Below are 144,179 nucleotides of genomic sequence, written 5' to 3'. Positions count from 1 at the left end.
GCCCCCTATTCAAAATCCACTTTAGCCTCAACCCCCACAAAGCTACGGTGAGCGCTGGGGGAGACACACGACTATGGATGGAAGAGGAAAATGTCAACGAGAGCTCTCACAATCTAAAAATACACATCTCTGGACAAGAACATTTGGTTCCCGCATGGTAATATTTGCACAGTCTGATTGCAGGAATGGTTTGTCTCAAGGTTGCCTTATTGGAAAAGATAAGAAGAGGAAAGCATCTTACAAAAAAAATTGGGCACGCAACATGTTTGCTTTAACCATCTATTGCAGATTCTCCGTCAGCCAACGTCAGCCAACCTCCCCACTCCAAGCCAACACAGGTTGGTCGGTTGCCCATTTATTCTAACTAGCACTCAACTCAAGCAGCCAAGTTCAATATAGTTTGTGTTGGTTAATCACTCTGGCTAATTAAGCCTTCAGGTTTTAATTAAAACCATAAAGGTATAAGAAGAGCCACGCTGGATCTGAAATCGCCCATTGCGTTGACTGTAAAGTGAATTGTTTGACTTGGTTAGTGCAAAGTTTATTTGAACCTAGTCATTGTTGATCAGTGGCTTATGGCTTAGCAGGTTGCATGAACTTGGTCACCCTAGCTTGTTTAAAAGACTTGTTTAAAACAAACCAGGTGTTACTATGATGGGTGAAGCCAAACCACTCTCATTTAAAATGGTTAACAATTTTAATGGTAAAGATCTCTTGCTGCTCTGCTTCTGTTCCCTAGCAACTGATGTTGGTACCGTTTCTGGCATCAGAGAAAAGAAAGACAGTGGGCTCTAAAGAAACACTGCTTTCCTATTTTGTTTCTCCATAAATTCCCAGGGACGGAAAGGATCGGAGTCAAAAGGAGGTTGGTCAAGGAATGCCATGAATGGTTCCTATTCCTAATACAGTTTTCAACTGCACGACTTTGTGGGAGGAATGGGGAATCTTACTCTTTTCCTGCAAATGTTAGGTAACTCTGTCCAAGGACAAAACATTTCTCAACTTTCTACTGAAACGGGAAAACAAACAGAATGGCAGCAACGAGAGCCAAGTTGCCATGAAAAAAAAGCAGGTTTAAAATGGCCCCCTAAGGAAATTTTAAAGAAATTCTAAAACACCCCAAAAGTGAGATGGCAAAACAGAAACCTCTTCCACCAAGGAAGGAGACACTTGGCAGTTGGAAGACTATTTTTAAAACACGGTATTCAATTCCAATAGAAGAGAATATCTGTAGCTCAGGGTTGAACGGGGGAATCCTTGGGGCTTTCTGAGCTTGGGTGTTTGCTTGCAGACATTTCATTACCCGACTCAGTAACATAATTGAGTGTGGGGTTTTCTCCCTGTTTATATACAGTAGCTTGCCCTGCCAGTGTTGGTGGGGTGTGGTTTTCTTCTTGGTAGTTCCTTGGCTGAGTGACCAGAACACATCCTCTCCAGCAGCCAACACCCAGATAAGCAGGGATTAACACCAGACAAACAATCAAGCAGAAAACAAGACCCTAATCAAGGAGCCACCAAGGAGAAAACCACACTTCCACCAACACTGGCAGGGCAAGCTGCTGTATACAAACAGGATGCAAACCCCAAACTGGTGATCTTCCCTAGTTGGGTAATGAAACGTCTGCAAGCAAATGCAGGCAGGGCGAAGCTTACATGGGGATTTGAAGATTAGATTATAAATGTAATGGGATATGTTTTGACAAAGAATTATTCCTACTTAATGCATTAAAAACTAGCACTTATGACACTCTTATTATTCTTAAGACCAGAGGTAGATGGGAAGCTATCTATTTTTCATGTCTTTTTGCTTTTGCTTTTGCTTTATCTCACTTTTCCTTTTCCTTTTCTTTATAATTTGTATTTTCAATTTTCTTTTTCATTTCTAACGTTTAACTTTGTAATCTTAAAATCTTAATAAAATACTATTTAAAAAAAAAAAAAACACCTGCAAGCGAACAGCCAAGCTCAGAGAGCACCAAGGACTCCACAGTATTAAATTCAAAAATGCAGCGTCACAATGCAGATTACAGTTTTTCACTGTAAGGCCCGAGAAGAGATATAGTCCCCAAGGCATCGCTTGTGAAGCTGCCCTTAATCACAAGCAGAAAAAAAGAAGAAAGAAAAAAAAGGTTGGTGGATGGGCAGGGAGGGGAGGGAAACAAGATTAAGCCTTGTTCCCCAAATCGTTTTCCTTTGCGAGCAAGCTGACCGATTCTTTATGTCCATCTGGAAAGGATTTATTATTTTCATTTTATTTTATTTTTAGTGTGCATTGTCCATTCTGCAATGCTGTAAGCATATCCATTTCTAATATAGTCCAGGAAAAGCTCCAGGCATCATCATAATGTAAAAAGAATTGTTCCCTTGGCAACTACTTAGCAGGAGGACAAGGACCCTCAGAAGCGAGGGCGATCTTGGCAAAGAAAAATGTTTCCTTTGAAACCATATGCCTCACGTTGCAGGAAAGTGTCCTGCTATAGTAAAGCTTTTCATCAAGTGAAAAGAATAAAGCCACCCATTTATAGCAAAATTTCAACGAAAACGGCCTCTGCCTTTCTTTTTTTGCTGAGTAATGCATTTCATAATTTTTTGAACAAGTTCCAGGGCTGGAGAGGAATGCCAATTGTCAAGCTGCTGAAGCAAGGGAAAACACACATTTTTCATTTACATATGCCCCATATAACCTCTGAATTCTTCTTTTTTTTTATTTTGAACCCCCTTCCCAGGCACCTGGGTTCACATAGCTGAAATCCCACTGTTAACAAGCCAACAAGCAAAGAAACCAAAAATCAAAACCAAATGCAAACCTCCCATAATTAGTCATTATTATTGATCACGTTATTCAACGCAAGAGAAAGCAAGCTATAAGAACCGTCAAGAGGATGATGAGGAAGAGAAGAGAAAGTAAGACATGCTCCTGATTCCACTATTCATTTCTCAAATGTTGGGTGCTCTAGGCCTTTTGGGTTAGAAATATTGATCAGAACTTGCATTGCCATTTACTGTCTTCTAATGTAGTGTTTCTCAACTTCAGCAGATTTAAGAGGTGTGGACTTCAGCTCCCAGAATTCTCCAGCCAGCATGCTGATTGGAGAATTCTGGGAGTTGAAGTCCATACCTCTTAAAGTAGCTGAGGTTGAGAAACAATGGCCTACATACTAGGAAGGTAATTCAGTCCCACAAAAGAGGGAGAAATATTTGAAATAGTTTGCAAAGGATCAGTATTATATAGTATACTGACATAACGATCTTTACATCTGCCTTAGCAAGTGACAGCATCTGGATGGTCTTTTCAGGGTTTTGAAGATGATCAGGCCCAATTAGTGTTTGGATGGGAGAAGCCCAGGGTTGTAGGCCGGGCTCTCTGCAGGGTGCGGTGAAAAAAGTCAAGATGGCGGCCATGACGGTGCAACCCACATAAAAAGTGGGCATTGCATCATTGGGGTCACCACCTTGACTTTTTCCACCACACCCTTTCTTTCTTTCATCTTTGGAATGCCCTGCAGTCAACGGCTCAAGTTTTTCTGCTTCTGGTGAATCAGTAGCCAATCATCCAGAAAGTATGGTGAAATCCCCATAATTCTTGGGATTTCCAGACAACCACAGTGGGCCTCCAGTTGTGTTTGTCAGCCTGTGGTCCAAAGGCATACTTTGAAAGTCTAGCTCCCAAACATGTTCCCAACTCGATTCTGTTTTATGAGAAGAACAGCCTGAGGACCCAGCTTAGCAGAAGGTTTCCATCCATCAATGATGGGAAATGGGGTTGCTGCCATCTGTTGGGCATCAGAGGAATGACAAAACCTCAAGGACTCGTCATCGTGCCTAGGAAGAAGCTGGTGATGGCAAAGCTATTCTTTTAATGAAATCCGGCATATGCACGTAAGTTTAATTTCCTTTATTTTAAGGAAATGACGTTGTTGTTGGATATATAACTTTTCCTAACATGTGTTTTTAGAACACACCTTTCCTTATCAAATGTGTTTGAGTGTGAATAGCTATCCTTAATGCACACGTTTTTGTACACATCTTCCTAAACATATGTTTTCTGGTGTGCCAGTTTGGAGCTGATCAATGTTTCCAGGTGAACACTGAAAAAGTGTGTGAAGTCTATCCCTGTTTGTGCTGCAACACATATTGTTTAGATGAATCATACCATTGATTATGTGCCATCAAGTAGTTTTCGACTCCTAGAGATCACATAGACAGATTTTCTCCATGACAATCTACCCTAATCTGTTCTTTCAAGTCTCCCAAGGGTGCAGTCACCACCACTGTAACTGAGTCCATCCACCTTGCTGCTGGTCATCTTCTCCTTCTCTTTCCTTCTACCTTTCCCAATATTAATGACTAATGAAGAGCTGGGTCTTCACACAATGTGTCTGAAGGAGGATAATTTGTGCCTCAAGTGATAATTCTGATTTTTTGATGATCCGTTTGCTTGGGGGTTTTGTGGCTGGGTATTCTCCAGCATCAAAGTTCAAAAGCGTCAATAATCTTCCTATCCTGCTTCTTCAAGGTCCAACTTTTGCTTCCATAGAGCATCACAGGGAATGCCATGGTTTGCACGATTCTGATCTTTGTAGGTATAGACACATCACGGCATCTGAATATCTTTTCCAAGGTCTTCAGGGCTGCTCTACCAAGTGCTAGCCTGTGGGGTATTTCTTAGCAGTTTGCCATCCTGCTGCAAAAAATGTTCATCCAATTTCTTGTAAATCCAATCTGAGCACACTATAAAGTGTTTAGGCGGTAAAATGAACATCTTCTGAAAAAGGGGCGCTTCTTTTCAAGAAATGTGATTACATAGTCAACTTCACCACCCAGTCGTAGAAAAAAAAAGCCAAACAAAGCCTTAATCTGTTTAATTACATTATTTGTACTTTTGGCTAGGAAAACTATTATAATGGCTTTGTCTACCTGTGGTCTATTTTTATTTATATATATTTTTTTGGTCAATAGAACTATTTGGAAGAGGCTCTCCAATTGAATCACATGTCCATTTTCCTCTAAATACATTTTTTTTTTAAAAAAAAAAGGTCACCAGTGTATTTGCAGGCAAGCAACATGTAATAGCAAGAGTAAAAATTTTGTCCAGCCATGTTCAAAATGATCTGCTCTTGATGATCCCTTTTGTCTACATGTTAAGTGTATGTCCAGAAAACAATTATTTGAAAGACTTTGATCTATTATCAAAAGTGTATGTCCAGAAAACATTTATTCGAAAGGTGTTTGTCCATTATCAAAACATACTGGAGATTTCCAGGAAAGGCCTAGTCACAAAATACTTCACCAAACTTTTATGATTGTGCAATCCTTCCTGGAGCTTTCAGCAAATGGGATGTTCCTATATTTGATTCTGATTCTGCCTGGAGGCTCTTCAAGTTTCTGTCCTTTTGTAACATTGGAAGGATTAAGAGATTTCTACGTGTTTGTTACAGGAATGACGCACACTTTTTTTTGTTTTAATGGCTTGTTCAGCTGGATTTGCCAACTAATAGAAAGGGACCCCAGACTTGCTGTGTTTCTCAGCATCATTCTGTACTTTCCATAGGAAAGGTTGCGCCAAAGATGAGAATAGGCAAGTTGAAGAAGAAAGAAAGAAAGAAAGAAAGAAAGAAAGAAAGAAAGAAAGAAAGAAAGAAAGAAAGAAAGAAAGAAAGTCTCAATATTGAATCAATCAAACTTACTTCAGCACATGGCTGGCCTGTGCCCTACTCCTTGGGATCATTGAAACGTGTGGAAGTGCCAGCTAGCCATGAGCAACGAATAGAGGGAAAAATCAAACAACATCAAAAGGGAAAACATGCTTGGCCTGATCAATTTATGGAGATGTGGGACTGATTTCCCTAAGCAGAACTTTGAGTGCTATTTTCTTTTTTAAGAAATCAAAACGCCTTCCCCCCCACCCTGCAGCAACAGCTAGGCATACTTTCTCCAATGGAACCATTTCTCCCTACTGTAAAAAAACAAAGAACAGCATTCTTTTGAGTCTGGGGAGCAAATGGGCATAAAGATTAGCCATAAAGACGCTGCAGGGGAGTAGATGAGTTTTGCTTTTCACAACTCCACAAGCCCACATTCATTTTCAGCTCTTAACTTCTGAGCTGAAGACGAGAATTTTGGAAGCTTGATTGGACGATATGCAAATAGGCCTGAGAAGGGGTTGCACTCTTTGCTGCTAGATACACATCTATTTCTAACATCAAAATAAATTAAGTTCACTACAAAGCAGCCAAGATGACGAAATGCCCACCATGCAGCCACAAAACAAGCTCCACCTTTTAATACTTGCATCACAACATTGCCTGCAACTACCTTCGGGGTGGAGTTTGTATCACGATGGATGTTTCTTTATTTACCCCTCTACCCCTCAGCTGTAAATGCAGGCCAAGAAGCTTTTGAACTAGGTGTATCCTTATGAGGTGGCCGTTTTATTCCGTACAGCTCTTCCCATATTCTTTTAAAGTCTCCAGATGTTCTTAGATGGAGTTCCACTGACATGGGAATGGCCTTTCTGCCAGATCACAACAAATGTTTCAGTTCCTTTAGGGATGACTTGGCTTGGATTATCAGACTACACTGCACTGATTTGCTCACAGCTGCGTGCGTGTTTTTCAAATGCATTTATTAAATGGATCTCCCAATGGTCTCCCTTCTTATCAAGCCCAAACCTTCATTGCTTCATTAAAGTATCGGATGTTCTCAGGCCATTTGCTGGGCCTCCTTGCAGTTTATGGTTGGTTTGCAAACTGTAAAAAGCCAGGGAATGTGGTTACTCTTCCAAATTTAACAAAATGTAGGACATTGCTCCTAGAACAGCTGCATCTGTTGTTTGACTTTGAGAAAAATGCTTCTGGATCCAACTTTCTTTGCTATGAATAAAGCCATTGAAAACACAGAAGTTTTCTTGGGGGAAAGGAAGGCTCAGGAAAAAGAAAATAATAATTCAAAGTGTGTTCATGGACATCCACCTGCACATGTACACACTCTTCAAGGATAGAACTGCACTTTCAATTTTAATGTTTAAGAAGCCAAACACTTTCTGATTTCTTTCTTACGCATTTATTTGCTGCTTGGGCTTATACACTGTTTCAGTTACAACAGACTAACCAACTCTCCAAAATACTGACTCTGAATCTCACTAAGGTATACATTTGCTTTTACTAATTTAAATAACAGGCAAGGATAACCAAGTGATAAAGGTGTCTTCTTCTTTATTTTCTTTCACTCCCTGCTAACTTCCTTTAATGTTAAAAAGGTTGGTTGCATGCTCCCAATCTCCAAGAGGTACTTGCATTTTCAGCTGCAATTCCTAATCAGCAGAACTGGATAAATTCCTTGCCAAGTTTTATTTCAAGGACCGGTAAACTCAGAACCGAGCCTTGTGGTGCCAAGGATTAAATTGCAAAATGGAATATATATATATATATATATATATATATATATATATGTGCATAATTAGCTTGTTTTGTTCATGTTAGGATCCCATAATATAGTGGAAATATGGGAGAAAAATATTTTGGTTGTCATTCATGTACAATGGCCACAGTCCTATAGAAACCAGTCATATCAATATAGCCACATTCCCTTTATGATTTACTTTGATTGGCATCATAAAAGGCTAGAATCAGGCGGAGGTGATTGTGGAGAATTCCCAGACAACCCCCAGAGACAGAGAGCAAAGATGTGGTGCTCAGCTGGCAGTTGGTCAAGACTACAACAGCAGTGCACCATTTTAAAAGAAATCATTTCTTCAAACATGGAGGCAGGCAGTAAAAGGAATCAGATGTTGCTTTGGTGAGCACCAGCCAATGAAGTCTATGGGTTAGAAGCAGACCTCTTCCTTTCCATCTCAGCACCCTAGCTTTATGGTCCATTCTTCGTTCCTATGGGTTTTTCCAGACAACAGGATCAGGGTGTGATCCAAATAATTATTTATTTATTAATTTTGGGGTGGAGGGAAGAAACCCTGCCCTGGGTGACCTAGGAAGTTGCACTCTATCAAAAGCATGTTTCGAGTATAACCGATAACAAGCCAAATGAATACAATATTATTAAGAGTAGCAACCCATGTTGCTTTGTGCAGCTACTTCAACTTTGTAGGTTTAATTTGGAAGAAGATTGGGCAGTGGGAAATTGGGAAGATTCCAAACTGAAGAAAGTGTCTTCTGGGCCTTCCATCAAATTCTGCAATGGACCAATTGCTCATTACGCCCTCCCCTGGAAGAAGCTTTCATTATCACTTTAATTTTTTTTTCTTCGCAAATATCTTTACCTTTAAAAGTTTTTTAAAAGTAAAAAACCTTTACTTGTTTTTCTTTCCTTCCCTCTCTCTAAATTCACTGAAGGAAGGGAGAATCCAACCAGGACTTCACTGAGAGAGAAGAGAAGCCTTCGACAATACAGAGAAGGGAATATTTACCTCCCCCCGCCCCACCACTTGGTCCAATCCAAAATCTCCTCCATGGGAGAAAAACACATGGGATTATGGGAAAGTGCTCTGCTCACCTGGGCATAAAATATCACTTGGATGCTAAAGTTGCTATTTTTCACATGACGTGAAACTTAATGCTAGGAAATGTTTTCTCATGGGGAGAAAAGAAAAAAAAAAACAGTTCAATAGGGGACTTTTCTTTGGTGTATCAAAACCAGTTTTTATAATATTTTCACTGTTAGAATTCTGTCTTCCTCTGTGGGGGTCAACATGGTGGGGGGGGAAATAATAATTATATAATCGAATTAAAATGCCCGTGTGCCTTTTCCCATAGGATCTGTAAGTAGAATTGCTGATGCCATGGATAGGAATATATAAATCATCTGATCCTGGCAGTGAAGCTGAATTCTAGCCATGCCTGCTGGATGGTGCTGTCGGCCAACTTATTATGTTAATCCTGAGCTGGAAGAAACAAACTGTGACAATGGGATGAAGGGAGTTTGGCAAGTTGGCTGGATCAGGAGCAAAAGTGCTTTAGAGGCTTTGGGTGAATTCAACAGGTAGACTGGAGCTGTACGTTTCCAAGTCAATAAGGTCCAAGTCAAGGACTTTGCTGCCACCAAAATCCACATGTGCATATGAACATCACCCAATTATCAGGGGATAACAGGCTACCAAGAAAGCTGGAGAAATTGGTTTAATCCACATTTTTGAGGGAAATGATCTAACTAATTTTTACTGGATTAAACTGAGATTGGAACATAGTTACCCAACAGATTTTACGACTCTCTATATTTTGCAGTGCAGTTCTCAGCTCAAAAACTATGTACAAAGACACACGTATTCTGAGATGTGTACAGAAACCAGCATAGATTTACTGGCATAGCTTCTCAGTGTCCAATGACCCCATTTAGGAGATTGGTTTATACTAAGGTTCCCAAGGAAACACAGGAATGTGCCTTTGGGGAAATCACTTCCATGTGATTATGGGTCAATAAAATTTGGTTCTAAGATGTACCTGGAAACACTCCCATTTGCTATCAGTTTGTCCAGTCTGAATGCAATCATTCTCTACTTTCAGTCATCCCAAAGCAACATTGAGTTCAAGAAATCTACAATCTTCCCCTAAGTCCTCTGAGTCATAAAGGAGAGACTCACCCAGAACATGGGATCTGTTCTTGAAACATTACTGTGGAAGAGAATCCCAAAAAGGATTATAATGGGCTTTAAAGACCAAGAGTGTTTTAAATTACAGCATCTGCTGAGTTTATGAGGTAAGAAATTATGACACCAGGGAACCAGCTAAAGTACATTTTCCAGGCACATTCAAGTCAAATTTTTCCTATGAATTCTTAAAGTGTCTGATTCAAGAGCCATGTGGTTCTGTTTTGGCAACTCCATATCAACTACATAAGAATCTGTGGACAGTCTTGATGGATTGAAGATAAACAATAAAAGAGGCCTAGTGAACTAATTGCTCCATAGCAAAACCACAATTCTCAACCCCAAGATTTTGTACTGGACAATGGCTATCTTTGGTGGAGATCTTTCCCATCTTTAACTGGAGTCGCTGGGAATTCATCCTTCACTCTTGACGAAAGGAAGAAAATGTTCTACTGCTGATTACAGACCCTTTCCCTTCATGTCCATGGAGAAGTAAGGAAGGAGGTGATTTTCCTTTTCTTTACCTACCACTGCTTTCCTCTTCTCCACCTTGGCTTGTTTTCCACATTTGTCCATGGGATATGCTTGGCAGCTCAGAAGAGTTTTCACAGCAAACACTGAAAACAACAGAACAGAGAAATCTGAAGACTAGCTTTCTGAGTAGGGCCATTGTGCAAACATCCTGAAGGAAACACAAAAGCTGGCTCTTCCAGGCTTCCACTGTGGGTCGTGGATGACTGAAGACATCTCCATGAACAAGCGGAAATGACAACCTCTGTGAAGAATGAAAGACCGGTGAGTAGACCAGTCCTTCGAAGCTCTCTGGAGAAGGAGAGAATGGGAGATTTCCCATGAGCGCTCTGAATGGCAGCTCCTCACAAGGAGACCATAAAACAGCAGTCTTCTGCAGGTTTGAGCACCAGGAGCTGAGACAGACAATATCTTTCCTCTCATCAGTGGGAAGACTTTCATAAGGAGACTAAGCCAGCTGAAGTCACTTTCTAATCACATTCAGAAAGGTTCCATTTAACCACTTTATGGATGTTATAGATCTTCAAAACGGTGAGCTTAATTTGATACCTGGTGAGCTTTACCTTCTTTCAATTTAAGAAATTTTAAACAGAGACTTAAGAATTTAAAATAGTATTCAATTGGCAAAAAGCAATATATATATATATATATATATATATATATATATATATATATATGAAAGTTTTAAACAAATTGGGAGATGAGAGAGATTTGGAATCTTGGTTATTTTTGCTGTGCAATTTGAAAAACAAGTATATAATTAAATAATATGCTCACGGGGAATGACTGAAATGGAACTAAACCCATATTAGGAACTGTGGCTTGATGAAGGTTGCGAATGGACACTAGAGGGAACTAAGGGGCCAGGCAGAAAAGAGTTAAAATGGCTAAGCCGGATATAATTTTTTCTTGTCTTAAAGAGTTTTTTGATAACTGGACTGAGATATTAATAACTAATATCTCAGAAAGCATACAGATTTCAATGGATAAATTTTTAGAAAATGATGAGAAAAACTTTTAAAAACTTCTACCTGACATGGACATTATAGAGTTTGAAGGCATAGAAGACAACAGAATTGAGATGACCAACATGGGAATACAAAAGACAAATCAAGAAAAGGATCTGGACTTGAACAGCTGTGACAAGAAATTCTGGATGATGACTCTTTATGGGATTTACAAAGTAGGCCGGTGAAAGCTTTGAAGACTCCTCTTGAATGCCAAAGATTGATGAAAGATCAAATCCTGCAGTGCCATTGGAATGAGTTAAAGGTTAAGATTGTGAAGAGCAAAAAGAAGGAATATAAAATTGGACTATTTGATCAGGGATAAACTATTTGTTTGATATTGCTGGTAACTCCTAATAGACTTTTTGCTGAACCAGGATTGAAAAAATGATGATTTCTGGATTGCATATAGATAAAAGTTAGGCTTTGGGGACAAGAAGTTTTTTATTATTATTATTATTTGTAATTTTAAAAGAGGATGAAAAGTTATTAGCTTATGTTTGGTGTGATGAAAGTTGGAAGCCATTTCTTTATTATTCTCTTTGTTATCTTTTCCTTTTCTCTTCTACTTTTTTCTTTTCCTTTGGTTTTTCTTTTTCTGCACTTTTCTTTTTTCTTCTAGTTTAGTTTGTGTTAGTTTTTACTATGTTTATTAAAAACCTCAATAAAAATTATTTTGAAAAAAACCTGGCTCTTCCGCTTTCCTTTTTTCCCTAGAGAGTATGGTGCTGAACGGACAGCTCATCTTTCCATACACTTTTGATATCTTCATGTGTCAAACAGGACACAAGGCAAAGCTGAACTCAATGCTTCTCAATAAATATTTTCAACGGCACGCAAATAAACAATTGGGTTTACCAGAAGGTTGCAGAACCTGGTTTTCCTTTGTTTCTGTCCATGCCCAGTGCCAATTTTAAAACAGAAAAATTCTTCCTCATCCTTGCGACAGTGATGATGCCATATAATCCAGTGTTTCTCAACCTCAGCAAATGTGTGGACTTCAACTCCCAGAATTCCCCAGCCAGCAACTTTAAGCCACACATCTTAAAGTTGCTGCGGTTGGATAATACTGATAGAGTCAAACTGACTTGGCTCTATAATGATGTCACTGATGTCATGGAATTTTGTTTTTGGGCATGATAACTACAGTGAGATTATGGTATACACAAAGATGAAGGATTCGGCACGACTCACAGTGGTTGGTGAAGGTGATGGAACTTGCTGAGATGGCTAAATTGACTTCTTTGATCAGAGAAAAGACAATTATCTATGTTTATTGCTGATGGGAAACCCCTTATGGACTTTTTGCATGAAACAGAAAAAAATGAACTTATGATTTATGGTTTTGATAATTAGGATAGATTATAGAAAGAAGAGAGTTATGTCGTACCCATAGGTCAAGAGGTAAATTTATAACCGTACTTATAACTGCTGTAAAGAAGATCGGAAGCTACTTCTTTGTATCTTTTGTCTTTCTTTTCTATTTTTCTTTTACTTTCTTTGACCTTTCTTGCACTTTTAGCTTTCCCTTTGATTTCTTTCTTTTTCTTTTCTTACTTGATATTACTTTGCATTCGTTTTTATCTTCCTTTTTAGAAATCTTTAACAAAAATTGTGTGTCTCTGTGTGTGTGTGTATAATGATGCCACCGAGGTTAAAAGGAGGCTAATTCAGAGTGAGTGCAGTGTTTTTACATGACACCCTCAATGATATAACTGCACTCCTAAATCAGAGTGACTACCTATAACTCACAAGGAAAGAGAAGGGTGATTTGAAGATGAGAAATAGTGCAGAAGCTACAGCTAATCAAGGTCTGAAGAGGCTTCAATAAATCTGACATTTAAATGTTAAATATGGAGTGCCCAGCAATCTGAGCATGTGTTCACTTTCTGTAAGAAAATTCTGAAATTTTCACTTTAATGAAATTCTGAAATTTTCATGCTATTAAAATTTCACTGAACCCCTTACTGTGGGTTCAGGTGGCCGTCATGAGCCAGTTGGTCAACTTCCCAATCACTACTAATACCTACACCAATGAACTCCGTGAGGGTCTGAAAACAGAGATCTCTGTCCAACATCCCTTTGATTGATACTTCACTCTTCCACCACTATAGCAAAAAAACTGCGCCCCCCCCCCCCCCCATTATGGTGGTCTTTCCACCCTCTTCACCTCCTTCCAACTCATTTTCAAATAGATACTGCAGTGAGTTGTCACTTCATGCATATATTTTAATTCTGTGTCCTGACTGGAATGTCTATTTCCTGAGCATTTTCTTCCCTTGAAAAAGATCGTTTCTTTTTTCTACCTCTTTCTCTTGATTGCTTTAGAATTGCCTCACCATATCCATCGAGGAAGGTCGTTGAGCTGTGATTGTTCTATATCTCTCTCAGTCATTCTGCAGTGTCTCTGGCTTTTTGGCTTCCGGACTTGAAAATGGTAATCCCTTATGGTGTCTTCACCTTATGGGGTCCTTCCTTGGCACTGAAATGGGGGTGGGAGACCAAAGAGCCTACATATTGCTGGAAAGATTATTGCATAGTGAAGGACTGGCCCACACAAACTCACTTTTAGTGCTCACAGCTAAAGTGAGTGCAAAATCCTTGGACAACATCCAAGGGAATTTCACAGAATTTGTCTTTGGAAAAAAAATATTACAGGACTATCTTTTTCTATTTAATTGGATGAGAAATATTTCAAAGGAAGCAGAATAGATTTGCTGTCCCTGGATGTTCCTCTACTGTTACTGTTACAAGGACATATGGTTTTTGCTATGGTTGGAAGGAAAAAAAAAAAGAATCAAATCACCGATATTGATTTCCCAGGAAGGATTTTTGAAGCTGACTCCTGCTGTGTTCCATGCTTTCAAAAGAATCATCTCATCTTCTGCCAGACCACCATGAGTAAAATACTATTGGTTAAGAGGAACTTCCCCCACTCCAATCCTACACAGTGCCAGTCACAGTGAATCAAACATTGTCAGGATTTGGTGGAAAAGTACCGTGCTTTTAACCTCCATAATGTCATTCAGAATATGAAGCCTTGCACTATTGCTATGCACGGCGTTCATTTCTAAAACTGGCCCTGCTCCCCTGGAAAGAAAAAGATTTCTGTGGTTGAGTTCACCCATGCATAAGCAAATACTTCTTTTAAAAAGCAAATGGAACAAAATTTAGCTCTTGCCATCCCCATGAGAGCTATGTTACGCCATGCAACTGTGAAGTGATAGTTTGGCTAAATAGTAGTTGGTGCTATGGAAGGAGGAGGAGGAGAAGGAGTGGTGAAGAGAAAGACAAGGAGAAGGAGGAGGTAGGGAGAACCTGCAGAATCAGGCTTTCCAACTCCTTTACTAGCAGTAGCCATTGGCACATCCAGATTTTCTTCTATGTAATGAAGCAGCATCTTGGGGTTGTACATGTTCCTGTTTGTTGATGAAGATTCTCAGTCATCCAGGTGGAATTGTCTGGAGGTTGAGTCATGGCAACTGGACTTCTCTTCTTTTGGTCTGATATGTTTTGCTGCTTGTCCAAGCAGCTTCTTCAGTCTAGAAAGTTGGTTGGGGGGACCCCATAAATGTCTTCCAGGGTGGCTGCGTTTCTCACTAACATGATGAAGGGACAATAGGAGATGTGATTAGTAGAGTTTTTGGGATGTGGATGTCTTGCTCCTAATCCCTCACTCATCCCCAAGTGGGTTGTTAAGCGCTGCCTCCCTGGTGACCTTGTGAAGTGGTCTTAATCTTCCTGGGGACTGATGAAAGAGCAGCATGAAAAATGGGAGACAATTTGTGTCTGAGGCCTCCACCTCTGTTGAGGGAAGGATTTTCCACTTTGGCATAAATGGATTCCTTCACTCCTTTCTCAAACCACTTATCTTCTCTGTCCAAAATGTGAATATTATTGTTCTCACTTGGGGATGAGTGAGGCTTCTGGCCAAATCTGGCTCATTTTTAGCTCTGTCTTTCTCTTGTTAGCTTCTCCTCCCACATCAAATATGGTCCCATTCTATTCTATTTTCAGACAGTTAGCCTGTTCCAGGACAGAGGGCTGAGCCCCTTCATAATCCCCCCCCCAATTTACATTCAGTTGGAAAGAATTAAAAATTTTACAATGGACCCAAATACCTGGAATATTTGTTGAGCTTTCTTTTCCACTGAATGCCTTCAAATAGAAGTTGCAAAGGCCTCAAGATGGGGAAATTCTTGTATTTGACTCCATTCCACTTCTATGATTCCATGATCACTGGAGTAATTATTTCTACCCAGTCTACTTCTCAAATTTGCAAGGTTTTGCAGAACCTGTGATTGTCTGCAGATCAAAGCCAATCTGGGTCATAATCCATTGCTGAAAGGAATGCATTCCAGAGCTCTGGCAGACTGTAATTAACATGTTCTTGGAGGACCACCAAATCTGAGCATCTGCCTGACCTTTCTAAGCAGCCGTGATCCATGGAGATGTCCCAAGGGAAGTGCAATTGGGTTATATCCATGTCACTAGGCAATAGTCACGGTCAATTTTATTCTTGCCGCACACTCTGGTGAAATCTTTGACTGACACCATCAAGCCGAAGGAAAGCCATTGCTTAATTTTTGTGTAGAAACAGGCATACCGGACGTCCTGTAATTTAAACAGTGACAGAACAACTTTTCTTTGGTTTTCATGGAAGAGTACTAAAGAAAACTCTGGCTGAATTATATTGATTCAAAGGCTGTAATTTGGTATTTTATTGTTGTTCAGCTCTCTGGTTCTGATCCAAGTGCATGTTCATGCGCAACAACCAGAGCTGTGCTTGGCTAGCCCTGTGAAATATGCAAATGTTGGTGTAAAGGTGGCTGGAACCATATTTCATGCTCACGATCAGCTAATTGTTTAATACATTAACAAAGAGTACTGTAAGATCTTGCTATTCATGAATGGCTTTCAAGTTCTCAAGATACAGTACATTTCAACTATTGGTGCACTCTTTAAGAAATGCTGTTAGTAGCTGTCAGTTCTGAAAAATGAAATATATGGCAGGTTATAGGTAGCAGCTGTCAACACACCCAAAACATTTTTTTCATAAATGTTGATCTAGTGTGTTTCACAATTATAAAGCATATGGAAATCTTTCTATTTCAATCAGCCAACTGTCTTGTGTCTGCACAGATGTAAGCAGAAAGAAATATCCCCAAAAAGACTTAAATGTAGATCTCAACCAGCAAAGGAGTATGTTGGTGGATCCAAGAGGGAACCCTTTGTAAATGTGTAGTAGCAATTCCAAGCGCTTTGGAACAAGCAGAACTATAATTAGCAGCTACATGAAAAAGTGTTCAAGACAGCTGTTCATTACTTTTTGACATCAGGAAATATGATGTCCCTTGTAATAGAGGAGGGATTTATATGCTAATATTGTTTTCAATATGCTGGGCAAATCCCAAGAAAATTATGGATTTCTGAAGCGCAAAAGCAACATTCAAAATCAATAAGAAAATGCACCCTTGACTCACTGTTTTAAGAAATGTCCAACTTTGAAAAACAGAAGAGCACAGTTTTAGAAAAGGGTTGGATTTGATCATCGTATGGTCATATAAAGAAGTCCCTGGAATTTTCATCTGAGCACCGTGCATCCAAAAAGTCTGAATGAAAAATTCAGTTTTGCCTTTCGTTTGTGTTAATGAGACAATACCTGCCATATGTAAGAACAGGTCAGATCATCAAGACTTTGAAATAAGATGAAAAGTAGTAGTAACACTGTAATGTAAGTAACCATTTCCCAACACAGTCATCCCAGGCTCAGAAACCAGCCGTCCGTCACTAAATTTCACATGGGGTAACGTGAATTCTTGGAGCGCCTATATCCGCCACTGGTTGAAAGGAATGTTACAGCTGATGTTAAAAAGAATCAGGAAGCTCTACAATTGTGTCACTGTTCCTCGGATTTTTATTCCATTAAAAAGACACATGGTTGTTATGGTTTGGTCCTTTGGCCTTTCATTTTTGGTTTCGATATAAGAGGGGGAAAAAAAAGAATATATAACAGTTAGAAAGACATCCCACTCCCTATATGGAATGTTCTTATTCTCAACTGTCCTTCGGTCAAGCACACAATCAATAGAAATATTCCATTCCTCCCCCACCCCTTGTCACAGAACCCCAGTGGTGAGCTAAGATGTTTTACTGTGGATTTGGGGAAAGGATTAGGGAAAGCAACTGAGAAATAGACATTGATATATGGACGTTCTTGAGTCATAAATCCTTGGAAAACTTCCCAGCGAGGAGCAGAGATTCTCAGCTGTGCAGGAAGAAGCAAGAGATGCAGGAAAGGTTTCAAACACGGAGAGCTTCCTCTCCTGCCCCCCACCCCCACCCCACAAAACAGAAAAGCATGGCTGACTTAATTCAGTATATATTTATAGATGTCAGGTAGGAAATCCAACCAACAAAAACTCAGGGCAGAACTCTACGACAAGCAGGAACGCTATCTCAAAAGCTTGACGTCCCTCTGGTTACATAACCAGCAGACTTCTTCTTGCAATAAAATAAATAAGGTGAGAACAGTTAGGACTTTTTTTTTCCTTTTTTTCTTTTCAGAAGCAATTTCTCTCCACCCTCCCACAGGCTCAGAATCTCATTTTTCACTCCTTGTCAGCTCCTTATGCAATCTCCCCAATGAATGCAACCATCTCTTCTTGCCAGATATTGCTGGAAAAAGTCTCTGGCTTCAAAAAGGAAGAGGAGTTCATTTTGGAGAAGGATGAGCTTCTTGGAAAACAGAGCCGCAAAGCCATTTGACATTGTGCATGACAGCTGGAACAAACCAAAGTATTGTTGGATCTGGTGCACCCAAACACAGCCCCGTGGCTTTGTTCCGCTGTGTGGTGCAACATTACATCATAGTTGTGTAACTGTTCCTTATGCAGAAATGCACACTTTCTTAACAGAATACGGAGGTTAAGAAACCACCCAGGCTCTGTTGGCTTACTAAGCATCTGTTGACTGAGAGATAAACATTGTTCAACAACTGCCTCTAGGTACCTGGAAGAATTATTCATTTGGTTCCAGGCATTTTAATCTGATAACATAATACTTTGCAAAGATGCTTTCTGCGGACCTTTTCATAAGTGGGATTAAATGCCAATTATTGCCTGCTTTGTTAACGCGATATCTTTGTTCCCCCTCTTAGGTTCATTCTCTGGTTTTAAGTTCTGCGCCTGTTTAGTTTCCCTTATATGTGTATGTGGCCCTGAGTCAGTGTTGTGCTGAACAGAATTCATAAATCTAAACAACAGATAAACAAACAAGCAAGCCAATAAACAGCAGGAACTCACAATGATCATTTCTGCATAAAGGAAATCACCAGGACAATTTATTGGAGCAATCTTACCCCAAAGGTGCCATGTCATTCTTAGGGAGCAGGGTGTGGGTTGAACTGTTTCTCAGGCAGTGCCCTGTCTGGTTTTCCATGTGGCTCTGCCCACCCAAATTGGTTGTTGGGCTTATTTCCACCAAGGAGAATAATACTGGTTTCTGGTTCCAGCCAAGGTATTAGCCTATAGTAAAACTTACTGGTTCTGGCTCCTGATCCCCAACTAACATCTCTTAACTTGCGATTCCTGGTCCCTGGCTTCCATCTCAAAGGTGCCTATGAGCTGTCACAAGGTGTCCATTTCAGTCAATTTCTACAGGCTTTGGTTTTCACCCAATTGACTAGTTCTCCATTATTTTACATAAGAAATCAGACATTAGGAAGAATAGCTCCAGCCCAACTTGTTCTCTATGCTAGTGGTCTCTACATAGGCACTATTCATGTCTCACAGATCAGAGAAAAAGAGAGAACGGACGACTTATTCAAGCAAGGGACTACCCCATCTGTAGCGCAGACAAAAGTAGATCTAGCATTTCTATGAGAAGAGGGCTCTAAAAAGAAACCGTGCCTGGAAACTGTAGTTCAGCAGCATCTATAGAACCAGAAATCCATATTATATCTAATAGAGGCAAAGAAGCCAGACTGGCTAAAGCATTGCCAAAGGAACATTTGCAAACGTTCGCTGGAAGCATGCTTGGGGTCTGTGCTTGACTTCAATGGAATTTCTTAACCTCCTCCTCCGTCTTCATCCCTATCCTGTGTCCTATGCCAAACCTAGTCACAATTGTTTCAGATTCGTTGTAATGTAAGAGCTGGAAGTGGCTGCAATTCAAGGTTCACTTTCATACTTGAAGGAAATGATGTACTCTGCCTTTTGTCATTCCTCACTTCACAATGAAGTGAAGAAGGAAGATGAAGACAGGAATTGTCCTCATCCAAAGACCTCCTTGCTTCAGGTACAGTTTATTGACACCTTTCTGTTAACTCAGTTGGACTGATTGTGTCAGTAGAGCACAGATTCTCATGGACCAGAAAGCATTTACTTTTGACAGTCAGTATGGTTTTGGGGTGTTCTTGTACAGCAGATAATAAAAATGATACCATAATTCATTGGAAACCACATTTACATGACACATTATTCTCTCTCTGGGTTTCCATGATCTGGCAAAAGAACTTGCCAGACACATTCCTCTACACATTTTGTTCTCTCTGGCACAACTCCTCATTTTAACAGATGGACAGAATGTACTGGTTTGCAGTCCAATTCAATATTTTGGGTACTATCCTGTTCCCTAATTGTTACTGAGATGTACTACTGCAGTCCTTTCTCTGCTTCACATTTTGTTTCATGTATATATGGGCACAGGACTTATACCAAGAATACCACTGGCCTGGATTATCAGATGTTGGCTAGAAGGAATTTTCCTATCCTTTTCGGAAAATGTCTGTGAGAAATAACCAGTGGCATATGCAGTAAACAGTGACAGGTGATCTGCCATTGGGGTTGGGTCTTTACCTGTTTAGAGATCTGATAAAATGAAGTTCAGAAGAGATGACATTCAACCATGTCTGGAAGAGTTTCAGCCCCCTAAAGAAAAAAAAACTATGGCTTTATAGTTTTCCTTAACCCAGCTTTGTCTCTAGAGGAGCAAATGACCTCCACATTACACTGATGCAGCTTTTTACAGACTGGTGACCAGTCCAAGCCCTTGAGAAAACTTATCTATTCAGTATACTACAGTGTGATTTTATATGAGTATCTTTCAAGACTGTTGGAAGATTCAGTTTTTGAAGATCATGCAGTTTACATGGATTATGTCTTACTGCCATTAGTTGCCTTCTGGCTTCAGCACAGAAATGAGCTAGTTGCAAACATCTTATCACAAAATATAAACTCTTGCTTTGCATCCATTGAATATTCCCAAACCTTCATCTTGTAAACATTGCAAAATACAATATTTCATATTGCTTTGAGGATCATCAACTACTAAACCAAGTCCCCTTCCTTCCTTCCTTCCTTCCTTCCTTCCTTCCTTCCTTCCTTCCTTCCTTCCTTCCTTCCTTCCTTCCTTCCTTCCTTCCTTCCTTCCTTCCTTCCCCTCTTCTTTAAAATAAAAAGCAGAGATGTTTTAGGTAATGGCATGGGGCATATGAATTCTTCCTTTAATTTAACATTTATTTCATTTTCTTTAGCATACAAAAATAAACAAAGTAAAGTTTAATTGCTTTCATAACAAATCTAACAACTTTGTCAATAAACTTTGTAAAACAATTATTTCAACTTAATGTAAAAAATTAACATATTTTCCAGTTTAAAAACATGACAATAATTAATAGTGATGATGCTGTAGCATTTCAAATATCCTATTTCTGAAGGATGCACTCATGCCAGAAATTCTGCTTACCTACTATTACAGTTACATAACTTCTCAACTTTGCCAAAGCATAATAATAATAATAGAACTTAGATGCCCATTTGACAACAGTTGACCTTTCAGACTAATATTTTGCTTTAAAAAGCTACTAGCATTAATCATATATTTCTTTGACCTCTCCAGGCAAATTTGTATACAAAGGTACATGCTGATTTATTTGAATACACACAAATTTTGGAGAGAGTTGCATAATCTAAGAATACATACAATACGTCTCTCCAGGGTAACGTGGGTTAATTTTTAAGAGTTCGACTTTAATCAAGCTAAGGTGAACTTGCCCTACAGTATTTCCAGCAAGGTATGCATGGTTCTGTCCTGTACAATTGTTTGGGACTTTAACTCTTATCTACTGTTGCTCCCTTGGCTGTCTCATCCTCAGAGGAAGAAGAAGGTCCAAGGGTGACTGCAGAAGTCATTGAATCTATACAGCCAGGTCCCAGCACAGGTCTCAGGGAGGAACGATCCCTCACAAGCCAGGAGTCTGCTTCTTCAGACTTCAGGCTAGACTTTCTGGCCCACAGGAACACCAATGGCATCAAGATGAATATCAAAAAGCTGAAAGGCACAGAAGTACCAGGTTTCAGGGAAGACTTTATGGAACTAGAAATCTATTAGGGAGCTGCTGTTGGTCTCAGGTAGCCCTGCATGCTGATCAAGGTCATGCATTGCTGCTGAACTAAAGTGGAGACTTAAGAGGTCTAGTCCAAAAAGCCTCCTGATGAAAGCAACACTTGTTCCAGTTTTGCTTTGGACACATGTGCCTGGGTTCATTCACTCCTTCCTGTTCTTTATCCAATCCTCTAGATTTACTGGGACATGGCTCTTTTGAAGTCCAGACAGGACTTTGACTATCCCTAAAGTAAGGGTTTCATCTGCTTTTGATCTTGATCACTCCCAGCCAGGATAGCTAATAATCTATTATTATTATTGGATTAGAAGGAGAGTGTTTGTGAGTCCACTACATTTATTGGATTTTTCTTGATGGGTGTGGAAAGGGAGATCTGTGTGTAGAAAGAAAGATCCACAGATAAAAAGAAAGGAAGCTTCAAAGTTGATCATCAATGCTTAGTACCTAGAAATTGGGTGTAGATTCTTCATGGATCAATGCAATCCTGGCTCTGGTACATTCATTAAGTTGAGTAGTAATATGCCTTTTGATTCTATTTTTGTCACTTGGCTGTTCCATTAATAAATATTTTCAGATTGACATTGCACAATTGGGTTGTATTAGAGAACTTCGCCCATGTATTGAGTTTCTGTGGCATGTAAGCTTTGCTTTGTCAACACATTGTGTCTCAAACATCAAATTAAAAACAAACACTTCTCTAATGTTCAGCCTTCTGACTGAATAAAAATGAAACAACGTGTGCGCGTGTGTGTTTCTCCATTGCCATCCTTCTGCTTTTATGGGCTTTTAGGATACGCATCTCTGTTTATGAGTCGTTTAAATTGTTCATATCTGAATCTAAGCAAATGTAAGCAGACATTTTCCCCTGTTATTGAAAAAGCTTTCTAAGCAGTCATTCCCTTAATGCTTTCATCCCAAATATTATTCGGTTTTCTAAACACAAGTCTCATGGTCACTTAGATCTCCAAGGTTCCATGTTGATCTCAATTAAGCTTTGACATTGCGTCCAGCAAGCTATGGGATTGAATAACAAGACAATCAGTGGTTAATCTAAAATCATACATTGTCCTGTCTGAACAAAGATAATTGTGCTCTGAAATTCCCTTAAACTGATCATTCTTTATACAACTCTGAAGGAGCATATCCTTTGAGTCTCCAACAGAAAGACTTAAAAAATCCCCAGCTAGAAATAGATACGCCATCCTTTAGGTATCAAAGTGTCTCTTCCTGTAATTCATTTAATCCCACTTTAATTGCAGATATTTTCTAATGGCTTGGAGCTATGTTAGTGAAAGCAAGATGTTCCCAATTTCACACGGACGATGCTATAACAAACCACATAGAAAGAAAACACTTTGAAATATTTGCAGAACACATCCCTAAGTTTATATTTCCTTAGGCAGTTGCAAAGTAGCAACGATTTCTCACAGTGCAAGCATTTCTTCTTACTGCCAAATTGCACAATCTCCATTTCACCGAGGCTGCATTGGCTCATGACAGTTTTGTAGATAGCAAACTATGTACGTCGACTTTTCCTGGTGAGGATAATTTGTCTGAAGAAGTATTGATATCTTCTGATTTATCCCTCTGTGCATATGAGCTTATCACAAGGGTAATGAAGTAAAATAAAAACATTCCTAGGAACTTTCAGCCATGTGTGGTTGGAGGAAATGAGGAGAGGACCATAATGTTGGATTATTTGTCAACAACAGGCGTTATTTTTTCTCTCTGCATTTCTCATTCTTTTGGGATCCTGGTAAAGCAACAAAAATTCTTCCAGAGAGCTTTTGAATCACAATGACACTGTTTGTGATTATGTTCTGGTATTAGGTATGGCTTAATTTTCATTTACTGTGGATGTGTTAATTGAATTGAACTGCATTTTTTGTTTACTGTGAACATTTTATTGTATTCAAATTGTTGTTAACTGCCAGGAGTCAGTTTGGAAATATGTCAGTATATAAGATTGATAAATAAACTATCCAACTATGCTTGTAGGCCCAAGTATATTACCATCTGGGATGACATCACCTCAACTTGGCATTTGCTCTTACCTGTTTTCTAAAGCCTTTGCCATCCCTTCAAGTTAGAACATGTTACAAGAAGCAATGATCAACGCTGCTTAGTTGAGACAAGAAGGTTTATCACAGTATTACTCAGAACCAGCCATCGATGTTCTTGTCCTTGAAAGGGGAAACCCCCTGCTGAAGAATGAATTTCCTCAAGGAACTATTTCCTGCAAAAGTACAACTATCTAAAAAAAGTACAAGTATAACTATGTATCATCCTGAAAGTACTACTCCACTCCTTATCTTTCTGATGTCATTAAGCTGGTCAAATAGTGAGCTTCATAATTAAATCCTGAAGGACTGAAGACTTCATCAGTCTAAATGTAACAGACTTTAAGAAGAACTGGACAATCCAAGCTATAAGTCAAATAACTTACAGTACGCTGGCAGTACGTCCAGTTCCTACAGTCTCCCCATCTGGTCCATGAACTGTATTAAGCAATGTGGTTTAGTGTAATGAAAGTTTGTGTTCTTTACTCTTGACAAATGAAGTTGTCTTACTGCAACAGGCAAAGTTTAAGAATGTAGGAAATGACTTGTCTTCTCTGCTACCACTTGGGTTAAACAACCTACAAAGGTAATTTCAAATGGCCAGTCTAAAGCCCATTATGGAATATGACCCAGTTATGAAGAAGTTCATGATAAATCAGCAGGTACTATTATGGTATATTTCTTCCTAAGGAATTTCTTCCGTTTGCTTCTTAGAAGCAAGATCTTTGCATTCCAACTTAGGAAAACGACTACACTAAGCTCAATTCTTGGTGGATTTTAAATTCATACATGTTTGAAAAAGCATGTTACAAACATTTTGTCAGCCAGATCCATAAGGAAGATCATGCTGTGAAATACTACATATATTCTGAATAATTATATAAGTCTATGATGTTACATAAGCACTGTTCTTAGGATGCGTACAATGGATTTTTCATCAACATCCACATTGATCCAAGGTCACCTTTTATGCTTAAACAAGCGGATGAACATTTTATTACAGTCCAAAACTGTAAAAGATTGTCAAAATTAAAACAACCAAATAGAATAGGAGAATCAATCTCACTAATTAAGTCAATTACTTACTTCTGTTGTTGGTTCTGATGATAGTGAAGACTTATGGCTTGGGCACAGAAGTTAGTAATTGTGTGGGTGATTTCAGGGCACTTATTTTTTAGGAAAATGTTTATGCTCAAAAAATGTTTTGCTTTCCACCATTAAACCTAAGCTGTCCCACCCAGAATTTTGTAGGCTATGACAGTCATAGAGATGGCTGATGAACCAAAACATGATTTGACTCTCAGCTTGTCGTCCTTTGCCTAAGTCGTCCCCTCTATAAACCCAAGCGCTTCACATGACTGAACCAGAGGTAAGTAGCAGGCAAATTATAAGAAACCTTTTGCAATCCTTAAAGAAACATGTAAAAATTATTTTACTATCAGGCAGGGAAATTAGAAGATTGTTCTCAATGATTCTCAAACCTGGAAGAACCATGCAGAACAATGTTTACAATGGCCTGAGTTGACCCTTGCAATTCTGAAGAAAAGACTTTAGGTAATTCTTAAAAGATTAGACAATGCTTGCAATTGCTTCAACTGACTCTTGCAAAAAAAAAAAAAAAAAAAGTAGGGAGGCATTCTCAGTAATTAATTGACTTTTGCAAGGAGAGCGAATAACGTTGTTGTCCAAGTTATTTTGAACTGCGAGAACAAGAACGGAATGAAAGCAGATCTCAGCTGGCAATATGTCCTAATTTCTATTTTGGAGGAAAAATTGAAAACACATATTTAAGAAGGACGGCCAATTAGCACTGGAAGGAGATTCCATATAAACAAACAGGAATGCAAACCATCTTGCTCATCTGAAGTGACTCAGGAGCTGCACTTCTGGCCAACAGGTGACTTGGGAAATCATCCTCCAGCAAAGTCTAGATTTTTTTAAAAAAAGTTTTTAAAAATCCTGCCAAAACTTAATTGCATCAATTGAAACATGTGGCTAGACCTTTTCAAAATTACATATGACCGAAAACATGCAACTCCCCCCCACCCCGCCCCCGACATTGCCAAATGATTCAAAGCAAGTCACATACAGTGTGATATGGCTATGAACTCATTTTGTCAAATGGTCAGAAATGGACGCTAGAAGCAGTTTGGGAGTTGGTGATAAGTTATGGCCAGTGAGCCACCAATATCACAGCAATATCACACTGTATGTGACTTGCTTTGGTGGAGGTATCACTTGATACTTTCTTCAATCCAAAAGACCTTGCAAGTATTTGATGCTTTGCTAAAATCTTCCTCACCCACTGATCTGGTTATAACGGGGGAGTTAATATGTCGACCATGAAAACTAAGACTCTGTCAACTGGTGCTCAACAAGTTATATGGTCACCATAAGGAATACATAGCATTCCATTATGATGAGCAAGCAGTGTGGCAGATAAAAGAAGAATTTCACTTGGTTACTCAGCTGTAGAGGAATGGAAATCCCATTTTTGCACCCTCGGAGCAACAGAGTAGATTAGTAGAAAACAAGGTTATCTTCCAAGCATTCTTTCTTTCATTTCTGTGATGCAGGAGGATGGAGAATACTTTGCTGCTGAAACCGTTAGGAATTGGAAATCCTCACTGATTTTAGGTAGATCAAGATTTACCTTCTGCAGCCATTCCCATTGTAGAGTTTTAGGCTAGAGCAGTGAGGCCATTGTAGTAGGACTTTGGGGGAAAATCCAAGGCTTCTACTCCAAAGGTTGATCAAGAAGTCATTTTAAGTAGAGCAGGCTATATATCTACCACATTTTGAAATGAGGAAATGGAAAAAAACAGGGATACTGGGTTACCAAAGAAAATGCTGGTCTTTCTATATGAAATTCTGAATTCCATACTAAAAATGGCAGCCACGGTGCAGATCATGCCACCTTCTTCATAGTTCACAACTTCTCGACAAAAGGGAGAGGAGTACAATTCACCAATCCCTTTCTCACAAAAAAAATAAAAAGTAATTACCCAAAGACATATGGAGTTTTATCAGCAAACATCTGTCACACAGCTGTTTCTCTTCCTTGCTTTAACCAGTCATGTGTAGATCATTTCTGAACATTATGTAATTGGCCCAAGTAAAAAAAACAACATGTCTTAAAACGTCAAGGCTTGCAATTGCTGCCATTTTCACTGCTGTCTTTGTTATTCCAAAGACACTTCTCAACTTCATTTGGTCGTTTGTATCTCCATGAACTCCAGAGGGAGGAAGAGACAACAAGGGATGGGGGAGTAGAGGCAGTCTGATTCTCTCTTTGGGTCTTGAGAATGGTTGATGTTATGGCTTGCTTTTCTAACAGAAACAGAAAAACATCTACCCATCCACATGCTTTGGCATGATAGGTCATGCCAGTTCAGAAAAGGGTTCAGGGCTTCTGTACTCCCCATTTGGGAGAGAGAGAGTCCATATACACTCTTTCTATACAGCAAAAGGTAATATATCATTGTAGACCTAAGCCTGGATTTAGATGGTTCACAGAAGAGTAGGCGACATGGCCAAACTGTTATTAGATAAGTGAGTGGTCCATTTCTTCCATGAGTATTTGTGTTCCTTAACCTCAAACCCTCCTGAGTGTTTGGAGTACATCTTCTATCAATCCTGGTTTGGCCTGGGAAAGTGTGGGTCACAGTCTACTTGAGGAGATTGGGTTGAAGGAGACTAGTTTATGCCAACTGTAAGCCGCTCTGGAGTCCATCTCCACTATCCTACTGGGGTTTATTTTTATTTTAAATGGGCCTATTGCTATCTCAAGGTTTCATCTAAACGACCATAAGAAGAGCTGTATGGAAGAAGCCAAAGCCCTAAGCAATCCAGTATTAAACTTTCACAGTGGCCAACGAGATGTTTCTAAGACGCTCATGAGCTGCAAATATGTATAATGAATGCTGCTTATATGTCTCATTTTCAGACCATATCCAGCCTTTCCATACTTTTTCAAAATATAGATTTTTACCAAAGATAGTGTCAAAATTTGAATATTATCACTGACTTACTCTAAGGTATGTAGCTAATCAGCAGTGACTTTATTCATCTTAATTTCCATATGTATGGTCATAAAAGTGTGGATGTATGTTTCTGAAGCAAACATATGGTTGCTTGTTTCATAGGAATTCTGCCACTTCCTGCCTTTGGTTCTTTAGAAACCTTTTTTGTTCTGATCAAACTAATAAACACTGAATAATTTAAAATATTTTTCTGGTTCTCCAACTATCAAGAATCCTTGCCCTGCAAGAGTTGAAAAAATGCTTTCTACTCTGAAGTGTTTTGGAGAAGCAGGAATAGGAGGAGGAAGTAGAAGTGGAAGAAAGGCCTTCAAAAAAATCCTAAGAGCCAAGGGACTTTTGGGGGAAGAAATGGCGAACTGAAAACAACTGTACAGAATGAAGAGCCAATGAGTCGTCTGGCTCTTCGTAATTTCTCTCCAGACAAGGAGAGGACTTGAGATTGCCCACAAGTGCTCCATACAGTTGCTCCTTGCACGGAGACTGCAAGACAGCAGTCTTTGCCAGGTTTAGAGCTCTGAAAGATGAGGGAATGGCCATCTTTTTGCTCAGATCACAAGGTTTTTCTTAAAGGTATCTATAGAAAGGGTACTGAAGAAGAAAGCAATGTTGTTAGCAGCCAAAGTTGTATCTGAGATGGAATTGTGAACAATACCCTGATCTACGAAGATATCATGGGTTTGTTCAGATGACATTCCAACAAGAAACACTGAAATAGAAAATAGTAATAATGCAAGGGTGATCCTAGATTAGAACACTCTTGTCCACAGCTTTGAACCACATTTATTATTATGGATGTTTAAGATTGGTATTCTGCTTGACCAAAGAGCAACCATTTTGATTCCTAAGCTTCTAGTGTTTCAGATGCTATTGCTATACACAATCCAAATTCTTTCACACCATAAATTGTATGATGACAGTTCAAGGGCCAAAGGTAGTTTCCTGTGATGGAATGGTGTTATGAAGGCCACGCTCAGGGAGATAAGCATTTCCTTAGCCCTCAACAGGAGCGTGGGAAGTTTAAGAAGATGAGGCTGGCACCTCCCTAAGGAATTCACGGTGTTGTGGCTGGCTGGCTTGGGAACTTAGGTGTAGTCTGGAGAGATTTCTGTCTTGAGGTGGAAGCTAATAAACGTAACAGAACTGTATTTGCACTGTCTCGTGGAGTTCTTTGGGCTGAACCTGACATTTCCCCACCTGCCGCCACCACCACGACCACCACTGGACTGATCCCAGAAGACATTAGCTGCTGATCTCTCTTCGAAGTTACAGAAATCATCTGAGTCTTCTTCATATTAAAGGGCAGATTTACCCTTATTTAAAAGCATTCAAGTACATTCCATCTAGAGCAACTGGAACCAGATGAGGAACAGGTCCTTGTAACAAAGAAACCTTTTGTTCAGACATAGGTGATGATTTCAACATGTGATATCCACTCTGGAGGGAAAAAAAATCAAGTACAATCCTAGACATATTTGTTTCTTAATTTGCAAAAGGAGTGCCGAGGAATAGATACAAATTTACAAAACATAGTGGACATTTGCCACACCTGCAGATCAAGATGATCAGCCTTGCCAAAAACATCAGTAATGGCTGAAGTCCTGATATTTTTCCATTAAAGGAATATCTAGTCCCACTTTCCCCAAGGAAGAAAGGGAAAACAACAACTCAATGTGGGCATATGTTTGCATTTATGTGTATGTGCGTGCATATGGAGGGGAGATCAGCAGAGCCCTCAAGGAGTGAGAAAGAACAGATGCCCTGTTCATCTGCCTGTGATGAAACATTGACTTTCATTGCTGTCTCTCCTTTTGACCACACAATCAAGTTTACAGTTATATAAGCAACCTTAAACTAATCCTGTTGTGGATTCTTTTTAAAAATATTTTTTTAAATAAACATATTTCCTGTTACTGTTAACTAGTGATGGCGGCAAAGTTCAGACCTGGAAGAGCTCTCGAAATTAATATAATGAGTTAGGGCCAAGTTGGGTTTGGCTCTTGATGGGCTGAGCCTACCAAAATCTCTCCCCAACCAGCTGTCGTTCCCCCCCCCCCCCCTTTCTCTTCCCTATCTCAACCTGCCTTGCAACTATGGGTCAGAAGCCCTTCCTGTTAAAAATTTAGTATTGACTCTACAGTATGCCAGGTGCATGGATACATGAATCTAATTGGTGGTTTTGGACTTCTTCCACCAGCTCACACATGTGTACATTAAAAAAAAAAACTTCATTGCTGAACAACAGCAAAAGAGTTATCCTCTGGCTTCTTTTAGGGCATCATCCATAGGTATTTTTCATGCAAGGAAGCAAGAAGGAAACAAAGATCTGCCCAATTAGTTGCCCCAATTCAGAGCCCATGAAGAGCTACAGAGGGTATCTCCAGAATGGAACAATTCTCTCTATAGGAAGGAGAACTCCATTGAAAGAAACCTGTATTTCAGAAAATGAAAAATGTGGACTTGCTTTTCCAAAAAAACAAATAATTCTAAGAAAAAAAATTAATAAATAAATCTTCAAGTTTTAACAAAATGCCTATATTGAGCATTGAATGGGGGAAAATGAATCTCTCTCTCTCAAGTACAACTGAAATGCAGTCTTACTGGAACTTGTTTTGGTAACTATTTTTAACAGAAACATACAGTTCAGAACTCAAGCATTAGGATATAATAGTTGTTTTTACGTATATGGAGGATCATATGGTCAGCGTGAAGCTTTAAAACATAATTGGTCAGAAGGTAGAAGAGAGAGCAGTTTGAGATTGGCCAAAAAAGTACAAATTAGTAGTTGTTCATGGGCTACTAATCTTTCAGTAGTAGCCCATGAAGTAGTAGTCTGGTATATTTAAGTGTAGTCCATGAAGGGAACATCCTACTGCGGTTAGTACTTGATACGATCAAAAGAGTTTTCAACTTTCCCATGTCCAACCAACCTCAAAGTACCACAAATCACTTGATTGATTCAAATAAATATATACATTGGATCTGAGACCAACATAACAAATACAATTTTTTAGGGCTGTCCTTTTTCTTCATTTTGCAAGTTATTCATGTACTGGGAATCCATGACAACTTTTGTTAAGGGAGAGTTTTCTACAACATTCCTTCACTGCCTCTGCTATTGTACTCCTCTGGAGGACTGTCAGAAACTAAAAACTTGCAGTAAATATTCCTAAAGGAGAGCCAGTTTGGTGTGGTGGTTAAGATATCAGACTGGAACCCTGGAGGCTGTGAGTTCTGGTCCCACTTTAAGCACAAACCCAGTTGGGTGGCCTTGAGCCAGTCCCTCTCTCTTAGCCCTAGGAAGGAGGCAATGGCAAACCACTTCTGTCCAGGCAGTTGCCAGGAGTCAACACTGATTTGAAGGCACACATACCCAAAAAGTGTTCCTAACCTCAGAGATTCTCAGTAGGCTTTGGTGAGATGTAAGATCTTTGGAGGCTTTCCAGAGCACACAAAGCTAATTCCAGGCATATATGTTGGTGCCATTGGAAAGACCAAGTGTTTGCATTAACTTCATTCACGTTCTCCTTCTGCCTTTACTGTTACCCATGAGCCATAGTCGCCATCAATTTTGACAGCAGGTGGAGGTCCATTTTGCTGGCCAATCTCTTGCAACTCCCTGCATGGAGTTGCAGAAGGCCAATAGTGAAATTTCTCATATTACTACAGTGTCCCTTCCACTGTCCTTAAGTTATGTTGACTCCCTTTCGTGCTCTTCTCCATCCTGGTTTGACCAGTTAATTGTATGGCAACCATCACCCCAGGGGACTACATTTCTTCATTGATGAACAAGCTGAGTCACCAGAAATTGGCATGGCCCTTGACAAATTATAAACAGTAAGAAAATGATTATAGCTCTTATATACTGATGTGTTCTGGAAGCTATGCAGTGCTGACAACAGTGTATTAATGAAAATGTTGTTGACTGTAAGATGGATAATTATGCCTTTTGGAGATGTTGTGTAAGTTCTGTTTTCATTTCCATGATTTGTTTGGTTCACATTTTTGCATAGATTGTTGTTGTTGTTGTTCAGTCGTTAAGTCGTGTCCGACTCTTCATGACCCCATGAACCATATTGCACCAGGCCTTCCTGTCCTTCACTGCCTCCCTGAGTTTGCTCAGTTTCATGCTCATTGCTTCAGTGATTCTCTCTAACCACCTCATCCTCTGCCGTCCTCTTCTCCTTTTGCCTTCAATCTTTCCCAGCATCAGGGTCTTTTCCAAAGATAGTTGCTATATAAAGGAAATTTAATTAGCGTAAGAAGAACCCTACTTGATTACAAGCTTTGTCCATCTTATCCAGCATCTACTTTCTAACTGTGGCTTCTCCAGCAAGTGGTATTTACTGAAATAAACCCCCAGAACCTGATAATAACATATGGCCACCATTCTTAACAGAAAAACACGGATAGAACTTTCCTCTTACTTCTACAGTACATCTTGCCAGATTTGTCCAAGGCATTGACAAATCATCATGACAGTCCTACATTTCATAGTACCTAATCCCATACATAAATAAAGTACTGCCCAAAGAACCATTTTATCCTCTACTGACCATTATATCAGATAACCCCAGATCTACTGCAGACATATGCCAACTTCCCTTCAAGTTCACTAGGATCCTTGGGAAATGGACATGCTGCAAAGCAAAACACCAACTTCTAGCATCAGCTTTCTTTCCTGTAATGCTCTTGGCCCCATATAGACTTACAAAATGAAAATGTTGAGTAAGCTAAGGTGCAATGAACATCTAGGGAGCTAGAAGGAGAGGTTGGGAGCAATCACACTAGTTTGCCTTCTGGTAGATGGTTGTTTTATAACTGGCCATTCCCACCACCACAGCCACTTGAGGAACTGTTGAATTGCCTTCGCAAGAAGTTCTCAAAATTCCCACTGTGTGATGGAATGGAATGATGAAGGCCAGGCTCAGGGAGATAAACATTTTCTTAGCTCGCTGGAACCGCGTGGGAGGAACAAGAGGATGAGACTGGCACCTCCCTGAGGAATTCACACTGTTGTGGCTGGAGGACTTTCGGAGCTGGGGTTTTAGTCTTGGAAGATTGATGTCAGGCCTAGCCCAAGGAACTCCAAGAGACAATGCCAATTCAGTCCAGCTATGTTTATTAGCTACAACCTCTAGCAAACATCTTCCCAGACTAAAACCCCAGTTCCCAAAGTCCTCCAGCCACAACAGTGTGAATTCCTCAGGGAGGTGCCAGTCTCATCCTCTTGTTCCTCCCACGCGGTTCCGGCGAGCTAAGAAAATGTTTATCTCTCTGAGCCTGGCCTTCATAATTCCATTCCATCACACAATGTATGCACCAAGCCAAAACTAAAAATTTCGAAAAGCTACAGACCTCCAAACTGTCTGCCCGCTCTCTGCAGGGTGCTATGGATGCTAATTTTAACAACCTGGATCTCAGAACGAAGTCAAGGGAAGGGAAGATGTAAATTTCACCAGCTGCTCTGCCATCCCATAATTCTCTGAGGAGGGACCACACAATGATCCTCCGTGGATTGCATATTACAGAACAGTTTCTCTCACGTTGCTCTCTGCAAATTAGCAGCTAAGTGATGTGTCTTTTAAAATCCAGGCAGATGCAAACACTAATGATTCAAAAAGCCTTGTGTGGGTCTAGTCTATCTTTCTCCCCTGAACAGATTTTCTTGTGGGATGGGGGTGGTGAAAATGGAAGATGCAGCAAAATAACAAGGGAGGGTTCAAACCCCTCTGGAGGTTCATGAAAGAGGAAAAGAGTGCTTTTTTTTTAAAAAAAGAAAGCCTTCTATACAGTCTACACCCTAAGCTAACTTTTGTTCTGGTCAAATTAGGAAACTTTAACGTGATGCAGAACTCTGCTGGAGAGGAATTGAAAATACTTCAATTCCCAGCTACATGGACAGAGAAGGGTTGGCTTTGAAACTTTTTTTTTTTTTTTTTAAGATAAGAGATTTTCCACCTGCTCAGGGATGACAAACTTAATTGGTCTAAATACCTTTGCTATTGCATCTCCAAGGCTAGATTGTCACTATCTGTTTGAACAATTGTCTTCTAACTCTGCATTCCTACAGACCACTGGTAGACTATTCTGTAGCCAGTATTTTTTTTTTTTTTAAAGGAACAAAATACCTGTACGACTTCCAAAAGCTGCTTGTGTTTATTAACTGTCAAACTACCCTTCTTGGAATGTGAATCAGAGTAAGCCTCGGCTTTCAAACTCAAGAGCGAATGCAGAAGTTATGCGAGGTCAGCTATTGCCAACTGCGATGTCTTCCCAAATCCTGGATATTTTCCTTGGGATCTCCGCATGGATCAAAAGTAAATATATATCAGACGATGCCGTCTCAGAGAGATATGCAGCTGCAAGGCCAATAAGACCCAAAACTCCACGCCGTTCTAAAGGTTTTATTTCCACAAAAGTCATAACACAAAATGGTAAGACATTGTTTTCTTTCACCGGATAGATAATTGGTTGAAGAAAATATGTTTATCAAAAACAATAATTCGGACCATTAAAAAGCTCATGCAAGCCCTTTACAGAAATTATTTTTTTTTTACAGAGGATACAGTAAAAAATACATCGTTTTTCATAGAAAAAAAAGCAAATATACAAAACCTGCAGGCTTTTGCTGCCTACAAATATGATCTATGCAGATCTATATATGCTTTAAGACAGATTTTAACGCAGCGGGGAAATTCTTCTCCTCTGTCTAGTTGCTTTATATCTAGTGGCACCCATAAATATATTTTTGATAAAAATGAAAATGCCCATATTTTATTCACACCCTGTTGTTTCATTTCCCATAGATATTGACGAAAGCAAGCAAAGGGACAACACAATTGCTTTGTTAGGCCTGTGTAAATTGTCTCTCTCTGATTTATTGAACCATTTCATGAAACACACACATGCACACACGTTTTGGAAATACGCCCCCCCAAAAATGGTCTGAATGGATTCAGATCATCTGATTCAATCTGATGAAGTCTTCTTCTAAGTCCTTGAATGTGGACACAGGATCAAAACTCACCTCTATTGGCTTGTATGAGTTCGCACTAGAGACCAACCTGGACTGACGACCGATTTGAGCAATCTGACCTCTTTGTGACCATTTCAGAATTGTCCTCCAGAAGTAGAGGAGTCTAGTTCAGAAATGGAACCCAACCATGTCCTCAAGCATCTTGGATAACCAACATACCACAAGTTGAGCTACTTTTTAGTAACCGGAGATTACGTTGTTTTTGTAATCTCTCCTGGGTATCTGAGGAATCCAATAGTTAGGGTGAAGCCATTGCATAAGGGTGTGTTATCCCTCCCCATATATCTGTATGTATTTTGCCTCTTTAAGCATTTAGAAGCCTATCCTCTCTGATGTCTCAAAGAACTGGTTTTGCTTACTTCAAAAATGTGATTCAATTTCCTGACATTCTGCCAGTGAAATCTGGGAGCACAATTCTCAGGTCCATAAAAAGAAGGTCTTGATGTAGAACAATATAAACACACTAACTGTCCTCTCCCACCCCTGATAAATAATATTAAATAGCGAATGGACAATCCCCCACCCCACCCACCTTAGTACAATGCCTTAGAATCCTACTGTGACTATGGCTGATTTCCCCCCCCCCACCAAAGATCAAAAAACAGTGGGAAAATAATCCAGTTCCTTCTGGATGAATCCATGAGCAGATGCAGAACCAAAAAGATCTTTCCATTCTTATTTAGCACCACCTTAGCACCATGGCTGGCAAGTTACCTTTTTGGTTTAGCAGCCCAAAACCTAGCCCACTTACAGCAACCCTTTAATCATGTGCATTATTTGGGAGGTGTTGTGTGTGTTTTAAAAGAGCCACTGACCACTAAAATCAAGAACTTTAAATAAATAGAAGTTGCACATTGAAGTTACAATATTCGTCCTTTTGTAAAATGGGACCAGCATTCAGTTTTTGAAGACACTATGGCCAACATTGCACCAGGTTGGCAGAAATCATTTCTTTGGTTCCCAATTAAGATTGAGTTCAAGGTTTTAGGGGAATGATAAGTCTTTAAAAATCTAAGCCTTCAAATTATTGGATTAAAATAGGACAACTTTACAACCATTTCATTAAGGAGAACAGTTGAGACTTGTACATGATCTATTCATACTGCATATAAGAAAATAGAACTGTTCTAACAGGACATCATACTATATATGTTGTGATCAATCTAATATATCATGCCTCCAATCTATACAAATAAAAAAGTAAAGCAAAATCCTTTTGATTCCAGCAAAATAAAGATCAACTTTTGGAAATCATTGCTTAGCTATGCTATAACAGCTCTGCTGAATAAAATAAATTGCATTTATTCGTAAATAAAACATTGCTAACATACAATGAATCAGAATGTGCCAGGACAGGGGTCCAATTATTTAATTTTGTGTTAATAAACCCCATTTTCCTAACTTCTTGCAATTGTTTGGCCAGCAAACCTATTTATCTCATTTAAGCTTTCTTTTGAGAGAAATAGCTCCATTTCCATTCTTTTGCAAGGTAGATTCAGTTCCAAAAATTAAATGTCTCCTTCCCAATATCCATAGAAAAATCTGTATCTATTCTTTTAGTGTGGCACACAACCTGAACCTAAATCATCCTGTCATTCTACCCAGTCAGGATATCACAAGGTAACTTGGATTTCAGGTACATTCTTGACTGTGACCTAATCTTTCAAGAACGTAGTCTTTGGGGTGACATAAAGGCTTTCTCATCCAAAGCCTACTGATCAGATAGACATTCACCCTCTGGAAGTATTATTCCATGAACTCCAACGGCCTATATTTTGAGGCAAAGCAGTACACAGGATGAGTGGGGCAAGCAAGTTTTTCAACCACCTTCTCTGATGAATTGGAACTGTCTTCCTTTTTCTGAATGTTCTAAACATTTGGAAGTAAAACAACAAACTTCAAAGAAAACCGTGAGCAGATGCCGATGAGATGCAGAAAGTTAAGATTCCTGCTGCCATCTTTTTTTTCCCCAAAAGAATGTCGATTTAGAGGGCTTCATCATGGTACATGCTGGGGCAAACACCCCTCACCAAAGGAGAGGTACAATGCTGTATTCTCTTCCCACAGAAGAGTCTCCTTCTTGAACATTTATTGCCTCACAGCAAAGATTCGGAAAGCTTTTCCTTCCCTTGGAGTCTTTAAGCTGGAAAAGAAAGATGAAAAATAAGCTCAACTGAAATCTTCATGTCTTATGTTTATATCAGTGTTTCTCAACCATGCTGGCTGGGGAATTCTGGGAGCTGAAGTCCACATATCTTAAAGTTGCCACGGTTGAGAAACACTGGTTTAGATAGTTATTTCTTCTACCAGGCTAGAAATGTTTGCCTTACCTTTCAGATCGGATCCCATTCTTCAAGGATCCGTGGTAGATCTTCTTCTTATCGACAGGCATCACATCTATGTAACCTCCAGAACTGTCCCCAATTACCCCTGCATGCACAGCAGCTTTGCAGATGCTGGAACTCTGAAAAATTGGAGAACAAACTGTGACAACAGGTCTCATGTCACATCCTCATAAATCTCCAGTTATGACTTTGCTATCCCTTAACATGTTGCAGAAGAGCAGATTAAGAGACTCAGACCAAATCCAGAATTAAGCTATAAATCAGTCTGCATCAACAGTGGTCCAGCTTTCCATGAAACCAAAAACCAGATTGCTCCTGTGCACATTTCTAAACTGTCTGTGGGTGACAAGTCACCATTAAAACAAACAAAGAAACTAACTTGAAAAACCTCCAAGACCAGAGAGATTTGATTCTCTTTTTTTTGGGGGGGGGGGGGAGGGCATCATATTAACTGTTATCAAAATGTCAAGCCTGGTGATAAGAGAACATGACACTCACTGATCGATTGCTGTCCCCAAACTGTTCAGGAAATGATGTAATAGGACAGGACAGCATGACCGTTGAGAAATGCAGCTTTGGAATTTTAGATTTATGGAGACACAGAGGAAAAAGCCCCAAAATGACCCATTAACTTGGGTGCAATGCCTTGAAACTCCCACTGCAGGACCGTTATGAGATCTCATGGAATTTGTGAAAAGAACATATGTATAGATCAGAGATGCATGTCTGCGTGCTCACATAGACACTATGCTTCGGGTTCTCTCTCACCCCACCCCCAAGCCATAAAAGGTCGATTCTCTTGGCCCCGTTTCTCATATCTGTTACTGTCTTGTGTTGGCAGCTTTTAGGATTTCAAATGCCAGTTTGATTTGGGGTTTTCTATATATGGTCAAGGAGAACAGATGGAGTGTTTTACAACAGCTATGCTTTGAATGTCTGCTAGCCCTCCATTCCACAACATCAGAAACTGGCTCCGGAACAACTTCCTGTCCTTAAGGAACTCAGGCAGACTTTCCATAACACCTCATCCTCCAGAAGTTCTTCTTCTCTAAATTCTATTCTAAACTGTTTATTCCTGGGATAGCCAGCTTGCTCAGATTCATCACCCGTGTGGCCAACACACCCCATTCCCTTTCTTTTTGCTCGCATTGTGTTCCTGATGTCTGCCCCTGGTTCCCCCCTCTGCAGCAGAAATCTCTTATCTTGGTGATCAATTTGCAAAGCTTTTGGAAAAAGATAATTCCTAGAAGAACAGGATTCCCTCCCTCCATTGGCAGCAGCAATGATACAACTAGAACAATAAGCCACATATCATGCTTTGCTTTGCTTTCTTCATGCAGAGCTAAATTCTAGAGAGAAACACAAAGGGACAGCCAAGAATTGGGAGAAAGCTATGGAGGTTTTCTGGCAAAAGAGGAAAGGCCATAAGCGAAGAAGATCCCGGTTCAATTCCTACTTTGTCCAAAAATACACTAATGTTCTTAGGGAGGAGGGTCTCTGTCCCAAGGTGCCTCTTCTTTTAAAATGTGCACATTCCCTGTCATTTCCCCCATAAAACCAGAGCTGATAAGGATGGAAGAAGCAGAGGGTCGGAAATAGTTGTCCAAGCAGATCTAGAGGGTATTTATTTGGAGAAGGTTGCAAGATGTAGTGTCCCCTACTTAAGTGAAGGAGAGAAGCAGTTGGCCTGCCTTAAATATATTGCTGCTTAAGGTGACCATGAAGGTGCCAACCCTTTCTCTGTACTGAACCGTCAATCCAACACTAGTGATTGCACCAATCTTCAAAAATGAATGATAGCGCATCATCCTGAGGGCTTGTCTGGTCCTCTTAAAAGGTCCATCAGCAGTTAAACAATGCAAGGAGCACATGCAACAGGCACAGAGACCTCACAACTGCAGTTCTCCTCCTGAAGTTGGAATGTATTAAAGTCTGTGAAGGTTGCAACTTTTATGATCTAAACATAATCTGCCTTTCCATCATAAGGACCTCTTTTGCTCCCATTTTTAGGTGACATATGTCACCAACCAAGTTGGCCATCCTTTCCCACCTGACATTCTTGATCAGAAAAAGTGATATTATATTATATTAATGATTCTATATTCTGATTGTCTCGTGCCATCCTTTTGTGCCTGTCTTCTAGTGCACGAAGGGCAGCATTTGGTCCTCCAAATGCTCCTCGCTGTTCACCCACCAGCATCTGCAACTCAGCTGCTCACCAAACCCTTCCTAATGGTCAGCCTGGTCCAAAGGATGCTATGAGGAGATACATTTATGGTCCAGGATCTGAGACCATAAATGCATGGTCTGCGCCATCTCTCAGAGAGGCCATGGTGAAGGTGGCAGAAAGGGCCCCAGCAGAAACCATGACACTAAGTGGTAGTTCTTTAGCAGAGTATTGGAATCCACCTGACAATCCCATTCACAAATGCTCATCCTTCCAAACATCAAAGTGTTTCCATAAGGAATTTACAGCATAATTGTGCTGGAATGGAATTATGAAGGCCAGGCTCAGAGATATAAACATTTTCTTAGCTCGCCAGAGGAGCGTGGGAGATACAAGAGGATGAGACTGGCACCTCCCTGAGGAATTCACACTGTTGTGACTGGATGGTTTGGGAGCTGGAGTTTCAGTCTGGGAAGGTTCTTGCTAGAGGTTGTAGCTAATAAACAAAGCTGAACTGAATTTGCATTGTCTCTTGGAGTTCCTCAGGCTAGGCCTGACATCATCCCTGGGGATCCGTTGCCATGATTCAAACTCCTTTGACTTGAAGGTAGTAGGAGTCTGGGAAGACTGATGTCAGGCCTAGCCCAAAGAACTCCAAGAGACAATGCAAATTCAGTTCAGCTTTGTTTATTAACTACAACCTCTAGCAAGAACCTTCCCAGACTGAAACTCCAGCTCCCAAACCATCCAGTCACAACAGTGTGAATTCCTCAGGGAGGTGCCAGTCTCATCCTCTTGTATCTCCCACGCTCCTCTGGCGAGCTAAGAAAATGTTTATATCTCTGAGCCTGGCCTTCATAATTCCATTCCATCACAATAATAACATAATTGCCATGGATAATTTTGAAAGCAAGCTTCACTCTTAAGGCAATCCTACCCACGGTTCATTGTTTAGGGAGTGAGAATGTATGCAAATTGCATGGCATAAGAATGTTTAAACCAAGGTTATCCTTAGCTGCATCCATACCCTATGCTAAGCCATGATTGGACAAATCATGGTTTATTTAAAAATGATAATTGGTGTTCTTATAGTATGCTAAGCCAACAACTATGCTTTATACATCACAGCAGCTAGATTCACTCCATATTCCAAGTTTAAAACATAGAGCTCATATTACAGTTTAGCATCCTATATGAACCAAGCCAGGATCACAGATCAAAAAAACAAGTTCCCTCTATAGGTCTTACAGTCTGAAGTTAGCAAGTGGTGAGAAATGGTTGACAGAGACAGAGAAGGTTCTAAGTAAGCAAAATGAGGTTTTAAGCAAATACAGGCAAATGCAACAGGAAAAATCAAAGGAATTTTTTATGTCCTGGGTATAAAGAACTTCAGGAAAGTGGGCCAATGTTTATCTGATACATCTGTATTCCATGAGAAACATCAGGCTTAAATGCCAAGGGTCGTCTTTCTATTTTTGATTTTTTGTTTTACTCCTTGTCTGCCGCAAACCCAACGCTGAATTGCTAAGAGCTATTTTGGATGTCCGCTGAAATTACAGTGCAGAGCCGTTTGCTGGCACCTTTCTATGACATTGATGAGAACCAGGGACACTCAGCAGTATGTGATGGCTACTTTGCACATCTGTTCCATTCCAGACATGGATGGATGATGTGATTCATTCTTAGCCTTTCAAGAGGAACTCCTGAACCTCCTGCTGGGAAGAGGTTGGAGGGGAATCACGAAGGGGGAACCGTTCCACCTGCTTTGACCAATGACATTGTCCAACCTGAAGAGGCCCTCTAAAAGATGTGGTTGGGCTCTCCACTTCCTTTCCAATTTCTGTCTCCTTGTTAGCTTTTCTTCCTGTTTGTTCATTATTTGTCATTGTTTGACAATATTCCTCTTTCTCTCGCGATACTATCACTACACCCCTGTGTGTACTTTAAGGGAAAGAAAGCAGAAACTGTTTATAATAGATAATGTCCTCATCCCACTCCATGTAATCTGAGTGTGATGTGTGGTCATACTGAAGAAGCCATACCATCTATCTGGAGCTGCACTCAGTGGCAAAAATTTCAGCCCAGTCCTCAATTCTCTACATCATCAGAATCCTTACTCATCAAAAGAAGGATTTGGTGTCCCAGTTTTCTGAAGACAATTCTCTATTTCCAGCAACCCTTTATTTTCCAGTAAAGAACCCCAAAAGGGAAGTGTCTTGGAGCTGCCCATCAATCACTTACACCTAAACATTTTTCCAATTTAAATAAGCTATAGTGTATCTTGCTTCTCTTCTAATGGTTATTGCTCAATTTGCATGTATACATTTGCAACTCTTTTCTTGTGATCTGTTTTTTGGGAGATGCATAAGTTGACTTCGCTACTAATTTTAAGAGGAAGCTCTAAGAAAATCTCTTTCAGCTCTTAACTCTTTAAAAAAAAAGCCTTCAGCATCTGGAGAAGTTATAGTATTCCCTATTTCTATTTTAATATGGCTTTCTCTTCTTTCTGTCCACAACCATTCCTTTTTGTATATTTTAGAAGGATCTGACCAATGTGTCTTGTGCACCTGGTCCCTCAACCTGGGTTGGAGGCTGATATTTGTCTCTGGAAACTACTTTTATGTAGAATTATGATCATCCAGCTTTGATGATAAGATTTTGCAACTTTCAGTGTAAGTTTCCTTAGTTCACCCAACATTTACTAGAGTCTTGGAGGACAAATCCAACATATTATTTTGCCATTTGTTACAAGCTCCTTGGCTCTCTGGATTCTTGAGAACATTTCCAAATCTAGCATGACTTTTTTTTCCTCAAAGATATCTTTCCCAGGGCCTTAAGGCTGAGCAAGCTAAACCAGCTTGTTGATTTGTGTTTTAAAAAACCCACTGTAAACTAAAGATATTCTTCATGGAAATCCCATAGGCCATATTTAATCATTCCTGATTCCTACAAATGAAAGCCTATATTTAGTCAAAATACTTTTAATTGACCTGTGACTCAAAACATGATCAAATCACATTTTAATTGCAATCGTTGCAATAAAACGAAATAGTCAAAGGAGCCATAGTCTATTGGAAAACCAGCATTTTCCCTAGTGGAACTGACCTATGGGATACAGAAAATTCACTCAGGGCCAAATATGAAAATCAGTCTAGGATCTACCTGATCTTGGAAAATGTATCTACTATATGTCACAGCAAGAGACTCCAAGTTTATCCATTCTGTGGTTCAATTTCTGTCTGCACTACACTAGTATATAGTTACACTCCAGGCAATTGTTGTTGCTTGTAATTAAAATATAGTCATACTTGGGTTAGGAGGTCAAACCAATCAATCTTAAAGGAAATCAACCCTGATTGCTCATTGGAAGGATCGATAATGAAGCTCACGCTCAGATACTTTGGTCACCTAATGCGAAGAGAGATCTCTTTGGAGAAGACCCTGATGCTGGGAAAGATTGAAGGCAAAAGGAGAAGAGGACGGCAGAGGACGAGATGGTTACAGAGCATCACTGAACAATGAGCATGAAACTGAGCAAACGCAGGGAGGCAGTGAAGGACAGGAAGGCCTGGCGCAAGACGGTTCATGGGGTCACGAAGAGTTGGACACAACTTAACGACTAAACAACAACAACAACAACATACTTGGGTAGAAGGATATGTCTGAGTGGGCTCACTAGGGATGACAGGATGTCAGTTTAGGATGTCAGTTAGGAATGGGGAAAACCAAGAGAAACTCTGCAACCCCCACCATCATTTTCTGCCCATCTCTCAGTAGTCCTGTGTGTGGTTGCTGGACATACATGCTCCTGTCATTCATAAAACTCTTGGAAGCAAAAAACATCTAAAACACCATGACAGGGCTATTATTTCCTGATGCATTTTGTAAACCAGGAAGAAGAAAAGTTTACTCACATCTGCATAAATGTTTGTGCCATATACTGGAGCCCAGTAGGTTGGCTCATTTTTGCAGTACGCTGGACAGTAAGACCTGAAAGATGAAACACAGAGATGAAGAGTAAATACATCCAGGATTTTTCCAAATTGGGAGTTTCAGGGTTGGTCCACCACCCCATGTAGCAGTCTTGTTGGGTCAGCCCAAGAGCAGTGGCGACTGGGGAAATGATTTGCTGATTTGAATCGCTGGTTTAGGAGTAAGTACAAAATGGTCAAGCAGGGAATGGAAAAAACACCCTAACTAGGAGCACTTGGAGGCAATGCAAAGTATCTCCAATATCTCCATCAGCTTCATCCACTGTAGGTCCCAAATGGCCAACAGCATCTACTGAAGTCCAACAATGAGAAGTTCTACCCAGTCAGCAACTATGCATTCCCACATGGACCTGACTGAAATGTCCTATCATTAGGCAGCATTTTTATTTCTCAGTTGCCCAGAAGCAATTAGATTTGTTGGTTTTCCAGCAGAAATTATCTTACTCGTAAATATTTTGTAATTCTGTGCAGCTTCAATGCGGCTCATCCAACAGAAATTCTGAGCAAATCATGTCCACAAGTCTACGTAACTATGGTCCACCATTTACCTTGGGCAATGAGTAGCTGGCTTCTTGAACGGACACAACTCCTCTACCGTGGTGTAACAATCCAAAGTCTGCACTGTGGAGTTAAACATACAAGAGATGTATGAAGTTTGGGTTTTCTTTTTCACTGTGGTCAAAGGCCAAGAATATACAAACCCCAAATTAGTAAAATTAGAAAAAAAATGAGAGATACAATAAAAAGTATTAATACCAAGCAAACATCTCAATACAGATTCTATAGGTCAGTGAAGATTTATATACAATGAATGAATGAATGAATGAATGAATGAATGAATGAATGAATGAATGAAGCATGGATGTCTTTATAAAAAATGTAAATAAGAAAAAATGAGCTATTGTTTGCATAAGGCCCATCCCTCATTGATCTATAGTTCCCTCAGGGCCCATCTCAGATGGACAAAGCCAATTTTCCCACAACGTTTTCTTACATCTTCTTTCCAGTAGAGCTGTTGGTAATGCATTAAAGTGTGCTAACATCATAGCTCATGGGGTGGAAGGAGACATGTGAAACAGGTTTCTTGTTCACGCACATGTTGCATCCTGCAGCATTCAAGAACTAACTTGAAGTCTAAACCAGTTTACCTGGTATGCTAGGCAATGGAATCTAGGTACATGTTAAAGTTGGCCCAATTCCCTGTTGTGGAGAATTAGAAAGCCAGTAAATACTGCCATCTAGGACAGTTTAGAAGGCAGGGGAAGAATTAAGGCATTTTCAGGGAAGGCATTAACCAGTTGATCCTATGAGGATACTGGGTATGGATACCATCTTTTCTTCAAACAATTTTGTACTGCACAGACACTTCAAGATATTTCTTCTTCTTTTTCTTTAATCCTGGAGATCTGCCAAAATTGCAGGAAAAGGGTTTTTTGTTTTTTTAAATCTACAACTTTTTGAAGTAGCCTCATTTTTCCTGTAAAACTGCGGGGTTCCTCCTGGCTGAATTTAAGTCAACTCCAGACTTGAAGTGGCTCTTGATGGCACTACTTCTGAAATTCCTTGCTTTTAATTCTAATGCCTTTGTTCAGACAAACAGAAGCCTGGCTCAAAAGCGAAATGAAACTGTGCTGTGTTTTGCCTGGATCATAACCATAACTGGGTGGACAATTGTTCCATTTGGGGGGATAATATCAATTCTTTTTTCTTTTCTTTTTTCTTGAAGATTTCTTGCTTAACTCTTCTTGCCCTTCTGAAGACTTTCCGATGCTTGTCAAAACAAACATCTCAGTGGTAGAAGAGAAGGAAGAAAAACCAAGAGGAAGAGATCATTTTACTTCAAAGTAAATTGCTAATTGGGCTGTATGGTGTGTTATTTTTATGTCTGCTAGTTGTTTTAAATATGTCATCATTTAGCTGATCACTTTAATGTAGAAAAACCTAGGCTTGTGGAGGAATGTCATAAAGGGCTTTGCTTCAACAAAGGTTCACATGAAACCTTTCAAGACCACTTTGCAAAAATGCCTTTCCATCTAGGATGCACAGAAGCCACTTTGGGTTACAGGAACTCCTAGATAAGGCCCTACGGGGACATAAGATCCTCACCAAGGCAGGAGGCAGCTATGTTGCACAGGGCTAATATTTATTATTCAATTTCAAATGGTCACAGCAGGAAAGGTACATTTTCCAGATTAGGAACAGAGCCAGGGCAAGACAAAAAAGCATTAGACATCACTTTATAAAATGAATCTCTTTCTGGTGCCTTTGAGTCAGTCTTGGTAAGGACATGAACCAATCCGTACAGTTTTCCTGGCAACGTTTTCAGAAGTGGCTTGCCATGGCTGCCTTCCTAGGGCTGAGAAAGAAGGGCTGGCCCAAGGTCATCCAGATGGCCTCCAGGCAGTAGAACTCCAAGCTTCCTGGCTTCTAGTCCACCAGCTTTAATCGCTAGAGCAAACTGGCTGTCAGACATAATGTGGTCATCTTTATTGTGATCACAGACCGTCAAACTGACTATTTAATTGGGAGGAGCTGTTGATCCCTGTAGGAACTGGGAGTACTGCTAGCAACAGCTTTCTAGCCAACTCTTTCTCACCTGAGAATAAGTAAAACCCATCAAGAAGAAAGAAAGCAAAAGAAAGGTCCTTCCTTCCTTCCTTCCTTCCTTCCTTCCTTCCTTCCTTCCTTCCTTCCTTCCTTCCTTCCTCCCTCCCTCCCTCCCTCCCTCCCTCCCTCCCTTTCTTTTTCCTTCCTTCCTTCCTTCCTTCCTTCCTTCCTTCCTTCCTTCCTTCCTTCCTTCCTTCCTTCCTTCCTTCCTTCCTTCCTTCCTTCCTTCAACAAAGGTGTAAAACGTTTACCACCTAAGAATTTTAAACCTTTCGGTAGATACCTGCCAGATATAGACATCACTAGAAGTGAACTTAGCCAAATAAGCTTTTCTTGCTCCTTCCCATTCTTCTCACAATCTCTTCTCTCCCCTCTTCCTTTCCCTTTCTCTTTTCATTACAGGTGTCCAAAACATCCTGAGCTGAAACTAATCCCAGCGCGGAACAGCCGTTTCAAGAGTTCTGGATGCAGAAGAAAATGCTCCTTAGGTATTGTATATTGATTCTCAATCCTTTTGGCCAGCATGGCCTCAGCATGGACTAACTTATTTCAGTGGCCATAAAGAAAACGAATGGCTTGTTTCAATTTTGCTTATTTCTTACAGTTGTACACTTCGAGTGTGTTTCGCTGAAAGGCAACCACCTCAAGTAAAACCTTTATTATTATTATTTTATACATCCCTTCCTCTCGTTTTCTCACTCTTCTATTTTTTCCCCGTTTTTCCTTTTCTCTCCCCTTCTCTCTCTCTTCCATCACGATATCTCCCTCTTTATCTTCTGACTTCCATCTCCTTTTCTGATTGACTAACAATTAGAACAGGCTTTAATCCATGGAGATTCTGGCGGTGTGGCAAGTATCAATTCTCTCAGACTAATCTTTCTTCCCTATGAAGAAAAACGTACCTGTGACCTTTGACACAGCAAAGGCGTTGGAAGGTTTGTATTTGCTGTGGAAGAAGAAACAAAGTGGTATGAATTCAATGTTTAAGAGTGCATTCCAAAATCAAGTTTCTAGATAACATTACAAGGGACAGACTAACAGGTTTAGATATTGTTCTCCACTTAGGTGTCCTCCATTCAAGCAGAGTTTCAACTCTTATAATTCATGGCAAGCAGAACCAAAGATGCAGCAGATCAAGGCTAGAGACTTGACATGAGTCAGATTATTTTGTACGTAGGAAACTGAATTACCTGAATGATTCAACGCTGTTTCTTATAGACTTTACGAAGAAGTCTGTCCTTCCTTTCCTAGTGATATCTACTAAGCCTCCTCTGTTATCTAATACTCCAGAATGAATTGCTGCCCGACATATGCTGGATGACTGCAAGGAAGGAAAGAAGGAAGAAACCACTTATAAAACCGTACAGGGCTGTGTGCAGAGTATGATTTTAAAAAAAAGGCAAGATGGTGAAACTGTACAACATTTTTGCCATTTTAGGTATGTATGTTTTTTAGCCATTGTGTAAAAGCCTGTAAAGTCACTCAAGGAAAAAGCTTGCCATAGCAAATGTAGGGAACATAAGGAGACGGTTGAGTTCTCTGATTATATTCCCAAGTTCTGAGATATCCATACAGTACATACCATACCTCAGTAATGTAATGACGTTATAGTTATTTTTCCACAGTTTATAGGTTGGACTGGAATGATTGCAAATTTTATACTTCTAATGTTATGTTATGTTGGTCAATGACCAAAACAAAGATTTTGACTTTGAAAATCAATAACCCTGAAATATATATATATATTTGTTTGATTTTTGTTCTATTTTTATTGTATTTTATACTGTTTTTACTGTATTTTAATATTTATTTCTGTTTTATTGTGAACTGCCCAGAGTCACTTTTTGTGAGATGGGCAGTATCTAAATTTGAAATATATATATATATACATAAATAAATAAATAAATAAATAAATAAATACATTTTTAAAACTTACACTCTCGTAGTTGGACATTCCAAACACTTTTGCCTTACTGTTCAAGCAACCAGCTGGGCACAGATACCTGGCCAAAGAAATGGGGATCATTAAGGAATATTGGAAGCTGCCTTAAGAAGTCATACTGTTGGTCGAGAGCCACCTTTCTCCACCTGGTGTTCCCCAGATGTTTGGGACCTCAACTTCACATCAAAGGCCAGACTGAGAATGATATACCATCCCCGGTATAGATTTTAACAGTTCTTTCTTTAAGAATTCTCAGCTAATGTTTGAACTGGATTCAGTTCAGTAAACTGTAGTGTAATTAAAAGCATTACATAGATGCAGGGTGGATGGTCCATCTGAGATGGATAAACATTTGTCAAAGGAGAATGGTGAAAGGTTGGTGCCAATATACAGATCGGTACCATAGGACAAACAATGGGTCATTATAGGTTTTTGGGGATAGACTGAAGCCCCTCTTTCAAAGACCTGAACGGACTGTTTCTACATGACTATTGGATTTATACGACATCAAAGAGAATGTTGTGAACATGTATTTGAACATTGTCACAGGTCAAAGGGTAAAAAGAAAGAATAAATCTGGAGTACCTGTTACATGTGGATCCTCTGCATTTATCCCTCATTTTGGTGTCACACTTGATCACTTGAGCTAAAATAATGAGAAAATACAGAGTTGTGAGGGAAGTATTGTAACAACAGATACTACCTGCAGCCCTTAAGTAAGATTATGCAGAAAAAGCCAGATCTAGGAAATTTAAGAGGAGGTCTTTCTTTCTTCCTTATGAAGTTTCCAGGTTGGGCACCAAATTCACCTAGACTTCTTCTGAATCATGTGATACAGGTAGTCCCCAGTTTAAGAACAAGTTCCTTTCCCAAGGTCTGTTCTTAAGTCGAATTTGTATGTAAGCCGGAACAGTATTATTGTATGATGTTGTAAAGTAGTTTTAGTATAACATTATTATTATTATTTTATTATTCTTTATTTCTTGGTGCTATGCAAACACACTGAGAGCTCTTTGCACCGAAGTCAAATTCCTTGTATGTCTAATCATACTTGGCTGATAAAGTATTCTATTCTATTCTATTCTATTCTATTCTATTCTATTCTATTCTATTCTATTCTATTCTATTCTATTCTATTCTATTCTATTCTATTCTATTCTATTACTGTATAAGTAGTATTGTGTAATTATTTTATTTATTTATTTATTTATTTATTTGATTTCTATAGTTGCCCATCTCAACAAGTGACTTAACTTGAACCATTCTATATTTAACTCGAATCACTGTGTATTTAACTCAAATTTTGCTACCATAGGCTCTGTTCGTAACTATGGGTCATTCATAAACCAGGCATTCTTAACCCGGGGACTACCTGTACACTAGTAAGCACAGTCAGCCTACTGGTTTATTGAGCCCAGTGTTTCTCAACCTCAGCAACCTTAAGATGTGTGGACTTCAACTCCCAGAATGCTGGCTTGGAAATTCTGGGAGCTGAAGTTCACACATCTTAAAGTTGCTAAATTTGAGAAACCCTGATCTAAAGCATGCATTCAACCACAGATTTCCCCAACCCAGTTTTTATCAAATAGCCCAATGCATTGCTGCATGTTCTTCTTCTATTTAGTCAAGCAGCAAGTCTTCCTGAGTTCTCTTGCAGACTCCCAAAGCTGGAAAATAGAAATGCTTTCTTACTCATGTAAGTCACCCCTGTTGGTTTCTTTTCCTTTACAGGTTTTATGGATTTGGGTTGTATTCGGTCAGATGCCCAGACGTTTTTGTCCTCGGTCACTTGAGGCGTCTCCACTTCATTCGTCTCCTCTGTCTCAGGTTTTTGTACGTAGTGTTCATCTTTTTTGGGGTTAGAGAGTTACAAAAGAGCAGTGTGTTACCATTCAAGGTCATTAGCAAAGAAGACAGATACTAGGAGTTGGGAATAGTTCTTGTTTTCTTGTTTAAGAAGATTCAGACACTGTGCCCAGAAGTTCACTTCTAGCTGAAAACTGCTCACCCAAGATAAATAAGCCTGAAACCAAGACATCCATGGGGGTAAAGAAGGGAGGAAGATGTGTCAAAAAAGTCAAGACAGTACCATGCTCACAAGGCTGCAGCTTCTATCTTGACTTTTTTGACACCTATGGATGCCTGAGACAAATTGGGTAACATGCAATTTGGGTTTTCAGGAAGAAGGACTGTAAAAACTGAATGTAATTGTGAAGAATTACCACCCTGGATGTATCTAGTCCAGCATCTGAGCATGAGATTTACATTAAGCTGACATGAGTCTTAGCTATGAAGAGATGAAATGGCTTTCTAATAGAATATCCCCTCCAGAGTAATACTGTATCAAAATCTGTCTTGCCATATCTCAGCAACTTTTGGACTTTCCACCCTACTTTCAAGGTGCTCTATTATTCCTTGGAAATTTCTCCTGGGGGTGTCATTGAGCTTCCTGGATTGCTGGAAGAAGCATAAAATGCTACTCCTGATGTTTGCTGTGACACATATTTCTATCATTTTGCAACCACCTTGGCTGCCCACCTCCCAGTCTGGAAAGCTCCAAAGGAGGAGTTTCCTCTTCTGTCCTCCTGTGACATTTCATACAAGCCAGAGGGGCTGAAAACTCTCAGAGAAAGAAGCAAAGCATGAAGGTCAGGATCATTTTTCTTCATGGCACTCTTCTTCAGGGTGGCCCGTGTATATAGCAAGGTAGCTTAGCCAGGGGTGTCCACAGAATCCAACAATTTTATCAGAATGACCGAACAAGCATGGCACCATCATGATGCAATCCCCCCACCCTTAGGTACCCTCATGCAGTGTTGCAACCCAGCATCAATTGCAATGCTTATTTTGTTATTAACTGCCCCCACCCCCTCCCAGTTGAGATGGAGCTATAAGAGGCCAACTCTGTACGACGTCGAGGTCAACGTTTGCCCACTCCTGGATCACGTACCTTTGTAACAGAGGTTATTCTGGCATCCTCCTCCATAGCTAGGCGGGCATTCAGAACACGATCTGCCATTTTTATATGGGGCTTCTCCAATCCAGTTGCCTCTGAAAAGTGCCCAGAGAAATGTTCCTTATTTTCTTCCTGCATCCTGTGTTAGGCTCACTACATACAAAGTCACTTCTCTGGACTGTTTTAGGCCTGGTGCCTGACTAGTTACGTTCCTGAGGCCTCCGAGCCATGAAAAATGAATGTCCCCACTGTAGCAATGCTTTGATAGATTACTGTAAATATGGGGAAGTTCTGCCTCAAAAGTATAGGTCGGAGGCATTCTAATGATAACTTTGGCACATGAAAGAACCAAAGTTATGCCTCACAACCAACCAGTCATTAGCCTTCACATGAGTTCCACAAAATTATTCAAAACTGCCCCCATTTCTTTCTCCCAGAGCCCTTTGGGTGGCTCCTGAAACCAATCTGAATGCTTAAAGGTCTTTTCCTGTCAACAACGTATTCCATCTTCCAGCTGGGAGAGCTTCCAAGGTGTCTTCCAAGAGATCAAAAAATATTAGCTGTTCTGGGAACTTTGAACAAACTTTGCCAGCGTCTGGGAACATTCGCCTCACATAGTGCTCGCCACATGCTAAACACTCATCTTTAATGGGCAGAAGTCACTCAACACTTCTAGTTTGAAGGGAGGTTTGTCCCAGATCAATCAGAGACAGGTCTGCTGTCCAAACATCCCAACCAGGAAAAGCAGCCATTTTGATACAAGCCTTTCAAATCTCTGTGATCAAGCAAAATCTAAAATCAGCTGGCTAAAATTTTAAGTCAAGGGACCTAGAGCACAAGTGAGGGGTCCCCTGTCCTGTTGGAGTTTCTTCAACCAGTCCTGATGTTCAAATACTTTTGGCACGCCCCACGATCTAAGCTTTAAGGCTGGGTTCATCCAACACATGAAGCTAGGCTAAAAAGGGGTTGGGCAGTTTGTGGTGCAATGTGTTGTGGGAACCTAGCTAATATCTTAACGTGTTGCGTAAACACTTTAAGCTGTCATGTCAAGCCACAATATGGTTTCTTGGCTTGGGGTTTGCATATTGTGTGAACACAACAGTTGTGCTGGGTGCATAAAGAAGAGGTCCTGGGAAATGTTGACTCAGCTGGCCCTACCTCAGACACAGAGATACATAGACTGTCCCCTTGCCCGCCTGCAGCCTTACTTGGGAGAATAGTTGCAGACCAAATACACGGCATTTTCCCACACCTCGCCCCACACGTCCATCCTCTTGCAGACATTCACAGCACAGCCAACTTTGTTTGTTGTAGCCCAGACCAACTGGAAAGAGACACAAGAAGCAAATCAGTTGCAACTAGTTGCCCAAGATCAGTTCCTCTGATGCTCTGATATGTTTTCATATCTGTGCCCACCTGTGGCAAGCTTGTGGGGAAGAGCCACAAGTTCTAGCACTCCATTTCAGCCGTTGTTGTCCTTACCTGTGTGTAATGTGTGCACATGGATCCTGTGCATCTGTCGGGACACCAAGGGTTGCATTCATGAGGATATGGGTAGGTATAATCTTTTACTTCATCGTACCAAGACTGGACATGGAAAGTTGGAGAACGATACCTAAGAAAAATGGAAGCATATTCCAGTGTAACAAAGGAGACCATCTCCCAAGGATGTAAGGAAGGCAAGAAGGCATATTTGCATGCTGTCTTATTTTGCCTGTCCACAGTGACCCTTATCCATTGATAATCAGCATCTCATAGAATCTTATGGGAGAGATTCTGGTTCAAAGAGCCGATCTACTGAACAGATTCAGGGACCTGCCATGATCTTTTCTATGACATTATGGCACTGGCATTTTAATTTATTCATTAATTTAGAAACCACTCCCCAAAGCAGGTTGTCCAGGGAACAAATGCTGTTTTGATTGACTTGTAAGATGAAGAGTTACTCCAGAATCCAAAAGAGAAAAATTTTCAATGTGGGTTACTGTGATGTGATCTGTTCTACTTCTGAGTTGTCCATAACATTTTTTATCATTAATTTGTACACTCCCCACAGACTATAATGCCAGAAAGAAAGAAATAACAGTAACTGGTCAATGACCAAAAATAAAGAGGACTTGACTTGACTTAAACAACAGTAGCCTGGTCTATATTTTGGTCTATATTTTTAGCACAGTACAGGTATATGTACTGATAAGGAAATTTGTGGGCTGTTTTTATTTCATCAATATAATCATTATACTCTCTGATTCAGGGTCAGTTACACTGGAAAGGGAATACACACAAGGAAGGGAGGGGGAGTAAAAGATACTACCTCTGTTGTTTTATTTCAAACGATTTGGGAACTCCTCTGTTCACTCAAGAGTGAGAAATTAAGCCAGCTTTTTGCAAAGGATGCTTAGCCAGCTACAAAATCATATGTTTCTGTACAGATAAGTATGCATGTATGTGGGTGGGTGGGTGGGTGTGTATACCCACATGCTTTGCTTGTGTATCATCATCAAGATTAATGTGGGAGACATAAAAAATAGACTGAAAACTGATACTGGAACCAAGCTCATCATTCAGTTAAGTCCTGTGGCCAGCCAATTCTTCCCATTAGGAGCTGGCAAAAACCCATAGCTGCATAAAGAAGAAACATAATTTCTTATTCTGGTTAGTGCATGAGGCTGAAATGTTCAACCAGGATTATGTAAAGTACATTCCACTGTCCAGACATACATACTGTCCCAGTAGCTCGCTAGATCCCGTGGTCTTACCTTCCCCAGTGAACGGCCAAATTCTGACCAATGGATCGGAGGAGGGTGGCAGGTCCATGGTCCCAAATGCATTGGTGAGCCCAAGACTCGGCAGATCTCTCCAGTTCTTCATCCCACCTCTAAAGAAGGTGCAGGGGGAAAAACACTAGGTCAGCATCTCATAAGGTCGACCTCTCTAATTTCAAACAATACAAAGAAGCAAAAGCAGGGACTGCAAACAGGCATTTAAAAGTGGGTAGCGTGTTTTTCCATGCAGCATTTAATCCCTGTTCCCACCCCGCAATTTTCACTGAGTCTACATAAACATAATTCTTCCATCTTTCTTTACTGACTTTATTTTTTAAATTATTTTTCCAGGATCAACACAGCTGTCTGCTAAACTTTGGCCGCCTCCTATTGTTTTTACAATAGAAGTTGACTTCTTTCTTGGCAGACTTTGAACTGAACATGGCTCTTCTTATCCAGAGCACGGCACGGAGAGAGGTTGTGACCAGCCAGGAGCATATGTACTTGCACTTCATTTCAATGAGCTGAAATTCAGATTGAAAATGTTGAGCCGTGCAAGTCATGCCATCATTGGCTAATTTTCTGCATTGTCTTCTGACCTCCTGGCCTCACAGCCTTCAAAGGACCAGGGAACCCACACCACTTTGAAAAGAAAGGACTTAAAACTCTTTTTCCATTCTGAAGGGAGAGACGGTGGAACAGTCTTGCCTCCTGGAGTTGTGGGTGCTCCATCGCTGGCGGTTTTCAAGAAAAGATTGGGCAACCATTTGTCTGAGATGGTATGAGGACTCCTGCCTTGGGAAGGGACCAGAAGACCTCCAAGGTCCCTTCCAACCCTATGATTCCATGATTCTAGGATTCTATGACTGTGATTTCTAAGCCCTGTTAGATAAATATGAATGCATTTATTTTATTCATTCATTCATTGACTAGGCTTATATGCCGCTCCAGTTGCTGACAACTTTTATGAAGGGGGGATTATGAGTCAGCCTCAGGAGAGCCCACATAGAGCTGGTTTTTCAGCTGGACCTTTGGAGGCTTTTTTCACATGCTGCCTGATCCCCAGCAAAAGAAAAAGAAAACCGCACATATGAGTTCAGGGCCCTGAGCAAAGCCAAACATGAAGAACCAACCAGGCTGGACAAGTAAATAGACATTAACCCAAAGAGTCTTTGGCCGTAGCGCTGAGCTGGAGGACTCAAAAGCCAAGAAAAATACATTTGGCCTCCACCCTCTGCCTCATGTTGACTTTCCAAAAAGCAGGGAGATTGTTCCTGCCCTCACAACGGATGAAACAGGCTCTGCCCATCGTGGAACGGGAGCTGTCAGCCTGCACCGATCTGTGAGTAGGGCTTGTTTTGGAATTCAAGCCCCAGGAGATGGTTGCCCCAAGTGGGCTTTTCAAAGCCCAAGAAGGCATTCTCTCTCATACCTCTTTGCTCACTTCTTTGATTACTATCAGAAAGCTGAGTGGGGAAGTTGCATCTTCCTAGAAAATAATCCTAGCCAATCAAGGAGGATGTCATCGCCCCTCCAAAAAAATCAAGGAATCCCAAACAATTAAGAACTGTCGACCCAATAGTAAGGCATATTAGTCTCCATGGCAGACTTGTAAAGCCAATTCAGAGTGAGGCCACTCTTTTTTCTGGCAAACTTATTCCTTCTGTGTATAGATCAACTTCTGAGAGAGGAGTGCTTTTGCTGCTTCTAAACACAATCCTCAATCCTGTTTAATGTAGATCCTTGTTTATTAAAGGCTGTAGAGGTCATCATAAAAGGGGATTCCTAAAGGGAGAACTGGACACTGAGATTGTGGGACTGGGCCCTGCAGGAGTGTCTGTGGAGTGGGGATGGATCCAAAAAATAAAGATGGTAATCACAACCATGCAATTAAAGCCCTACCTTTTTAATGTGTGCTGTGATGCACATAAAAAAGGGTGGGCTTCTGTTGCAAAGCTGCAGTCACCATCCTGACTTTTTGATCCCCTCCCTGCAGTCATCTCTGGGGCCTCCCCTCGCTCCTTCCTTCTTTCCCCAGTCAGTAAAAGTAAACCTACTGGTCAGAATAATACAGTCAGTTCATGTTGGCTTAGATTCATTCAAGGTCCTATAACTTGATGGTAGAAAATCAACTTCACTCCCTGGGTTCAGTCCTTAGTTAGTTACAAAGTTCCCTGCTTAAGATTTTGAATTACTGGAATAATTGGATCCAATAGTTTGACTCAGAGCAAGGCATACATCAATGTAGGCAGGTATAATCAATCTTAGGTCTGTAGGATCCCTCCTTTATATTTAGAATGGATCTGGTATCTTGTTCAGGCAGAGAAAACATTCTGTTCTTTCCTTATAGACACACACACACACCCTGCCTGGTTGCATTCTCACATAGAACGAACTTTTGGCTTTGTATGAAATCATCTTTAATTTATATTTATTGGTGTCTGGAAAAGTGGGCCTACGTCAGAAGAATGTTCCATTGAAAGCCTTTGGATGGTCACACAAACTTGTTAAGATCTTTAAAAAAAATCACCAGGAGCAACACATACAAACTTCTGAGAAAGGATTTCTACATTCTTCTCTTGCTGACAAACCTGGAATGATGAATAGCAAATGACTGGGAATATTATGTAGCTAGAAGCGTGTGGGTTTCCCCCCCCCCTTTCTCCTTTCAGTCTCTAGATTTTTGAGTTGCTATTTTTAAAGGAGCAATTTTTTTATAGTAGAAAGTTCTCCAAATTGTTCCGTTCCCAATTCTCACAAGAGAAGCATGAGAATCAGTATCATCTCACAGGCTTCCCTGGTCAACTGGACAGAGGGAAGACGATGAAGAAATGAGCAATATCAAGAATATACGGCCACTGTAGAGTGTCAGCAGAGAAATGTGAGAGGTGTAGATTGGTAACCTATCTATGGGTGCTATAGATATAGAGGCTATTGACCAGTGTTTCTCAAACTTAGCAACTTTAAGATGGGTGGACTTCAACTTCAAGGGGGACCATTTCACCTTTCCCATAAAAGAACACAAGGTAACAAATATCTAACAAAACATCCCTCATTATCATCCTAACAATTCTGTAAGAAACCTAAGCCAAGATATGGTGATTGGCCCAAGATCACCCCCTGATTTGCAGAGCAACAGGAAACCAAACTACAGCCCTCAGTCCTTAACACACCTGTACCAACCAACTGCTTTAATAATTTCTGTAATTTTACCACTCCTAAGGCATGGCAAAAGATTGGCAGTCTATCATGAAAGTCTGTAAAATGTAAAATGCAACCTGGAAATCCTTATTCCTTTTTTGCAGTTTGTTTTTTTGAACTACAGAGTCTTCTTTGGACAAAAAGTTAATTCATCAAAATGCACTAATGTAGTAAAATATAGATGTTATTATAACAACAATTTTATTGAAGGAGAGGGATTGGGAAGAGGGATTGGAACCTGAATCTTGGCCAGGACTCAGTCCTATCACTAGATCCCATGGATTTGGATCCGTGCAGACACTAGTTACTACTTCCTTCCTTCCCACCTAGAATTCAGAAGGAGAAAATCAAGACTAAGGATAACCTGCACTGTCTTATTGTCCCAGCTTGGCCCTGCCCTGGATTCTACATCCTGGTCCTGCAAGATTACAACAGAACCCCAGGAAGATCTTCTCATAAGGAGCAACAATGAGTGTTCCACCCTAGAAAAGGTCATTTTTGGATTGACCCGACCTACAGATGTTTCCTTTCCAGCTGAAATGACTCAAGAAACTGCTATCTGAGTTGGCTTTGGGGAATGCTTAGAGGAAAAATTCCTTGGACTGAAATTTGTAATGGGCATATGTCCTCAAATGAGAGCAGAACAAGGTTAATCTCTAGGCCACATTGATAAATGGAACTGCACATCATGAGTCACAAGCATCTTTCCTTTGTTCTCATCATAAAATGAAGCAGAGATGCTACCAAGTTGGAGGGGCACATAAGTAGGAGATCCTCAGCAAACCCCTTGGTATTCCACCCACATTTTTTCTTGACCCCCTCCCCAATTCTCTTTCTTAGTGTTTCCTGGCTAATTTGTTACTCAGGATGTCATGTAAACCCAGACTTTTTCTTTTCTTTCTCCCTTTCTTTTTCTTCGCCTTGCCCCTTCCCAGACAGGAGGACTAACATTTTTCTTCTCTTCCCATCTCTTAACTTATGAAGTACCCAGTTATTTGGGGGTTCTCCAGGAAATGCTGCATTTGGCTCATGATTGGTAGCTCAACCCAGCAGCCCCATTGCCTCCCACTCTCACCCATAAATCCTGATGTTACATTAGCAATTCCATATTTTTGCTTTGAAACAGTCACTCTTCATTACTTAATTTTTAATATAATTATATATTCAATTAAGCCAGCATATCTGTCCATCATGTAAGGTTCTAAATTGTTCCCAAAGTCTCCACCAAGTCCAGCGGTCTTCTGTTGTAGTTGGTGGTCTTCCCACAGATAGAGGGACCCAGAGTGCTGTATGGGGTCCCAAAAGAGGGAGTTGAGCAAATTCACCAGTACATTTCTGATCCTGTAGGAGAAATACATCTGTCTGTCTATCATCTATCTAATTAATTACACTGTCAGCTGTTGAGATCTCCTTTTATTTACAATAAAACCCAACAAATATTAAAACCAGAGATATTAAAACCAATTAGAAACAATGATTAGAAACAATAAAAATAAGTGATTAAGGCTTGGGTGTTCTCATCCCCAATTCACCATTCCAACTTAATCTGTGTTTGTCTTTCTTGCTCCATTTATTGCTACTGAATTTTACTCAAGCGCTGTGTGGAACATACGTATGACTGATTGGCAGGGTTTATACACATTAAGCAACTTTACTCAGCATTTAGACTCACCAAGTATTCCATGTTGGATGCTGATGGATAGACTTCACCTCTCAATTTATTATGAATCTTCAGAATCTCTTCTCGGTCACTCTGGGAAATTGATCTCTTGGCCCTTGAGTGGGGTTGCCCACTCTGGTATTGATTAAGGATGCTTTCCAAATGGGTGGCATTGGGCAAGAAAAAACAGTGGATGCCATGAGCCAGGAAGAGGAAGAGAGATGATATGATGGCCCAAGGAATAGTCGGATTTCTAGCCATTTTCTACTTGGTGGAAATGGGATGAGCGCAAACACTGCTCTTCCAAGGAAACACTTCTGCAACGTTCTATAGATCTACAATATAAGAGGAAGAACAGGGAAAATGTAATTATTCTTAATCCTAAACAGAGTGAGCTTTTAACCCATGAATGGTGTTCCTCCAAGTTTGTTCATGCTCTCTACTCACTCTAATAAAATGCTCACAACAATACTGTGTTTCAGGAAGATTAGCCTGTAGTTCTATGTCTCTGAGAGAGTGAGACAGAAGATAGGTAGAAGATTCATTTCAGAGTTTTCTTGAACAAACAGGAAACAATAACCTCTGCAATACTTTTTACAGGCAAGAGGAAAGAAGGGACTTCAGAGTCCAGCGCAAAAGGAGGAGGACAAGTTAGGCCTATACTCAGTTTAAGCCCTTAAATAATCTTAGACTCAAAGATACTGGTTTGCAAGCAGCCACGACTGGAGAATGAGATTGCTACATCCTACTGTGTCCCCAAATCCCAGCTTAATAGCACCCTAGACATTCCCAAATAGCAAGTTAGAAGAGGTCAGCTACGAACTGTGAGCTGTTTTGTCTTGGCGGCGAAGAAGAACAAAGCTGTTTGCCAGCTGCTTCGAATCTGTGGCTGCATACGCAAAATGTCACTAGAAATTTCAGAACTGTTGAGAGTCCCATCTGTAGAAGGTGCGTCACAACTCTCTCCACAAGTTTATTTATAGCCTCCTTTCTTGAGAAAAAAATAAACCCCTGCCTTCTGGGCTCAAGTGATGCTGCAGCTCCCTTCCCCCTTCTTCTCCCTCCAGAAATAGTGGAATGATCTCCCAGCCTTCATGCCTAGGACTCCAATCCCCACCATGCGATTGGAGATGATGAGAGTTGAGGTTCCGTTTGTCCCCAGGGCAGTGGGTGGAACCCAGGGAAAATCAGGGGAGGTAGCACAGGGGCTCTAGTTCAAACAAACATCTCCAAAGCATTAATCCTAGCTTTATTCTTGGTGAGGGCTCTATTGTTTTCAGCCCCAATTCACACAGCATCAAAATCTGTCTTTGATTTCTCCAAAGCTTTTCTTCCCCTTCTTAAAGCGTGTTTCAGGCATTAGACATTCTTGGGGTAACATTTCTGAGCCAATAGTATTTTTGAGATGTGGTCGCCCAGTTTAAGGATGACCCATAGTTAAGAACAGAGCCTATTGTAGCAAAATTCAAGTTAAATGCACAATGGTTCAGGTTCACAGCACAATCCTTATTTATTTATTTATTTATTATTTATATTTTTATTTATTTATTAAACTTGTATGCCACCCATCTCCCCCAGCGGGTGAATCTGGGCGGCTCACAATTAAAACAACATCCACAAACAATTTAAAAAATAAATACACATTAATTAAATAAAATTGATTAATCAATTAAAAGGTCAAACACTAAGCAAACCCTATACATAAAAACTAAAAACATTCAAGATGATGGGAGGGGGGAAGAATCAATTACTCCACAAGCCACTTCCACCGATAAGAGCCCCCATCCGGCCCCCAGGCCATTTGGCATAGCCAGGATTTCAGGCTCTTCCTGAAGGCCATGAGAGTGGGGGCACACTGCACCCCAGGAGGTAGGTTATTCCATAGAAGGGGGGCCGCAGCAGAAAAGGCCCTCTGCCTGGACCCCACCAGTCAAAATTCCTTGACTGGTGGGGTCTGCAGCATGCCCCTTCTGCCAGACCGAGTGGAGCGGGCTGATCTAATGGGCGAGACAGCTCCTCAGATAACTTGGTCCTCTGCCATGAAGGGCTTTAAAGGTGATAACCAACACCTTGAATTGGACCTGGAAGCAAACTGGCAACCAAGGCAGCTCGTGTAACAGCGGTGTTATATAATACTTATACAGTATTATACAATAATACTGTTCTGGCTTACATACAAATTTGACTTAAGGACAGACCTTGGGAACAGAAGTTGTTCTTAAACTGGGGACCACCTGCATCGATTTCTGGCTTGGTTTGGTTTCACAGACGTTGCTCTTCTTCACTCCACAGCAGGCCCAATGACACATGTAAAAAGGGGCAGGGCTCCATTCACATAGTTGTAGCCACCATCTTGAGTTTTTTTTTACAAACTCCCCCTGCCCACTCCCACCCCTATGAATGCCTCTGCAGCCTTCCCACATCCTACTTGGAAAAAGGCACTTGAGAATAATTCCCTACTCTTTTAATGAAAATATGGTTAGTCACTTGGAACATGGGGGTAGAGAAATACTTTCTAAATGAAGATGGGATCAGCCAAGAAAGTTGCAGGCTTGCCAGGAGAATGTGGTATGGAAGACTAGACACTCATATTCTCCTCTCAGCGGCCGCCCTCCAATTAACGTAAGAAACAAAACCCCATGTAGCATTTATGTGCAGTCCGTTGAAACGTTTCTAGTCCTTGGGGAAAATAAAATAAAATTTATTTTCCATCAAGCTGAGTGAAAATTGTTGTGAGTGAAGAGTTGTTGTGAAACAGTTTTCAACACAGCGTTAGTCTCTTGTCCTGTGTCCAAACCAGGACAAAGGACTGCCACGGATTATAAAAACCAAGTTTAACAGAGAAGGCAACTCATGTATGATCTCGTGGAGGGGACTTCCTTTATAGAAAGATGGCACTTCCCATCATTGGGCATGTTTACAAGAACACTTCAGTTAGATTTTGGCTCCTAAATCATGTTGTGAAAGATTTCCCCAGCTCTTACTGTATCTTCATCTTTCCTGGGCCTCAGCAGAGAATTTAAATTACTTCTACTGTGCAGCAATTAGATTTCTTTTTCCCTTGCTGGCTGAGAACACTTTCAATATGAAGATAGTTTTGTTTTAAAGCTCAGCCTTTTCCAGCTGGCTGGATATGATCAAGACTGGCACTTTTGTACATTCAAAGCAAACATTAGCAAGAAACATTTCGTACTAAGCAACGTATTTAAAACACCAGGACTTTTAAAAGAAAAAGAAAAGAAAAGTGGAACGTTCTCCCCCCTCCCGACCCCCGTTGAGTAAACCTCTTTAGAACTGGTTCCCTTAGAGGGCCTCCTGGTTTCTACGCTCTTTAACTTTAAACATCATTCCCATTGATTGTCTCCAAAATTCAAGTGCTAAAGATAAATCGAGGCAGTTAAGATTTCGTCTTTCCCGAACTATACAGCCTAGGTTCCTGAATGACGAATTCTAGGGACAAATATTGTCTTAACCTCATTTTTAAAAATTTAGTTCTATTCCCTTCTGTGACTTTCTCTCCCACCCCCCTCTTTTGTTCTTCTAAGCTCTCCTCCTCCTGGTCTGTTCACCGCAAATCTTCCCATCCCCCTTGACCTCCCTGCCAGCAAGAGGCAAACTTGCTGTGGCTAACCTCAAGCCGCTCCGTTTGTAGACAGTCTGACCCACTTTGGGGGAACAATTCTTACTTTCAGAGTAAGGGGGTTATAAATAGTTGCTCTTCTGTAAGGCACCCACAATGCTGCCTTTTAACCTAGTCTACTTGAGCCTCCCAGAGTCACCCACTGAGGGAGATGGGCAGCATACAAATTTAATTAATTAATTAATTAATTAATTAAATAAATATTTTTATCTCTATCTCCATCTATCTCTGAATGATGCAGGCAAGAACAGCATACACAACCAAGTAGCTGGCATTGTGTATAGGAACACCTGCACAGTGTACGGGCTAGACCCTCCCAAGTCCAGATGGGAGATTCCACAGAAGGTCGTGGAGAATAACAGGGCTAAGATCTTGTGGGGCTTCCCGATCCAGACGGACAGACAGGTACTAGGCAATCAACCAGACATCAGGGTAGTAGACAAGGACTGGAAGACAGCAGTGGGGATAGACATAGTGGTGCCAAGTGACAGCAACATCAGGAAGAAGGAGGATGAGAAGCTGGAGGAGTACCAGGGCCTGAAGGAGGAACTAGAGAGAATGTGGACAATCAAGGTTAAAGTGGTCCCAGTGGTGGTAGGAGCACTTGGGGCTGTGACTTCAACAGATCCCAGGAACAACATCAGAGGTCTCTGTCCAGAAGAGCGCAGGGCTAGGAACAGCTCAGATCCTGCGCAGAACCCTCCAACTCCCAGGCCTCTGGAGGGGGACCCGAGATTGAGGAAGACACAGACCATTCATAAGAGTGAAAGGGGAGACACACACATACACACACACTGCACAAGTACATGTGCCTTTGGAAATCAGGTTTTTAATGCCTTCTTAAAAGCCAATAGGATCCACAGCAACCATATATCAGGGGCAGATCATTCCAGAAGACAGGCGCTGCAGTGGGTAAGTTATGTAACCAATGGAGAATTCAACCAGCAGAGAATTATTTTTCTCTCTCTTTCCCAGTTGACAGATATTTCTGATCAATGATCACATCCAACCTGGGGGAACCAATGCAAGGATGGAAACAATCTTCTTAATTTCCCATAATGCTTCAGGGCAAACATTATGTTGGCAGTATCATGGGGTATTGACCTGGCAGCCCACTGAAATTGCCTGATGAGCCTGTTAGAGATCTGCTACAGAAGGAATAGTTCAAACCCCAGGCTTCAGATGGCCCTTGAAGACGGCAATTTTTAGGAAGGCAGATTTCAGCTTCTTTCCTTTTCCAGAGCCAGGATCAGTTCCTCCTTGGCATCAAGCTCAGTTAAACTTCTCAGGAGAAGGAAGTGTCTCTGATGAGACCAAGGAGATGCCGTTGACATGAGCTTCCTTCCACGTGATGACATCTGCCGGGTGGACCAATTTCAAGCAGCCTCCAGATGGAAACCATAACGTGTCAAAGCCATAAAACTCCAAAAGACAATCCGCTCTCCATTTAGTGAGCACTCAGTGACTAGCCATTTCCTGAGAGCACAATTTACAAAATGCATCAAATGCCATGCTGAACAAGGGAATCATTTGGACCCAGCTAATAAAAATCAGTGGAAGAAGAGTTGTAAACATGGGGGCCAGCCAGGAGGTCTGCAAGCTTCATCCTCTGTTCTCATCCAGTACCCTGTCACTGACAGTGGTCAAAACCAGATGTTTTGGCCACAAGATGATTTAAATGAAAGGGTGAGATTATTTGCCAAGCCAACACTGCTTTGTCAGCCAGGCTCAAATTCCTTGGCATAGCCAATAGTCCAAAGGATCAGGGGATCAAATTAAGGTCACTGTGTGGACTTTTTCATTGTTAGAACCAAAGTATTGAATTTCTTTTCCTAGCCTTTGATCCAGGCAAATTCCTCCCACATGACCTGCACCTCCATCCCCTTCTTATGGTAAACTCAGTCTCCTAGGTCTTAACTGGAGACTAGCAAACACTTACATGTGTCCTCATGCCCAGCTGCCGAATTGGAAATAATGGGTGAAATATTCCTATAAACCATAGCACCTAATCTTAAATCTGAGCCAGCACAGGACTACTTATGTCTGATGCACCTCCAAAGAAAAAGACAACCACCGTTAGGTTTGTAGAATTGGGAGGGTCTTCCCTTGCAAAACTGCTCTGGAGGCATTGCAATGACCTGCAGTAGAGAATTCTGTGGTTTGACCATCCTCTCGGTCAAGAACGACTTTAGTTTGTCAGAGCTGAATTTCCTGCCACTGAACTTCACCCGTGGGGCCTTGAGAAGCACACACACATATCTGCCTGCCAACTTATTTCAGCCTGGCATGGAAGGCATCACTTGCTCTTTATGCAGCTTAAGATAACATCACTGACTAGCCTCAAGCTGGATTTGGACCACTGCCTCCCGTCTCATGATAAAAGAGAGCAGGCACTGAGAGCTTTTGGCTCCCAATCCTGCAGGAATGTCTGTGGCCAAGAAGCGCACAGTTCCATGATGCTGTTAGTTTCTGGGTTACCGAGCCCCAGCAGGGCTTCTGTTTTGCCAAATATGTAGCACAATACAGGGTCATGCACCCAACGTATCTAAACTGAGTCCCTGTTTGCTGCATCATGTCAGATGCTCTGCATCGTACACGTGGCTGGCCCAAGAATTACAGACAGAAGGAAAATCTCCACATTCAGTCATCAGGTGAATGACATTCCAAGCTCTGCTGCACTTTCCTTAGTTCTTCCCAAGGACAGCCACCAGACAGTTCAAGACTGCCCAGAAACTCAGGAGATTTGATTGTACCAATCAGACTATTGACCCATCAAGCTCTGCTCAATCTACTCCAGTCTATTGGCAGTCCTTCACTTGCATAGGACTATATCAGCTTGGTTCCCTTAGGTGACATCCTACTACAGTATAGGACAGTGTTTCTCAACCTTGGCAACTTAAAGACCTGTGAACTTCAACTCCTAGAATTCCCCAGCCAGCCTTGCTGGCTGGGGAATTCTGGGTGTTGAAGTCCATAGGTCTTAAAGTTGCCAAGGTTGAAAAACACTGGTATAGTACAATTTAGACTTGGTTCAGTGCACACAAATCTGAGTACCAAACAGGGCCAATATTGGTGGACAGAATCAATGGGTCTTCTGTCAAAATCCCTGTTTTGTTTTGGCATGGGCCCCTGCTAGTAATTCTGCCCTCTTCCAGCTTGTCTTCATTTTCTTCTGCAAAGAAGAACCTTCAGGAATGAAGAGAAGCCCCTCACTTCACTCTTTTCTAGGCCCAGAAAAAGTCGTCAGATTGATAGTAACCATAGCCAAAGAAATGGTGGGAATCTCTCATTCAAAAACAATGGCCAGAAACACCTCTAATTTTTGCAGAGATCCTTTGTAGACTTAAAGCATCTCTTTAAAAAAAAAAACAAAAACTCCAACAAAAGTGTACTTAATGTGGAATTTAGAAAGATGGACCTTAAGTTCCATCTGAAGGAACATGCTGCCATCTAGTCCAGCTGAATAAACTTTGTTTTTGTTTTAAAGCAGGAGAGTGGGTGGGGTTGGAAAGGAGGAAAGCATCAATGCATTCACCTCCCTACAAAATCCATCCGGCTCATGCTACAGATGCTCGGCTGACATCTGGGATTGATCAGAAAGTCATGAATCAACAGGGAAAAAAAATGCCTTCTGATGCAGACATGGAGCTCAAGTAGAAAACTAATCAAGAAGGTTGGGAAAAAGAGGAAATCCTTCCTGTGGTCAATAAATGCTGAGGTTGTATTCCATTTGGAAATCAAAGGAAATCTTCCTTGAAAATCTCAAGGAAGGTTTGGGCTCCTCTACTTCTCCAACTTCTCCCTATGGCGGTCAGCAGGTAACAAGTTTCGAACATTTGGGGGTTGGGATGGGAGGAACAAAAACATTTCAGAGAGATTTATTAGCAGATGTGATCATCTATTCTTGGTTAGAACAGGCAGAAGGGACAGAAAGTGCTAGGAAACATATGATGGGCTTCTTGTTTATGACTCACCAGCATGGGAAGGAAAAGACTTCAATGACATGGCCTGCATTTTGCCCACCAAAGGATCCCTGGTGAATTGGCAAATCCAAAAAGAATTTTTATGAAGATCTGCCCTTGGTGAGTGTAGGCAGCAGTAAGCTTGGATGTACAACAACCTGATTGCATTTGTAAGAACTTCTATTCCTGATCTTATCTAAGTAGACCAATCAGTTGTAATTAAAGAAATGTACGTTTTTGGTCTATGTTAGTAGTAATAGTGTATACTAATTTTAACGGTGGCTTATCTGTTTGTTTCATCAGTGACATCATCAAAGTAAACAAACGCCACGTGATGTAGACGTCACCAGGTCATGATCCTCACCGGATATGATGTACATACCGCCTCTCCATGTGATGCTGGAGTCACAAGGTCACGACATCTACTGCACATGATGTGTTAAACCTAATTCCATCAAGGAAAGGGTGACCATCAACCCTAGAGTCCATGATTAGCTTTACCCCAAACCTAGCCCTAATCCTGTGTGGATTCCAACCTAAATTAAGTAAAGTGAATAATTAACAGAATCCTGGGCTGTGCTGTATTTGGGAAGCCAACCCTATTTTGTCCATTGCAAAATAAATAAAACAATGAAATCTAATGAAATAAATAATGATGCTTTCAATTTTTGTGTAGTTTTAAAATCAGTGCTATGAATGCAGGAAAAGGAGACCCTAAAATGCAGCTACAGCCTGCATTTGCCCCTTTTCTAACAGGTTTTATTTCTATGCAGTTTTAAAATCACTCCCTCGAATGCAGAAAAAAAGGAACTTTTTAAACCACAGCAGACCCAGAGTGAGGAATTTAAGCCTAACCCCAACCCTCATCTTATATGGATTCAAATAAGGCCTAAGTGAAGTGAAAACCACAGACAGCTTTACCTTTTGTAAAATTTAAAGAAACATTGTTTGCAAATTTTAACCTGAAAATACACATGCATACACACACACACACACGTTTGCAAATTTAACTGATAACACAAATGCACAAATATACACATACATGTAAACTTTTTGGAGTATGACCTTAATAAAGTTTTACCTAGAAGTTTAGAATTCCCAAAATTAATGGCTTATGTTTCCCTAACTCTTTCACTCATGCACATAATTTTAAGTCTGCAGGGCAATCTACTTTAGGGTTGTAGCTTCAATTTTCCTTTAGCAATTAAAATATTTAAATTGTTGGGCAACTTTGTTTAACTTTTCCTTTGCTTCAGGTTTTCTCTAATCATAAAATACTTGTAATGGAGTGTGGGAAAGACCTTGGGAGACTGGGCCAAGGCATGCTGCCTAGGGAAAGTTCAGGTAAGAGACAGCATAGCCCACACCTGGATAATGGGCGAGGCAAGAGGCTCAGAAGAGACTCTAGTTTCTCAGGCAGTAAAGGAGATGGGAGAATTGGTCTTTGATACTTGCAAGATTCTGTTAATGCAGCCTTATAATAAAGTAGAATGAGCTCATCTGGTAATGTTTCCTGCCTGGTCTACCTAGTAAGGCTGGCAATACTTCAACCATATTTAATGAAAGTTGCAATTATTGAGCATATTTAAGTCCCATTGAATGGCACAGGCTTTCTGTGTAAGTAAATTAGTATAGGATTAGGCCAATGTAGAGCACTTGCATGACTGCTCAGAAGGAATTCTCATGAAGTTCAATGGATCTTACTCTCAGGCAAAGTTGTATAGGACCACAGCAAAATCATATAATCCTATGAAGCCCACACAAAAGAAATCAGTCCCATTGAGGCTGACTTCCAAGAGGACTTGTTCTCATGTCAGACAGTTTAGCTTCAGAGGTTAATTAACAGCTTTCTCATCATTCCCTATTGGGAATTATTTTATTGTTTGATTTTTATTCCACCTTTCCTTAGGATTTCAAGATAGTGTAAATAGCATTCCCTCCTCCAATTTAATCCCCACAAGGTTGATTGGGGTAAGTCACCCAAGATGAGTTTCCACGGCTGCACATGGACTTGAACGTATCAATCGATGATATGTTAAAGGGAACAGGCAGATCAACTATTATGTCAATGCCAGATCTATAGAATGCATCCAGTCATGGAGACCTGGGGAAATACAGTTGTTTTCCCCAGCTCTTAAGTGAGCGTTTCCTTCACAACGTAGGTTGTGTAGCTATTGAGTTACGTTTAAAACTTCATTCCACATCTAGATAGGCAAATATCAAGTATTAAAACCTTTATTTGCACTCCGGTATCTCTTTTGAGACGGAAGGAGCTGGGATTGTACAGATAAGAATCCTGTTCTCTCTTACTCTTTCATCCACAGAAGGACCTTTTATAAAAGGAATGATCCAGGACTCATCAAGGTGTCTGCCGTGAATCAAGAGTAATTCACGTGGGAGGGAGGAAAGGAATGATCTTAGATAATGAAGGGGAAATCAGATGAATAGACATGTAAATTGAGATCAAATATCTTGGAAAACGATGGGAAAACTGGCTGGGTTGGTGAATATATATATAATTATGTTTTTAAAAAGGAAGGAAAGGAGTGCCAGAGAGAGAGACAAAGCAAGCTGTGTTTTCCCCGGTTAAAGAGGGAGACTGGAGAAATTAAAATGATCATGAAGACTGGCAATATAATACTATGTTCTACATCAAATTGTGCAAAAATGGGTCCGTTCAATCAAACCAAGTAGGCAAAGTTTAAATCCTTGTTCTGTTGCAACCTGATATCTGTGAACAAGTCAGCCATGCTCTGTTGGCTTGCTCCAGATGGGGACCCAAAGATGCTTCACCCGAGCACTGAATTCGCCTATTTCCTGGGTGTGCCCTGCTAATCATAAAGTAAGCAAACCAGCCAGCTTCGCCTGCGCCAAGCCAAAGGGAAGAAAGAAACTCTAAGCAAGGTTAAAACTAACCGAAAGTTGTGTGAACGCAGACCCTAGCTTTGTACCTGACCTGGCTAAGCAAGCTGCAATTCAGCTATAGAGTTAGCACAGGGGAAAAGGGAAGTTGCACATCCTGGTTTAAAGCAAGCACATTCTCGAACCTCTTGTAGGCTTCTAAAAAGTGGAATTGTCGCTAGGTTTCTATTCCCAAACCCTAACCCCTGCCTGCTTTCCCCCCTGCGTTTAAGGAAAAAAGAGAAAGAAAGTCTTTCTGGTGGCATCGCAACGCCTTCCCCCGCAGGCTCGACTTGGAGCGTTTCTACGGCAGGAAAACGCAAATCTTGCTTGAGATAAAGAGCTCAGCTAAATCAAACCCGGCAAGAGGAATCAAATGGGGCGCTTACCTCTGCAAAGAGCAAAGGAAAAAGTGAAATTGTTATCGGATCCTCGGAATTCTGCTGGGGCGAAAGAAATGCGTGTCCGCGTCTCTGGTCCCCGGCGGAGAAGAGGTGGGCGACGGGCGGAAAGTCTCCCGCTCTCTGCAGATCTCCGGCCAAGGACTGCCGAAGATCGCCGGCTCTTTCGCCCTTATATACCCCGCTGCTTCCCACCCCCTTTTTCATCAGATATCCTCGACGCAAGCCAAGGGGTCGAGGATTCCGAGATGCCCCGGCAGATGCGTTTCCTTAAGCCTTCCCCTCCCTCTCCCTTTGAAAAAAAGAGGCTTCCGTCGAAACGGGACGGTGGGAGCAAGGCGGGGGAAACATCCCACGGGGATAAAAGAAAAGACCAAGCAGGAGATGAGAAAGATCCCATTTTTATTGACTTCTGCCACCATCAACTTTTCTCCTTTTTTCTCCCGGCAAAGGTCCGGGTCAAGATAAGCAAAGAGCTGGCAGAGTGAAGTTGTAATTGACAAGCCTACCAGGACACTGAAAAGAGGGCTGTTCTGGGGAGGGAGGCAGGAAAAAAGAAGAGACCGACTTTCTTGAAATGGGGGTGGGTGGGGGGTGGAGAGGAGGAGTTTTTCTGCAGGTCCCCCCCCCCCGAGAAAAAAAACGCATAGCCTGCACAGATTTTCTAGACAGTTCCAGAGTGTCTGTCCCTTGAGGTAGACCGGACCTGAACACCAAAGTCATGAATACTAAAACTATCTTTATTATAGAGTTACAGTAACAGGATCAGAATGTGCCTCCCCCTTTCCTGCTGTTATGTTTGAGAGAATTAGAGAGGGTCAAATCTGAGATGCTCTCTCACGTGACATTCCTGCTCTGGACTTAGATTTCACTTATCTGGCCACTGCCTTGGCTCTGGTTCTTCTTCCTGTTCCTCAAAGCCCATTACTCAGAGAGAGCTACAAGGTGGCAAGCTCCCCCCCCCCCCCAATCCCCACCCCGTCCAAATTTAAGGATGGGGGAGAAAAGGTTTCTCCCGTCCAAGGCGAAGTCCTTTCTTCCATCTGTGGGTGCATCCTGAAGAACAGTTGGGGAGAGGTATGGAAAGGGTTCAACTAAATTGCAGTCAACGAAGAGGCCCCGATGATTCCAGATTGCACTTGCCCAAGAAATGGGCCTCCCCCAAGGAAGTTAAAAGGGAGCTGAAGTTCCAATGAAGGACATTATACCAATCAGGCAATGCTGAAACAAGCCCTACATTTGTTTTCTCTGGAAGGACAATATGGAAGATGAATCTGGATCAACCATCATTTTCCTTCCAAGAATGTGTTCCAAGGCTCAGAAGCAGCAGGAGTAAGAGCGTCTCTGCTGGACTATTCTAAACCCAAACTGCCTCAGGGAGGTCATCCAAGCCAGACATTGGGGCAGATGCAACCACCCTTAAACACCCTTCAAATCCTGGATTTTTTTCCACAGCTTCCCAGCCCAGCCAACCCTGGAATTCCCCAGATACCCCCCATCCAAGAAGTAACCAGGGCAGATGCTGCTTAACTTCCAAGATCAGAAAAGATTGGGTTTTAGTGGCCAGAACAAACTCTCCTGAAAGCTGATGAGCAAGGCATGAAAGCAGTAGAGTTGCCCTGCTATTTCATCCAGTAATTGATACTTGGCGGTGCATCGCTTCATAAAACGTAAGATCCATTAAACATAACCAGTAGCTGGATTTAACTGTCCTGAGGCCACGATGATGAATACAGATGATGTGAGGCTATCTAGCAGATTAATTCCATACATGAATCTTGTCAAGTTTTATATGAAGAATTAGTTACATAGGAAACAGTTAACTTGTTTGCTGCACTTAGGTAAATTGGGGCTTTCCCCCAAATTCCTCTATGCTTTTGAATATTTTTTTCATGTCAGTGTGTGTGTGTGTATAATTACACACACACCCACACACACTGACATGAGAAAAATATTCAAAAATATAGAAAGTATTCAAAAGTACAGAGAGGGAGAGAGAGGGGGGGAGCACACACACATTTAATTGTATCTCTATTCCTCCCCATTCTGCATTCAATGTTCCATTCTTAAGTTCTCACATCAAAAACTTTCACAGGACAAATTTGAAAATTTAATATTCAGGTTAAACTCCCCTCCACAAGAGCTTCCCATGTCATCTTTCATTTATGGCAGAAAGGATGTTAAAGGTGGCCTTACAAGATGTTCCAGCAGTTGGTCCAGAATGAAGGTCCTAGCCAATGAGCTTCCACAGGCAAAGCTAGGAATGTGGGGTCTAGCAGTCTTTCAAAGCTCCCTCCTGTGGGCAAGAGGGAATGGGTTTTATCAGAGGCTAAACTCACTCTCACCCTTTCTGAGGCTTTTTATAGGCCAGACAGAATGCCTACCATCCTAGTCAATCCAAGACCTAGTTAATGCAGTCCATAAAGTTGGAGGCGGCTTTAGAAGGCTTGCTAATTTAACTGGCTCTAAGTACATGTGTGTAATTGGTTAAGATTCCTTCATCTGGAAGGCAACCTTGATTGAGTATACGGAGGAAAAGATCCAGCTGCTTCCGAGGAGTTGCTTGACTTATCCAAGTAGAACATCTGTTCTTGGATAAGGACACAGTCTTACTTTCTGGCCTCTCCAGATAGACCAGAAAACTTACTGCTTGAACTTTACATGAATTGCTGGCAGCCAGTGCCAGTTATACAGGATTGAATAGATCAACAGATGGACAGCTTTCTATGCTTCTTGGCATCTGAAGGTCACAGGTTCAATTCTTAGCCTCTCAAAATTAGATTGGAAAGCTTCCTGACCTTCAAACTGCCTGTGCTCTTCAAAGTAGGGTTTATTGCTAGTGTTTGGAGGGATTACAAGGGGAAGAAGAAAGATATCTGAAGGTTCAGGAGCAAAAGACTAAATGTTGTAGGGACTGACCAAAATTCCATTTAGTCCAGGATCTTTTCACTAAGGAGAAAGTCAAGTTCTTTGGAGAAACTTACAAGCAAGGCATTGAAGACAATTTTTTTCGCCAACAAATGTTTTTCCATGACATTTGGACACACTTGCTCTGGAGGTTCCATAAACCTCTCATGTTTCTATTAGCCAAAGATATAACCATTTTCGAAGGACTCCAAGCCAGATCCTGCGGAACGTAAGCCATTTAACCGCTTAAGTACTTAATGAACTTTAAAGTCAAAGTTAGTAGATTGTTTTGCCCAAAGAAGCTGAGTCAAAAGATGGCTGTTTCTGAACAGAACTTCTGATGGTCTTCATTTTACCGGACATTTTAAAATGAAAATGGGAGGAAAGTTTGAGATTAAAATCGAGGCTGAGAGAGGAGGAAAGGAAAGGAAGTCTGATTCTGTGTTCCTATATTCAAATGCTTGTATTTAATGATGAATTAAGCCTGAGATTCTCAGATGAAACTCAGTTCTAGAGTATTTGCAATATCTGGTTATACACAGTCAGTTACTGAGATGTTCTTTTTGGACAACACAGTTTGTTCCATGACAAAGCATGCAGAATCATGAAGTCCCACATGCAAAAACCACCACTGTGGTTAGGTGATAACAATGTGGTGAATTGCTCAATAGAATTGGCCAATTCTGAAAGTTGCTAGTTTGCATTATTGTTGGCATTATTGCATGATCCTTGGGATGAAGATCATTTTTAAAGGAACTCCCCCACCCCCAAAAATCCCTCCACAGTTCTGATAGGGTTTCAACAGCATCAGGATTAAATGAGAGCTGCCAACTATTACCAATACTTTTTCTTTGCCTTATTCTAACAGGATCTCCTGTCACATGGTTGTAGTACATTTGAAAGGACTAGGTTTCATTCAAATAGCAAGCATCAATACACCAAAAAATATTGTCAAGCTTTCACTTCGGGCAGGATGTTTCATTTGTAAATACGTAAGTCTCCTCTTTCACAATTTCCTTCCAACTTAACACACCATAAAAGAATTCTCTTCGAATAAAGTTCTTTTTTTACAGCCTGTATCAGGGCTTCTTATTAAAAACAAAGATAGCAATTAAACTGTAAAAGGTAATTGAGAACATACGTTGCTATTAGCAGAGCAGATATTGCAAAACGAAATGTGGAACTTATTGTTTCCTAACGTGTGCGTTTATCTTGGGAATACAAGAAAGTATTTTGAAAACCTAAAAATTTTAGGATAATTATTAACCTGGATTTTGCAAATATCTCATGTTTTGTTCATGTTTGAAAACTGAACAAATGCTCAAGGTTTGCTTTGATGGAATCTGAAATAAGTGGTGGGTAAAGGACCTGTGGTGGACAGAGCATTAAACAGGTTTGCCCCAGGTGAGAAAGATGGGGAAGATTCTTTGCTAAGATTCATTTGGAAAGAGACTGAAAACAAATCTATCACTGGTGTGATTCCCTTCTACAAATTGAAGCTATGCCCACAGCTTGATATAGTTCTCGTTTCTGGCTCACCATGACGCCCCAGTAGGATTAATGAATATCCTGAGGTTTGTTTTAGAGCAGTAAAACCAGTTTGGAATTGTGTTGTTGGATTATTGTCTGCAACTGTGGTTTAGAGCGACATGCAACTGGAGACACGCAGCCTGTGGCTTCCTGGCTTATGCTGGGCTTGTTTTCTTCCTCCTCCTCCTCCCCCTCTGGAGCACACGATCCCCGATATGGTTTGGGAATTCTTCCGGAAGTAAATCTTTCCAAAGTAGTTGCCTGTCCCTAATTTTCTGTATTCTGTCCAAGGCTTGCTAGCCAATACCCAGAGGTTCAAGGGGAGAGGAACTGAGAGGGGACATCTTATCACGTTAACGTTTTGTTGAATATGCCAAAATTGGCTGGATTTAGAGCATACTAAGCCATGCTGAGCATTGGATTTATGGTATCACACAGGATTCCAGAGTTGGTGAATGTGGCATGGTACCTTGGCTTCCTCTGGTGAGGTGGCACTGGAAATGCATTAGCTAGGGCTCCAGCATTGCCACATCCGTTTTGGAACTCAGATTTAAGACGCTGAGTTGTGAATGGCAGAGGTCCAATCAAAATTTTATGCTCCCACACAAATCTGCTGTAATCTTGAGTCTAAGTAAGAATGGTCATTTTTCACTGGCACCTGTTTTCACAGCCCCTCCATCCTGAAGCCTTTTAGCATGGATTCCTACAGCATGGCACGTCTCACTGGATACTGGGTTGAAAGTGGGAATTTCTATATGGACAGTCTTGGAAGGAAATCCAGAATTCAGACTCAGGCTATGCAAAACTCTGAAGGGGTGCTTCATTTTGCTGAAGGATTGTACAAAGCTGATTGACAAAACAATGTGGCCCCTTTGCTCCAAATCTCCCCCCAACCAAAACAGCCATGTCTCTCTGCTTCCTCCAGCTCTACAGCCCAAACACTTTCAATAGCAAGAGGAGGCTTTCTCTACAAGTTTTATTGGTGTATAGAAGTCTCATGTTCCCAGTACAACTCATTGGGAAGGGCCAGCTAAGGCTGAGATGCCACCTTGATAAGCTAAGCCAAGCCAAGCCAAGCCAAGCCATCTCCATGCCTCTTTCACAAGTTCAAAATGAAAGGGCCTCTTCCCCAAATTACCTTCCCTAGGAGTTAAGACCAGTTTGGGAGGATCTCTTTGGACTCCCACCCACCCCAATGGGCCTTTGAAATGAGGAAAGTTGTTCTCCTTTCCCACATATGCTTTTCGTCTTTTTCAGCACCAGGCAAAAAATCCTATTTGTCCAAGCCTTGTAAGGGGGAAAGTCTGGTTTATATTATATTTTACAGCTCTATGATGTCTTGTTTATTGCAACTGTTATGACCCAATGTTTTAAAAGGGCACTTATTTTATTCTAAACTGCTCAGAGGCCATTAAATTCTTAAAGCAACAGATCCCACTGCCAAGGCAAAGTAAGGACATCCCGTGGCCAGCTCTCCAGCTGCAGTATCTGTCCAGCAACTGTACAGTACGTTTCAACGCAGGCCAAGGAGAAAGGGAAGGAAAGCTTTTCGCTGACTTGATGACCGTTGACATCGCAACCTTTTATAGGGCTGAATTAGCTGAAGTCAAGACAAATAATATGTGCCAACTGTCTCCAAGAATGGCCATTTCTTTGAAGAAAGGGGGACTACTAAATCACAAGGCATCAGTTCTGAATTCTCAAAACTCCCCCCTCCCACTTTGTAATTTCTCTCAGCAGGAAGTTCCCAACCAGTCCAGAGGACACATCACATACTCACAGATGTTCTGGCAGATGGACTTCAAATTTCCAAAGTCCAAAAGGAAGAATCAACACAATTCAACTGTGCAAGAAAATGTGAATCCATCATGGCTCTTCCAAAGATACTACGTGCCTGCTGATTCTTCTGTTCACTCTCTAAAGTAATCCTCACCACAAGCAGGATGTGGAATGGGGGTGGTACTTGGCTTTTGGCAGAGCATTAACATGGATTTGTGGAGACAATGATTCTCCCACTCTTTCCCCAAAATAATAAACCAAGATTAGTGGCTAAAGTTCTGTTTGGTATCACAATACCAGAAAAATGTACAAATATGTGGGCTGGATGATAAGAGTCCCATGCTCTAGAACATGCTTTCCTTGGAGATATATTTGGCCCCCTCCCTGCTTATGTTTCATCAGATTCTTACTTCACCATGCCTTTGGCTCCAGTTGTATTGCACTTGTAATTAATTTGGTATTGTTGCTTCTTCTGATTTATCCTTTGATATTCACTGTCCAAGACTTGATTGGGGCAGTCTAGAGATAATTTAAGTAAGTAAATAGATTTAAACCATCTGCAAGGAGGGAGGATGTGAAGGAGAGATAACCTTAAAACATGTCAACTTTATAAAAGAAGATACCAGCTTATATCCTTACTTATGTACAGTATTTTTTCCCAACATACCTACTATAATCACTTGTATCACACAATCTCAAAGTAGAATATGAGCCATTGAATTTATAATTAAGAAGCCAGAATCCTGACATCTTAACACAAATGGATGAGCCACACAGGATGAGGCCAAAGGTCTACCTTATTTCTATCTTATTTCCATGTATAGCCATTTGTGAAATCTACAAGGCAGATCACATCCTGCCTGCTCCCTAGAACCTAGAGTTCAATGGCATTCCATCTCTGAACATCCCTTTTAATTATTAGGGCCACCTCAACACACAAAAAAATGGGTGGAGCTTCAATAGCCTTGAGTTTTTTTTATCATATCCTTTGGACACTCCTGGAACAACACCTGGAGCAACTGGTTTGGAAAGACTGAATGTGTCCAATTACTTTTCTCAAGATATTTGCTTCCAATGACAGAGCACTCAACGGCATTTCTTTGTGTGTTATTTAGTTTACAAAGGATTAGTCTTCATTTCAGCTTCCTCCCATTCTAACTTTCTGTCCTTTCTAGCTGAGCCCTTTTTCGCAGTCAAAGAACACTCTTAAAGCTTTAAACCAACTTTGTGACTTTTTTTTATTGATGGGCGACAACTTTATACTCCTGGATATCACTACACTGTGTACACTTAGGAACTCAACATTATAGGAGAGCAGACAGCAAAATTAAACAAAGCAGACTAAAAGAAATATCAACCTTCATTATTTTGCCCATTTTTTTTGTTTTAAAATCCCATGTACACAGAAGCATAAATGCAGTTTTGAAATCTCTTAATAGCAATAAAGTTACAATCACCCATCTATATAGACTAACATTTTAACTCCAAGTATTTTGATCTGCAATGTGTACTTAAGCAGTTTTTCATCGCACAATTATTAAAATGTGTATTTTTTTCCATATCAGAAACCAGCAACTCTGTATATTATACTTTTTTTTAAAGAGTATTTCTTTTTTTTTAAAGGAGAAACTTTTTTCCTTGATAGACACTGGCTCATTTTTACCATTTATCAAAAAAACTAATGGGAGAGGATGTAGAAGGGGGGGGGGTCTCTTTTTTTTTTAAGTTTTTTTTTAAGTAAAGATAAAACATTTTCACAGAAATCTACAAGTTCTGTTGCTGGTGCAAGGCTGTTTCTATTATGCAATTAGAAAGTGGGCATCAGTTGCAAATCCCATTTTAATCTCTTAGGACTTAGCATTAGCGCCAAAAAAAAAAAAAAACCCTCTGTGTCATTCACAAGACTTGAGTCGTTTAAGCCCCAAAGACTTCATTCTGCAAAGTCAATAAGCAACACCAACTGGGCTGTTCATACCCCCTGGAAAGGAAGTCTTCCCTTTCCCTCTATTCAACAGTTGCAAAAGGGGAGGAGAGGAGAAAGGTTGACTCTGAAGAGCACTGAAGAGGGAAGGGAAAGGAGAAAGAGAGAGCTGGCGTTCTAGAAAGCAGATAATCTGGCAAACACAGCAGAAAATTGGAGGTTTCAAAGCAGGTCAACTCGACGATAGTACAGGAGGTAGGCTGTGCGCTCAGCAGACGGTTTTACCACCTGGTGTTGAGTAACTACTTTGACAGCTTGGTCATCTATGCGCAACCAGCCATTAAGACCAATCTGGAAGACATCTGTAGTATAGTGTCCACCAGTTGCACTGTTTCCATGATGGTAGACAACTGCCAAGAAATTAAATAAAAACGATTGTTAATGAAAAATGGGCAGGCAAAGCTGGACCAACAAGTTGCAAAAACAGCCAGTTTGTCTAAAAGCTGGTCCATCTCTGCAACCACCTCAGTATATTTATATGGAAGACTTCCAGAAACAGCAGCATGACTATTAACCCTCACCACTCCCAAACCTGGCATGAGCCAGAAGATTTCAAGAAGTGACCAGGGATGCACTGAGATATGTAAAAGCCACATCTTGCATCTTCTTCCTCTTTTGCCAAGTGAAATAAATCCTCACATCTCCCCGAAACTTCCTTTGTGTTTGCTAAAAGACTAGAGAAAACCATGGTGATTTCTTTAAATCATGTGGTGATTTTTCAGTGTTAGAAATGCAGAAAAAATTCTTATTATCACTTGCTTGGATAAGCTATCTCACAAACGAGGAACCATTATCCCTCTTCCAAACAATCCGTTTGGAGAGTTTGAGAGATATGACAGTCATTTTTTGTAGCAGCTGTGCAATCACCTAATTTGTGCAACAAAGAAATGATGGTTACAAATTTTAGAAATATCCTCCTCCTCAAACCATAAACCAAGCAACTCTCTCTCACAATCCATAGCCCAGCCTCTCCTGGCATAAGTTCAAAGTTCTAACTGCTAACATTACATTTTGCTACCACAAATGGGGAGTCCACAGTGATTTAATTAGTTTCCTTGATTTACAGAATAGGATCTGATTAAGAACTTGGATTCAGGCCCTGTAATTTCACAATTCCAGACTTCTGCTTATACAACAGCCAACTACTTTGAATTTAGGAGGGGAAAGAAGCCAAAATGATTTTTTTCAAAATTCTTTAGTCTGAAAGGTAAGACCACATACCTGCAAAGAGCCGGTAGGTTCTTTGGCCTTTAAAAATCTTACTTTTGACTCCTGGTGACAGCAACTCTGAAACAGCATACAAAGCACGCAGTGAATTATCACTTCTGGGATTACCAAAAAACTTCTGGTTTTTCCTTTTCACATGAATCAAGCAAGGAAGGGGAGCGCACCCAATAAAAGTATTAAGAGGACAGCTGACAGAGTCTGCTGACATGAGCTCTTCTATACCGCTGCAATGGCCCAAGAAATACAGTAATCCTTCCAAGGAAATTTTTAGCTGTTCTGCCCTTGAGAGAAGGGATAATGAGGAAATCCACCTTGCCCTACTTGTCCCATAAAATCAAAATCCAGAAGGGCTTGGTTTTGGCCAACATTTGGATAAGCAAAATGTTTGGGATTGATTTTGGTACAAAATAACTTTGTACACATGATGGTTGTCTCAGGTCTGAAACAATGTGTTTTTTGTTTCACGCACACCTTTAGAAACCACCTAATTTGGGGCATATGGGCAGAGGATACACTTTAGTAACAGAAAAGTTCCTTGGGAAGCACATGGAGGCTGTGGTTTGCTCACCTTTGAGCTAGGATTTCTCTCATACACACACTTATAATTTAGAAGGAGAGAAAAGTTTAAAGCTGATCATAAGTCACACTATTCAGGAAATACTAAAGATTATGGTTGTCAAAACAACACAAGTAAAGCGCTGCAGCAGTTTTATAATTCCAACAAAGGATTTTTCAACAGCTGAGGTATGGTAACTGTGGAACTTCTGCAAGGAAAATGTTTTATGAGAAACATTTAGAGATAGAGACTGATCATTAAAAAAAAGCTACACCAAATCAGTAAATGGTTGCGCTGTTCACAAAATTCACCTTTACTTATTTCCAGGTCAACAGGATATTCAATGTTTTTAATGAGCTTCTGGCACCCTCCTGTTTTTTCATAGACAAATCGCTTGAGGTGTAGAACAAGAACGGGAGGGAGCTCTTCCAACGTTACTCTTCGACTAATCTCTACCTGGCAGAGAGAAAAAAGAATTTTAACTGAACCTCCATTTCCACTGACAGAGTTCTTGAAATCAATCAAACTGGCAGCCAATACTTTACAATTATTATATTGATGGATTATATAGTTCTTTGTTTATATACTTGTTGATCCTTATGTTGCTATATAGAGCCCTTAACGACTGGGGTGGAGTTCAAATATGGCAACATAAATAAATAAGGAAGCAAGCTCAGTTTGTCATTTTCATACAAGTTTTTAAAAAAAAAACAAAAGGAAGCCTTCAGAAAGGAGACAGGAAGAGAAGCAAAATGTACTCCCCTCCAAAAAAACACACATAAATTTGAAACTTCCCCATTTACCCAAAAAACAAACAACAGCATGTACCCTTCTCAGATTTTTCAGACTCCTTAACTAGAATCATCTTTGTGCTGTACAACATTTTTGTAAGAAGCACCTAAAGAAAATTATGGATAAAATTATGGATAACTTTCTTGAAATTTCCTCCAAGACTTGTCAAACGGGAAAAAAAAGGTTACAGACATTCTGAATCTAAGCTGAGTTCAGAATTTGAGGCCAGCTGGTAAGCTTCCAAATCAGGACAAAGCAAGTTGTATTCCAGATTGCCCAGGACTGAAACAGTATCTTAAAGCTTGCAATTAGCCTCATTTTCATATAGGAATCACTCTTTCTTCCTGACACTGGCTAAAAATTATCACTGAGTCAGCTCATGGGAATTGGTTCGGTATTATATCCAGGACACTACATGCATGAACTTAAAACTATTTAATCAGTAATGTTAAGAATTGCTACAAAGTGCAAAAGATGACAGATATAATGTTCATGGTTATTTTAAGATTTTTTTTTAAATGATTATGAGATTTGTCCTCTCCTCTCAGACTGGACACTAACATATAAATCAGACTAGACTAGCACCTTAAGTGAACACCCTCTTTTCTAGAAGCCATAATTGAAACATTTGAGTTTACAAATAAAAGAGAAGACTAAAACCACATATGTAGCAAAACCCAAAAGCGAGTGCCAGGCCAAGCAAAATGTAGGTGGTAAACCCAAAAGAGTTGGAGGATTTCTTCCCATACAAGGAGGCCTCTCAGGCAATCAAGGGGATGTTCTCCCACCACCACCCCCACACGTGTCAGACATAAAATCCAGACAGACGATGTATGCCCACACATAATTTTGCAAGGCAACACACTTCTCACTCCGGTTTTTCCAGGCTGCATTCCCCCACTCCTGAATGCTTAAACAGTGTGGAAATGCCAACTCTTTTCTAGTGTGTGGTGCATCGCTCTGTTTACAAAGATTTTCTGTGCTTCCTGCATTAAGATTTTTTTAAAAAAATGATTATATTAATATTCCAACCTGCAGCAGTGGAAAAATACCACTAGACCTATAACAGGTCTATTAATTGTGCATTAATTTTATTAACAAAAGTAAGAAAGAAACAGGACATTTAATCTGGTGGTTGTTACAACAGGTTTCAGCAATACATTTCTAAGTCAACAATAGTAACCATTGGACCTCTTCACCAGATTACCGTCCACATAGACAATCACTGATATTTAAAAAAAAAAAAAAAAGCAACAGAATCAGCATTGTTTAGAAGAACGAACACAGGATTCATATTTCAGCTAGGGAAAAACAGTTGCACACAACTCTGGTAGCTTCCTGATACCAAGAAGAGGTCATCCAACAGAGAGTTGTGCGGTCTGCAAATGTCAGTGGGGCACTGCCCTACTTAGAAGGCATTAGCTGACCCTTTTCTGGCAATATGCATGAGGTATCAGCTTAAGCAAGCTTCAAACATTAATGTAAGAATACATAAAAGGGGCTGCAAGGTTATTTGGAGTTAAGCTCTGTTCCCAGAACATATGAGGATATGTTGCCAATACTCCCTTGCCAATGGTAGTCATCTTAAAATTGAGCCACAGTTTATTTGTCCAGTTTTTATTAAGATGGAGAGAGGAATCCTGGCTCCCATGCTGTGAAGCTTATACATACAGAAACGGTCCCATTCAGTTTCATGTTGATTCTGTGTATATGGTGGTATAACCACATGGAGCAAGAAGACTGAGCTATATGAATTTGCAGGCTCTTCAAAAGTTCGTAACTTAAACGTATGAAGATGGCTCTACAGACGTAGTGAGACACAGTCTCACAAATGGAATGGAGAGGAAACTGTACTTGGATTATGTTGCTACATACACAGGTTTTACATTCGGAGGATCGAATCCCTGGAGCCTCCAATTTCCAGCAGCGGTCTTGGGGAACTTGCTGCCTGCTGAAGTAATGTTTCTTTAAGCATGCTTTTATGCTGCTTCAATCATCTGACTCAAAGCAGTATACAATACTGAGCACGTTAAGCAAGTACTTCAGTTCAGCACAATGCCATCGGGGAGTATCTAGCCACAGTGAACAGCCACATCTTGAGTAAGCATTGCATTGGGTTGCGAGGATTTCACTACCCAGAAGGCACATACCTCTTGCTTAGTTTTCGTGGTATACCCCTGGACCGACTCTCTTGCCACCAAGCTTTCTAGGGCATCCTGAACAGTACGTATCTTATCAGACTGGATATCCAATTGCAGAGTGAAAAATGGCTGCAAAGTGGCAGATTCTTTCAAACTCTGTTGGTAAACCACAGACCTAAAGAAACGAGGAAGAGTTGAGAGTTGAGTTTCTGAAAGCTATTTAATTATTTAACCCTGGAAACACATTTATTCCTATTTTTCTAGAAATACAGTGTGATGCACATTAAAATGACTTGTAACTGAAACTACCCCAAAGCCTTTAAGTGATACAAACACCACAAGTGGACCAGCTGTTAAAACTAACATAGGAATTGGCTTTTCTATCTGGAAAGTCAAAATTTTTGGATTCACGGAAAGATGAAGTCAGACTTAATGCGCCTGTTAAAAGAAATGGGATGGAAAAAATGGGAAATTTGTCACTTGCTGACTATGCCTTGAAGACTACCGCTTCCTGCCTCCCCCTCCTCTTTAAAATTATAATTAAGAGGGAACAGAAACCATCAAGAGATGTACAGTACATTCCTCAAACCTAATTGATATTTCTGATTTATAGTCTATCAAAAGATTTCAGTATATCCAGATCCTCATGCTGAATGTGCTTAAGTTTGTGCATTAAATGTCAAACGTGAAACTTTGAACAAAACCAAGGTAATCCAGTTCAATAAAGTCCAGTGTCCCTTTAATACTGACACCTTTTCATACAGTGGCATCTTTATTTCATGGCAAGAAGCAACTCTTCCTTGGTTCATGTGAGGCCCTCATAATGGCACAGCTACTGTTTTTAAGAGGCAACTTGCTCCACCCATTCAGTTACATTAGTATCCTCTTTGTGACACTTTTACATCAAGAACTGACAGGCTATTTATTCAGGCAGAATAGGGTTCATTAGCCTTGAATAGCAGGGAGGCTGTAGCTGTTTCCAATCAGATTGTGTTTACCCTTACAGGAGCTCATGTTTTAAATTAGCATTTCAAGAAATGTTTTCACAAAGCATGTATAAGGGGTAATAAAAACCTACGGTGCCTGTGGTGTGTCATGCAGGTGGGCCTCACTTCAACGCTTCTTTAAAATGTGATACATTACAAACAAAGCCAAGCCATCACTTCACAAAACCGGAATCACTGTTTTTCTTTAGTTAGTGGATCAACCTGGCACCTAAACTTTTAAAAACAGAAGTCATCCCTCCCTACCAACCTAGTTCCATGCCTTTCTTTTAAAATCTGCAAATTTGTGGACTTATCCTGAAGAGAGTATAGAAGCTGCAACTGGTGTAGACTGTGGCTCTCACTACAGTGTTTACAGGAGCCTCTTATTCACAGCATATTACTCTAATACTGTTTCTACTTTCAGTTTAAAAGACTGTCCATTTCTCTGTATGAAAGTGTCTGGGCCCAAGACGTCTACAGAGTCAACTTTAAATTCCTACAAGTTTCTTCCTGTCCTTTGAGATCACTGAGACAGCACTGCTAAATATTCTACTGTCATCTAAAGTATGGCTGATGGCAAAAGGTCTTCTTGATAGATTCTGGAGCCTCCTCCCTTGGGAGGTTGATCTGGAAATTTAATTTAGCTTTTAAGCAATTAGTAAAGGTAGGATTGCATGGTGTGACCTTTAATAGGTGAGGGTTTACTCTACTGATTGTGTGTTCTTATAGATGCTGGATATGTTGTTTACTCCATATGGGTTTAATTCTATTATATAGCTGTTACTTAAAATGTATCCTAGCTATAGTCTCATTAGTGGAATCTCATGACTGACACCTTCTAAAAATATGTACTAATAGTCAGTAAGATGCTAAGAATTTGGTTGCAGATCCTTAGAATTCCCATTCAGTGAATTACAATTTTCACTTTTCTGAAGTTAGAGAGAAGGCAGATCAGTGTCTTTATACTGCAAATATGCTCTAAAAGAGTAAGTGGAAACAATGAAAGGGAAGGAGAGCAAGAAGACAGACATGCATTATTGCTGTTCTAAAAAAAATAAAAACAAAATTTAGGCTTCAAACTGCAGGTTAAAAAATGTATTCAAGGTTTGCTAAACTTTTAAGACAAATGCTACAAAATGTGCATCAGCAGCGTACTATCAAAGCCAATTGTTACTAAAGAAAATAAGAAACAGCTTCTCCTGCTGAGTGTGAGTGGCACAATCTTATGAAGAAATCCACAGAAGATACTAGACAGAAACCATCTTTTTTTTACTAGGCTATCTGCCCAGATTCAATTTTTGGCTTAAAATGAGAGAAAATGGATTAAATTCTGCATAATTCCCCATTTTCGTCACCTGGAACGGATTCTTACTCTACTAGTTTCTTAGGCAATAGATAAACTTGGGCTAGGACGTTGCTGCAGACCCCGTGCCATTAACACTATCTAAAATAAAATGATTTGTCCGTGGCTGGCTTCTCCCTTCATATACTTGCGGCTGTAAGGCAATTATGAAAGGTGTGGTAGCATGACAGGGGAATGGGTCCTCTCAAGATACACACGACCTAAATTGAGCCAGATGCCTATCCCCCACTGTGAAAAGCTCACAGGGCTTGACCTGAGGAACCAGCAGGATATGTACAGGCTTCACATGTGATCTAGAACTTTGTGCAGAGGAAACCCCATCCTTCCTCTGCCTAAAAGGCAGCAAGAGCAAGCAATAACGCGATACAGGGAAGAGACAGGGAAACCAGTCTGTTCTCCCACTTCATGCTCGAAGTTATCTGGGAGTCAGTTACCTTATACAGTGGGGCAAAAAAGTATTTAGTCAGCCACCAATTGTGCAAGTTCTCCCACTTAAAAAGATGAGAGAGGCCTGTAATTTTCATCATAGGTATACCTCAACTATGAGAGACAAAATGGGGGAAAAAATCCAGAAAATCACATTGTCTGATTTTTAAAGAATTTATTTGCAAATCATGGTGGAAAATAAGTATTTGGTCAATATCAAAAGTTCATCTCAATACTTTGTTATATATCCTTTGTTGGCAATGACAGAGGTCAAACGTTTTCTGTAAGTCTTCACAAGGTTTTCACACACTGTTGCTGGTATTTTGGCCCATTCCTCCATGCAGATCTCCTCTAGAGCAGTGATGTTTTGGGGCTGTCGCTGGGCAACACGGACTTTCAACTCCCTCCAAAGGTTTTCCATGGGGTTGAGATCTGGAGACTGGCTAGGCCACTCCAGGACCTTGAAATGCTTCTTACGAAGCCACTCCTTCATTGCCCGGGCGGTGTGTTTGGGATCATTGTCATGCTGAAAGACCCAGCCACGTTTCATCTTCAATGCCCTTGCTGATGGAAGGAGGTGTTCACTCAAAATCTCACGATACATGGCCCCATTCATTCTTTCCTTTACACGGATCAGTCGTCCTGGTCCCTTTGCAGAAAAACAGCCCCAAAGCATGATGTTTCCACCCCCATGCTTCACAGTAGGTATGGTGTTCTTTGGATGCAACTCAGCATTCTCTCTCCTCCAAACACAAGTTGAGTTTAGACCAAAACGTTCTACTTTGGTTTCATCTGACCATATGACATTCTCCCAATCCTCTTCTGAATCATCCAAATGCTCTCTAGCAAACTTCAGACGGGCCCAGACATGTACTGGCTTAAGCAGGGGGACATGTCTGGCACTGCAGGATTTGAGTCCCTGGCAGCATAGTGTGTTACTGATGGTAGCCTTTGTTACTTTGGTCCCAGCTCTCTGCAGGTCATTCACTAGGTCCCCCTGTGTGGTTCTGGGATTTTTGCTCACCGTTCTTGTGATCATTTTGACCCCATGGGGTGAGATCTTGCATGGAGCCCCAGATCAAGGGAGATTATCAGTGGTCTTGTATGTCTTCCATTTTCTAATTATTGCTCCCACAGTTGATTTCTTCATACCAAGCTGCTTGCCTATTGCAGATTCAGTCTTCCCAGCCTGGTGCAGGTCTAAAATTTTGTTTCTGGTGTCCTTCGACAGCTCTTTGGTCTTGGCCATAGTGGAGTTTGGAGTGTGACTGTTTGAGGTTGTGGACAGGTGTCTTTTATACTGATAACAAGGTCAAACAGGTGCCATTACTACAGGTAACGAGTGGAGGACAGAGGAGCCTCTTAAAGAAGTAGTTACAGGTCTGTGAGAGACAGACATCTTGCTTGTTTGTAGGTGACCAAATACTTATTTTCCACCATGATTTGCAAATAAATTCTTTAAAAATCAGACAATGTGATTTTCTGGATTTCCCCCCCCATTTTGTCTCTCATAGTTGAGGTATACCTATGATGAAAATTACAGGCCTCTCTCATCTTTTTAAGTGGGAGAACTTGCACAATTGGTGGCTGACTAAATACCTTTTTGCCCCACTGTAAGTTACCCTACTTAGGTACCTCAGTGACCTTATTTAGGTGGCAGGGCCTGCAGCAGCCCATCTGTCAGCAAATTCAAATAATTACATATTTTGCACAATCATCATTTTGAATCAGGACTCACTGCCAATTGATTTTATTTGATGAGACGGAGTTCTAGTAGTATGTACGTGAGAGGGGACATAATTCCACAAAACCACTCACATACACCTTCCTTTTTGGGGCATGTTTTCTATGGCAAACCTAAGATTACAAGGTCACCAGAGCAAAGAACTTCTCCGACTGTGCTGTTGGGAGGGATGGCCCATGCAAAGCAGCATAAAAATATGCATTTCAGCATTACAAAGTTCTGCATATGTGTGCCTCCATTTAAAAGTACAGTTTTCAATTGGAAAAAAGGCATTTCCCACAAATTTTGGATAAAGAGAGAGACAGTAACAAAAAAAATCTAAAGAGGCCAAAAACTACGCTAGGAGGGGGAAGATGCTAATCCATCTTTTCTGAGAAAAACATGAGAAATGCAGCAATTTCTAAGGTTTAAAAAAGTAAATAATTCCTAACTCCACCACTGGCCTCCCAAACGCTTTCCAATCTCCCTGTAAGAGATCCTATTTCTGTGGTGACCTACTTTGTAGAGTGAGTAGGACGGGTGTGGTAGACAACACATGTGGGATTAGAACTTTGTGGTTCTCTCATTTGACAAGACATTCTTAAAAAAAAAAAAAAAACAGGAATCCCCGCTTCATCTTACTTCCTTTGGATGTAAAAAGAGGACACCATATTTACCATTAATAACTGTTATCAGTTTAAATATACAAAGGGCATTCTGAAAGTACACAAATCTATTTTTTCAATGTTATTTATCATAAATGACATGGCAGTGAAGAGGGTGGCCTCAAGATGGTGATGGATGAGCATCTATGCTGTCTGTTTTATTCTATTTCACTTTATCTTTCAACTTGCTATTTTAATTTTTATATGCTTTTAATTTACTTTTTAGAAACTGTAACACCTGGGCAGTCATCTATCTGCTCCAACTACAGCTCAATAAAATATAAAACAGGACTCAAGAATGGGAAAAAAGGAAGAAGAGACAGCGTGTACACTCCACAACACAGACCTAAGCCTTTGAAGCAGCAGAAAATGGATGAAAATCCATGGCAGTGAAGGCACTACCCAATATTTTATTAATAGGAATCTCTTTAAATCATCTCTTTATATTTTCTTAGGCTACAAAATGTTGTGGACAAAATGGATTCATAGATTATATAGCATAACAAGAAAAATGCAGCAATGAATAAACTGTGAAACTATTTTGAAATAATTTCTTGGAGACAGAAATGTTTATACATGTCTTTTCCCCGCCTGATGTTTGATCCACATTAGGGGACACTAGTTCAAATTAATAATCAGAACTTAATCTAAGCAAGTGGAGCTTCGTGTATTTTTGTTTGGATCTTATTTTATGCCTTACTCTGAAAAAAAAAAAAATTAGTTTCGAAGCTGCTCAGACCAAATCACAGGCGGGGGGGCGGGGGGGGGGAGACATTTCAGTAGCCGAAGCCAAGAGCCCTGACAGTTATTCTGGTTTTCCAATTTACTGGGAATTACTGGTGAAGATACCTCCTTTCCCACTTACATAAACCTGCACATTACACTCTCCTAAAGAACTGCCATACCAACTACAGCCTTTCCCAGACAGGAACAGCATAGCTACAACTGTTACTTATGTTTTCACTAGGGAGCCAACTTTGCCCTTGGCCAGAAGTTGTACCAGGCACAAACCAAGCCTGCCAATGTACACATTACAGATTTCTTCATCTCTGCTCAAGAAACTGCACTGGCCGTTAATAAGCCCCCAAACCAGAATGAAGGTGTTGCTTTCAACGTATCCAGCCTTAAACAACTCAAAACCAAGACGGTTCCTGTTGAAGGCCTTTCCTTTATGCATGTTGGATGCACGAGTGCTTTATTTCCCCCACACCTTCTCAGTGAGTTTCCTTTAATTGTCTTACACTGCTCTTTTTATTACTGAATTCAGAAATTTCATCATAAATCACGTCAAAGTGTATTTTATGGGAAGCAATAGAACTCTATTCAGTGGTGGTGATGATGTAATTAGAATGCAACATACCTTATGTGCCCACCAAATATGTCTGTTATTGGTGTCTGGACAAAATCTGCCTGTCGAGTGACAGAGGATTTGTTACGTGGACCGACTTGCTCCCATTCGTCTTCACTGCCTTCACCTTGTTCTTCCTGCTCATCCTCTTCATTTACAAGCTGGGTCTCTGGTCCATTGGAAACTGTTTTTACAGAGGACAAAGTGTACATTGTCATCCCTGCCCAGGTTCACTACGTAACGAAGGGGGTGGATAGTTTTTGTTCTGACACTGGCTGCAGCGGACATCAAAGAAGCTTTCTGTGTAAAACGAAGCATTGCTTCTATGCTGATTTCGCTAAACAAATGGTTTTATTCAAGGGCTACATTTCCTCAGGGATGAGTGGTTGGGGAATCATATGGTAGGTGAGACTGAAGCCATGGGTAGGGTTAGGGACAAATACACAATCACATACCCCCAACCCTCATCCCAAGCCACAGAGAACAGAGAAATAATTCTTACCAGAGAAAGACCTATATTTTTTTTGTGGTGTGTGTGTGTGTGTGTGTGTGTGCGCGCGCTAAAATAGGACTAAGAGTGACTGAAGACTGCATATCCCTGCACTTGAATATGGTTACAGTTCTGATCAAATACATCATTTAAATCTATTTAAAAGATAAGCTTCTTACTTTAACCATTGTTAAAGCCTCATGCCAACAGGGCGTAGAAAAGAGAAATTACAGAAAATGATTTTGCAAACAGGGTGGAGAAGAAAGGAACCTGCCTTGACTATGATGTGCAGTACAGATGCAGTACTTAATCTGAGTTCCTGTTTTAAGTAATTGCTTCATCACAGAGTTAAAGGACAAATCATTAACCATGATTAGGGTAACTCATGGTTGAAGAAATATAATGGCTACTCATGATACACAGTGTTTATGCAGCAGATATAAAATAGTTATATATAAAGTAGACTTATGCATGTTAATTGGCTTTTTGAAAACGTACTTTCGCTATGTGGAGATAGCAATTTCTTCAGAATCAGCATTTCCTCATGTAGGCCATTTAGAATAAATCCTAGGTACTCTTCGGCATCTTCTTGTCTACCCTGCATAAATGATTCTGCATTAGATTACTCATTATCCAAAACCGGAAGCTGTCTAGATTTGCTCAGGGTCTCATTAGTGATCTGGAGGCAAGAGTGTACTCCTACCTCCACTATCCTCCCAAATTATATTTTAAAATGGGCAGTTTTTTTGGTATTCCAACTCCAGAACATGTTGCTAAGTCAGCCCTATATAGTTCCTCCATATGGGTTTAAACCAAGGAGAAGGAATACATGGATACCTCATCCCCTTACACACGCCACCTCCCCTTTTGACGTTCAAGAGTTAAAACCTGGTTCAGATCTTTGTACTAAGTGCAATAAACTGAACAAATTTAGAATCCATTCCATAAATGGGAACCTTAATAAGGTAAGGCCTCCATCATAGAGAACTTATTAGTATTTCAGAATCTAGTGCTAATGTTTACGTGTACCAATAGCTGAAGCTTGGATGAGGGGTGCTGGGCAAATATACATAACCCTCTTGGGATCTCTTGACAGTAATAAACATTACAATACATAACCCACTTCTTCCCCTCTACATGTTCATTCCAAATCAACTCCAGTACAGAATCCTATTTACTGGTCTACCAAGTTTCCCTTCAGCAGTTTCATTCCAAAATAAGTTTTTTTTGACAGAGAGGAAGTGACATAGTTTCAAAGTTTATTCACAGTCATAGAAATAAGGGACAAAAAGATTGATAAAGGGAATGATTTCTTCTGAAATACCTAGAAATTGCAGACAGGAAACATGAGCCTCATTAATCACTGCTTTGTGTAAAAATTAATAAAGCAATCTGCCTTGCAACTTATGTTAATCGACCCTCTTGATTCCAAATTCATGAAGTCTGAAATGTTGAAATTAAACCACTGTTTCATAAGACTGGCAGACAAAAAAGTACCTTGAATTTGACACAATATTGATTATTGTGGCTGGTGTGGGTCTTCCGGGCTGTGTGGCCGTGGTCTTGAAGTTTTGTTTCCTAACGTTTCGCCAGCACCTGTGACCGGCATCTTCAGAGTGCAGGAACACAGACAGGAGCAGTTCTCTCTGTGCCCAGAGTGATGTGACCCTTGCCTAATCCCCAGGAAGATACACACAGATGCTGACACCAAAACAAGCAGCCACTCAGTAACTCAACCCCCCCACACACACCCCAATCCCCCCCTTCCCCCCCCCCCCAGATCTCTATAAATACCCACAGAAGGGTCACATCACCCTGGGCACAGAGAGAACTGCTCCTGTCTGTGCTCCTGCACTCTGAAGATGCCGGTCACAGGTGCTGGCGAAACGTTAGGAAACAAAACTTCAAGAACACGGCCACACAGCCCAGAAGACCCACACCAGCCATCGTATGCCAGCCGTGAAAGCCTTCGACAATACACAATATTGATTATTGTTGTTCTGCTCTGAATCTTATCAGCAACTAAAATATTCATGCAACTGTTTCTTTCTGTCTGATACTATATGAAAGTTCTAGACACAGGTGGATAATAAAACAAGCCACAATAAAACACAATGCAAATTCTGCTCCTGCAGCATTACTTACGTGGGGAATCCTCACCTTTTCTGACAGACTGGATTTGATCACTGTCAACAATCTATAAATGTATATGGGTTCAAAGGCAGCTCCAGGTCTGATGTCTCGTGCAATTTTATCACTTAAAGCTGCAAACCAGAAGAGACATGAGGGAACAAAGCAGCGCCATTAGGAAAAGTTTCTAACAGTCAGTTGCTTGAGTATATGGTGACACAAACAGCACACAGTAATGCGTCTCCAAACAGTCAAGTCATTGTTCCTAGTCTTTTTACCAAAGCTATATTGTGTAGCATTACCTAACGCCATAACCGTCAAAAGATGAGAACAATTATGGGTCTATGAAAAACAAGGAGGGCTAATAGAGAACTCCTTTGGTTATAACGGCCACCATATTATTGTGGCATTATACAAGTTATATGACGTTCATGTTGATAATATCTATACCAGAAAGCTGTGCAAAACATATGAGGCAGGAGATCAGTATAGAGCTACAAAGACCAATATTTTAAAAAGTTTCTTTTGCTGGAATCATTGTTTCTTATCTACATTCTTTATTGATAGCTGCCTTTTTTTTGTAGCATAAATTCAACAGAATAAATGAATGTAAGAATGCAATGGAACAGAGCAAGTTCAATGGGCTTCTACCCAGCTCTGCAATGAATACAAAGAATATTAAGAGTATGGAAGAAGCAGGATCTTCATCATACTTTCTTCCTCAAGTGAAACTGGATTTTTGCTGCTCTTTCTATCTTATCTAAGACATGCTTCTTGGTGCAAGCTAGTTCAGATCATAATTACATTGTCCACAGATTCTACTGAGTCCTTCCACTTTTGTGATAGAAGCTGGTAATTTTATTACTTACCTTGTTTTGCCTTAGGAGGGACTGGCATGTTTGTAAACTCATTCATTAGGCGGACACTAAAGAGAAGAAAACTGATTTCAGCAACAGGAGCAGTAAATCTGACTGTTTCTACAGAAACACCTGTGCAGCAACCTAGTAATGTCTGAAAAAGGCAAGGATCAAATACTCTTATAACATTAAACATCTGCCTGCTTCATCAAAACCTCAATTCAGAATGCCATTACGTATGTGTTTCATACTTTTTCCTCAGGCAAGAAAATTAAAAGCAAGCTTCAATGTATTTACTTTGCTAGGATATGGCCAGTACTTTATATTTCCTCATGGTAGCTATGAATGAACTGGGCAACGTTTTTGTGGGAACCTAATGCTGCTTTCCTCTCATACCAATGTTAGGGTATTGCCAAATCACAAAAAGAAAAAGACAAACAAGTTGGGTCTTTTTCACTTGCATATGGAGATCACGATGACAGTGGTAACATTAAATGTATATTTCTAAGGTGGCTGGTGTGGGTCTTCCGGGCTGTGTCACCTTCGACAATATGTATATTTCTAACTTTAAAATGTTCTAATTTTTAAAAAGAGCAGCTGACCCATCAATTTATAACCCTTAGCACCAACTGCTGTGATATACGTACAAGCTGTCAATCATTGGCGTAGAAGTACATGGCCTCTGTGATTTTGAAAACATTGGAATGGACTTCATCAGATGATACATGGGAGGGCAGGCTACCAAAGCCTGCAGTGTCTAGATAATTGCATTAAGGAGTCATAAAAACAGATAGCTAGATGCATTTTACACAAACATTGAACAGCCTTTGGAAAAAAAATAAACATTACTTTTTATAGTACAAGGGAGCCACTGAACAGGCATTATGATAGCCACTGGCTAATGCCTACTTGTATTAAAATCCATTCACACTTACTTCTTCAAAAACACAAGCTATTAACAAACGTGGGTAACATATTTTCAAGGAAAGGATACAGCATTGATATAACACCAGTTTCCTTTATTGATCAGCCCTCGTGGTTGCAAGGATACTGGTTTATGTATTAGTTTTACATTTTCCAGTAATTCTGTCAAATAAAAAACAAATTCAAACATATCAGCGAAAGCCAGTCAGTCTACCACTAAACACAGCTTGAAGCTGTCACAAATTAAGCAGGGGAAAGAGAAAAGCAGAATTTCAGCAACCCCTTGTGGTCAAAGAAAGGAATTTTTCACAGTGTTTCTTGCCTACTATGGCTATGCTTTATCACAAAATTCACTGGTATGGACTTACAGATAAGGGAAACAGTATCATATTATTTTATACACAGCATAAAACTTCACCAGCAGTTGCTTATCAGAGCATGCGCATACAACTGTTTATTATTTAACAATACATTTATATTTATTCTAAGTATTCCCATTAGAACTGCTCTAAGGGTGCTTGGAAAAAAAGGATTAGGTACTGTCATTTCCATGTTCACGTGCATGGAAAAATGATTTCCCAGCTAATAATCATTAGGCAAGTTCAAGGAAAGTTATAAGACCAGACTGCATGACAACTGTATTAATCTAAACAAACATTCAGTCTTGTTCTGAAGTACTTGACAGAACCTGCACTAGGAACTAAGCAAGGCACAGAGTTCTAAGAATCAGATCCTGAATGACCTCAAAACATCTCTATTAAAGTAACCAACACTAGCAGCAAGAGTCCCAATAAAACATATTTAATAGAACCAAAAAGACTTACTCTATACAAGTAATTTTCATTATAGAGGTAATTCTTTGAGACTGAATAGCATAAAACCAATCTAATGGTACTATTTTTAAAATGCTGTATTCTACATTTCTTTTTGGATTATCCAATTAGTACAATACCACTGCTCCATTACTAATATATATAGAATATCCAATTAAAATTGGCCAAATTTTCAATAAAGGATCTGTTAAATTTTAAAAAGATAATATATTGCAGACAAATGCACATTTGATCACCAGTGTGGTATGCATTTACTCTTGAATTTTTTACCCAAGATAAATAAAATCAGCCTAAGAATAAAGTGGGATTAAGTACTACTACTTTTCTGGATCTGAAGCACACAAAAGAGTTTGGAGGGAAAAAGATTTTATATTTCCCAATATGGAATGAATACCATATCAGGACACTATTTAGCACATACACATTAGGCAATTCAGTTAATTGGCACATCTATACTTAGTAGTAAGACTCTATCATTTTCTGCACCAGGTACAGTTAACTCATTATATAAGAAGACTGTCCAGGATGATACAATTTTGTTTTACTGTACTTTTGTTACCAATATCACTTTATGAAGAATTGGCAACTATGTTTTCCATGTTCATGACATGGAGTATTTTTCAGTTATGGAATATAATCTCATACAGTACTGTTCACAATGAGCAGCTTCATATTTTTATGTTTTTTATAGTTCACAAATCACATTTCGGATCAATAAATCAGGAGTGCAGTATCAGACATTCCCAAGACAAAGGGGCAGACAACCTGATGCATTCCAGATTTTTCCAACTACAACCTCATGAATACCAGCCAGCACGGCCCACTGTCCAAGAATCTGTTACCAGGTTGTATAGTCTGACAATAAGTTCAAGCAACCTTCCTCGTGCTGACCTCCTCCAGGAGGACTACAACTCATTGCATTGTTTTGTGCAAATGGAACTGATACTGATTTTCCAACTCAGGGTTTCACTGTTGTCCATTACCAAATGGTCAGATCTGTTTTCTTATGGAGATGAGAACAGAACTTGAACAAGTTCCATTCCTGTTTTTCCAAGCAGGGTTCAGCCCTCCCAACAGAATGGGACTAGATGTCAATCAGGAGAGCAGGTGGGAAGGACGGGAATTTTACAAGTCTAACAGAGCAAACATGGGTTGAGTTGGAAAAACTTTACGAAGAGCCACTGTCCCAAAACTGCTCCACGCAACATCAGGACTACAAGGAAGTGACCATCAACCTACAGTGTGCTTACCAACTTGAAAAAACACTAGAAACTTAACAATGTAGTATCACTCAATTACAGATATTCCTCACTTAGTGACCACAATTGGGACTGGCAACTCCATTGCTATGTGCCGTGGTCACTAAGTGGAAAACCATGTGACCGCAACAGGCTTATGATGTCACTTCCCATTCAGTTGCTAAGCAAATCACTGTGGTGGTGAAGTGAGACATCACGTGACCGCAACTTGAAATTTTACTTCCATGTTCTCCATTAACTGTGCTTGTTGAAAGCCAGTGGTGAAGCACGCAAATGGCGATCATGTGACTGTGGGACACTGCAAATGTTGTAAATATGAGGACTGGTTGCAAAGCTTTTTTTCTTTTACACCACTGTAACTTTGAATGTTTGTTAGAGGCAATCAGTAAGCAAGGACTACCTGTAATGATTTTTTAATACTTTCCTGTTAATACCATATCATTTCACTGCAATATTTTTACCCACACAATTTTCCTCCTAACTTAACCTCACTTATCTTCAGCTCAAACCTGGGTGAATGATACCTGCAATCTTTATGGCTACAGGATCCTCAGAAACTGGAACAGGCCCCTCTTTGACGTCAACCTGTTTCTCAGGGACCACAGGAGATATAGCAGGAGGGACATACTTAGTCTCCACATAAGCCATAGGTGTGGAAACAGAGGGCTTGGAATTGTGAAACAGACTTGCCCATGATTTTGCAGGCTGATTAACCACAATTGATCCTGGAACAGGGGTGACTGCCTCTGCAGAAGAAGAAGCATCCTCCAGCTTAGCTTGGTCTGAGTCAGTGTTTTCCACAGTCTGCAAGTCTACCCCATTGGCAGCTGTGCCCTCACTAGAGGATTCAAGTGTTTGCCCATTAGTAACGCCAAGGTTTTCAGTAGTATCAGTACCAGTATAAGACTGCACAACAGCTGTCCTTAACGGGCTGTCCCTTTCAGGATCAGAGGAGACACAAGATTGTTCCAAATTAGTAACACTGCATACTTCTGGCTGCCCTGCAGTCCTGGTAGTATCTAGAGCACTAGAAACCAAATCCTCTGATACAGCTTCGCCACTGAAGTCCAGAGAATTTTCAGGGCTATTACAAGTCCTTGGCACATCACCTGCAAATTCTACATCATCTATGCTTATGCTATTAAGTCTGGATGAACTGGCATGTCCGTTTATCAAAGCCTCAGCAGGAACACCATCGCTGACATCTTCCAAGTAACTGTAATATCCAGGTGGTCTTTTCTTTTTCTTTTTGCGTTCCCGCTGTCCCAGGCTCCCAGAGAAACTGTCGTTTTCAGCATTAGAACCATTATCCAAAGCAAGAGAAGAATCAGTGAACTGGCAGTCAACGGAGTTACAGTTGGTTTCGCCGAGGACATCACTGGGTGTTTTGGGGGTCGGTGCACAACCAAGAATGAATTCTGGTGCCTGAGGATTCAGAGTACTTGAAATACTGTAGTCGCTGTTATTCAGCACAGATGAACCTGCCTCAATCACTTCGTTAACACCAAATTCAATTCTCTGATATTCCTCCCCTAGGAGGGAGAAAAAAACTGTTATAATACACAGCAATTGGGGAGGATGAGGAAAAAAGAACAAGGCAGAAAAAAAAAAAAAACAGCCTAGGTTTCATGTATGCAAAAAAGTTGGGCAAACACCAATTATTAGCTCAAATTAGATCTTTTGACAATCACAGTAAAAACAAGTTTAATCTATTGTTCATTATTAGTTACCTACTTAATGAATCAATATAAATATCTTAACTGGGATGCCAAAAATATTCAACTAAATCTTTAAGATTGTTTAATATGGCTGCATTACATGAAGAATTATGACATTTGTACACCCATCCCTACAACAAATCCCAGTAAAGACTACAGGTTGAAGCAGAGGGGTGAATTGCAAAAGACTGGCTTTTTAAGAAAATTGAAAATCAAACATCTCATCCAAATATAACTAAATTTTATCCAGGTGCTAAATGTTCATTACAAAAAAAACAGTAAATTATTAGGAATTAAAAAGGGATGCTTTCAAAAGAGATTAAGGCAGATGTGGAAGTCATTGAAAACTGGGAGGGCAGGGCAGCAGAGAACTTCTGGAAGCAGGTGGCAAATCTGGGCAACATTAGATGAAAGTAAATCCCATGGAATGCATGGGGCTTGCTTCTGAATAACTTCACAGGATTGCGCTATACTATTCAATACCAAGTGTTAATTCTGCCCAGTGAGGAACTAGTTCACTGTAAGCAAAATACATTATTCTTAATATATCAAAAAACAGACACCCAACAATATTTTCATTCATTTCCTATAATGCAACAGTTTAAACATTTTTCTGTCCCTGTTCAAATAATATTCCTTCCCTCCCTCCCTTTCTAATTCTCTCTCTCTCTCTTTCTGAAAAGCAAATAGTAATTTTTAAAAAGAATCTATTTTCCCCAATTTGAAAGATGGGTTTCATAATCAAGAATACTGTAATTTTAAGTTTCGTGAGTTCCAAATAATCAACAATTATGGAAAGCTATCACAGACTCCAAAAAGGGCTCAAAATGCTTAGCTGATTTGAAATAAAAATATTCAAATGATCAGTGGGAAGGTAAGATAAACTGTTAGATAAACATACTATAAATGAGGAATAATTCTTGTAATTGGGTTAGTAAGCTTAAGCAGCAAAGTAATCCAAATCCCCAAAGCTGAACTCAAGGAACGAACCTGCAATACACTGGACTTCAAAAGGGTTGGGAAAACAGTTGTGAAGAAGGAATGGCTTCTTACCATCATGGAGTTCTCCTGTAGACTTAAGACCACATGAAATGGTTTCATTGTAGGGAGGCAGCTATAGAGAAATAAATGAAGAATTAGGGGGAAAATATTTCAGCACAAGAAAGTTATTTTTCTATTAAATGAAACAATCAAAGCATTCCAAATCTAAATCATGGCTAAGAAAGCACACCACCATATTACATTCTATCCCCATCTCTTTCCTCTTGCATGTCCAGGCTCCCTCTTGTATACGATAAGCATACACTAAAGGAAAACACTGTTTTTTTCTTAATTATTTGAAGTACATATGGCAGCCTTTTATTATTGAGACTGTTAAAAGAAATTTACACATTTGATTTATCAGGAGGAAAAATTATGTTTAATAGACAATACAATCTGTTAAGACTTAAATTGAAGCAGGTTACAATGGACTCAACACTCTCTTTACAGGAGCTAGAACTTTCTTCCCAGAAAGAGATTTAAAATTGTTCTTACCTCAACAGAGCAACGGGGAATCACAAAAAACTGATTAAATTCATCAGGGCTGAATTCCCCAAAGATATACTGAAAAGTAAAACATACTGTAAGTAATTTATTAAATTTGATAGCATCTTGACACACTGAAGCTATTCAGCACAGGGTACTAGAAACGTCTGCCTTTTGTTAAAAATAATCTTACCTTCAGCAGTTCCTTTACCAGAAAAATAGGAGGATCTTGGGAAACTGACAACCAACCAGCTTCTCTGTCCAAAGCCTCAAGAAGCTACTCAAGTTACAATCTTAATATTTTAGATTCTGGAATACCAGGCTGCACCTATAGCTCTTATTTTCTAAAAACCAGTGATTTTAAATATCAAGATTATCAAGTATAACTAAGCCTCTACCACAGAACCTGCCTGCCTACTTTTGATATGGCCATTCTGCTTTGTTTCCTTTCCAACTTGCCATTATGGATATTGGGCCTTCTCAATAAGAAGTGACTTTTCTATACATCGGAAATATATATACTTCAGGTCTTTGGGGTCTATTTATCTTCTGTTTTTCTTTAGTTCTGAGATCCACCGATCAGAACTGGATGCAAATCAATAGCTACCTGCTGGCAATCAAGGAATAGGTGCCTCTGACCCACATGTGAAATTTGTGATCAGGACAAAGCCAAGTTCACAAATTGTTTTGCACAAAAAGCACATTTCTGCTTCTTACCTCCTCCCCCAACACTTTTTCAATAACTTAATTTAGATTAAAAAAAATTACTTGCATTTGTTGGAAAATGTAATAATCCCTTGCAGATATAAAATGTTCTACCTTGCACCTATCCCTTTATTGTGCATATGAATATAAGAATTGGACTTGGAAATAAAAATGTTTGCTGGAGGCTAGGCATTTAGATTTTTTAAAAATGTAAACGTATTATTTTAAAGACAATACCCTTGCAACATCTAATGTCTATACCATTTTAAACCATAATAATAAAGCTGCTATTTTCTAAACTGGAAAAGAATGTATTAATTTGAAGTAAAATATAATACTAAATATTACTATATATAATAATACAGATTGGTTTTGAAATCTGCTTAAAGCATTTGTTAATCCATTAAGGACTATCTAAGCAGCTGCTAGGTATCCGTATGCAACACCTCAAAACAATCTGACAACTTAAGTATGCTGAAAGTCATTCTCATATTTCAATGAATTTTCAACAGCACCACTCAAACTATTTTCAAATGATACTATACTCTGACAGCATTTCCAATTACAGCAACTTGCACAACTTGCTGAACTGTAACCTGAGATGTGTTAGATGAAATTATGCAAATCACAAAACACAACCAACAATTTAAAATGCTGTTACAACTTATTCCCATATACACATTCCTCTTAAAGATTTAAATCAATACTTTAAATGTTTAATTTACCACTTCGTCAAAGTAGTGGCTCAAAATACAAACTTAATATTATCCCCCCATCTTAGCTTATATTTATGGTGTAACATTCATCCTTACATGATTATTCCTTCACAAGAACACAATGCTTGAAAACTATCTTTCCAACAGTTCAAATCATTATTCAAGCACAAAGACACCATACAACCCCGTAATTAGTGTCATGAAAACACGGAATGGAACGGCTCCACAAACTTCATTTAAATACACTGTAGTAATTTAAGATGCTATCCTAAAAATGTTGCCTTACACAGCTATAGACTATTATTTTAATATTACATGCCCTCTTTTCCAATGTTTGTCTATTTTACACAGCAGAATGAAGCAGTAAAATCCTGCCATGACAAATTGACTGCACCACTTCAGAACCTACCTCTACTTAGAATTCACTGCATAGCAATTCCAGGACTCAAAAAGAATCCCTTTCCTGTTGTGCTTATGTGTTATCTGAAGAGAGTTTATAGAATGAGTTTTCCATTCAATACACTACCATTCTAAAATCTGAAACAATACAGTCCAATTTACCATTTCTTTATTCCAAACTATGCATATGTCGGCTTCTTACACCAGTAAACTAAATTATCTGTTCTCTGCTATTTCTCCCAGTATGTTTTGACCTACATTCCAGCTGGACAGGTAGCAGTCATTTGTATTTCTAAATGAAAGTGTACTAAACTTTTGTTCTGGCTTTGGAAATCTATAATGCTATGTATACTTGCTCACATTTTGCAACTATCTGCATTTCATGTCTTCCAATTACAAAAAGTTCTTAAGTGAAAGACCTGTAGAAAGGGGGAAACACACTGATATTCTCACATCAGGCTAACCAACTAAGTCATCTAAGAAGCTGTTTGAATCACTAATTGAGCACATCCATAATAGAATAACTTTTTAAAAAATTGCCTTTGTTTCACCATGACAATCCAAACAGGATGATCTGAGGATGGCAAGACAAAGACAAGGAGTGGGAGGAATTTATTTCTTGGATCAAATTGTACTTCAGGCACAGATAATATCTATAAGATTGCACTAATGTCTTCCAAAACCTGCAAATCCTGCTGGAGAAGTGGCAGGAATGATGGGAGGGTTGGTGTCAGCTGTTAAACAAGAAGTCTAAATATTTTTGGCCTATTCTATTTGATAATTGCCCAAGGACAAAATTGCAGGTTTAGTGTTTTTTGGGGAATAATACATTCCACAAAATACTTCTAAGCTAAAATAATCTCCAACCAAAATAGCCCATTTAAAACTGAGTGTGATTTATCAGAATACACTAAGGCAAAAGGTGAGACCCAATATTTTGAAGCTATGATATTCATTTAAGCTTCTTATCAATTTATCAGTGAAGTAGCAGTATCTGATGTGCATTTAACAACAGCCTTTCTGCCTCCATCTTGGAAAAACACACTTCACAATTTATTAAGTACAAGGCAGAATGAGAACATCTCTTTTCGAGCCCTAAATAAATTACTTCAGAGAAAGGATGTATGATGACTTTTAACTACATTAGTCCACCCATCTATAATGGGGATGGGGGAATGACCCTGTCAGAGAAAAACACTTCTGCTACTAGTTATACATTCAATATTTAGAACAAATTCCTATCATCACATGCTGCTGAAACTGAGAACCATGGTACTTGTCAGAGGGTACCTTAACTGTTGCATTTATGATTTAAACAATGTTGAAAGGATTTTTGTTTTAGTTTCCTATACAGCTAACCAGTTCCACAACTGCCACAAAATTACAAGGTTTTCTTTTGAAGTTACAGAAGTGTTTTAAAACTGAGAAAACTTCTCATGCCATGAAACATCACTGCTATTTAAATGCTAAGTGGTATGCTAAATGGTCATATATAAAGCATTATATATAGTAATATATGAAGTATTTCAACTGAACAGAAAAAAAAAAAAACTGCAGGCCTAGCAATCCAGGTCTTTCAAACTCATCATCTACTTTGCTGAAACAGCATTAAAGTGACAAATGATTATAATCCAATGGCTCAAAGCCAGTAAATTCTAATACAATGATCTCTAAAAAAAAAAAAACCCTGACAACAACATGCAAAAAGTAATATTATAGTAAGCTGAAACTTAAATGTATGGATTATCTATAGAATTCAAGCAAGCTTTCCTGACTCCTTTCAACTTTAAAATGAAGGCTGTAAAGAAATCTCCTAACATAGAATTTTGCAAAAAGCAAGTTTCATAAATGCATATTTTACAATGCTAATTCTAAAATAAGGCTGAACAAAAGTTAAATGCAGAATTGAAAGCATGAGAAACAGCTCCTAAAACATTACAAGACTGTTCAAAATCTATGAAGCACTAAAATTGGTCTATCCAGCTAATCTGTATTAAACAAAATAAGAATATGTCTATTCTGCTTGCTATTCTTCCATCACTGATTTCAAAATCGCATGCAAAGCCATTGTTCTTTGCATATATTGGTTATCATTCATGTACGGTTCAAAGTAACTGACTATAAATTTACGTTCTAAATTAAAAAGCATCAACCTAATTTCAAGTTTATTTTTAAAAAGCATATATAAAATCCGGTATCACTTCACGAAGCACAGAACTCCAAAATCAAGCTTCCCTGGTGTAAAAACCAGCAACTCAAATTATTCATGAAAACAGCTATGAGATTTTGCAAGGTTGTGTCACTGATGAATATGCTTTATGATGTTGTTTCACTTCAAACTGAGCACTGCTTTAAACATTAAAGAACCATTATCAAAATGTAACAAAACCATACTGGTTTATTTTTGTAATGTAACTCAGTTAAATTGATTAGACCACTTCAGTACGCAGGTAAGTTTCATGCTGAAAATTACTTTAACATTAAAACTCAGAACTGTTTTTCTACTTGCAGGTGATTTTTATACAGGGGAAATATCCAGAAATTGTATTTTCTCTGTGGTCTGAAGCCAATTCTGATGCATATATATTAAAAGATAATTAATAATGTTATTTTATTTTTCTTTTCTTACAACTACAAATGAAAATTCAAACAGACCAAACGTGAATACAATTCAAACAAAACAATACAAATACTTAATGAAACAAACTACCAAAGGTCAGTTACTCTATGTACCACACTATAGATAAAATAATTACATCTATATAAAATTTACAACATAATTAAATCTTGAATGTGTGTATTCATATTATTCCAACTTCAGAATGGTAGACTTGCAGCAAAGACCTTGGTTGTCCCAAACCTGCCTGTTCCACAAGAATGCATCAAGGGATACAGGAAGAACGCTTCATGTATCAATAGATGCCATTGAGTTGGATCCTATTAATGGCAACCATATGACTGCTTAGCATTTTCAATTTAAGACTATAGCCCTACAGGACAACACTATCCTCTGAACTTCAATGGAAACTGTTTCTAAGCACACCTGTAAGTGAAAATTGTCGCACTTATCTGTGAGGAATCAGAGCAAACAAATGTTTCTGTTGACTTCATTTTTATTTTTTAAAAGGGTGCTGATTTACAAAATTATTTTGAGAAGTTACATTATAGCTGCTGTTAGTATATATTTATATACCCTAAGCCAGAATTTTTAGCCATGGTTTGTTGAACAAGCCACACTGTTTGGGTGCATGCATCATGCTATGACATACTACATGGGTTTTTGCATCATGAGAAGCCAAAACTATGTTACTGTAGTACAATACAGCTTAGCACTGAAGTTGGAAACAAGCCTATAGATATAAGAGTAACTGCCTATTTCAAAAAAAGATATACAGACCCTACCCCAAATTGCCAAAATCACATTTTGAAATCTTGTAAAACTTCAGCAGTTTTGTGAGAGCTCAGCAATTTTTGTATGTACAATGAGGCTGTCATACAATGAAGCCCAGGGCTGAAAATTTTTGGCTTAACATTATGTAAGAAACAATCTTTTCTAAGGTTCCATTCTAAATCAAAATGTTGCTCTGTAGATAGCAATCTCCATAAAAATACACTCCACACTGCAAACACTCACCATTTTCTACTATTTCTGCATTGTTGCAAAAACATTGTCACCACATCTCAAATTTCAAGAAACTAATCTATATTCCAAGCAAATTATATTCTAGATATTCTATTTCAATATCTTGCAAAAAAAAAAAATTACATTCTTCAGGACTGCAGATAGAACAGTAATAGGAATATTTTCATTAAAAAGCAGTTTAGTACTTTGCTTCTATTAAAATAATGTTATTAATTCTTTTGGTGCCTTCAAGTCAGTCTTGACTCCTGGCAACTACTTGGACAAGTCCCTGCAGTTTTCTTGGCAAGATTTTGGAAGTGGTTTGCCACTGCCTCCTTCCTAGGCCTGAGAGTGTCCGGCCTAAGTTCACACAACTGGATTTGTGCCTAAGGTGGAACTGGAACTCACAGCCTCCAGGTTTCTATCCTGATGCCTAACCACTACACCAAACTGGCTCTCAATCATGTTTTATAATTCTTTAGAAAACCCTATATGCTGTCTAATTACCATGAAAGCGGAATACAAACATTAACATGCAGAATAAGGGAACTGCCAGAGGCTTCAAGTTTAGGCACATCTTAATGAACAGAAATTTTAAGAATGAAAAATCCAGACATTAGAGATTTATAATAGCAAGATGAGAGAATCTTACAGATATAATTTAGTCAAAATAGTTCAAGAATTCAAGCTAATTTTATTATACTTACGAATCTTAATTTTTCTCACTTGAATAAAATACACACACATACATATGCATAAACATTCATGCCATGGGTATACAGTGATTTTAAAGCAAGGTATCCACACCAAAAACATAGATTTTAAATTAACAAATAGATCATACTACTCATTTCAGAGGAAGCAACAAATGACATGAATTTAGCATATGATCATATTCTAACAGTACTGAAAAAATGCTGCAAAGGAAAAGGTGACTAGTTATAAATTGTTCTTTATTTAATGTAGGCATCATTTTAAAATGTCATTGTATAAATCTCACCTTCCAATCAAAGCCTTCCAAATGTTTGGTCCTAAAATTCCCACTGCTCCCAATCCTCACTGGATATATTACATCCCAAAGAACCAGGATGGGAAAGGTCTCACAGGCTACACTACCAATAATGTACTACATTCTCTACAGAAAGCGAATTATAAAATATAGTAAATAGTCATCTACAAATTGCTAATTTAAAAGTCACTGTCACCTATACTGAGGAATTTAAAATTTCTTTAAAAGTCACTGTCACCTACACTGAAATTCAAAGCTCCACCCCCACTATTATTGACAAGACCAACCTAAAGTTAAAAGAAAAGTTCTGGAGAACTGAAAAGCCTGCGCACTATCCTGGACAATAAGCATAGCATCCCTATGCTATTGATGAAAGATTATGCATTAGGCTGGGTCTTGAAATGCAGGAGAAGCCTACAGATTAGAAACAGATTCTTTCTGTGCCATGATGGTTTCAGGCTTTTTTTTTTTAATCCAATTTAATTACTGTACCTTTTCTGTACCAATTTACAAGGTTGTGTTGTAAGCAACAAAACAACAACCCTAAGGCTCCATATACTAAATAGCCTTACCACTATGCACTGAAAAACTTAATGTTTTGCCCTATTCTCTCATATTAGAGCAAGAGGTGTCCTTGCATTGTTAAAGGGACCCTAAAGAGACTGCTGCGACTATCCATATATGCATACAAGCGGAGCATTTTTTTTTCAGTTTCCAGTACTACATCATCTCTAACCTTTCAAAAAGCAAAATACAGTTGCTTATTCTTTTTCACTAGTTATTCCTTAAATCAATAGAAACCCAAGCATTCCTAAATCACTCATACTAATATATTACCAGTTTTTCCTAAACAACTACTTCCATATACTAGGACTAGAAGTTAAAAACCATAATGATGCCTAATACTATAACCCTATGAAATGGATTAGACTGACTGTGTTTTGTCCAAGGCTATATAGTGAACTTTATACTGAAGAGTATTGTGAACTTTGCCTTCTCTTATTAAAATCTAACACATTAACCACCGCACAAAATTAGCTCTGTACTGAAAAACTACTTTTAAGATTCCTTTGATTTAAAAAACCCACAACCTGGACATCTTCTACTGGAGAAGTTTAATGCACCCTAACTTCGAAGTACAGTCCAAGTAAAAAAATAATCTTTAAATATGTCTTTTCTCTATTCCTTTAAAAGTCACTGTCACCTATACTGAAATTAGGAATCATGACAGACATAGTACTTTCTCCTAATCACAATGACATATCTGTACAGGGTCTCCTGTGCTTCATGATGAAACTTACAATCATTACTGAAACATATTTAACTGAATGAGGATCTGAGGTAGAAATGTTTTACTACATCTAGAAAAACCTGTCAATGGTAATTGTCTTCCTTTTGGCTTAAGAATTACAGGAGCAACCTGTGGTAACAGCCATTCCCAGCTCTTATAAATGGGATGTCAAAGTTTATTATTCTTTGCCTCATTCACAATGCAGAAGAGCACATGGTAGCTACATGCACAGTTTAGATACCTGGCGACCCAGAGCCAGTATATGAAGTCCGGTGCTCACCTCACAGTTATTGCTACTCAAATTACAACACTGAAAATTTAAGTACAGAATATATGAAGTATGAGATTTGTGTATGCAAATATAGGCATCAACTAATTAGATCAATTCAGCAAGTGACACCAAGAAATTACAATAATATGTACAACCTATGTGTAATCCCATGTCTCCCAGGGCCAGACTGATTGATTGGCTTTCAATAAGTCATTCAGCTTTAGCCTCCTATCCAAAAATTGGTTAGCTACTGATGGAACAAAACCTAAGGACAAAGTATGTCTAGCTTAGTTACAAATACTTAGTATTTGTATTAAATAATTAAAAAATAGATATTAACAAAATAACAAGAATGTAGATATGAAGCCTTATAGTTCAAACTGAAATGGCCAGCCAATATTCCATAAGGTGTACAACATGTCTTGCTTTTAAATCTGCATATGCAAATAAATATAAAGATTGAAGCTGTATTTGCTAAATCCAATAGAAAGAATCCATGACTGGAGGCATGATACAAAATTGATAATCATGGCATTTCAGTAATACTTTTCTATTCCAGTCTTGAAAAGCGATGACTTTGGTTAAATTTTCAGGATCAAACCAATCATTATATAAAAGTATTTGTATGTGTGCATGTGCGTAAGTGTATATGTACATATGCTCAGTGTTCAGCCATCTTTATCACAGCCTGTGACTTCTCTCCTTTGTAGAAAGCATGCAACTACAATTTGCTACAACTATTCCCTTGGCCTTGCCCAATTCCCTGGTTCATGCTAATTAAACTGAATACAATGACACTGGTCAGTTCTAGTATCCTCAGGAAAGCCTGAAACAAAACAATATTCTCTAGATGGTCCTTAGCAGCATGTTCCATAAATTAAGGTAATACCCCCCCAATTTATTTTCTTTACAACTACATACATATTTCCTGACTATTATAAATAGGAATGTAACCAAGTTGGTTTTTTTTTTTTTAACATCTCATCCTTCAGGCAAAAATGCCACATAAAAATCAAAAGGATACAGAGAGTTTTCATAATACCCACACCAAAATGTTAAAACCCTCTTCACTACCTAAAAAGACATAATCACTTTAAAATACAGCTTTCCGGTAACTTTTCCCACTGCGTTCCTAACAGCCTGTTTGAAAACCTACAACTGTGAGCAGAGAAGACAAATATCTAACATGAGCCTATGAGGGAAAGAGCCAGTGAATGAAGGAAACGCTCCCACCCTATACAGCCTGGTTCGGCAAATGCTGAAAAGTTCTGCTGGATAAGAAGGAAAGATGCCAAAGGTCTGTCTTATCTCTATTCCTACCTAAAAGTGATTATCCTCCTCCAGGGTTTCTTTGCCTGTTTCATTTTTTTTTAATACACTGCTGTAAAAAATGAAAATAAGAAGGAACCTAAATTCATTACCAGATCCTCCCAAAACTGAAGCCCATCTATCGTTCTACCTACCTACCTACCTACCTATCTCCCCTAAACTCTAATCCAATACTCACCCTCACCTCTTCAATTCAGCTCAAATGAGTCCAGCCTATGCAGACAAACCAGCCAGGAAGAAAAACGTTGCCTCCTAGGCGTCCATTCAGCTGAGAGCTAAGCCCACTCCCCAATCAAGGCAGACGGCGGCCAACCCCTCCCTGGGGAGGAACACTGGGCGCTCAAGGGCCACGGTCGCATCCCCTCCTGAACCCCAGCCTACATCTGAGCCCCCTCACGAAGAGCCCCCTGGCCCCAAAGGCGCCGGATGAACCGGGGAAGCGGGAGCCACGCCAAGCAGCCGATCGAAGCTTCCCGGGAAGACCCTCCGCGGGCCGGGGGTGAAGCCAAGAACACCCTGCGGCCGAGGCTCGAGGAGGAACGAGCCGCGGGCCTTCCTCTGCCCGCCCCCTCCCTTAATGGAGGGAAAACCCCCGGCTGCCGAGGGGCCCCGCTGCCTGACGGGGGCCCTCAAAGGGGCGCGGGCCCACCTCGCGGTCGCCCCGCAGCGAACGACGCTGCCTCCCGCGCCGTCCCCATTCAAGGGTCTTTGGGGAAGGGGAGGCCCGTTTCCCCACTCCTCCCCCCAGCACCACAGCTCCCATCAGCCCCGGCCGGAGCGGTCCCCCGCCGCCGCAGCCTGGGAGCGGAGCCGGGCCTTCCCGGCCGAAGGGCTCCATGAGGCTGCAGGAATGGGGAGGCCCAGCCCAGCAGCGTGTTCCCGCCCCGGGCAAGAGGAGGCGGGGGGCGGCGGTTTTACCTGCGCGCTATGGACCGCCATGGCGCCCCGGCCCCCCGCTGGGGGAGAAGGCGGCGGCGGCGGGTTCAGCCGTCTCCCTCAGCGCCTCACGCGGCGGGCGCCGCCGCCATCTTCTCGCTCGCTCCTCTCAAACGCGGTCGGCCGCCACCACACACGGCAGGCGGGCTGTCGGGCAGGGGAGGGGCGGGCACGGCGCCTGCGCAGGAGCAGGCGCGCGCACTCGCTCGAGGCACGCGCCTCGCGCTCCCACGGCCGGGGCTCGCCGGCTCGGGCGGCCCCCCCCGCCGCTCTGCGCATGAGCCTTCAAGGGATGAGGCCGGGAAGGGAGGCCAGCGCCTGGCTGGGCATGCGCGGGAAGGCGTCGGGGCAGTCCGGCTGAGGGGAGAGGGCGGTGTCCTGCGCAAGCGCGGTTCGCCTCAGAAGGCGATTCCTAGCGCGAGTCGTCGATCGGTGCGGTTCTCGTTCTGCCCCCGTTGAGCGTCACGGGAGTTATATATCACTATGCCCTGCGCAAGGCTGACCTGGACTTATGGAAATAAAGAAAGAAAGAAACGGACGCGAGGGAACGAACTGGCGCACGTGCTCCTCATCGCGGAAAGGAACAGACACATTATGGACGGAAGCGAGGTGGGGTGGGTGGAGACCCATTCGCGCGTGCGCAATTCGGCCTCGGAAGCAAGAGAGCCATCTGCGCATGAGCGCCGGTTTGAATAGGTTTTTCTTGCGTGCCCAGGAGTAAGGGGAGAGGTGTGGTTTCCTGCGCCTGCGTGGTGGAAAGGCGGTTGATTTGCACTGCGCAGGCGCCGGGCTTTACCGAGAGGCCCTCCTGGAGTTGGAGTTTTCAGAACCGGGGAGAGGAGTGTCGTCGGAATGGGCCGCCTGAACAGAGAGACTTGCCTGCTTTCTTGCTCAGTGCAACTTTGATAGGCGTTGTGAAGGTGACTTCCAGCCTTTCCTTCTGGGCACGAAGCCTCTAGCTGACCTGTGGAACTGCTCTTCCAGTCTACCTCACAGGGTTGTTGTGAGGTTTGAGGAGCGTGAAGAAGCCCTGTATGGTGACATGAACTCCTGAGGAAGGGACAGCCAAAGCAATAAAGGAGTCATGCCTCCATTTCTGCCTGCCCCGCTATCTACTGAGGGGGATTCACTCCCTAATTCATGATACAAGATCCTGGCTTGGGTTCAAGTCTTGACACCAATGCAACAAGATTTGGCAGAACTTAAAAATGATTTAAAGCAGATGCTGGCTGCAAGGATCGCTTCAATGCCCATGAAACCGTTACTCAAGCCAGTCATAATATTTTGGATAAATAAATGGTTTATTTAGAGTAGGAAACATTTACATGGGATTGGCACTGAAAGCCCTCCAAGTCTGTCAAACCTGGTGGAACTGATGGGATTTTTTCAGAAAGCTCCTCTCTTTGGGAACAGACTTTCCCATCGAGATTGACCATGCCATTAAAATTCCTTTAACGCAACGGAACACGGGAACTAATTCCAATATCATTATTGTGTGATTCCTCCAGAGGGGGATTTTATGTATATTTCGCCAGGAATCAGTAAAGTCTCCTCTGAAATGGGGTTCCAGTCAAAGTAAGATATCAATTCACCCTGATTTCTACTAAAGAAGTCTCAGAAAAGAGAAAGAGGTTTACACAAGCTCGAAGGCTTGCCAGATCAATACATCTTCAATATTTCATGCGTTTTCCAGCTATGTTCTGCGTCAATCAAGATCAGATTCACAAATTCAATAAGCCCTTGAAGGCATCATCTTGAATTGTTACAAAGTATACAACTTTGTGAATTAGAGGTTCTTATATTGCTTAGACAATGGGAGAGTGTCAACTTCTATACCAAGAGCATCAATGGACCTTAAACTACAACAAAAAAATATTTAGAATTTACTGGACTCCATAACGTTTGAATAGAAAAGGTCTAAGACAGCATTTTGTTGGAGAAGTAATCGAGATCATGCTTCTTTAAAACATCTTTACAATATCCTATGCTTACTAAATTTGGGGAGAAAATAGTGGATTATATAAATATGACTGTGTGACAAAAGCTAACATTTTCAGAGGATAATATTCTTTTGAACTATATACCTAGTGCATGGAACTTGACAACTGGACAACGTAAATGGATTCTCTGTGCCTTTACTTGTGGCCAAAAGACTGATATTGCAGCATTGGAAAGATAAATATGTGCCCCCATTTAGTCAATGGATTGAAGACCTAATTGCACTTGCCGCTTACGAGCAGATTGCCTAGAGACGTAGACTTTGTATGGACAAGTAAAATGAAATATGAGACTCATTTATACAAAATACAGTAGGTTAAAGAAGAATAATTATACAAGCGTACTAGAAATTAATATATATGTACTTGAGTAATATTTACATTAGATAAGTATATATAGAATTGTAATTGTTAACTGTTGTAATAGTATATTATACCTTGTTTTTCCCCCTTTTTCTGTTGTATTTTTTCCCACTTTTTTAAAAGCATTTTATGTGTTTTTTTAATGTATGTATCTGCATTATAATTATCTTTGTGTTTTATTCCTGTTCTTTTTCTTTTTATGGTATTAATTTTAAAACAATAAATAAATAAAAAGGAATCACATCGGCATAATATTTATGAACCTTAAACATGAATTAGGTTTAAAGGGACTTTCGGCTATAGTATAAATTGTGGGCATAAATTGTTTTTTTTTTTTTTAATCAACCAATGTCTTATAGGGACTGTTACAACTTGTAAAAATAGCACAGTGAAGAGTTTAACACGAAGCGCTAGCAAGGGGCATTCTCAGCACCAGATTAGCTGCAGTGTTGACTTGTACAGTCAGGTCCAGAAATATTGGGACATTGACACAATTCTAACATCTTTGGCTCTATACACCACCACAATGGATTTGGAATGAAACAAACACAATGTGCCTTAACTGCAGACTGTCAGCTTTAATTTGAGGGTATGTACATCCAACTCAGGTGAACGGTGTAGGAATTACAACAGTTTGCATATGTGCCTCCCACTTGTTAAGGGACCAAAAGTAATGGGACAGAATAATAATCATACATCAAACTTTCCCTTTTTAATACTTGCAAATCCATTGCAGTCAATCACAGCCTGAAGTCTGGAACGCATAGACATCACCAGACGCTGGGTTTCATCCCTGGTGATGCTCTGCCAGGCCTCTACTGCAACTGTCTTCAGTTCCTGCTTGTTCTTGGGGCATTTTCCCTTCAGTTTTGTCTTCAGCAAGTGAAATGCATGCTCAATGGGATTCAGGTCAGGTGATTGACTTGGCCATTGCATAACATTCCACTTCTGTCCCTTCAAAAACTCTGGTTGCTTTTGCAGTATGCTTTGGGTCATTGTCCATCTGTACTGTGAAGCGCCGTCCAATGAGTTCTGCAGCATTTGGCTGAATGTGAGCAGATAATATTGCCCGAAACACTGCAGAATTCATCCTGCTGCTTTTGTCAGCAGTCACATCATCAATAAATACAAGGGAACCAGTTCCATTGGCAGCCATACATGCCCACGCCATGCTTCACTGATGAGGTGGTATGCTTAGGATCATGAGCAGTTCCTTTCCTTCTCCATATACTCTTCTCTTCCCATCACTCTGGTACAAGTTGATCTTGGTCTCATCTGTCCACAGGATGTTGTTCCAGAACTGTGAAGGCTTTTTTAGATGTTGTTTGGCAAACTCTAATCTGGCCTTCCTGTTTTTGAGGCTCACCAATGGTTTACATCTTGTGGTGAACCCTCTGTATTCACTCTGGTGAAGTCTTCTTTTGATTGTTGACTTTGACACACATACACCTACCTCCTGGAGAGTGTTCTTGATCTGGCCAACTGTTGTGAAGGGTGTTTTCTTCACCAGGGAAAGGATTCTTCGGTCATCCACCACAGTTGTTTTCCGTTGTCTCCCGGGTCTTTTGGTGTTGCTGAGCTCACCGGTGCGTTCCTTCTTTTTGAGAATGTTCCAAACAGTTGTTTTGGCCACGCCTAATGTTCCTGCTATCTCTCTGATGGGTTTGTTTTGTTTCTTCAGCCTAATGATGGCTTGCTTCACTGATAGTGACAGCTCTTTGGATCTCATCTTGAGAGTTGACAGCAACAGATTCCACATGCAAATAGCACACTTGAAATGAACTCTGGGCCTTTTATCTGCACATTGTAATTGGGGTACTGAGGGGATATCACACACCTGGCCATGGAACAGCTGAGAAGCCAATTGTCCCATTACTTTTGGTCCCTTACCAAGCGGGAGGCACATATGCAAACTCTTGTAATTCCTACACCGTTCACCTGAGTTGGATGTACATATCCTCAAATTAAAGCTGACAGTCTGCAGTTAACGCATATTGTGTTTGTTTCATTCCAAATCCATTGTGGTGGTGTATAGAGCCAAAGATGTTAGAATTGTGTTGATGTCCCAATATTTCTGGACCTGACTGTATTTTCTCACAACCACTAAAAAATGTGTGGCAGCGCTTTGCACAAGCTGAATCTTGTGAAACTGAATCCAGAAGTTTGCACATGGTGCCTTACAATGGAGGTTGTGAATGCCTGAATCAGCTTTTCAAATTCCCCGGCCAAGAACAAAAATTCCCCGGCCAAGAACTTAGAAAATGTCACCTGCGGCATCACCCTCATATTTATCCAAAATCAGGACTAGATCAAATAAAGTTCCAGGATTTAAGTGGGGCAACTTTTAATTTCCCTGATCAGCAGCAAATCAGTGCTTTTATCAGCTTTGACTTAACCAGGATTCAGCTTCAGTCTGTTGGTAATTATTTTTAAATTTATTACAACACGGCATTCCTTTCCTGCAATATTTTACCTCTGGACAGCTTTTCTCGCTTGCATGCGAAAATGATATTGCAATCCCATTTTTGGCAGCTAAAGAAAACATGTTGGATGCGATCCAGCTGCACTCTTCATATGAAGCCTGGCCAATTTACCCACTTCACATACACAGTTCAGAATTATTCACTCCCTCCTTTTATGAACCCTTGTGATGAACAGCAGCATCGCTGGCTGCTTAGTGCACAACGAAGCCAACTCTTCTTTGGAAACGATTTATTGTTTGATATCCAAGTGCAGGATTAAACATGTGAGAAGACCAAGGGGAAAGGAGAATACATAATTCCACGCTAATATTTATTCAACAAACCTTGTAAAAATGATCGGCTCTGTCTACATTAAACAACAATACTTCTACACAAATTAGTCCTTGAAGATTGTCCTGTGTCTCCCGTAGAATGTTTACAGTGAATCTCTTAAGAGTGGGAAGAGTAGTTTTTTTCCTGAGTTAGGAAAAGCATTTGCCCCTGTGCTCCATACATTTCCCATTGACTTAGAAGGGCCCCATCCTTTCCATTCTCAAACTGGGAGTTTCATAACTGAATACTGGATGTGTTTAACCACCAGAACATAAACGGCATGTGCTACACTAAGTGCGGGTGGGCTTCTGGGTGGAATTCAAGATGCTGATGGTCACCCATGCAGTCCTTCATGGCACAGGACCTGGCTATTTGCAGAATTGTATCTCCAGTTATCTCTGCTTGTCCTATAAGATTCAACCAGGTTTGGGAGCTCTGGGATCCATCAATTAAAGTGTCAGCTTGTGGGAGCCAAAAGGGATGTCTTCTCTGTTGCAGTGTCTGCTGAGAGAACATCCTGCCCTCACCCTCCCAAAACATTCAGTTGGCCCCAATCCTGCCCATCTTTAAGAAGGCTCTGAAGACCTGCTTCTACCCCAAGCACTGGCCCAACTGTAACTATACGAGCTGTACATCGGGGCCAATATAGTCTGTTTTATTTTATCATGTTCCTTTGTTTCTGATTTTTAAAATTCTTGTTAGCCATCCAGAGCCACCTGACGGGCGGGGTAGCCATATAAACAGAACAAATAAACAACAGGAGATGTGGCACCTGGGATTAAGGCTTGAAGAATCACCCATAAAAGGATGGAAACAGATGGTGCCAGACATGCTGATTTACATTTCAGAGAAGATGGTGGGACCGGTGGGGAAAAGGGTGGGATCTAGTTGTTCCTGAGCCATCCTAGGAGAATCTGGATCTTGTCACCCTGTTTTGCTGCTGTGTTCCTACAGAGAGTAAAATACTACAAGCAAAAGTAGTAAATGTCTCTTCCAAGACAAGAGTTCACCACAAAGCAATACCTATAGGCTGGCAGAGAGGAAGGGCACCTTCCTCTGCCAAAAGTTGCAGGACTATAATTATACGGTAAAAACATTACGTGTGAATAGCATACTATTTGTTCACTGCCAGGTTTTGTGTTTTTTTCACCTTCAAGTCCATCAACTCCTAATGCAGTGTTTCTCAACCTTGGCAGCTTTAAGATGGGTGGACTTCAACTCGCAGAATTCCCCAGCCAGCATGGCTGGCTGGGGAATTCTGGGAGTTGAAGTCCACCCATCTTAAAGTTGCCAAGGTTGAGAAACACTGTCCTAGTGTTGATGTGGATAAGTCCCTGCAGTTTTTTAGGCAACACTTTTAGAAGTGGTTGGCCCTAAGGCTGAGAAAGAGAGAGGGACTGGCCAAAGTCACCCAACTGGCTTTGTGCCTAAGGCAAGGCTAAGACTCCGGTTTCCTTGCTCCTAGTCCAGCACCTTCACCCCTCAAAGAAAACAGCTCCAAAATGCCAGGCTGGGTATTAGCAAAACGGTGTCTTCTATTCATGAAGGCTTCCCCCAAACTCGTGACAAACGTGCTCGGCCTGGAATAGAGGGAGAATCTTACCCCTAATAATTGAAACCATGTCCCAATATGGACACTGACATCCTTGTAAAATCAGAGGCCTAGGATCGTGTGACACGAGAGGGGGATCCTTCAGGCCAAAACAAAGCACGAGTGTCATTATCGGTGGGGTAAAAATGATGTTTCAGGCACCTGTTTTTGCTGCTGAACGTAGAATATACAAATGGAGCACTCCAGAACAGTTTTGGAAATCTCCAATTCAGGCACAGGGGACGGTTGAATACTACTGCTTCTCAATCTACTCCTGCCTCTCCATTTTGGTCCATTTTCAAGAAACAGGATGCTTAACATGGCAAGTGAGTTTCGAAGGACAGGCTTTTATTTACACTGTTCTACCTCTCCAGAAAAGCATTCTCTGAAGATCCCCGACGCTCCTCTCCCCTGTCACCATGAGACAGACGCCCTGCGATTTCTTCTAACAGACTCTGCCCCGTAACCCTGCGGTTACTCCAGCGAAGAGAATGTTTACCGCTGCAGTTTTCTCGCCACTCCGGAGAAGCCAAGATATACAACAGAGGAAATCCTCCAGCCCGAGTGAAGAAGGAATTTTTCTGATAGCTTTGCCGAAGCTTCCAAAAACAGTTCTCCGTATCAGGAAAGGAAGAGGACAGGGTGAGATCCGTGCAAGGTTCATCATCTCCCTCTATCCTGATGGTGCTGCGGTTTGGACTTTTTCTTTTTGTCATCCGATCTGGGCTTCAAGGCGCACACGCAAGCGGAAACCCCGGCTATTGCTTTGGGGAGGTCGCTCCCTTTCTGCCACTGCTTTGTCGTTTTGTCATACACCTGAACAGCCCTGGAGAAGACAGTGTTTTCCCAACTGTAGCCCCCAAGGATGTAGATCTTGCCGTCCCACGCGGCCACGCCAGATTCGCTGTTGGCTTGGAGCAAGGGGGCCACTCTAGTCCACTGATTGCACTTGGGGTTGTAGGACTCCACCGCCAGAATGTCAAAGCGAGTCATGGTTTCGAGATAGTCATCGCTGCCACCAATAGAATAAATGTCGTCCTGTAAAGTGCACATGCTGTGCCAGCCACGAGCTGTGATCATCGGCCTCTTCTCCTCCCACGTATCTGTCCGATTATCGTAGCACAGCAGATTTTTGCGGTAGGGACCGATCTGATAATCGTGGCCTCCCGAAATGTAGACGAGCCCATCGTGGACGGCACCTGCGTGACCGTACGTAAACCTGCGGCAGAAGGAAAAACGACACGGGAACTTAAGCAGGCCTTCATAGCAGAATGGGAGGATGCTTTCAAAACCTGTTCAAGATTTCACAATTTACTTTGTGGTGTAGAGGAGCTGTTCTGCATTACTCAGGCCAATGGATTAAGTTCTGAAGAGTACAGAGATAACAACCAGACCCGAGTAGAAATACACCCATGCAAATAGACGAAACTTAAGGCTCCCTGTTAGGTTGCCCGAGATCTAAAAAAACTTGCATAAGAACTCTGCATTCAGCTGGGAGTCTGATTTTACTCAACAGACAAGGCTGTCTGACACCGATTCCAATGGCTGCCCCGTTTGGCTGCAAGATTTTATATTTTGCCTGACAGTAGCTTTCTGGGGCCGGGAACGAAGAAGGATCCTTCCCGTTATTCATTACCTAACTCCGTGCAATCCAAACTACGCGCTCCCACCCGGAACGATTTTGCTTCTTGACCCCCCCTGGGCACCAGCTTAGATTGCACAACGGCATTTGGTGATATATTAGCCATGATATAAAGGTAAGCTGGTAACCGCAGAGCTGCAGGCAACCTCTGGCCTAATTTCAAAACTGTTCTGCAAGAAAATACCCATGAGCTGTTTCAGCTCAGCGGCCCAGGGAGGGAGGGCTGGGTTAGAGCATTAAAAAAGAAGGGCAGAAAAAGGAAAAAAAAAATCATGTATGTAGGAAACGGCTGCAGCTTGTGGTGCCACCAGGATTTCTCTGATCTTCTCTCATAAGCAGCAATTCTTCTGTTGACCTTCCAAAGCAGAGGCCTCCTTAATCAGGTACCTTCTAGCAGTGTCACGGCTACAATTCCCCAAATTCCCCAGCCATGCACGGGCTTTCTTTGCAGACCCAACCTATCCAGAGGTCATTGGGGAAAAATGCAGCAGTCTAACTTGAGCAGACAATCTTCGGTGCCAACCATTCATTCTCGTTTGCCAATCTCACTTGCCTACTGCACCTCCAACACTGGAGTCCCTGTCTGACCCTCTTGATAGGGAGAGCTGCCTGCTCCATGAATGTTTTCAACTGTCTTTCGAAGCCATCCACGTGGGCAACTCCCACTGCATTGCCACGGCTGCAGACGTTGGTGCCATCATTACATCTTCGGGGTGGCAAATTCTGTCATACAACCAGGCATCGCTTCCTGGCGCAGAGCTTCAACTGCACCATCGCAGCTCCCATCTTTTTTGACCATACCCTGCCAACACCCCAGCAGGGTTTGAAAGATCCCTTGTGTTCTTTGAATGCTATCAGCACACACCTCCCCTTGCCACCCCCAAGAGTGAGAACTGACCAGCAGACTGCTTTGTCTTACAGTTTTTCTCAACTCAAGTGAGTTGAGAAACCTTTCAACCTTCAACCGTTCTCCACTGTGGCATTTCTCTATCATCGGGCTGCTGCATTTCACCTTGGCAAGCCTGCTACGTAGGACCACGTGTCCTTCTCAGGGCTGTAGGTCTCAACGGATGAAAGGGCTCCATTCTCATTCCTTCCACCCACAGCCACCAGCATATCTTTGATGGCTGCAAGATAAAAGTCCACTCTCTGTTGCTTCATAGAGGCAAGCTAGGTACAGAAGAGAAAGGCAAAAACATGCCAGCGGTCATCCATCACAGAAACTGACTATTAAAAACAACATATTTGTCATAACTCAGGTCAGGGGCGGACGACGGGCAAACCTCAGGGCACGCGCAATCTATGGATTGCACATTTGCATCTGCCTGGCAGATTGCAATCACGTTTTGTTTTGTTTCCTTAAAAAAGACTATTTCAGAAAGACTCTTTTCCAACAGCCATGGAAACCATAGGGACAGACAAACTGGGGCTTAGCCTAACTGTGAACCCAAGCCGTATATTTATCGCTCCTCTTTGGAAAGTTACAACTCCCTCCTTGAAGGGGATGTTCCCACAATTCCAAGAGTGGCCCCCTAGGGCCTGCTGGGAGCCCAATCTCACAGTGGAGAGCATCACCGCTCTCACGCTGATTGTTGTTATTTTGGATGGCAGAAACATGGTCCCCCTTGATCTTCAAACACACAGAAATTAAAATATGGGTTACAACTCAAGCCTCACCTTTATCCACTGTTTACACCGAGGATCATACCTATAGAGTAGATTAGATGCAGCATCCCCACCGTTGTCCCGTGAAAAGCTGCCTCCGGCGAGGAAGATAAACCCCCCAAGAACGGCAACGCAGTGGTGGCTCCGTCTGGCTGGGAGCGGCGTCTCCTTCACCCACTGTCCCGTTTTGGGATCCAGGAAGCAGGTATCGTCACTCAGTTCCAAGCAATGCTCCGACACCTCCCCCCCAACAAAGAGGAGCTTCTCCTCCTTGGTCCGAAGAACAGTCCTCTTGTTCTGAAGGATGGGCTGAGCTGCGACCTGGTTGTAATAGTTCACCGCCTCTTCAACGAAGTCTTCGCAGTTGGTTTCTTTTGGAAGGAGGGAGCAGAGGGCCGGCTTGACCCGATGCAGAAGGTCGCTCTTAGGGATCAGAGGGAAATGGATGTTTTCCAAGACTCTATAGGCCTCGGTTTCCCGCTCGGGATGCTGCATCAGCCACTGAAGAGCTGCTCGCAGCAAGTCGTGCTCGCATTCCTGCTGAACGTCGCAACTTCCAAGGTACTGGCACAGCTTCTCGATGGGAATGTTTTGCGAGAAGTCCGGGGTGAAAGAGAGGGTGCCGAAGTTCTTCATGATGAACGAGTCGATGTAGGAGTCCAGGCGCTTGAGGCTGAAGATCGACGCGAGCTCCTGGAGGTACAGGTAATTCTCCTCGTTGACCTCGCTCTCCAAGTATTCGCAGCAGAAATCCACCACCTTCCAGATCTGCAGCAGGTGGGCGGTTTCCAAGATATAATCGATATTTCCACCGTTGAGAAACAGATCACACCCGTACAGGAAGTCCATGACCGCCTTGAGGCCAATGCAAGTCGCGCCAAAGAGTTCAACTTCTTTCTGGTAAGCTTCTCGCATGCCGATAGTGAACATGGTGTGGAAATACTCACTGCAGACAGCTAGGACGTTCCGATGAGCAGGGACTTTCTGGTCATCCACAACTAGGACAACATCGCAGAAGAGATCGCGACGTCTCTGTTCATTCAAGCTCTGAAGAACGAAGCTGGGGTGGTCTGCACATTTATACACCTGAAGGGGGATTAAATTGGATCAGACAGTATGTCCTACAAACTAGGGTTAGTCATATTCCAGCTTATAGTTTGCATCTTGCTTTTAGGAGCAGCTGAAAGAAACTGGTAAGAATGCCTTTTGTCACTAAAGTTTGAAACCCAAGAGAACATTCACGTAGGGAAACCATTAAGGTTGAACTACAAGACATCGTTCACTGTGTATCTTCAAAAGCCAAAATCGAAGCAGTAAGAACCTCTCCACTGCATGAAGGACAGAGGTGGGCAATCCACCCAGAGAAAAGAAAGCAGGATTGCTCAGGGTCTGGCTTGAGTAAAGAACAGGGTGGATTTCTAGATCTTGATGCACTCACAAGGCGGTCAAGACCTAGACATGGCCAACCTGTTCTTCACTCAACAGCAGGCACAGTGATCTCCTTGGGAACTCTGGATTCCAAAAGAGGCCAACCTTTAGCCCTGCAACGTAACGCAGTACCTTTTCCCTCTGACCACGCTGCCAAATTTCACATGTCCCTGGAGCACCTGCAAAAATTGGCAGTGTGGCTTCCTGCTATTCCAAGGTGCGGAACCACACCCTAAACCATGGCCTAGACTTGGTTTAAGTATAGTTAAATAACAATAACAGCAACAATCACCTCCTGTTCCCCACATCCTAGTCCTAACTCCAGGCATCATGGCCACATCGCTTGACCGCACCACCCCTGAAGTCCTCAGCACTGGTCAAATTAGGACCAGCGCAGCCCCTGTTCTATATTTCAGCTACAGGTTCATATCTGAGGGTGGGAGCAGGAATTTGGGCAGGCAGGCAAAATCTAACTCCCCCTAAAAGATTGGCACAGGTATATTTTTTGGGATGCCTTTTTCAGTAAGCTTCAGGCTGAAATGCAAGACGCCTCACCTAGCAGGGTTAAAACTAGAGGAATTCTTGACCATCCGGGCCAAAGGCAAAACAGCAGGAGAGGGGGCTGGGGAGGGGGCAGAAAGAGGGGCCACACGCTGATTAAGGGGATAAAGGCCCTTAACTTCCATGGCTTTCCCCAACCTGGTGCTCTGCCAACGCACTGAGACTGGAACTCGCATACAAAATGTAGAAAGGAAATAAAGTGACCAGACCTTTGAAGACTGGCTTATCTTGGGTGGGCGAGAAAATCTCACTTGCCTGGTTCCCTCCATCAAGGCAGCGTCTGGCGATTCTGGGGAGGGTGGAAAAAACAAAATCAGTGAATGGAAGACAGCCTCAGGCTTGCAGGGGTCCCCAGACGCTTTGCTAGAATAAACAAGCGGTTTTAGAAATTGGTCCATGGGCATCACCCCATTGAACCTAGGGGCTTTACCTCTAAGTAAACACCCACAGAATCACCCTATGTCTACTCAACAAAGGGACTTACTCAGTGGAAGGTTTATCTTACATCTGAACCAAAAGGGTAAGAAATACGGCTGCCGGTGTGTAGGCAGAGAGGAAGAATGGAAAATGCAAAAAGTAATTTGTTGGTTTTAAAGCATGCTGGCTGGGGGATTCTGGGAGTTGAAGTCCACACCTCTTCAAGTTGCCAAGGTTGAGAAGCATTGCCCTACCCTATAGTTGGCTTAAGCATGATTTGCTAAACAAACTGCCATGGCCTGGTTGGCACTCTGTGTGTGTGTGTGTGTGTGTCTTTGAGTCAGTGCTAACTCCTGGCAACTTCCTGGACAGGTTTTCCTGCAGTTTTCTTGTCAAGAAGTGGTTGGCCATTGCCTCCTTCCTAGGGCTGAGAGAGAGGGACTGGCCCAAAGTCACCCGGCCGGCTTTTATGCCTAAGGCAGGACTGGAACTCACAGCCCCCTGGTTTCTAGCCTGGAGCCTCCCCCACAACACCAAACTGGCTCTCTGCATGCCCTGCCATAAACCATGGTTTGCAGACTGCACGTCACAGGCTGTGCCGCCCATAAGCAAACCACAGTTTTGTCTGGGCGGGGCTGTGGATCGCAAGGCGGGGTTTGGATCTCGGCCTCGGCTGCCCTGGGAACCGTCGAGGCCTCCCCCCCCCGGAGCAAAGGGCGACAGCGGCGCCCTCCCCAGAAAAAGCCGACGACCCACGCCGGCGTCGGACGGGATCCTCCGGCGAGGCGGGCGCGAGCGGGAGAGCGTGCAGGCTGCGGGCAGGGCTGAGGAGGACCGCGGGAGTTTCCCATCATGCCTCAGCCCAGCATCCCTTGGACTTCGCCAGCTGGAGCTGCCGCCGCCGCCGCAGTTCTTACCGCTCTCCCCGCGGGCTACCCTGGTTCCCTCCGCTCCTTCTGCAGCCCAGGCTCTCAACCAGGAACTGCAGGCGGGAGTGGCAGGCGAGCGCGCCAATCAGAGCGGGAAGGGGCCTGGCGAGGAGGTGGGACTTGTCCGGGCTCGGCTGCGCTGGAGCCCAGGCGGTGCGAAGATGCGGCGGCGGGGGCGGCGTGCGCGGACCTGAGTGGCGGGGCGTCCGCGGTCCCCCCTCCTCGCCATTAGCATGCCTCTCAGGCGGCTGGAAGAGGAAGAGGCCTCTCCAAGGGCCGCCTGGCGAAGAGGAGGGGGCGACTGGGGGAAACTCGAGAAGCCCACGCCGCCCTCCAGGGTGTCCGGCGCTGTGGCTCGGCCGCTGTGGCTCGGCACACGAAGCCCCCGGGTCTCGCTCGTGGGCAGAACTAAAGTGCTCGCTCGGTAAAACACGGGCTTGCAACGTTGACGTTTCGATTCTCCCAGGAGGTTAAACCAAACAAATCAGAGTTTTGTTCTTCTTTTACATTTCTGACCGGCCCAGCCCAAGACTCAGGGCTGCCAACTGTCAGACTGATGGACGGAATATGTGCCATCAAGTCATTTTCAGCTCCTGGCCACCACATTTTCTCTTTGAGGATCTGTCTCTGCATGTCAGCCGTACGAGGTAGACCAGACAGGAAACACGGCCGGATGAGCTAATTCTACTTTATTGTAGGCTCCATTAACAGAATCTTTCATCCGACTGTTCCCTCGGTTGCGCCTCGCCCTGCCTCCCAAGCTCATTCCCACACACCATTGCACCAAGCTGGTCTTTCAGGTCTTCCACAGAACATCTATCGCCACCATAACCGAGTCCCTCCACCTTGCTGCTGGTCCTCCTCTCCTTCTCTTTCCTCCCACCTTTCCCAGCATTGGGGCCTTCTCCAGAGGGCTGGGTCTTCGCATCATGTGTCCAAAGTAGGATCATTTGAGCCTGGTCATTGGTGGCTCCAGTGAGAACTCTGGGTTGACTTATTTGGTGACCCATTGGTTTATTTTCTCGGCTGTCCACGGTCTTCTCAGGAGTCTTCTCCAACACCAAAGCCCAACAGCGTCAATACTCTCCCTCTCCTGCTTCTTTAAAATCCAACTTTCGCTTCCGTAGAGGGTCACAGGGAATACCATGAGTTGTACGATCCTAATCTTTGTAGGCATAGACGCATCTGTGCCGTCAAATAAAAACTCCTCAACAACTCCACTCATAACAGCAATGTTATCAATAGGTAAGGTCCTCAAGAGATGACCCAGAAATGTTCATAAAGGTTAAACATAATCTACTCTGCTAGGTATAACTTAGTGAGATGGGTAAAGCCAGCCAATTGTAGTTTACAGTATTCATTAAACCACGATTAACAGTGGCTTTATAAGTCTGACATGAACCACAAATGGTGACTTACAAATCATTGCCAGTCACCTGCTTACAAACGTGGCTTATAAGTGACGGTGGCAGGGGTTCAGATTTCATGCTAAACCAATTGATAAATACAGGGATACAGATAATACAATAAATAAGTTATACTGTATATCTGGGCTGTCAAATAGGATTTAGCACAGTGAAATTGTGGGGTACGTGCACCCTAGGGGGTGTACAGGATGATCCATTGGGGTACGGGAAGAAAACCTTAGAATGCCTATTTATATTTATTTTTTATTTTAAAAAATAGAAATTAAGCTATGCTAATCCTTAATACACAAAGTATATATGGGGGGGGGGAGTACGTTTTATAATCTACCTACTCTTACTGTAATACATGTACATTATTTATAAATAAATAAATGGATATATATTGGAGTGTGTGCTGTTTTTTTTTTTTTTTACTGATCAAGGGGTGTGATCAAAGAGATCTGGAGACTAATGAACTAGAGAGCTTTTCTTTGAGCCAGCAAGTCTTTTCTTGCGTCCCAGTAAAGCCTGAAGCACGTTGAGACAGGGCGAAGAAACACACGTGCACGGGTATATGGAAACTAGAATTAAGACTGGTATTCACCTTTGGCATAATGGGCTCCTACATCAATCATTTCGTAGGGCTGGTTTCTGGGTGAGAGGATAAGCAGCATTTTTTCTCATTACTAATTAGACACCCAACAGGGATTTTGGAACTGGGGTGGGAGGACCCAAGAGGAGAGGTTTCGAAGACCGGAACTGAACCAAGACCCAGGGAACATCAGGGTTGCCGACTAGATTGGCAGGTCAAAAAAGAAAAAAAAATCTGGAAAGAATGAAATGACAACCACTTCTATCTTCTTGCTATGAAAACTGCACGGTTGCATCCGTGGAGTTCCCCAGGAGTTGCCCCGCATCGTTTTTACTTTTTAAAATCTCTTCCCGGGCCTTTAGGCCCACTAATTTCTGGATTCTTCAGCCCTGTTACTACAAATTCTGCAAAATTTAGAGACAGCGATATTTTCCAAATGCCAGACCGAGGCAGGGTCTGTTTCCTGATCTCTGCAATAACCCAAATAGTCAACCTTGACTGTTAATTTATTAGACATGAGGATAAGGGGTGCTTGGGGGGTTCGGCCCCCCAGCCTCCATTTGCTTTGGTTGCTTGTCACACACAAAAACCAGTTTTTTTTCAGACCAGCAGAGGGAGATAGCTGCATCTGAAATTGATCTGAAGAAATAAAATTCAGCTTTCTAATTGAAAGGATAAATACCCCGGAGGGAGTGTCTAATTCAAGAGATAACTTTAAGATTTAAATGGCAATCCATAATTATAAACAACTCTGCAATCCCCTCTACTTCAGATTTACTGAGAGATGGAATATTTCTCTTTGGTTTTAACCGTATCCTTTTTCAGCACGATGACTAAATCTGCTACCGAAATTGGGCTCCAATTTTCTGTATGGAATTTATATCCTGCATTCCTTTCTTTTGTCTATTTGCAGTTCTCTCCTCGTTTTACACCGAGGTTTGCAAGGGTGACTGTGTGCCAAGGAAAAAAATGGAAAAAGAAAAAGCATCTAAATGAACTGTGTGCTCGAATGTTTATTCCCTGCTGAAAGATGGACTTCTCATTGTCAGACGCCTAGCCTCACAAGACTTCCGAGACGGGTGGACCACACAAATCCGATTTATTTATTCTCAATTCTCATTCACAGTGCTCCCTAAGCGATCGGTTTGGAAGTGCACAGTGAAATCTCCCCCCCCCCCCAAAGACTCCTCCTGGGTCCACACAGCACATCAAGGTGTAACACGCTCTTTGGTTTCATCTCATACACCCAACTATTTTGTCAAAGCTCTCTTTGTAGGAATGGACATTTCTGTATAAAGATGATAAATACGGTGGCTGCCATGAAAGACAGACGGATTCACAGACCCAGAAACGGAAGAAGTACAAATAAGTGAATACCACGGGCATTTTTACCCTGTGTAGTGAGCAATATCACATGACAGGTAACACCATCTTCCTCTTCTCTGAGTCACGCTACCATTTTTGGCATGCTCACCTGGGGAGTTTTCTTGGTGTGTACACACACCCAAGGATTGGGCAGGCTTTTCCAGGAAGAAAAAAATGCTGCAGATAATTCTTCTAGAAGCTATTGGGGGGGGGCGGGGGGGGAGGCAAACATGTAATAAATCCTGCTCTTGATAAAGACCTCTTTTCATAGACTGTGTTCCTTTTTTCTTCGGACCATAAATTGTTTTAGGGTACTTTCAGCCTTTTGTTCTTCTAGCTGATCCTTCAAACACCGTTCATCTGCAATTGCCTGTGCAAAGATCTGTGTAGAAAGCAAGGGATTTTCGAATCCTAGAAGGTGGGGGATAAGAAGAACAGGAGAAAGATGCTGCTCGGAAACATCTTGCCGAGCACTGTGTTGGACTTGTGACTTGCTAGAGGTCTCCTTACCTACTTGCTGGCCATGAGATTTAGGGAGAGAACCTCTGTGTATAGAAGCAATAGATCTTGAAGGGTTGGAGACATTGAATAGGCAATGATCCTCCTGTCCTGCTGGTGAATTTCCTGGTGGTTTTAGATGCAGGATCCTGGAACCCTCCTCCTCCTCCTCCTCCTCCACTCCTGTTCTGATCCAGTGGGGCTCTTCTCAGAATCCGACTCTTCTACCATAATGCCATGGGATTAGAGTTGGTCAGAAGACTGTGGTGTTCCTAAAGGAGCACATGGGGAAAACACTTGCCCTGCCCTGCTCACCTCCATGACTTTGTCTCTGGAGCTTGGACACCCCGGACCCTGCCCGGCTCTTCCAGACAGGAGCAGCTAAGAAGCCCTGGAAGCAACTCTCCAGGACTTTGGGGTGGGGAAGCTGTGGGGTTGCCCTCCCCTTAGTTCCCATCAGCGGTCAGGGGAGGCCGAGCTTTATCTGACTTCCCACTCTTGGACATCCCCCTCCTGCCTTGGCCGGGACAGCAGCCTACACCACCACCATCCCGCTGGATTTAGCCCGGCCACAGCCCTGATGCTCCAATTCCATCATCGCCAGGAGGCTGAGCCCAGAGGCGTCTTCTTTTGCACGCTATTTCTGGCAAGCCGAAGAGCGAGCCGCAGCATCACGGTTTAGAAAATGCCTTTGTGGCTTTCTTCCGTTCGCTTTCCCGTTCACCCAGGGCCTCCTCGCAGTAGTGGGGGGAAAGTCCTGGGCCATGCAAATGCTCTAACTCCCGTCCTTCATAATTAAAAATTAAAAAAACAAAACAAAACACCGAAGGTTTGGGCTCAAAATCAGTCCGGTTTCTTGCGAAGCGGCGGCGGCGCGACTCCGAAAACTTCCCTGCGGACCGCGGACCGGCGCTCTCTGGCGCCCTCTGGCGGCCGCCCAGAGCTCCAAGCGCGGATCCCGCCGCGCTCTCATCTCGTTGCTAAGCTCCCTCCCCTCCCACCAACCCCCCCGCCTCGGTTCGGGTTGCAGATGGGATGGGGCGTCGCCATGGCAACCCCTGCGCCGCATCCAAAGGGCAGGCGGGCCATCCGCCCCCGCCACCCCCCCCCCATTTATCAGAACCGCTCCTCCGAATCATCGGGGGCCGGGCGCGCTCCCTCGCGCGCTCTCGCGGGCTCCCACCCACGCCCGCAGCCACTCCCCCCTCCCTCCCGGCGCACAGCCAGCCACCCAAATTCCAAGGAGGGGGGACGGGACCGTCGCACCCGCGCGGAGAGAGCCGAGGAAGCGCGCCGCGCATCCCTTTGCTCCGTTTGCAGAAGGAAGGAGATCGCTGGGCTGGGAAGGAGAGGGGCGTCGGAGGGCGCTGGCGGCGGGGAGGGGAGGACGGCCCAGCCCTCCCTCCTCTTCCTCCTCCTCCTCCTCCTCCTCCTCGGATCGGGGGCCAATAAAGCGGCGACCCGCCCGGCCCGATCCCTTCCCGGCGCGGCTGCGGGACCGACTGCAGAAGCCAGAGGGCTCGGCGGCCGCCTCCCCGCAGCGCCAGCCTCCGCTCTCCGGGCTCCTGCGGCGGCGAGGGGACCCTCCGGCGGCAGCAGGCGGCCCCTTCGGATGCTCGCCCAGCCGCTGTGCAGGGCACGAGCGCGGGCTCCTTTTCGCTCTCCCGGCGGGTGGGTGGGAGGGTGCGCGGGCGGGCGGGCAGCTCTCCTCGGCGGCTGGCACCCCCTCCCCGCTTTCCGGGCGCCTCTCTCTAGCAGCCCTCGGCCTTGAATTTCGGAGGCGATGGCCACGAAAATCGACAAAGAAGCTTGCCGGAGGGCCTACAACCTGGTGAGGGACGACAGCACGGGGGTGAACTGGTAAGCCGCCGGGCCCTGCGTGGCTCGCGTCGAAGCGAGGAGAGGGGAAAGGGACCCAGGGCCGGCCGGGAAGCCGTCTCTTCCTCCCCCCTCTCTCAGCTGGGTTTGCCCGGCTAGGGAAGAGGGGGTGGGTGACACCAGTCTTCCCCAGCTAGCACAACCTTGGAAGGGGTGGGGGATGATGGGCACTGCAACCCATCGGGCGGGTCTTGGGTTGGGCAAGGTTGCTTCTCAGTTTGCAAAGCTGGCAGCTTGCCCTCCTCCCCGGCTTGATGCCCAAAGTGTTGGACTGGCATGGAAGGACCTCAACTTGGCACTTGAGTTCCTGCACAGCGCATTCCAGTAGGAGATCACCTCCCTTTGGGAGCCACCAGACTACTTCTAAGCTTCTGGGTCAAGGTGGGAACTGGGCCATCTCACTCTAGAAGCCCTTGGGTGGGTCTGGGTAGGGGCAAGACTCCAGAAATCTCCTGGAGAGGAACCATCTCAATTCTTTTCTTTTCTTTTCTTTTATGCCCTCCCTTCCCTCTTCCCGAAGGGTGACATTTAAGTACGATGGCTCCACCATCATCCCGGGACATAATGGGGTTGATTACGAAGAGTTTATACGGCAGTGCACAGGTGAGATCTCTTTTACTCTCTTCAACCATCCGGTGCTCCTTGGTTGCCAAGGGGGAAGGAAGAAAAGGCCAGACAGCTTGAGGTTTGAAAGCTAATGCTCTCCTCCCCCCCAAAAAGCTTTGAAAAGCCCTAAGCTGTGATGATGTCATCCCTCTCATAGGCCTTTTGTTGGGAAAGAGATTCTTAGTCAAAGAAAAACTCAGTTCCGTCACTGGTGCTTTTGTTCCTACCTTTCATTAAGAGCCCAAATTCTTTCTAGTTAGTAGGTTTTCCTCGCTCCAATGGCAGGAATCAGTAAATGGAGACCTTTGAAACGGAATGGTTGTTCTTGCTTTAATTCGTGCCAAAGGCCAGCTTGCAACTATTCCCCAACGTCAGCAGTCTCCGGCAAGTGATGTCACCAACACGCAAAGCCTGACATTAATTTTGGTGGAGGAGGACGGACGGATCTTCAGGAATGTCACCTTCTGCTTGCGGAAGTTCTCCTTCTGTCTCTCAGTGCTCAGCGTGTCTGAACACCGATGCACAGCTAACAGGCGAATGGAGGGCCGTGTTCAGATGTTCTTGGGCACTGGCAGAAAGACAGGCAAAGAAGAGAAGTCTTCACAAGCATAAAGTGGTATTCCTCCACCCTCACCAAAGCGAATGTTGGGTTGACATGTTTATGACCTCCCTTGCAAGCAGCTGCAAATGTTGCAACCTACATTTTGGCATGAATTAAAGCAAGAAAAAACATTCCTTTAGGGCTTAATAGCTTTTTATTTTTTATTTGACTCGCCTTTTTTTATTATACCCTCGGCTTTAGTTTCTGCAGCCTTCGTGAGGGAAAGCATGGTTAGGATGCCTTTCATCTAGGGCGGTTCAGCTAATAAAATAAATAAGAATTACTACTACTACTACTACTACTACTGGAGAGTAAGGGGGTAAAGTCATAGCACCATCAGTTCAGGAAGTTTGTTTGCTTCCTTTCATTCATGTACCAACTAGCAAAGAGAACTTTTGGGTCTGCCTCTAATGGATGCACAGGAATTAGGAGACTGGAATTTCCACCATTTGGACCCAGTTGGGAGAAAACTCCTTCGGATCCTCAATGCTGGAATCACCAGCAGTATAATTTAGAGACCTGCATGGCCCCCTTCTGTGTCCTTGTTCGGTCTGCTCCCTTATATACCTGCCTAACCTCTCTGTTTGGAAGCAGATGATCACCCAAGAGACACTCCTGTTCTCTCTTCCAAAGGGTACACAGAATATCTTCATATTCCCCAAAGAAGATATATTATTGTTTAACACCCTTTGCCACTTCTCTAGGAAAAGCTCCAACCTCCACATGTCCACAGAGAAGGTGTGGATGGGCTATTTCCTTATTTACTCTTGGTTTATTTGTGGAGAAGTTCAGTTGCTCTTGATGGTTTTTTCCATCTCAGAGCCTCAATTTGGCCACAGCGTGGTTCCTGCTGGTTTATAGATTTAGGATAACAATAGCAGAAAAAGGGTGGCTCAAGAGGAAAGAAGAAAGATTTACTCGTTTATATTTATTTGTAACGTAGGTTTCTAAATTGTTCAGCTCAGCAGAGACTCTGGTTGAAGCTACGGCTCTAGCCTTGGCAAATGATTTGGGCCATCTTTGGATAATGAATTTGGTATGGAACAGGTTCCTCTTCCCTCAGTCAATTATGCAAGTTGCAACCATTTCTGTGGGACAGAACCGATGATGAGAGATGGGCTCCATTTGCAGGAACCAAGTTAGGCCCAAGTCTTTCGGGAGAAATTGTGAAAGGGGTTGTTTGAGAACATACTTGTCCAGTCATGATTAGGGTCAGGGTTAGAACTGGGGTTAGATGTGGTTCATCAACATCTGGGAGGTCACATGCTGTACACTCAGGAATCTTAGTAGCTTTCATTGCCTAGAGAGGAATTAACCACTTCACACATTATGCTAAACCAAGATGTATTTAACCGTGATTGAAACAATACAGTGGTTGTGTTCACACATTCCACTAAGCTATAAATCAAGGTTGGGGTTATGCAACATAGTTAGCAAAGTAAGCAAACCACAGGAGGGTTTAATACAATGACTGAATCAGGCTTGTTTTGGACACTGAATACAGCTAGGGAATGACTGGTGAGGCCAGGTTGGAATATGTCCAGTTTAGGGAATATTCAAATGGCCAGACCATTCCATTGGAAGAGAAACACATGCCTATTTTATCCTATTCTTAAGTTCATTAACTCTGAAGGATATCTACTTCACCAGTGGCTAATCAGCCATTTTGTCACAATTTAAACTGTGGTGCTGGGACAGCCAAGGCAGGAAACCAGGGCTTAGGAGTCTGGGGAAGAGATGATAAGAGACAATGAGATCAGCATCTTTGAAATATTTGAAAGAATGTCCCAGAGACAATGGAGCAAATTTGTTTTCTGTGACTCCAAAGAGATAGGGACTGAACAAGGGGTGGGGTGGGGGGGTTAAATTTCCAGAGAAAGGATTCCAGCTGAATGTTAGGAAGAACGTCTTGACTGAACCAACTCTTTGACAGCAAAATAGATTATCCAAGAAGCTAGCCTGTTTCAAGGCTCAAAGTTGGTAATTGATAAGATAAGATATTGGATAACCTTTGAAGTCCTCTGAGCTCTATGATTCTAGGAAAAGAAAGACTAATAGAGGCGAATATGTGTAGAAAGACTTTTTTTTTAGTAGTAAATATTGGGTGAGAGTGTTGGAAGCAAGAACGACTTGATTAACCCTATGCACAACAGTTCCTTCCCACTGAGATATGCACACTGATGTTCAAAGATTGGCAAAAATAAATAGAGGTGGTAAACCTATCTGTCTATATTTATTATCCATCCATCCATCCATCCATCCATCCATCCATCCATCCATCCATCCATCCACTTTCTTTATGGAAGACTGGGGTAATTCTCAGTGTGGTATAGAAGATGGAGTCAGGGAGCTAAGGAGATGTCACAGATCAATGTGAATGCTTTTTTAAAAAAACATTTCAGAGCCTCCAAGAAAGCCACCCCCCTTTTCTTCTGCTCTGCTTTCTTTCCTTTCAGCTTACAGAAGAAAGTTTACAGCAGGAAGCATACTGAAGGGTTAATGCCTTACTTTTCATCTTCCATTTCTGCCACCCCAAGCTTTTCTCTTTAATGTTGACTTTAAAGGGCCAGCCTGTAAAAGAAGGAAAAGCTGTGTGGGGGAGGGAGGAAGATGAGTCTTCCTGATGGTAATGATTGTGGTTGAGTTTCTCATTGACAAGCCATTCCTGTCTGGCTGCAAATCATTCCTCTCCTTTCTTCTGCCTTTGCAAACTTAAAAAAAAAAAATTAAAAAAATCCATTTCCTTGGGCTGCAGGACAGATGCTATTTTACTGGTCTCTTGTTCTGCTGCTGCTTGTTCTTTTAGACCCTTGGAATTCCAATTTAATCTTGCACAAAGGAAAGTCCCTAATTTTTTCCCCTCTCTCTCTCTATAGTTGTTTCCATGAACACACATGTACATGCACACACATCATGCCTGATGTGCCCCTCCTTCATTTACTTCCTTTTTCAGTTTTCACCGCAAGTTCTTCAGGGCAGGAAACTTTGGGTCTAGAATTTGGGCCAGAGGTGTCCAGAGGGAGGGGTTCAAAACAGTCAAAATGGTGGCCACCACCATGTGATCGAAGGCCTGCCCCTTTTTACTGCATGGTGACTTAATAGGGTGGGAAGCCAGAGAAGTTCACAAGTCTTGAAAAAATAAGTAGCAGAATGACAGGTAGGACATAATCCTCAGCATCAGATAACTCATAGGTGGTCATGAATCCCTCCAATGAAAATTTGTTTTGTAGGCAACTGAATGAGAGGAGGAGGAGAAAAAAATGGCAAAATAAAGTTTTGACACAGAACATGTGTAGTTGCCATCCTGATGACCAACTTAGTAAGCCCAATTTTCCTTCTCCAGCTCCATGACTGTCCCTTTATTTTATTTTACTTCTTCTCAAGATGACATTCGGTTGTTTGGCTTCATCCGATTCACCACTGGAGATACCATGAGCAAGCGAGTCAAGTTTGCACTGATCACATGGATAGGGGAGAATGTCAGTGGCCTTCAGAGAGCTAAAACAGGGACTGATAAGACGCTTGTGAAAGAAGTTGTACAGGTAAGTTGAAGTTTTCAAGTCAACATTTCTTGTCCCGTCAAAGCATGCCACACTTTGCAGTGTTCAAGGAGGGAGTTTTTTGTCCTAAGATGTTCATGATCTAAAATTCAGCACAGGCAAATAATAGAATAATAAACAGGATAAAACAGGAAGGAAAAAATGTAGTGATTAAGCTACTGGCTTGGGTATCAGCAGAATTGTGGAAGCGCATGAGAATAGAGACTTCAGCAGAAGGTTGCATCAAAGACAAGTTTTGGAAAAATCAGTAACAGAGTTTAAGGCAACATTCACAAGTGAACCAGGAATTACCACATCAGTTGAACCCAAAACTGATATTGGGAATGCTAGACCTACCAAACAAATTCCTGAGAGACTAAGAGAAAGTAGAAAGAGAAGTTCAGAAAATGCTCTGATTAGGAATCAATGAACCATCACACAGTGTTTGGGCCTTACCAATGGTTCAGCAGTTGCAGATATGATGACATCAAACAGATGATGGGAGAATTTTTGAGCAGGGAATAAAAGTGCTGAAGGGAGGAGAAGACCTTTAGAAGTAAAAGAGAGGCTACAATGGCAACTAATAGGCTAGGATTGTCCCAGGTCATAAGAGTGGAGAGACACAGGCCAGGAGGTAGAAAGAATATGGAGATGGTGACTAGACTTGAAAGAGAAGTGACTCACTGCCATTCATAGCATGGGGTGTGTCATAGGAGAAAACTCGCAAACTTTATTGTTCAGCTGAGATTCGTTGTCTGGTATTGAGTGAGGGTATTGAGATGAGGTCAGGAAGAGAGAAAGACATGGGTCTGGACAGCTTTTGTGCCTTGATGGGTGTTCCTGATTAGTAGATAACCTTTTGTTTCCAGACTTTGGAGATACCTGTTGTCACAGGCAGAATGAATTGCATAAAAGCAGGGATTGGTTCCAACAGGGAAACCTTGGTTGAGATACCAGCTTGGAGTATTGGACAAACCCCGTGACTGCACCTGGCAGGACTTTGTGGATGAAGAAAAGAATGCTGATAGCAACTGGGGCCTGCATCATTCGAAATCTTTCTGTTGAGAAAACCAATAAGGAGATGACAGGGCCTTTGTATTAGTTCGGGTCATCAATACTGGAAAATCCTTAAAGCTCTAGATTATTTTATTGTGTGTAGGCAATAAGAGCTGCAAGGCTGGGCTTTCAATCCACCCTAATTAACAAGTCAGCACAGGGGCCTTGTGATGTGTGCTTAATTTTTTCCTGGTGGAATTTATCCATCTGCAGGAATGGGGAAGGGAGGGTACATTAATTCAGCTTGCATTTTAATGCAGCTTCATTTCATATGCACTTCACGTGAAACTGTCTTTTATTTGGACATAAAGATGACCCCAGGCTGACTGCTGGCCTTTGCTTATTCAAGGAGGATTGGAACCCCTTAGATAAACTCACAAGAAAACCAAGAACCTAGAATCAGTAATATTCTTCGAAGAAAGCTAGGGAGCCATAACAAAAGAATTTTAGGAACTGCAATGATCTGAGAACCAGCCTTATTTATGGAAAAAGGATCAAACCTTCTTGCCTTCCATTTTCTTTCCAGCAGTCCTTGGCCCCCTCTTTTGAGCGGTTGGTCCCTTTCTGTCTCTCCTTCATTCTGCAGTGGTCAGTTTTATTCTTACCTTGTTTTTCACTAGCAGTGTGAAAACGTATTCTTACACTTCTTAAACAAGAGTATAATTTCTTTCTATGAATCTCAGTCAACTTCCATTCTTAAGTTAATTATCATTCCATGGGATGACCAAACAAGGAGGAACACTGTTTGGTTGACAGGATGGTTCCTTAAGAAGCCAGGATTTGATCCAGGCATAGTTGAATTGAGTTTCACCTAGTTTGGTGAGAATCAGGAATTTGGGCTAGTTTGAAATGGAAAGGAGATGTTTTTGATCTCCAGTTCGCGTCCCCATGGACAAAGGGGTGGATGTGTGCTCCTGTTCACACAGTGCAGAGCTGAGCATACTTTGGGGCTCACAACTCAGGTTTTACATGTTTCCTGTCTCAAAACAGTAAAAGCTGTGCCACTCATTTTGGCCGCTGTAGTTGGAGAGATCTTCTGGAGCCGCAAAAAAACCATTCAAGGCCATATGTCCAAAGCCTAAAATGGCCCAATTCAGGATGCCCACATAAAATGGAGCTTTTTGTGAAGCTGTATCACAGGGAGATGGGAGAAAATGCTAATATAGGAGCATCCGTAGTTACGCCTTGAGGTTTGATTTCTAGGATCATTAGAACATCTTTCTAAGGTGGAACAGGGCACTTGATTCCAGCACCCTCAGTTACATACTATGGGTCCCACTAGCTGGGAGTGAGAATCCATACCTTTGGAAAGTGTCAGGTTTCCCAACCTTGGTCTTACACCAGAAATATAGAGCCCAACATCTTCCAGAAGTGTTGGACTTCAACTTCCATTAGCCCAGTTGTTGTAACCAGTGGCAAGGAGTTGTGGAAATTGTAGTCAAAAGACTCAGAAGGGCACCAATTTGACTGAATACATTTGATCTGCACCAGTGATTCCAAGCTGTTTTGCGTTGTTATCCTTCCGCTGAAATGAGGAAGCCAAAATCTAAGTACAGATACCCTCCAAGACATTAAACTGCCTAATTTAGATGTCAGGATCCAGCTTTTTGCATGCAAATGCTTTTGACAGTCAGTCGGAAACAGCTCTGAAGGACATGAATGCTTGGTTACTAAACTACGAATAAGCTTGATTTCTTTGCATTGCATAAGAGGCTGAATAAAACGTTTGCAGAGATGTTTGTTGTGGTTCTCCTTAGAGTGTTACGCAAACTCCGCCTTTTGCATTATGTAAAGCCATTCAGGTTGTTAATGCCTCCAGCTTCCTGGCCCCAAATAAATGGACATGTTTGTTTGTGGGGCTCCTATACTCTAGAATGAGCACAGAGGTGGTAATTCATTCCCAGGGCATTGCCAAGGTCAAAATGGGATGGCAAATCGAATGTGGGGACTGAGAGGCCCTTGTATGTCTTGGGACTGGAATTTTAAGAGGAACCAGAAAATGGTTTCAGCGGGAAACAGACAGAAACAACGTTCTCTCCTGTATTTCAACAGGGCTGTCAGCTTAAGAATTACTCAGAATTTGTGAGCTGTGCCCATTCTTGTCCATGAGGAACTCAACTGCCCACACCACCAACCAGTGCTCCTGTCCTCCTTGCTGAACCAAACTTGAAACCTTCCACCTATGTTGAATTAGAGCACTTACAATGGACATGGTTGACACTGGGGGTTCAAATCCAGCACATCTGAAGGACCTCTGATGTCCTGACATTTGGGAAATAACTTTTTTTCTATGTCTTCTCACACCTCTCTGCAGCCATCCTGATTATGAGGGGGTTACTGGCTGGTTAGGTCCATGCAGTAATGGTTTCAGATGAATATTAGAACAGGGGGACATTATGGCAGTGAGCAACTACCAAAAGCTCATGAAGGCGTTCCTCTGGAACAATTGTTCTGGAAATCTTTCAATCCCTGTTCAAAAGTGTGCAGGGCATCATGTTATGTAGTCCCACTTCCTAGTGTGGACATTCTGCTATCCAACCATATACTTCACTAAACAAACGTGCAACTTTTGTCTCCTGCAGAATTTTGCCAAAGAGTTTGTGATTAGTGACCACAAGGAACTGGATGAAGATTACATCAGGAGTGAGTTGAAGAAAGCTGGGGGTGCAAATTATGATGCTCAGGCGGAGTAAACAAGAAAAGGGATATCCTGTACCTCCTGCAGCCACCTGTCTACATCTGCAAGGAAAGGAAGGGGAAAGCACAATTTATCTTTGAAAGCAAAACTGGGAGATGAGTTGAGGCAAGTGTGAGAACGAAGCTGCTTCATTTTAGGCATCTCCGAAGTCTGTTCCTGTCTCCTAAAGTGGACCTTGATTTTTCATTCCATCCACCAAACCAGCTCCTTCTGATGTGATCTTTCCATCTGACTTCTTCTTTTAACTGCTGTCTTTCTAATTTAACACGTATTACGTAGGTACTTGGCTCCATGGAAATTGGTCACAAGTCTGTTGGCTGTAGAGCCTGTTGAGTGGTTCTTGAGAACTTTAGATCTTTGTTTGATCCTTGGTCAATCTGGAAAGCTCCAAGGATGAAAAATGCTTTTTGACCGAATCCATTTTGATTGCTGACTCCCCTAACCAGCCAACCAAGGGCTCCCAACGTGCAGAATGAGTTACGCAGCCCACGAATTGCATGCTTTCTCAAAAGTAATCTCTCCTGTGTTGGATGAATTTGCAATCTTCTCCACTGGACAGGAGGATTTACTTCTAGGCTTAAAAAAGCACAGAATCGCACTGTTTCCCCCAAATAAGAATAGCAAGGGGGCAGTGAGCGGAGACCCACACAAGGCGAAACGCAGCTCTCTGAAGTTACCACTGGGTTGTAATTGTTAATGGGATAGAAGAGAGAAAATTAAACACAGGGGGAATTGTGAGGCGGGTGGCATTTGATTAACTGAAATGAAATCATACTTAAATTGGGCTCTTTGGCCAGTCATCACCTAGCAGTGGAGTGTGGCCATGGATCTGCTGTTCAAAGCCAGATGTGGGCCTTGGCTGAAACAGGTTATGTGCTTGTGGGGCATAAAACTGCCTTTATAGCACCCTAGCCAGCATATTTACTCAGATCTCACTTTCTTCTCAAATAGGTACATGCCAGACTGTGGTTTTATGCCACTGCACTCAGCAGGTTTACTTAAAAGTAATTTCTTCTAAGTCCAGTGGAACTTTGTCTCAAATAATTGTGCCAAGCGTTGTAAACTCCAGCTGCAATCATGCGCACATTTTCCTAGAAGTAAGCTCCATTGGACCCAGTGGGATTTCTGGGCAAGCATGCGTAGGTGGAAGGTCAGAGGGAATTTGGGGTGAGTGGTGAGTGTCTTTGCAGCCCCTGAAATCAATTCAAGCTAATGTCACTAAAGATCAGAGAGGAGCTGAAATACTTGGCAATGGCTGCATTAAACAGCCATCATGGGAAAACAATATTTTATTTCAGTTTTTAATGGAATAAGAAGGAGTATAATTTGCCTTAAAGTAATAGATTGGTTCTGTATCATATGATCTATCTTTCTTTCTTTCTTTCTTTCTTTCTTTCTTTCTTTCTTTCTTTCTTTCTTTCTTTCTTTCTTTCTTTCTTTCTTTCTTTCTTTCTTTCTTGGACAAAAATACTTTTCTTTGATTTTTTTTAAAGAAAAAGTTGCTGTAAAGAGCAGTAAATAAGGAGAGAAAAACAGAATGTCTCTTCTTCTGATTGTACTGTTCCATACCTTCATTGTTAATTTTTTAATTTCTGCATTTGTACCCTGAATATGTAAGATGATTGCTGGTGAGGACTTGTAAACAATTACACCCCAACCTTGAGTTGCATTCTTGTGAAATGTTGCTGCTTGAGAGCTTCCATTTGCTTTGATGGGGTTTGCCTGGGAATGAATGAGAGTTGTATGACCGATTCCACTCTTTCATTGGCAATTAACAAGATTAGATGTCAAATCATGGACCATGTCTATCTTACATATTTCAACCACTCTTTGGTTTAGTGGTCAAGAGATGGTGGATCCTGTGGTAGGTCAAACTCCTAATGCTTGGGTGAAATGAAGCCAACTTTTCATTGTACAATTCTTCTCTGCAGTCCTGTAATCTCCAGGAACATGCAATCCTAATATTGGCACGGTGGAGAAACCACAAAAGAAAAGGAAATAATAAAGGTTACAGCAGCAGGGAAGGGAAGGTTAGAAGAGGAAGCGGAAGTGATCTTTTGATGGCCGTGCTTTCCTTTCATGAATGCTCTTTATGGAAAGTCAACACCACCAGGCTTGAAGTACAGCTATAGGTCATTGGTGGAGTCTGAGTTTGGCATGCAGAAAGTGCCGGTTAAATCCCTGGCATTTCCAAGTAGAGTTGGAAAGACTCTGAAAGACTTTGTCAATCCTAAGTAAGATGGACCATCCATCAGTTATCTGTGCTTATCTGTTCCTAAATAAGCCCTGTTGAGTTTAATGGGATTTATTCCCAGGATTACACCCTAAGGACTACTATGTTCAACAGACTTGTTCAAGAGTAAAGAAGAACTTCAAGTCTGAAGAAAAGAAGACTTAGAGGAAACATGATGGCCATGTTCAGGAATATAGAGGGAAGCTACAGGGAAAATGCCAAAAAATGTTTTCCAGGGCCACAGAAACGAGGACCAGGAATAATGGGTATAGGTTTTGCTACCTAGATGTAATTTAAATAGAAGAAAAACTTCCTGACTGCTCCACCATAGTCTACTACAGAGGTTGTGTGTTCTTAAAAGCTGGACAGCTACCTCTTGACAATTGTCTAATTCAGTGTTTCTCAACCTCAGCAACTTTAAGAGGTGTGGACTTCAACTCTTGGCTGGCTGAGGAATTCCGGGAGTTGAAGTCCACACCTCTTAAAGTTGCTGAGGTTGAGAAATACTGGTCTAATTAGTCTTCCTGCATATTGGAGAGGATTGTACTAGATGATCCTCGTGTCCCTTTGGAATCTACAGTTCCATGATTCTAGATTGCATCCTTTTTCCTAGTACAGCCAGATGTAATGTCCTCTCAAAATGAGTCAAGGAGGCACCACGGATTCAGCAGCTCTTCCCAACTGCAGAGTACTCTGTCTACTGGAGGTGGGTGGGTCCATCCTGGGGGGACAGAGGGAGGAGGAAGAAACCCTGCCTATGCAGAGCCAGTGCTCTGATGTTCTTCCTTAATCCCTTATGCATCAGGATAGCAAGCATTCAGATTAATAACTCATTATGTGTCCAGGGATGAGGAACCATAGGACCATTAGGTTGGAGGGGATGCTAAGAAAGGGAAGGTATTTTGACTCATGTCTCTGATGATTATATTGGTGATGAGAAGGGTTGTGGAGCAGTCCCCTTCTCCATCTCTGCAGCCCCACTGTAGCAGGCCATCCTGTGATTCTTCTGCTTTCAGCTAAAGGTGCTTTCTAACCATGCATGTGAAATTATCTTCATTGACCTACATATATTTCCCACACACTAGGGATCTGAAAACACATTAATGTGTTGTTATAGTGACAAAACCAGCTGCAGTTACTGGAACCTACGGCAATGTCCTTAATCTTCCCTTCCTTGAGGATTTCTTCGTTGTTATCAGCCTATTAACTGAGGCTTAGGCATATATCTGGCCCCAAGTGACTTCGAGCAGGGTGGCAAGTCACTGCTCACCCACCTAATCCAAGTGAACTGACAGTACTCCAGAACTTGCAGTTCCTTCAAAGGGGGTGGGGTGGGGGGAGGAGAATGGAAGCAAATCCTGGTCTGAGCCAATTCTCGATATAAATCAAATTGTCAGCTCTTTCTGCTTCATCTGTTTGAGAAAGGGGAATGAGGACCATCATGCACACATTTTGCAGAGGATGTCCAAGATGTTCCTCCTGGGGGGAAGGGTGGGAGTTTGGGTTTTTGTTTTAGTCTTTTTTAAAGATAGAATCAAACATTCACTACAATTTTTGAGTGTTTCAAAATGGTGGAAAAGTACACCTGTCAATTTTGGGCTACAGTTGAAATACATAGCAGCCAATGTCACTGCCTCAATTCTTGCCACTGCAAGGAGTCAGACACAGGAGGTCTCCTCCTGCACTGTACCTTCTCTTGTGAGTTATACACTCCTTCTGCTCCTGGCAACTGCTAATAAGTGATATTAGAGGGTTTAGAACTGGAGGTGTCTTGAACCTGCAGCTTTCCACTTCCTTGGGTAGCAATATTGGGACATGGTGTCCACCAGATCCCTTTGAACCCCACCATATATGGAAAAGTGGATCTTCCACCTTAGATGATGTCTCAGAAGATGAATCTGGACCTGACAAGAAGATAGTATGATATAATCACCTTAGGGTAAATATTGCAAATATGCAAGCACGCCTTCTTTCATTTGTAAAATATTGATGGGTATCAAGAACCCGACCACCAGGTTGGCAGAGTTCAAGGAAGAGAAGGTCTTGGAATGATCTAATAGGATACATATTAAGGGGGTTAAGAGAGGGATGGAGTGGGGGATATAATCAGAACAGAGTTCATGGGAGGAACCTATTTGTAGCTTTTGGGCAGACTGAACAAGTCTTACAAATCTATTGTATTGGGGATGTGATATTTGGGCTGCAAAAATCCAGATGTTTACTAGAGGGCAACAAAGAAATACAGAACATCTAAAGGCACCTTACTGGGAAGGGATATTGAAGGAGATTGCAAAGTATTATCATTAAAATCAGAATCTCTCTCTTTCTTCTCCTCCCCCTCCAAACACATTGTTATCAGACTCCTTGACAACTGTTGCCATAGCAACCCAGCATTTTCTCCACATCCAAGATGTATTTGCACACACAGTAATGGAATGAACCCAAATAAAGTCATTAGGGGAGACAGAAAGTAAAAGCAAAGTCTTCTCCAAGTCAAGGTCAACTCCCACTGACCACATGGCGAAAGCAGTTTGCCATTTGCAACTTTCAGTTCTGTGTTTTCTTTGTAACCACCCATCCAAGAACAAACCAAGTTGGAGACTGCTTGGTTTTTTTCAAGATACATCATGTTTGAGCTAAACACTGCCCCTTGATGATGCACTGTCAGCCTTTGACAGCGCACTTCAAGGTAAGCAAGGTTAGGAAATGCCACAATTAATAGTAAAATTCTACTTCATTGAGATAGGCTGTAAGAACAGAATCTTGAAAACCTGATGGCATTTCCTGTTCACTCTTATACCAAACAGAGTCAAAGGGGCCCAGTCTTGAGTTTATTTCTCATGCCTTCCTGTTCTCCTGGGCTAAGTTCATGTTTTCCCAACAGCTTCCACATATTTTTTTCAATGCCATCTCTGTGCAGGTACACTCCCTAACAGAGAGAAAGAGAGAAATGTGGGCTGGGAAGATTTATGAGTGAGGTAGTAATTATATAAATGATGTCTCTTCTCGCAGTAGGTTTAAAGATGGTTTTAGTTCATAGGATTGAGGAGACTGTGACTGTTTAGTTCATAGGACTGAAGAAACTCCAGGCATATTCTGAATTTGTCAGTGGAAAAGGACCCATTGCCAGAAGTTGATCTTCCTTGTCCCCAGCTGCTCCCCAGTTAGAAACTGTGTGGGATTTCTTGCCAAGTCTTTAAGAGTAAATAAGAAGTTGTCAAAGAAAGAACCATTTAGATATGTGAGAAGATATCTCAAATATGTAATGAGGTTAAGATTTCTATGATGAAACATTTTGGGAGTTCAAAATAGGAGTGAAACTCCTAATAAATTAACATGAAACTGGGGAGGTAGGATTTAGGCTGTATGTTTTAAATTACTTGGCCTGCAACCCTATATACTAACTCAGTGGTTGTCAGACTGTGAGTCACAATCCTCCTGGGATCATGAGCAATGGGGGAGGGGGGTTTACACATTTCTCCTGCTTTTCCCAGGAGTGAATTTTGAAAGGTTGCTAAATCATAGCTCTGTCAAAATCACCCTAAAGGCAATGGCACTGATTGGTTTTATTCATGGAAAAAGGGCTTTACACAAAGTCATCAACTGTTTTAGGGAGTCACGATGTCACAAAGTTTGAAAACTCTTTCACTTTTTGATCACATCTCCCATCATCCCTGGTGAACCTGGACCATGAATGTGCTGATGGGGAATTATGGGAGTTGTAGTCTAACAGCTGGAAAAGGTCAGTATGGAGAAAGGAACCACATGCATTTACTTGAAGGTAAAGCCTAACTCAATGAAACCTACTTCTGAGCAAACAGTTGTAGCCTTGCTCTACTAGTTGGAGATGCACCCAAAAGCACTTTTGCTCATGAGTAAATCTCACTTAAGCGGGGGGGGGGGGGGTTCTTATAGCTAGGAAAACATGCTTTGGACTGTCCTGCCATGGCTGTTTTCTTGTGCATGCATACCTGGTAATAAACCCTCCACTGAATGTACATGATCTTATCCAAAAGATAAATCTGGTGCCCAAGGATTCCTCAGTCATATCTATCATGTTATAATGGGAGATGACAACTGGCTGGGAATGATGACAATTGCAGTCCCACATCTGAAGGGACCCAGGTTGGAGGAGGAGGACCTGGAAATGTAGGTGGGGACTCCTGACCATCTTCCTGAAAACAGGCCAGTGTACAAAGGTGGGAGACTCAGCATTTCATTCCACTGAATCATTCTGATTTGCAGGAGGTCAAGATGCTGCTCTGGGAAATATCTGAAATGTGACCTCTCACTGTAGGGCCTGTTGAATTGCTGAAACAATTAATCAGAGTTTCCTGTAGAGTCATCCTTCTGACTACCCAGCTGTCTGGGTGGAGTATTCTGGACCCATCTCAGCTGACTCAGCAAAATGGAGAACTATTAGAGTTTCCAGAGCTTAGGCCATGGAACTCAGGCTGATAGACAAGATCGGGAAGGGAATTGAACAATTCTCAAAGAGAAAGTGTAGCCAGGACCATTGTTCACAAAGCTGAAGGAGATCATAGAGCAGGGGCCAGACCAGGAAGTTGATATGGGGCAGTGGCCCCATGGAGGTTGGGCAGGAAACAGACAGGCGACGCAGAAATGGATTTCCTTATGAATTATTTTTTCTTCCTCTGTTGCAATCTGACAATTTAGGTCATCCAATGTACTGGATTAATAGTGGGCTGAGGATATACTAAAGGGATCACTTGCTTCTTGAGGTAACGCATCCATACTATTAAATCGCCTGTCCCCTTTGTGTGACTGCCAAAGGCAATGATATGAATTCCTGAGCTTCTTTCCTAAACGTATAATATGAAGGGGCATTCCCCCCCCCCCCGCAAAAGGTGAGGCTGCAGATCCATCATTTGGGTTCTATCCCTGAGGAAAAAGTAAAAATGCCACTCCTGCTGCACAGGGCATTTTCAGACTAGGAGGTGCAAGCAGCTAGTAAGCTGCAGTGTGATGGAACGCCATGCAAGAGAAAAGAAGATGACCTCAAGGCATAAAATAAACTTGAAAAACACCACCAGGAAAAGTTCTACGGTATCCTAGAGGAGGCAGAAGCACAGGAGAAGAAAATTTTCTGGACGGTGGAAGGCAAATTTTACCACAATAAAATCATGAGAAGAACAGGAGCCTTCAAATTATTTCTTTGGGGAAAGAAAGAAAGAAAGAAAGAAAGAAAGAAAGAAAGAAAGAAAGAAAGAAAGAAAGAAAGAAAGAAAGAAAGAAAGAAAGAAAGAAAGAGGAAGGGAGAGAGAGAGAGAGAGAGAGAAAGAGAGAAAGAGAGAAAGAGAGAAAGAAAGAGCACCGTTTGTCTCCCATTAAAAATGTAATCCTGGTAGGGTTTCCCACACTACAAGGCTTCAAAGTTGCTGAGAAACAGATATAATCAATGTTTCGTTTCCTCTTGATCCTGGGATGCATCCTTTCTGCAGAGGAAAGGATCTGGCTGCCCAGTCCCAGCGAAGCATCGCCTTTTCTCCATCCACAATTAGATTCCACCCTTTCTCCCACTCAGTCTTTATCTCATCTTTAACCACAGGAGGGTAGAAAATGGCTCCATCTGCTTCGAAACGCTGAAGAACAGCAGCTGCTGACAAGTCTGGAGATCTCCCTTCCTGCCGTCAGATCTG

General features: G+C 41.6%; 4 protein-coding genes across 7 annotated transcripts; 1 reads left to right on the top strand and 3 right to left on the bottom strand.

Moving 5' to 3' along the window:
- Positions 1–34,034: 34,034 nt before the first annotated feature.
- CRISPLD2 (cysteine rich secretory protein LCCL domain containing 2) lies at positions 34,035–69,428 on the bottom strand. The gene is made up of 15 exons (XM_007439668.3): positions 69,208–69,428; positions 58,328–58,650; positions 53,449–53,567; positions 52,172–52,304; positions 51,898–52,013; positions 50,684–50,784; positions 49,426–49,581; positions 48,319–48,379; positions 47,728–47,794; positions 46,982–47,112; positions 46,694–46,737; positions 43,733–43,805; positions 43,107–43,182; positions 37,011–37,144; positions 34,035–36,823 (listed from the first exon to the last, which is right to left on the bottom strand). Exons 2-15 carry the CDS (start codon positions 58,574–58,576, stop codon positions 36,769–36,771), a joined length of 1,515 nt encoding a protein of 504 aa, XP_007439730.1. The 5' UTR covers positions 58,577–58,650; positions 69,208–69,428; the 3' UTR covers positions 34,035–36,768.
- Positions 69,429–76,654: 7,226 nt separating this feature from the next.
- Positions 76,655–108,919, bottom strand: USP10 (ubiquitin specific peptidase 10). 4 transcript variants are annotated; one of them, XM_088136168.1, is made up of 14 exons: positions 108,642–108,919; positions 98,391–98,459; positions 97,845–97,968; positions 95,661–96,668; positions 93,115–93,206; positions 92,768–92,877; positions 92,133–92,188; positions 91,279–91,397; positions 89,632–89,731; positions 88,656–88,827; positions 82,142–82,307; positions 79,511–79,655; positions 78,638–78,703; positions 76,655–77,766 (listed from the first exon to the last, which is right to left on the bottom strand). In XM_088136168.1, the coding sequence occupies exons 1-14, from the start codon at positions 108,660–108,662 to the stop codon at positions 77,579–77,581; spliced, it is 2,436 nt and encodes an 811-aa protein (XP_087992294.1). In that variant the 5' UTR covers positions 108,663–108,919; the 3' UTR covers positions 76,655–77,578. The 4 variants fall into 4 exon arrangements, with proteins under 4 accessions (XP_087992294.1, XP_087992295.1, XP_087992297.1 ...); XM_088136169.1 differs by having other exon boundaries at positions 91,294–91,397; positions 108,642–108,918; XM_088136171.1 differs by having other exon boundaries at positions 97,908–97,968; positions 108,642–108,917.
- A 6,154-nt stretch (positions 108,920–115,073) lies between these two features.
- Positions 115,074–122,092, bottom strand: KLHL36 (kelch like family member 36). The gene is made up of 5 exons (XM_015890138.3): positions 122,036–122,092; positions 120,911–120,990; positions 118,725–119,798; positions 118,060–118,217; positions 115,074–116,624 (listed from the first exon to the last, which is right to left on the bottom strand). Exons 2-5 carry the CDS (start codon positions 120,968–120,970, stop codon positions 116,069–116,071), a joined length of 1,848 nt encoding a protein of 615 aa, XP_015745624.2. The 5' UTR covers positions 120,971–120,990; positions 122,036–122,092; the 3' UTR covers positions 115,074–116,068.
- Positions 122,093–127,155: 5,063 nt separating this feature from the next.
- On the top strand, positions 127,156–137,742 carry COTL1 (coactosin like F-actin binding protein 1). Its single transcript, XM_007444511.4, has 4 exons — positions 127,156–127,768; positions 128,307–128,389; positions 132,378–132,535; positions 136,171–137,742. Exons 1-4 carry the CDS (start codon positions 127,692–127,694, stop codon positions 136,279–136,281), a joined length of 429 nt encoding a protein of 142 aa, XP_007444573.2. The 5' UTR covers positions 127,156–127,691; the 3' UTR covers positions 136,282–137,742.
- The last annotated feature ends 6,437 nt before the right edge of the window (positions 137,743–144,179 follow it).

Source organism: Python bivittatus, unplaced genomic scaffold (genome assembly GCF_059951505.1).
Source record: "Python bivittatus isolate LINGU-HERP-01145 unplaced genomic scaffold, Pbiv_v1 ctg000190_np1212, whole genome shotgun sequence".
NCBI classification, from domain to species: Eukaryota; Metazoa; Chordata; class Lepidosauria; order Squamata; family Pythonidae; genus Python; species Python bivittatus.
The sequence above is the reverse complement of the archived record's forward strand: the minus strand, read 5'-3'. Positions and strand labels throughout refer to the sequence as shown.

What these genes read in the sequence shown, in the direction of transcription:
- CRISPLD2 (XM_007439668.3), bottom strand. Translation starts at nt 58,576, where the DNA reads ATGGCTAGAAATCCGACTATTCCTTGGGCCATCATATCATCTCTCTTC. An exon ending in GTCTGCAACTATTCTCCCAA is followed by an intron (nt 50,785 to 51,897) that starts GTAAGGCTGCAG and finishes GGCACTTTTCAG; the next exon opens with AGGCAACTGGATTGGAGAAG. An exon ending in CCAGCTACTCATTGCCCAAG is followed by an intron (nt 43,183 to 43,732) that starts GTAAATGGTGGA and finishes TTCATCTTTCAG; the next exon opens with GTCTTACTGTCCAGCGTACT.
- USP10 (XM_088136168.1), bottom strand. Translation starts at nt 108,662, where the DNA reads ATGGCGGTCCATAGCGCGCAG. An exon ending in ACTGGTGTTATATCAATGCT is followed by an intron (nt 92,878 to 93,114) that starts GTATCCTTTCCT and finishes GCAATTATCTAG; the next exon opens with ACACTGCAGGCTTTGGTAGC. An exon ending in AACCTACCGGCTCTTTGCAG is followed by an intron (nt 77,767 to 78,637) that starts GTATGTGGTCTT and finishes ATTTCTTGGCAG; the next exon opens with TTGTCTACCATCATGGAAAC.
- KLHL36 (XM_015890138.3), bottom strand. Translation starts at nt 120,970, where the DNA reads ATGGAGGGAACCAGGCAAGTGAGATTTTCTCGCCCACCCAAGATAAGC. An exon ending in AGATAAGCCAGTCTTCAAAG is followed by an intron (nt 119,799 to 120,910) that starts GTCTGGTCACTT and finishes ATCCCCCTTCAG; the next exon opens with GTGTATAAATGTGCAGACCA. An exon ending in TACGTAGCAGGCTTGCCAAG is followed by an intron (nt 116,625 to 118,059) that starts GTGAAATGCAGC and finishes CTTCTGCCGCAG; the next exon opens with GTTTACGTACGGTCACGCAG.
- COTL1 (XM_007444511.4), top strand. Translation starts at nt 127,692, where the DNA reads ATGGCCACGAAAATCGACAAAGAAGCTTGCCGGAGGGCCTACAACCTG. An exon ending in GACAGCACGGGGGTGAACTG is followed by an intron (nt 127,769 to 128,306) that starts GTAAGCCGCCGG and finishes CTCTTCCCGAAG; the next exon opens with GGTGACATTTAAGTACGATG. An exon ending in GTTTATACGGCAGTGCACAG is followed by an intron (nt 128,390 to 132,377) that starts GTGAGATCTCTT and finishes CTTCTTCTCAAG; the next exon opens with ATGACATTCGGTTGTTTGGC.